Genomic DNA, 112,385 nt, shown 5'->3' with positions numbered 1-112,385 from the left:
TTTTTTTGCGGTACGCGGGCCTCTCACTGTTGTGGCCTCTCCTGTTGTGGAGCACAGGCTCCAGACGCACAGGCTCAGCGGCCATGGCTCACAGTCCCAGCCGCTCCGCGGCATGTGGGATCTTCCCGGACCGGGTCATGAACCCGTGTCCCCTGCATTGGCAGGCGGACTCTCAACCACTGCGCCACCAGGGAAGCCCTTTTTAACATCTTTTAAAAAATATGGAACACTTTACGAATTTGCATGTCATCCTTGTGCAAGGGCCATGCTAATCTTCTCTGTATCGTTCCAACTTTAGTATATGTGCTGCTGAAGCAAGCACTCGGTTACATTTTTTATCAGGTGTTTTTGGTCAGGAAAGATATCCCTGACCGTGTTTGAGTTCCCAAGCAGTGGGAGCTGTAGTCCCTTGTGCCTTTTGGGCCTACTGGTATAAGGTTTGGAATGACGAGGCCTGTAGATGGTTCGGTGTATGTCGTCATCCCTTCGCACTCAGCCTCAGCTGTCCCCTTGATTGTTATTTGGGAGAAAGCTGTTCCCCAAGGGCATCCCCATTGTGGAGTGGGTGTCTCTAAGTTGGACATGCCCTCGAAAGCCCCCTGCCCTGCCTCAGTAACTTTCCCCACTTGGGCATCCTTGTTTTCTATCCCAGGACATCCTCTTTGATGCGAATACACACAAAGTGAAGAAATTTGTCCTACACACCAATTACCCTGGACATTATAATTTTAATATGTGAGTATACCTGTACCTGCCCCTCCAGGAAAGAGAGCTTGTGGCTTTGATGTTTGCTATTTCCTGGAAAGCAAACATTTCCTGAGTGTTGGCTCTGTTCCTGGTATAGTACCCATTTCCTTATATCTCTCCATTTATGCCCATTTTACAAATAGGGAAATAGATTCAGAAAGCTTGGCCTCTTATCTGAGGTGATAGGGTCTTCAGAGCCCCCAAGCTGTGCCCTTTTTGGTTTGACTCCAGTGCCCAGATCTGGCCTCTCCCAGGGAACACTGTGTCAGGCCCAGAGCCAGGGCTTTGGGCAAGTGTGCTTGATCCTGTTTTTCCTGGGGTGCAGAGTTGAGATGTGGGGGTGGTCAAGGCCTCCCAAGGGGTTCAGCCTTTACCCATCTGCCTTCTTTCTCTAGTTATCACCGCTGTGAGTTCAAGATCCCACTAACCGTAAAGAGAGGTGAGTAGTCAGTGTCCTCAGGGTAAGGAAAGGATTTTAGAATCAATCTCTCATGATGAGAAGAGATTGATCCACGCAGAGAGGGTGGCAGTGGTTGGGTTTGTGGCGTCTTTGCCCACCTGCTCCTGCCCATAGCCTCAGCTCCTCTGGGTTGGGCTCTGTGTTCTGGGGGCCACAGTGTTCTTCGTCTGTAGTCTCCTGGAGGCCCTCAAGGTCTTATCCTGTGACCATGGGATTGCTGGTTTCCAAACTTCAATCCCAGTGCATAGGGTGGCTAGGGCTGGGGTCACAGGTGGGCTGAGACATCTACCTGAGCAGGTGTGGAACTGAATCCGGGCCAGGCCAGATACCAACCACCCTGTGTTGTCTTTTCAGAAAACACAGATGGTCAGACAGAAACATGCACGACCTACAGCAAGGTAAGCTCCTATTTTCCCACCTGATGCAGTCTGAAAATGAGGTAGGCATGAGTCTGCCAGCAGTCTGGGTTCCCATGTCCTTTGGGCCAGCCATTTGTCACGGGTAGGGTCGGGTCCCTGCTAATCCCCTATCACCCGCATCCCTCTTACAGTGGGACAACATCCAGGACCTCCTGGGCCACCCTGTGGAGAAGCCTGTTGTCCTGCACAGGTGAGCGGGAGGTTGCTGCCTCTGATCACCCCATCCGGGTCCTCACAGCCCAGAAGGCCCAGGGAGCCCTAGCAGTGGGTATGGCTTAATGACAGAAACGACAAACTTCTGATGTTGCCACAAACATGCTTCCTGCTGCAACCCTGCGTGTTAGGACTAGGCCAGCTGTTCTGCATGTTTACTCACACCAGAGAGGCTGCCCCTTGGGATAGCTCCCCCCTCTCCCACCTATCTCCAGGTATGGGAACCTTTTTGCCTCTAGTTATTCAGAAAGGGAGGCAGTTTTGACTAGCTGTCCTGGGCCCCCTTTTCCCTATCAAAGCTGCAACCTGCTTTAGTTCACAGCCCAATACCTGGTTGCATCCTGCCTGACGTTCCCTCTCCCTCCTGACTTTGCACCACTCCAGTCCAACTGCATGTTAACTTTCTGTGCCAGCTGGACTATGTAGGATTTGGTGCTTGAATGAGGCCCATCACTATGCCTAGGACCTCAAGGGCCTGTGTGGGAAACACTCACAGCCATGAGGGACCACTGGCTAATAGCCCCCATCCCAAAAGGAACTGGATGCCCTGCCTGGCCTTGGCCTCTGTCTGCCCCTCTAACTGTGGCTTCCCCGGCCTCAGGTCCTCCTCCCCAAACAACACCAACCCATTTGGCTCCACGTTCTGCTTTGGTCTTCAGCGGATGATCTTTGAGGTAAGCCCTGGGGGTTGAGTGGCCGGTGGTCATGGCGAGGACAGGCAAGTGATTGAGAGGGAGATTGGGGAGGGCCTGAGGGCCCTGCTGGGCAGGTTAATCCAACAAGATGAGAGGAAATGGGGATACCACATTTATATTTGAAAATGTGAGTACAATAGGAAAGGTAACCACAGAGCAAGTGGGGCTCAGTCCGGGTGTGTTGGGGGCCTTTAAATGCCATGTGAATGAACGTGCTGTGGGATGAGTGGCTATAGAGGCCCCACTGGCTTGGGAGAAGAATGGGCTGCCCCTGTTTTCCCATCTGGATGCCATACCTTCAGCAGACCTCTAGCAGTTCCAGAAGGACTGGACAAATGGGTGTGGTGAAGTTTATATATCCCAGAGAAACAGGCAGACACAGGAGCAGAGATGACCCCCTTAGCATGAGTTGGGGGGTGTTGAGGGGTCAGTCCAGCCCCGTGTGCAGGTGGGTTGCACACACAACCTCCAGCCCCTGTGCATAGGAGCTGCCTCAAGTCCCTTCTCTTCAGTCACAGCACAGGACTGATGCCACTGCCGGTTTTTGTGGGTCTGATTGCCTGCTCTGCTTACATCCCTTCAACTCCTCCCCCTTGATTCGCTGTCCTCTTCTCATAACAGGTCATGCAGAACAACCACATTGCCTCAGTGACCCTTTATGGCCCCCCCAGGCCTGGTGCCCACCTGAGAACCGCGGAACTCCCCTAGGAACATCACCACCCATGCCCCTCTGCCCCATGGAACTGTGTATCGCATCCTGTTCAGCAGGCCACCCTGTGGGTTTTCTTGGACACCTTGCCAGTGTGGAAGGGCTGTTGTGATATTTTGAGGTGGGGCTCAGGCTGGGTGCTCTGCCATGGGGTGAGAGGCCCAAATATTCTTCTGTGCGATCTCAGCCTGCTGGTGCCAACAGGGGACACAGACTGCAAAGAGAAGCACAAACTCTGAGCCTTGATACCTGGACCCAGGAGCTCTCGACTAACGTGTAAGGAGACAGGGTTCTGTCTCCCCTGTCCCTGACACATTGGGAAAACTTGGGGCTCTTTCTCTGGCTGAGGACACAGGCACCCAGACAAGGACAGGGTCCTGCCTTTGGCCCAACATTGCCACATGACCCTTAAGGCAAGCAGGTAGCATGTCCGTAGTACTTGGTTGCAACTTTTGCACTACATCCACTTTAGTTACTTGATGAGCTGGCTGTGGCCAAGGTGGCCCACTTGCCCTTCCCTGTTTCTTTCTTGCACGTGCTCCCTGCCAGGCCCAGTAGGCACACCCAACTGGTTGAAACACAACTTTCTACCATCAAGGTACGTGCCCAGGCCTGGTTCCCACCCCTCTTGGAGCCAGCCTTCAAGGCCGCCTGTTCCCCTACTCTGCCCCAACCTGGCTGGCAGGGCTGCATGTTTCCATCCTGTTTGCCTCTTTGTTTTAATGCCAAAGTTTTAGCCAAAGACATCTTCCTTCTTTTTTTGTGTTTCAGCATTCTGTTCTGCACTGTGGGCTTGGCCCCCCTGCCTCAGCTCTGGGCAGTGTCCCTTGGCCGGGCCCATTCGCGGCTCAAGGCCCCTGGGGCTCATGGAGGGCTGGGCTGCTCAGTCTCTTCGTGGGACTTGCTAAGGAAAGTAGCATATGTGCTTTAAAAATATTAATCCTTTTGAAAAGAATTGAGAAGAGAAATGTATAATTTTATCCCATTTTTAATATTTTGGTCTAGCAACTTGTGATACATAGATGACAATTTTGTGAGTTTTTCAAATGTGTGTACAGATTTTTGTAAATATGACTCTTTTGTAATTAACTCATGTACAGCCTCATCCTGTATAGTTTAACAATGAATGTGCAGGGGACCTGCCCTGGGCGCCTGTGTGGTGCCTGGGCCTACAGCCAGGCTTGTGTGGCGTTCCCATGACTTTGTGACTGGTGTCTTCCCGTGTGGACTGTGGCCTGGCCAGAGACTCTCACACATCCCACTGTGGGGCAGCCAGGACTGTTCCCATCTTCCTAGCATGGGGGAACCTTCCTCATGCCCTGCCCATACCCCTCCTCCAATAAAGACCTATGCCCTCCACGACAGCTCCCCATGTGCTGTTGCTGGGATGTTTATACTAAAATGAGCGTGGAGGCGTTGATTTTTTTGAGAAAGGGGGTGGTTGAAGAATATGGGGAAACTTACAGCTGGAGGAGTCCTCTTAGAAAAAGGTTCCTTGGCTCCTCTGAAGGGGGTAGCACAGGCTCCAGTGAGAGAATGGCACAGTTGTGTGGGTGTAGGTGGGTAGCTGGATATGGGGGAAGACTAGGTAGGACAATGCGCTCAGTCCCTGTGTGTCTCCATCCCTAATGTTCCAGCTAGCCCAGGGCTCAGGAGGGCTTGGCCCCAGGAAAGCAGATCTAAAGACCTAGACGTGGCTAAGAATGCAGTTTGAAGGGGCAAATAGGAAGCAAAACGCCTACTTTCAGATTGAGTTGTGGCAGAATGGCTGCCGGTTCCATGAGGACTGAGGCCAGGCCCCTACCCATCCCTGTGGGGTCCAGCCTTGAGAAAGATCTGCATTTGTTGGCCTCACTCTAGGGGTTCCAAACTAAGAAGTATTGTCAGATTCCATGAGCCTCTGCCACCCCCACCCCGACCCACATCCCTACTAGGAGGACCAAGCACGTTCACCTGCTTGTCAAAGAGCCTGGTTCTCCACCACCTCAGCCCTGGCTGTCTCAAAGGGCCACCATTAGATTGGTTCCAGATCACCTCCCAATAGGGTGTGTCAGCAGGAACCAACCTCAATCTTCACTCCCTGGGACCTTCTGGAGGAAGACACCTGGATGCCCCTTTCTGGGGAAGAACCACATACACAGCACTAATCCGCCTGGGAAACCTACCCTTCAAGCTACCTCCCACTTACCTCCTGGGTCTGAATGAGGGGGGCTTAGAGCTGTGACAGGTGGCTAGGGGCCCCACTGGAAGGGACCCGCAGCGACAGGCCATGGACGCGCACAGGCTGGCCCGTGTGGCCGGTGCAGCAAGTGCCACATAAGCCATATGTCAGCAGCCGAGAGCCCGTGCACTACAACCAGCTCGCGGTAAAAGCAGGGGTCGAAGGTGCGGAGGTGCGGAGCGGCTGAAGGTCGAGGGATGCCAAAGGTGCGGAAAGCAGGGTGAGGCTCAGGCGTGAGACGCAGGCGCTGTAGACACATGCCCAAAAAGACGTCGTCAATGGGGAAAAGCTCAACCTGCGCGCAGGCACCGGCCAGGCGGCGCAGCGTGGCCCCCGAGAGAACGAAGCCGCCACCGCCTGCGTAGGCCGGGTAGGCGGGCAGGCCGTACACAGCCTCAGGGATGTAGTACTTGCTGGCCCGCACGCGGATTGGCCGCGCCTGCACTATCACGTCACCTGCAAGCAGGTCCTGCTCCGGGTCCCTTGGTGCCAGGAACTCCAGCAGGTTTCCCACGTGCACAAACACGTCGGCGTCGCCCTTAAAGACGAAGCGCACGTCGGGGCAGTAGGCGGAGGCCCAGGCCAGAAAATGGATCTCCTTGAGCGTTAGGTTGAAGAAAGTGTCGTCGAAGGCCCAGAGCAGGATGTCCGCGTACGCACGGCTCTCAGCACGCAGCAGGGCGCTCCAGTGCGTTCTAGTGCCCGCCCCCTCCGCGTCTGCCCCGTCTGTGCCCGCGCCCCGGGGCACGCCCAGCAAAAACACCCGGCGCACTAGCGCCCCCTGCACGCGACCCTCAGCCCCCCACGTCTGGCGCACTGCTTGGCGCCGCTCGAAGTCCGCAGCCACCGACTTGACGGCGATGAGCAGGTCGGGTCCGCCGGGGGGTGCGCCATTTCCTCGGCACTTGTGCGGCTGGTTAATGAGGAGAGGGAAGCGCCGCTGGTCCTTGGCTCGAAGATAGCGGCCAAAGTCAAAAGGTCCCGTGGGCGTGGGCGGCTCCGGCGTATCCTCTTCGTAGGCCGGCGGGGCTGCGCCCGCGTCCGGCGCCTGAAACACACGGAGCCCCGGGGTGGGCCCCGGCGCCGCCCTCCCTTGAGCTCGCGGCGCGTTCGTCGTCGGGGCCGCGCCATCGCGCTGCGCATAGAGCAGGAGGCCGAGGGCGGCGCCGAGGAGCAGCGTGAGCGACGCTTCTCCGCGTAGGCGCAGCCTCCGCCTCATGTCCGCCTGGCAGGCGCCCGCGGCCCCTGCGGAGAGACTCAGTCAGGGGCTCAAGACAAGGAAGCCAGCAGCCGGCAGGGGCTCCGGCCCCGCCCTCCCCGGGGGTAGGGCGCGGGAGGCCACACGCCTGGGGTCTCCAGCTGCCGGCTGTTCATCCCCCTCCGTTGTCCTCCTACTTTGGGCCCTGACCCCCCACCGGGATGGGCACCCTGAAAGGGCAAGAAGTTCCTCCTAATAGCCGACCCCCACCCTCTCAGCTCCGGCCTAGCACGGTGCCCCAGAGCCAGATCAGGGAGACGCGGAGACTCGGCCCCACCCTCTTCCCGCGTTGAGGCTGAATCCCTTCTCCTCATCCCTACCCACCACGGAGGTCCTTGGGATCCTGATACACGTTCGGCCCTTGGGAGCGGCGTGGCCCCGGATGCCGGGGCCTCCGGGGCTCAGCGCGGGGTCCCAAGGGCGGCCATGGACGGGGCCTGGGCCAAATGCAACGTTGGCAGGAAGGGGGGCCGGGGCCGCTGCCACGTGACCCTACAGCTGTGTGCGCCCGGACATCTGGAGCTCAGTCAGCTCCGCCCTGGCGCTGCCGGAGCGCTGTCTCCGAGTGGAGACTAATCTCTGAGAGGGATCCTCACGGTCAGCTCTCTCTGGGAAGCTCAAAGAGGTGAGTTCTGGTCTCCGTGCAGGCTCAGACTTCCCAATTCTGCCTTTCCGGGGGACGGGAAGAAGCACTAACCTTTCTGGTTAGTTTCCCTACCCCTGCCTCTCCGGAGCAGAAAGGGCCTGGGCTGGGCAGGAGCCCCAGCGCAGGAGGGCTTGGCATCGACCCCTCCCAGGCCATCCTTGGAAGTGCCTCTCCTCAGCTTTCCAGGAGCCCTGGTTCCGCAAGACAGGGTCCAAAAAGTGCCCCGGATACATGGCTGCCTCCTTTCTCCTGACTCTGCCATGCCCGCCAGCAGACACACCACGCACACAAGGACCAACAAAACTGCGTGTGCAATTCTCACAACCCTGGCAGCAGCTGTCATTGATTATGCCCAGATGGGGACGCTGCCCCTCAGGGAGTTAAGTGACTTGCCCAGGATCGTACAGGCAGAAGGTAAGAGCACTGTCCCAGATCTTCTGGAATTCAGTCCAAGACTCTTTCCTCTGTCCTCCCTTGCCCCTCTCCCTATCCATCCACTTGGATGCAGGAGAGGGGGGCCAACCCTGTCTGCTTTAACTTCACAGGTGAGCACTTCAGTCTGTCTCTCCAGAGGCAGTTCTGAGTTCTTTAGTCCCTAGTGCCCCAGGCCATCATCACCTCCTGCAGGAAGAAATAACCAAGCCTGGGCCCACTGCAGGCCAGGTAGGGCTGGCAGGGATTGGTTTAGCTTGGGGGACTCCTGAAGTAGACCAGTGAGCAAAGGGTTTGATGTGGACACAGGCGGGCAGAGAGGCGCTCTGGAGATTGGGGCCCAGGCCTTGCCCAGCTCTGGCTGCCACCTCTCTCTTCCTGGAACTCAGAGCCTCCAGGTCCCAGCCATGCAGTGGGGCCTGGAGTAGACAACACCCACCCCCCCCCCCCCCGCCCCACCCAAGAGTTTATGAGGGCAGACTGTGAGAACCAGCACTGCTACCCAGTGCCATCCTCTTTCCAGTGGCTGTGACTGCGCCTTCTGACTTCTTCCCACCAATATTCTCCCTTACAAAATAAACCCTCCGACCTGAGCCTCACTCTCCCGGTCACAGACTTCTCAGGAGTCCTCTACTCCGGCTGTCTCTGCTGCCTCACCTCCCATCTCTCCTGTGTTCTGGTTTCAGGCTGTCCACACCATGTCCCAGAAACAGCCCCCACCTAGTAACCTTTTCCCCGACTCCAGTGGACACTCCGCAGCTTTGACAGATTTGCAGCCTCCATCACAGCAGGTGGGTATTCCCCTGGCTTCCAAATCTGGTTTTCCTCCTTCCAATTTGGGTTGCTCTTTTTTCTGGTTGGTGACCTTCAGGACCTCCCCCTGGGCCATCCCACCCACTCCCACCTGTACATTTCTGAATCCTGGGCCTCGACACTCTCCTGAACTCAAAACTATAGATCCAGCTATCCTTGGACTCTCTCCCTGGATGTTCTACAGGAACATCATGCCCAACTTGTCCCAAACAGAGCAAGCACTTCACCTCCCCCAGGGCCCCTATCTCAGCAGGCAGCTCCACCTTCCCTCCAACTGGCAAAGGCAGAAACTCTGGAGTCCTCTCCCACCTCCCTCATTCAGTGTCACCAGGCCTGTTGTCCTTTGTCCTAACTCAATGTTCATCCCTTCCCTCCATCTCTGCTGCTAACTGCCCCAGCCTGGGGCACTGTCTTTTCTCTCTCTCTGCATCCTCACCAGCCTCCCAGCCTTAACTGCCAAAACCTTTTAAAGGCCTCTCACTAGCCTCCAGATAAAATCCAAACTCTGTAAATTGGCTTATCTGACCCCACGTTCTCTGCCTCCCCCACTCACCAATGGGTCTCTGCAAATCCACCCACCCCTAGATCCAGCCACTCTAAACCTTCTGTTCTAAATCCCTTCCTCTCACCTTCCTCAAGACCTCACCTGAGGCTGACCATGCCCAGAATATTGCCCTTCTCTCATTCCACCACCCACAACATTCACAGTCATTTCTCTCCCAGGAAGCCTAACCCCTAACCTGGGTTAGGCCCCTGCTCAGTTGCTCCCACAACTCCTTGTATTTTTCACATCAAAAAACTGGTAGTATTTTATTACTGTTTCTTAATATTCAGAGTCTCAGACTGAGTGTGAACTGGGGACAGGCAGGATTCGTGTGTTTTGTTCACCACGGTATTTGCAGCACCCAGGATGATGCCTAGGATACAGCAGGTCCTTAATGAATTATATTGAATTAATGAATAGTAATGAATTGTTCTATGAATGAAGAGGTAAGGTCTGGCTGAAAGCCCCTCTTCTGCGGTGGGAAAAGGTGAGGTCGACCTTTTGCAGCAGGTCACCCATACGCTCTGTCTCTATCCTAGTATCTAGAACAGAACCCCCAGTGGCACCCCAGCAGACACTGTGGGTGCTTGTCTGACTCCTGGAGAGGGCAGCCATATCTGGTTGTAAGTATGGCGTCAGAGTCCCGTGGGTGGACAGGAGGTCAGCAGTAGCATTAGAAGGGACCCTACAGTCACGCAGGTGCTCCAAACCCTGGCTGGGCAACTGGCCGACTGACCCTTTCTCTGGTACCCAGGCTAGGCCAGGCCGCCATGGGGATTTGCGAGGCCCAGCAAGTCCTCTGCCAGGCTGGTGAGTTCGTTCTCCTCGAGCGCCTCCACCAGGCGCTGCAGCGTGGCGCGGCGGCCCTCGGCCTGCACGAAGCGCCGCAGCAGCTGGAAGGCCTGCTCATACAGCCCTTCACGCTCGTATTCATAGGCCAGTGAGTCAAGCGCCGGGTCCCGCAATGCACGACAGCCGCGCTGCAAGGAGCGCCCCACCTTGCGCCACTTGAGGCCCACTGAGCGCGCGAACGTCTGTTGGTCCTGCAGGCTCAGCGGCCGGTTCACTGCAGGGGAAGTGGGAAGCGGAGTGAGCTCGGGACACCCTTCCATTTCCGCCCCGCGACTATCCCGCGCAGACCTCACCCCTCCCCAAACTCCATCCTCCCGAGGATGCTGCCTCTGCTTCTCTCCGGGAGTCTCACCTACGGGCTGACCATGGAACAGAAAAGTCTGGCCAGACGGCGGCGGCGGCGGCGGCGGTGGCTTCTCCTCCGACGGAGAGGGTGCCAGAGACTGCGAGGGGGCCGGAGCGCCCTCCACGTCGCCCCCTTGGCCCCCCGAGCCGCACGTCAGATTCCTGAGCGCATCCTCCAACTCTGTTAGTTCCTCATCCCGGAGCCGGTCGGGCTAGGGAGGGGAGTGCGGCGTCGGTGGGGGTCTTAGCCGCGAATCCCCACCCCACCCTGGCCCCAGCCCGGCCGCACCTTCTGGGCGAAGATGCAATTCAAACAGCGCTCCTCGTCGGTCAGCAAGGCATCTAGCTGCTCCGCGCCGGCGCGCAGCTCCAGTTGCAGCGGCACGGAGTGCAGGGTCAGCTCCGCCGCCAAGCACCCTTGCAGCGCGGCGCGCAGTGCCCCCTCGCGGTAGGTGCGGAGGAAGCGGCCGCAGGCCTGGCGCCCGCTGAAACGCAACTGCACGATCAGCTGCGGATCGCTGCGGTGGATCTTGAGCATCTGCAGCACGTCGGGGCTCCCGCCACTCTCTGCGAAGGCAGGCAGTCAGGTGGCATGTGGTCCCCCTGCGGGGCCATTCTCCAAGAGGCCGGAGGACGGATGAAGCCCCAGGTAAGACGCCCTCCCCATCCCCAGACCTAGGGGCGCGGCTATACGCCAGAGCTCCCAGCTGGGAAGCAAATTGGGATGCAAACAGCAACAACCCAGAATAAAGGCCAGGACCTATCACAGGGAGCACCCTAGGATGGAGTGTGTGCTACTCTATCCCCAATCCTGAAGCCCCAAATGAGGGTGGGCAAAAAGGACATGCAAGAGACTTTGCAGGGTAGAAAGGGGCATTTGCCCTGGGCAGCCAAGCCCTCTGGGTAGGTGGCTGGCGGAACAGGGGGCGAGAGGTCTCAGGTTTTCGGCCTCCTAGTGTGGCTCCCCCTGCCCTGGAAGGAGAGAGGCTCTCGTCGCTCTGAGGCCGGAGCCAGATCCCCCTATTGGCTTCAACCTCCAGTGGCCTCTGCCCTGAGATGGGAAAAGGGGACCCGAAAGGTAGGTACTGGGGAGGGGGTCTTGGGCAAGGAGTGCTGCAGTGAGAGAGGAAAAGAAGAGAGAGGCGCGATTAGTAGACAGCAGTGAGCGGGCTGATCCGGGGAGTGGGGGGCATGGAGCAGGGGCACGTTAGTGCACACATAGATCATACAGAGACACAAGAGACACAAGTCTACACCCGAGGGCACACATGCATACACAGAGAAGACAGACCCTACACAACCAGGCGTCCTCCTCCGCCCTTCCCTAACGAATCTTTTCCTTAAAGTGGTGGTTAAGCGCAGGCCCACAGAGTTGAAGAGGTGAGGTCTCAGTCCCTGGCCCCGCCCACAACCCAGGCCGGCCTTTCCTCTCCAAGTGCCCGCCCACTCACGCACCTGCCAGGGCAGTCCGCAGAGCCCTGTACACCGCCACTTTCTGTTGCGGGTGAGCGTAGGCATCCGACAAGACCACCTTGTCCAGCGAGGACTCCACAAATAGGTAGGCACTGCCCACCCACTCCTCGAGCCCATTTGGCCCAGCCGCCATCTTGCCTCCTGGGGACAGAGATACGCATTCAGATCACCCCAACCCAGCTCTGGAGACAACTGTCCAGTCCCACGTGGCCGAGCTGTCCCCTCAGCTGACATCCAGCCGTCCCCACCCAGCTGGCATACTTATGAGGGTAAGTTCATCATCCCACAGGCAGCCCCTTGTGCTTCTGGCTCTGCACAGCCCAGCCCAAACCAGCCCAGCCCAGCCAAGGTTTTCAGTGAGGACTGTCTCTCCACTGTCTTCTCAGAGAAAGAGCCCAGGGTCACAGGGATGGAAGAGGAGAGGGACAATGTTGCAGCAGAAACAACAAGTTCTGCTCCCTCCTCAGGCCAGGGTGTCTCTCTCTCTTTTTTTTTTTTTTTTTTTTTCCATTTGCGGTACGCGGGCCTCTCACTGTTGTGGCCCCTCCCCTCGCGGAGCACAGGCTCCGGACGCGCAGGCCCAGCAGCCATGGCCCACGGGCCCAGCCGCTCTGCGGCATGCGGGATCCTCCCGAACCGGGGCACGAGCCCGCGTCCCCTGCATTGGCAGGCGGACCCCCAACCACTGCGCCACCAGGGAAGCCCGAGTGTCTCTCTTTTCAAAGCTGACTGGAGACATCCTTATCCTGGATGGTGCCCATGCCCCACAGCACAACCAGACCCATGTGCTGGTATGGTATGCCCTCAGCTTAAATTTGAGCTCCCAGGATCCCTGTGGGACCACAGCCCCCACTTAGATTTTCTGACCTGAATTCCTACTATATCTCCAGGCTTCACTTCAAAGGACACCTGTAGTTTGCGCCTGCCCAGATTCCCTCCCGCAATCCTGACTGACCTCTGGGGCCTTCCCTCTTCCCTTGTCTCAATCCACATGCCTGTTGGAAGGGCTAACTCCACTCCCTAGCTCCAGGCCTGGGCAAGTGAAACAGGCCTAGCCAATCTGCATATTCCATTCGCCTTCCTGAAATGATTTGTTCAGAGTTGGGCATAGGATTCAAGTTGGACCAATCAAAATCAACCTGCAAATTTGGCTGGATCAATAGGAAAGAGGCATAAGTTTCCCTTCCTATCTTGAAGCTGAGCGAGAAGGAAGGGTAGTTCTCCTCTGCCACTGCTTGGGAAGAGCCTGACTGAGAATGAAACTGGCGCAGGAGGCTACAGAGCCAAGAGATGAAGAAGTGCACTCCTAGCCACACTGTGTCCCATCTTGGACTTTTCCATTATGTGAACTAAATCATTTCTGTTTATTCTGTGTTTCAGATCTGCCCCCAGACCCTAACGTGAGAGCCAAAGCTGGGACAGTACCTGGGAAGGGGCGCTCCAGCATCACCCAGACCTGGCAAGAAAAATGATACTTGATAACCCTACCCTGCGTCTGAGCACAGGGATGTACCTTTTGAGCACCCCCCCATAATCTTTTTTTTTTTTCCCCCCCATAATCTTTTGGTAGAAGACATATTAATACTTGTGTGTTTACCCAAAACCATAGTCTGGAAATTAACAGGAAGTTACCATTGTTTACCTCTGTTGGGGAAGGGGGAGACTTGGCGTGATTTTTATTTTCACTGTATTTAGCAATATTCTACTTTATGTAAACCCCGTAGATGCAGTCCCGCCCGAAGGGGTGGGTAAGTAAGGGTGGTAGTCTCCCCAGCAGGCCTACCTGCGGGACATTGAAAACCTGGAGGAGGGGGGAAGCTCCCTCACACTCACTACGACTGGACAAATGGGAGAAGTCAAACAGAAGTCAAACAGGCCTGCCAGGCTAAAGGTCGAGAAGGACAGACAACCTTTGAGAAGCGGCCGGGGCCCTTGGCTCGTTTCGCGCCCTTGGGAACTCCTTTCTACGTGTCCTTCCAAAGAAGCCCCTCCTCGGGAAGCCCCGCGCCCCACCCACCCAGAGTCCGCCTCTCTGCGGGCGGGGCCGGGCTGGGTTCCAGGAACTCTTAGCTGGGTACCGACTCAAGAAAATATGCCCCTATGACCGGGAGCCAGCCGGTGCAGCGTTCTATTAACACGGCCTAACAGTCCCCGGGTAGCCCCACCTCTGGCCGGGTGGACGGTGACGGCCTGCTGGCGGGCGTGGCCCCTCAAGGACTGACAGGCTGAGAGTCCCAGCATCCTACTCAGCTGGGCCGCTCCCGAGCTCTCGAGGGGAGCTCCCCGGCCTCCCTCGTTCTGGAGTTCTGCTCTTGCTACTGGCCGGGGAGGGCAAAGGGTTTCTGCTCAAATATCTGTTCAGAAACAGCCCCACCCCGTCCTCTCACCCACAGGGTCCTGCCGCCCCTTGAAATCCCCTAACTGGGACAAGGAACTTTCGGGGACCAAGGTCCGTACCCTCTCTCCCTCCTCCCACGGAAACAGCCCAATAGGCCACCACCACCACCTGACCCGAGCAGCCGCGGATGACAACCGCGCCGCGCCCATGCTTCCGAGCCAGGATCCACCTCGGCTCCTGCCGGCACTGGGAAGCCCACCCACCCTCTGCACTAACCTGGCCGCCTCGGCTCGTCCCGGATTCCCACGCCCGCCCGGCTCCACTGGATTCGCGCTGCTTCCGGGTGTGCGCGGAGCGCAGGGGCGGCGCCCCAGTGCGAGCCGCCCCTTCTGTCCCGGCGTCCCGCCCCTCGGGCTCCCCGCGGTTCCTTCCCACCGCTGTCCTCCGCCGCCAGTCCCCAGTCTCTGGGCAAAACCCACCTGGTCCGCTGAGCAGGTAAGAAACTGGCGCCTGAGGTTAAACAGCAGGGAGAACAGCCTGCGGCAAGGGACTTCGAGGACTTGTGGTTCTTACGAGGCCGGAGGGCCCCAGGGTGAGAGCTGCTCCTCTTCCTCCAGCGGGCAACGGATGGATCAACAAGGAGGTGCCCCTTGAGGACCAGACGTTTCTGGTGCCTTCTGTGTGGTAGAGCTCGAAGATCTCTGATCTCTGATACTCCCTGACACTCTGAACGGGGTGCCGGTGGGTCCCAAGTTCAGGCCTGGTGGAGGGTATCAGAAGCCCCAGGATACGCGAGGCGCAAATTCCAGCAGGGTCCGTTAGCCTAGAAAATAGAAAACTGGCCAGTGGCGTGAAACGTTGGGTACGAAAACCTTTAAGGACCTTAAACTAAAATTGGCAACTTCAAAGAGGACGCACATTTTCCAACAAAGACAGCGCTCTCTCTGAGGTGGGTCTGCCGAATTCCAGCTGAACCTAAGCCGCCCAACGGGAGCCTGGGCTGCTTGGGGTTCAGGATCGGAACTTGAACCCATGGTTCCTCAGGTCCCAGAAACCCAAGACTTTCTCCGCCCCGCCGGCCTTCTCTTGGAAGCTCTCGGGACACCTCCCCCTGCGAGGTGGACGAAAGAGCCTCCCTTCTCTGGGCGGATTCGGTTGTGCCCCACCCGCGTCCCTGCTTTCTGATTGGCTTGTGGTCTCTGCCAATTAAAAGTTTTCCCTAATGCTCCCGCCCTATTAACCCTATCGTTACTCTCTAGTGACTGGTGGGGGCTAGGTCCGGGTTTCTCAACTTGGGACCTGTAGAATCCACCGGCGCTTGTTGAAATTCAGATTCCTGGGCCCTACTCTTTTCGGAGAGCCTAACTTAGTAGGTGGGGCCGTGGAATCTGTAGTGTGAACAAGTGTCCAAGTGATTCTGATGCCCCGCGCCCTTCGAGAATGCCTCATTTCAATGGTCCTCGGTGCTTGGGCTTAGTCCTCCCCTAGTACTCAGGGTCGAAATTGGGAGGCAAGCAGTTCAGTGACCCCTGTGAGACTAGTCTGGGCCCTCTGAGCTGGGGGGAGGACGTGGTTGTCTGGAGTCAGAGCCTGTGCATCCGCCTTCCAACTTGCTCAGAGAAAACTTTGGTAACTAGAAGAAAGATCCCATAGCATCATCCCAAATCCGGTATTCGGCTTTATCAACGTGGTGCACCGGTCGTGGTTGAGTTCTTTCTAATATAGCATAAAACGTGGATTTGCTCAACAAGTGAGAACGTAGTTTAAAGGAGAATCAGAGATACTCGGCATCCAGGGCAGACTTCATGGGTCTGAGACCTGTGCACTGCACAGGGCCCCAGGCTTGGTTTAATAACTTGGTTAAATGCTCTGCTGTCACTGTCTTGAAACCCTTAATAATGTTTTGAACAAAGAGACCCACATTTTCATTTTGCACTGGGCTCTGCAAATTACATAGCAGCTCCTGGGCCACAAGCATTTCTACACGTAGGCTCCAGGTGTTTCCCTCAACACTTTGGCCTTCCTGCAGCGGAACCCCCACCCTGCTCCCGGCCATGGCGGAGCCTGGAGAACAACTGCCGGAGGAGGTGCTGGCACTCATTTTCCGTCACCTGCCCCTGCGGGACCGCGCCGCTGCCGCGAGGGTTTGCAGAGCTTGGGCTGCCGCTGCCACCTGCAGCACTGTGTGGCACAACACGAACATCAGGTGAGCAGGCTCCTCCCCCTCCCGCCTTCTCCCTGGCTCGGTGGAGTCAGGGCTTGGGGAGATACAGTGACTCTCCCCATATTAAAAAGCGTAATCAGGACTTCCAGCGGTCCAGTGGTTGACTGGGCATTTCCAATTCAGGGGGCGTGAGTTCGATCCCTGGTCAGGGAACTAAGATTCCACATGCACGGGCCCCCCCCCAAAGTGTAATAATTTCTAACATTTATTGGCCACCAACTGTGTACCAACCATTGTTCTAAGTGCCTTACACATATTAATTGATTTAATCCTCACTAAAACTTTATGTGGTAGATAGGTGGTATTATTATCTCCGTTGCACAGATAGAAAATTGAGGCAGAGAGATTTAATCACTTCCTTACTCAGCTGAGAAGTAGCAGAGGCAAATGTGAACCTGGCAATCCAGAGGCCACGCCCCCCCCCTCCTTAAAGACCGCTGAGAAAGCCCTGTTCTTAAAATATCATTGGCTCTCCGTGGCAAGGTTTCAACCAGCGGCAGATGCATCTGAAGTCTTCTAAATGGATAGGATGGGAGTTCCCTTCTAGCATCACCTTGGAGCGACCAGGCATGGTCGGGACAGGGAGGTATGTGGGGAGGGGGCAGGAAGTGGGGATGGTAGCTGGAACCCAGGCTGAGGGGTGGGTTAGAGGCCTCTCTCCAGGTCGCGGGGACTCGGCCGGCTGATGCCTTTTCTCCACCACTCTACCCCCAAGTTGCGACTGTGAGCTAGAAGGCATGCAGCCGCAGTACCTGTCCGCTTGCCTGGACCACGTTCAGAATCTACGTCTGGAATTTGTGCCGTCCAGGGAGCCGAGCCGCCTGGCGGCCATAGAGTTGCTGACCGCACTGGCTGGCCGTAACCCCGAGCTGCGAGGCCTGTGCCTGGAGTGCCGCGGAGAAAAGCGGCTCTTCGACTCGGGTCGCGACGTCCTGGACGCCGTGCACGCCCTCTGTAGGGCCGCCCGCGCGCTGCGCCACCTCGACCTAAGGCGCTTGCCCTTCACACTGGACGACGCGCTGGTGCTGCAGGTGGCACACGGCTGCCCGGAGCTCTGCAGCCTTTTCCTGGATAACAGTACGCTGGTGGGCAGCGTGGGGCCAGGCTCCGTGCTGGAGCTACTAGAGGCCTGCCCCTGCCTGCGCGCCCTCGGCCTGCACCTGGCCAGCCTGTCGCGCACCGCGCTCGAGGCACTGGCGGCGCCAGACCGCGCACCTTTTGAGCTCCTGGCCCTGCGGTGCGCATGTCCCGAAGACGCACGCGCGTCGCCCCTGCCTAATGAAGCCTGGGCCGAGCTGAGCCGCCGCCACCCTGGACTGGCCGTAGAGCTGGAGCTGGAGCCGGCTCTGCCTGCCGAGAGCGTGACACGCGTCCTGCAGCCTGCTGTGCCCGTGGCTGCGCTGCGCCTCAGCCTCTCTGGGGACACCGTAGGCCCGGTGCGCTTCGCAGCGCGCCACTACGCCGCAACCTTGCGCGCGCTCGAGGTGCGCGCTGCCGCCTCTGCCGAGCTGGACGCCGCGCTGGAGGAGCTGGCAGAGCGCTGCGTGGGCCTGCGCGAAGTGCACTGCTTCTGCGTGGTGCGACCCTCCGTGCTGCATGCCTTCCGCACGCACTGCCCGCGCCTGCGCAGCTACACGCTCAAGCTGACGCGGGAGCCGCATCCCTGGCGGCCCACGCTTGTGGCGTGAGGCGACAAACCCTCTTTCCCCTCCCTGCGGACGTGTGGCCTCTGAGATGCTGCGTGGGTTTGCCCCGGGGCGCGTCAGCTGCTAGTCCGCTCCTTTAGGACTCTGTTGTCTCTTGTCCCTCTCGAGAATTGGGGGCTGTGGGATGGCGTCAGTACCAGCCCGGAGCAACCTGAGTCCACTCGTTGCTGTCAACATCTGCAGACACCCACTGTCCCCGCCATACGGGGATCACCCTCCTCCAACCCCAGTCCTCTGCAAACGTTGCTCGGCGGCCCCGGCGTGGGAGGAGGGAGGGCACTGGTTCAGAGCATGCCTCAGGGTTGAGTGTGAAATAAATCAAGCAGCATCTCTACGTCCTGTGAAAGGCCGGGTCCGCTCTGAAGGGTGAGGGAGGAGAACCAGCAGATGCCGGAGGAGGGGTCCGGGCAGGGGTGGGAGAGTTCGAGACCTCACGGTTTACTTCCACTGGTGCGGCTGCGGGGGTCAGTGTCGGGGCACTCGCATCTTCCGAATGACAACGCCCCAGGGTTCGGCGGGAGGGGGCCAGCTTCTCCTTCCCCCACCCTCCCGCTCTCAAGCTCGCTCCTTTCTGCCCCTCTAACCGAGGCTTCACTATGCCCACGCCATCGCCTTATAGGACTTTCCCAGCCCACACCACGCTGTGTACGCTGGATTCTCCCGAAGAACAAAGGAGGAAACAGCGGGCCTGAGAGAGGGGTGGGACTCGAACGCAGGTCTACTTCCCTACCGCACCCCGCCCCCACGCACATACTGCCAGTGCTGAGGCCGCGGTCAGAGCCCCGCCCCGCTGGTTCGCACGTGGCCCCCACCTGACCCGGCGCCGGGAGGCGGAGTAGGGCGGAGCGGGCGGCAAACGCAGCACTTTCCGCGGCTTTGACAAGCCAGCGGCGGCCGGGCCCAAGCGTTAAACGGGGCCGGGACTGCGCCATGCAGGAAGCGCCAGCCGCGCTGCCCACGGAGCCGGGCCCTAGTCCCGTGCCAGCCTTCCTTGGCAAGCTGTGGGCGCTGGTGGGCGACCCGGGCACCGACCACCTGATCCGCTGGAGCCCGGTGAGGGCTGGGGCCTTTCGACTTCCTCAGTGGTCCCCGGGATTCCTCCACGTCAGTGAACGTCCACGCTCACCCTGTCCCTGCCTGGGACGGGGCTGAGGGTCCCTTGATTCAGCCGTCCAGGGTATGCGACGGCTTGGAGGGGGTATTCGAGATGGAGGTGAGGCGACTTCCTCCGGGCAGAGGACAGGGTAGGAGACTTCTGGAGGAGACCTAGAACCCGAAGGATCTTCCAGGTCATTTAGTTCCCACCCTGCCCATCAGACAGATTGGAACACAGAGAGGCCAGGAGAAGGGAAGGGCTGGGCCTGGTTCTAGCTCAGAGTCACATCGCGGGTCTGGGAGCCGTCCGGGGCTGGAACCCAGGTTTGCCCTCTGCTCTTACTTTCAGAGAACCGAGTACGGAGTCTGGGTGGGCTGAGATAGAGATTGTGGTCGCCCCAGGCTAGGCCAGAGCTGGTTCTGGCCTGGCCTCGTCCCACGTCCCCACGAATGGTAGCCTCGGTCCCCAGAGTGAGTGCGAGTGTGTATGCGCGCGCGCCAGAGCGCTGGCTTCGCCGTGGGCGGGCACCGCTCACGGTGTCGTCTGGTCTCCGCCCGCACGGTGGGTGGGCGGGCGGCGTTCTCCACAGAGCGGGACCAGTTTCCTCGTCAGCGACCAGAGCCGCTTTGCCAAGGAAGTGCTGCCCCAGTACTTCAAGCACAGCAACATGGCGAGCTTTGTGCGGCAACTCAACATGTGTGAGTCCCTAGGGCCGGGCGGGACGCGGGCGTGGGTGACTTGGTGCGGGGGGGCGGGGCAATTTACGCCCCCACGCCCTACTCCCTAGACGGTTTTCGGAAGGTGGTGAGCATCGAGCAGGGTGGCCTGCTGAGGCCGGAACGGGACCACGTCGAGTTCCAGCACCCGAGCTTCGTGCGCGGCCGAGAGCAATTACTGGAACGCGTGCGGCGTAAGGTGGGGGCGGCCTGCAGGAACCAGCAAACCGGGGTGGAGGTGGGACAGCTGTCTCCTGCGACTCTGACTTGAGGGTGCCTCCCACCTGCAGGTGCCTGCGCTGCGCGGCGACGACGGCCGCTGGCGCCCTGAGGACCTGGGCCGGCTTCTGGGCGAGGTGCAGGCTTTTCGGGGAGTGCAGGAGAGCACCGAGGCGCGGCTGCGGGAGCTCAGGCAGTGCGGGGGAGGGGGCGGAGGAGGATGGGGAGGGGGAAGGGAGGGTCTGGGCGAGGGGGCACTGGCTTCCAAGCGTTTCTAGGCAGCTCCTTCCTCTCTCATGCCTTGGCGCCTCCATCGAGACCAATGGGCCGAGCTGAGGAAGTCTGTTGTCTATGGACGGGTGATCATCCGAGTGGGCGCCGGTTCAGGCCTGCCATTCTGTGGGGGGAGGTGACCGGGCGAACTCTCAGATGCCTCAGCACCCCCCCACGCCTTTCCCCCAGGCAGAACGAGATCTTGTGGAGGGAGGTGGTGACGCTGCGGCAGAGCCACGGTCAGCAGCACCGGGTCATTGGCAAGGTGTTCCTCTCCCCCCACCCCACTTCTCTCTGTCACTCCTCAACGTACCACCCGCCCCCCAGTCCTGGAAGCCACCTGGAGTGCCTCGTTAGGGTGGGAGGCAAGGTCCAAAGTATGAGTTAACCCTTTGCTTTCTCTTCAGCTGATCCAGTGCCTCTTTGGGCCACTTCAGGCGGGGTCCAGCAGCGCAGGAACTAAGAGAAAGCTGTGAGTGAGAAACCCAGGGACGCCCCCACCCCTTCCAGGACCCTCACAGAAACCCAGGCAGGACTCCTTCTCCTCCAGAAGCCCCTTCACCTGGAATCCTCATTCTTTTCCCCTGCATTACAGTCTTCCTCACCCAATGGCCATCCCCCCAAGGGCCCCCTTCCAGGGCTTTCCCCCTCTACCCCCAACTCTACCACCAAAACCCCCACTCTCAGACCCCTCAGTTCCAGGACCTTAACCCCATATTTCCACCCCATCATCCCCTTACCCCTCACCCCAAAGCATCCCAACAGTAGAGGGTCTGGGTCTCAAACCACACTCCCTCCCTCCCTTCTCTACCCCCAAAGGGCCCCCATCTCTGGGGGGAGCCCCTTCTGCCTCTAGCATGTGACTGATGCCCTGGCAACAGGCCTCAGCTCTGCTGACTTGGCTGCTGGGGCCTGTGGGAGGGAGGTGGTGCAGGCTGAGGGGCATGGGAGATGAACCTACCCAGCCCCCTGCCTGTGCCCTGGCCACCCTGCACAGGTCCCTGATGCTGGATGAGGGGTGCCCAACACCAGCCAAATTCAACGCCTGCCCCCTACCTGGTGCCCTCCTGCAGGACCCCTACTTTATCCAATCGGTAGGTTTTTGCTTCTCTCTTCCCTAGAGCACAGCTTGGTTTATGGAGAGCCTGTTCCCTTTCCACATTCCCCAAAAAGAAGAGAAGATGGAGGCCAGCTTTCCCTCCCACCAGACCCAGGCTCCCCAGCATGGGCCCAGCTTCCTCCCTCAAACCTTCCCCCTTAGATCTAGCCCATGTGGTACTGGCTGGGTTCTGGCTCACCCTGTGGCTTGAGGTGAAGGGTTGGGCCTCATCTTCTACTTACAGCCTCTCCCAGAGACCACCCTGGGCCTCAGCAGCTCTCACAGGGCCAGGGGCCCCATCATCTCTGACATTCCGGAAGACTCTCCATCCCCTGAAGGAACCAGGCTTTCTCCCTCCAGTGGTGGCAGGAGGTAAGAGGGACAGGGGCTGCCCTCTGGGGAGCCTGTGGCTGAGGGCCTGGCAGCCCAGATGGCTGTGGGGATGGGGGAGAGGGCAGTGCCAGGGTCTGGCTGAAGCTTTTCTCTGGTGCAGGGAGAAGGGCCTGGCACTGCTCAAAGAAGAGCCAGCCAGCCCAGGGGGGGAAGGCGAGGCCGGGCTGGCCCTGGCCCCAAACGAGTGTGACTTCTGCGTGACAGCACCCCCACCGCTGCCTGTGGCTGTGGTGCAGGCCATCCTGGAAGGGAAAGGGAGCCTTAGCCCCGAGGGGCCCAGGAGTGCCCAGCAGCCTGAACCAAGAGGCCCCAGGGAGGTTCCTGACAGGTGAGCAGAGAGACCATTTTTGACTGTAAGCCCTGTGGGCCACTTCTGCAGCTAGATCAGCACTAACTAGCCCCCAGACTTCCCAGCCTTCTCTGCCCCTTGGTGGCTGGCTGGTCGGTTGGGCACCACTGTCTCACCTGATTTCTCAGAGCTGCTCTAAGGAGTACCAGCTTCAGAGGCCCCTAGAAAGTGGAAACATGTCAGTGGTAGGGCTCAGGAATCTGCATTTTAAATGCAACCACTGGGGTGCTTGTAAAGATTGTAAAGTACGCAACAGTTTAAGAACCACTGATGTTGATAATTGCATAGGGAGGGGACACAACCCAAACCTCAGGCCAAAAGTAGGAGGCAGAGGCACTCTGTGTGCCCCTCTACGTGTGTGTGGGGGGATCGTCTTCCAGCATTTTCTATATGTTGTCAGATTTAGATCCTGATGTATTCAGGTTCCTTAGGAACCTAATGGGGGGTGGGGTTGGGCACTGCAGGCCAACGGCAGTTTTCTGTGCACAGGGGGCCTCTGGACCTGGAGAGAGGAGCCCGGAGCCCGGAGAGTCTGTTGCCTCCAATGCTGCTTCGGGCCCCCCCTGAAGGTGTGGAGCCTGCAGGGCCCCTAGATGTGAGTACACCTTCAGCAGGGCAGAGGCATGGGGCTTGGTGGGGTCCAGCTGCTTGTGCAGCCTGGGGAGGACACCACTGACCCAGACCTCCCCCTAGGTGCTGGGCACCAGCCTCCAGGGGCGGGAGTGGACTCTCATGGACTTAGACATGGAGCTGTCCCTGGTAAGATGGGGGTGGGGAGGGCAGGGGGTTCAGAGTTGTTCGGCCAAGCCCTTTGGTCCACAGCTGTTCTCCCTCAGCCAAAGCCCCAGCTCCCTCCCCAGCTGCTTCCTGGGGTTCTCTCATGCAGTTGCAGCCCTTGGTTCCAGAGAAGGGTGAGACTGAGCTGGCGGTCAAGGGGTTAAATTCTCCAGGGCCAGGTAATAATTGTGGTGACTTAGGACCTGGGGGAGGCCCATAGGGGCCTGAGCTACCACGATTGCGTGGGCGGGGCAGTTGGTGTTTTGGAGGGAAATCCCCGGAGGCAGGCTGCTCTGCAGAGTACTGCTTAAGCTGCTTGAGCCGCTGGAAGAGAGTGGGGGGTTGAGAGTGGATGTTTCATCCTAACCGGAGGGCAAGGCGAGTGAAGCTCTCCTTCCCTGAAGAAAGGAGGCGACCGTTTCTCCCCGCTGAGCACAGCCCCACTCCTCCTAGGGAAGGACTCCATGCTGGGGACACCACTCCTGCTGGATGTCCAAGCCGCTTTGGGAGGCCCAGCCCTCAGCCTGCCGGGAGCTTTAACCATTTACAGCGCCCCTGAGAGCCGCGCCTCCTACCTGAGCCCAGGGGCCAACCCCTCCCCCTGAGGGCCCCCTCCACTCTGAAACCAGCCTGGCTGAGGGGCGGGCTGGCCGGCAGCACGCCCGGCTCGGCTTCCTTGAGCCCCTGCTGGAGGCTGAGTGAAGCCCCTCCTACCTTGGCAGCCCCTCTCCAATACCGAGCCCTGCATAAAACTGCGTTTTTTTTCTGTGTTTCTGGTCTCTTTTCTCTACCGACCATGGAGCACAGAAGTCATGGGTGGGGGGCGACTTGGCATTCGTAGCAGCGTCCAGATCCTAGGGCTTTAATCGAGGAACCCTTGAAGGGTGGAGGTGCTTGGGGAGTCTGCCCCTAGTTCTCCTGCTTAGGCCCCATCCTCCGGGTCCGAATCCAGGGCTGGCGCGTGGCCACTGCGACCTCCGGGAAGCGGGGACTTTTGGGGTCACACCCAGCACCGCAGTGCATCCGTTCTGTGAGCCTGGGTAAGCTGGTCTCCTCTGAGCCTTGTCTGTGACAGGCAAAGATGGGTGTAAAACGCCGGGGTACTTGGGGCCGCGGGCTTAACTGTCCCCTCCCTGACTCATCCGGCGCGCCCGGGGTGAAGAGGGAAAGCAGACTACGTGTACGAGCCCAGGCGGTACGCGGCCTCTGCGGCCTGCCTCCCCGCGTCCCGGGAAGAATGGCCCCCTTTCCCCACCCCCTCCGTGTTCCCGGCAGCCCTGGCCGGCCCGCCCCCGCCGCAGCTGCTGCTTCCATCTCCACCGCGCCCGGCCCTTTCTGCCTCGTCATCTCCTCCCCAGCCAAGGCTCGACCAGTGAGTGGGGCCGCCGGGAGCGCACGGAGCGGGAGCTCCCCGGACCCCCGGCTGCGGTAGGGAAGAGAAACTGAGTTTGGGCAAAATCCGCGCCCCACCAAAACCAGCCGCACCCGAAGGAGGTCTGTGAGCCCCGCCCCTCGGCAGGACTCTAGCTCTGGGGCTGGGTGGAGGGGAGTTAAGGGTTCGCACGTGCGCAAAGGCTCCCGCAGTTTTCCACCACCTTCGCTCCCTAGCAAAAGGACGCGCGGGGAGCGAGGTGGGGAGGGCGACAGAGACCCCGTCCACGCCTCGTAACTGGAGCTGCCTGGTGCTCCGGGAAGGATCTGGGCTGTGAGCACTGAAGGAGATAACTTCGGTATTCACTTCCTAAGCATTGAGTTTCAGGGTGAGGACCCGTACCAGCTGGTGTCTCTGCACCCCAGACAGGACAGAGGACAGGACTCGGGGTAACGGAAGGAGGAGGCTAACATGAAAAGAACTTGGGGAGGCGTGAGAGAGAAGGAGGGGCCGGTCTAATCTTCCTCCTCCCTCTCTGCACCTGTACAGAGTGGATTCTGTCCTCCCTCCCTTCCTGCACTCGATTGGGGGGACAGGCTTGGGAAGCCTCAAGTGAAGAGGGCAGAGGAGCCACAGTACGCAGTGCAGTGATGTCAGCCTAGTGGTGAGGCTGTATGTTGTTCACTGGGGTACAGAGGAGAAGGAACCAGTCTGCTTGTGGGACACTCAGGCATTGGGGTGGATGAGGGGACATTTGAGTCTTGGAGGATGGATCCACAGCATGAAGGGAGGAAAGGGCATTCCAGGCCTAGGCAACAGCATCTGTGAAGTTTGGGAAGTGCCAGTACTGAGTGGTGGAGGGAAGTGGGGGAAAGCCTGGCTGTCCGGGGGGTGGGAAGTGAATAGATAGTCTGGATTCTCTCTGATAAGCTGTGGGGGTGTGGGGGACAGGTAGTTACGGCTGACATTTTGCTTGGCAGGAGACCTTGTAGTTCAGGCTGGAGCAAGTCAGATTCCACTTCTGCCACTCGATTTCTCTGTGCCTGTCCCCTTATCTGTAAAATGGGGACAAAAGCCCTACCCCAGAGAGTTGTCAAAGTCACTGTTCTGTGGGGGTGACGGAATAGGAGTGAGCGGTACTCAGAGACTGTTACAGGAGATGAGGTGACCATGGAGGGGTTGAGGGAGATGCTGATATCTCACTGAGAAGTGGAGGAGCAGCATTTGTCCCTGATGGGACATGAAGGGAGAGAGAGGGGTAAAGGGTAGTCCTGGTCTCTGCTCATGGCCTGGGGGAAGGGCTGACACTTCAGTATGGCTAGGAGGGGTGAAATGACCAGGGAGGCATAGCATGACACCAGGTAGTGAGACCTGGGAAGCAGGATGGGGGCTAGGACCAAATCCTAGACCTAGAACCAGGTAAGGAGGTAAAGGAGGGACCCCAAAGGGAGGACGAGATCCAGGAGGGTGTTTTGTGGACAAAGCCAAGGCCAGGGGAGATGGGCTGAGAGGGGGAGTGGTCCATGGCCTGACCTAATTGCCCTTAATGCCAGGGGCCTTGCTGCCTGGGTCAGGCCACCCAAGAGGAGATGGGCCATTGTCCTTGGTTGTCAATAAATGAACAAAGCAGATTAATGTCTGCCTAACACCTGCTGTTTGGAAGAGACAGCCTCTCAAAATGGGAGGATCTATGGAGGAAAACAGTGAAAATTCAATGTTTGCTGGTAGCTTTTGTGAGTTGGGCCCTGGGTACTTAAAGATGATGGCTGTAAATCATTCCCAGGGCAGCAGGGAGACAGTTTGGTCTCAGGTGATGTCGGGAGATCTTGGTCAGAGCTAAGACTCAAGAGAATTCAGGTATCCCTGCTCAGGTATTAGAACCAGGAGAGACCATGAGACCACTTTGGGGTTACAACATGGTGGTGGCATTGGTGAGGTGGTGCAGGGGCAGGGCCTGTCCTGGAAGGATGGACCTCAGGATAAGGGGCCTGGACTTCCTCCGGTGGGTGAGAGAAGCAGCGGAGGCTCTTAGCACTTCAGGATCTGGGAGTGGGGGGATTCGGGGCTCTGCAGGGTCTAGGATGGAAGTGAAAGGCTAGACTAAGTAAGTGGTGAGGTTGACAGAAATATTGGACAGAATGGGAAGAACTTGACTGCAAGCTGGGTGTGGGGGTATCAGGATCAGTTGTAGGTCTTTCTGCCTGTTAAGTTGGGGAAGCAGGTTGGGAAAGAGAAGTTAGTTTGGATAAACTGGGTCTGAATGGATCGCAGGATCTGCAGGTGGCAGGGGCTCAGGAGGGAGGACATGCTTGGGGAGAGCTGTCAGAGTAGAGACCCCAGTCACGGGTGTTCACTGGGGCCCTGGGAGAGAGGTCAAGGTCAGGGGAGCTCCGGCCCCCACTACCTCTCCCCCCACCTCCCATGCAGCCCCCACCATGGGCAACACGCAGGAGAGGCCATCAGAGACGATCGATCGCGAGCGGAAACGCCTGGTAGAGACGCTGCAGTCGGACTCGGGGCTGCTGCTGGATGCGCTGCTGGCACGGGGCGTGCTCACCGGGCCCGAATACGAGGCGTTGGACGCGCTGCCTGATGCCGAGCGCAGGGTACGTCGCCTGCTGCTGCTGGTGCAAAGCAAGGGCGAAGCCGCCTGCCAGGAGCTGCTGAGCTGCGCCCAGCGAACCGTGCGCGCGCCCGACCCCGCCTGGGACTGGCAGCACGTGGGCACGGGTGAGAGCGCGCGCGAGGGCGGGACCTAGGTCAGAGGAGGGGGCGTGGCGTGGGAGGAAGGAGTTGAGGTCTTCCCCAAAGACCCGCACGTGTGCAGGGGAAACCTCAGAGGGGTAAAATGAATCTGAGGCACTCCCACCTCCGCCGTAGGCTACCGAGAACGAAGCTACGACCCTCCATGCCCAGGCCACTGGACTCCTGAGGCAGCTGGCTCAGGGACCGCATGCCCCTGGCTGCCCAGAGCTTCAGATTGCGATGAGGCGCGGGGTCCTGAGGACTCCGAGGCAGCGCAATCCGGAACCCTCGAGGAAACTGAGCCAGAGCTGGAAGCTGAGACCTCTGAAGGGGCTGAGCCGGAGTTGGAACCCCAAATGGATCCTGAACCAGAGCCAGGGACGGAACCAGAGCCCGACCTGGAGCCGGAGCCCGACCTGGAGCCGGAGCCCGACCTAGAGGCTGGGGACGAATCTGAAGGTGTGAGGCCGACCAAACCTGGTGGGAGGGCGTGGCCTGGGGGGCGGAGGGGGGGGTCCACCTGACTGACCACACCCCTTCCGTCATCTCTAGATTCCTGAAAGCCTTAAAGCTGACAGGCCGCTCCTCGCCCTAGCAGGATGGGATCTAGGATCCTGCCCTGCCGGGGTCAGATGCCACGAAGCCTCCCTCTGTCCCAGTACCACTGAAAGTGAATAAACTCTGGAGGGTCAGCTTGGACTCTGTGATTCTGGCTCTTTGCCCAGGAACTAGGGTGTGGATTTGTACCTCTAAGTCCCAATGACCTGGGCAGCCCTGTGCCCACGGCCCAGTCCTCAACCCCTTTCCATCCTCAATAGCCCAAGCTGTACCCCTGGAGAGTCCCCAGTGGGACAAGGGCCAGACCCTTGGGCCCTGCTCCACAGCCCTTTTATCCTCGTGAACCATTTGGGGACATGTGTAGTCACCAGCCCCACCTCATGAAAGCCCCTAGGCCTGGCACAAAGAGCCAGGAAAAGGGTACTTCTTTCCACTTAGAGAAGGCTAGAGCTCACCACCTTGGGAAGTGAGATTAGAAAGAGAAAGGGATCTCAAGTAGGCAGAGCCCACACAGTTCATTGTAATTGTTTTAATTGGCTTCTCTCAGGACTGGGAGCTCAGGGAGGGTTGTGACCAGTTAACTGGCACACAGAAGGCGCTCTATACATATTCACTGACTAAATGAATAAGGACTTTGCAGCTGTGTTTCCAAGTTTTCAGATGGGAAAACTAAGGCCAAGGGAGGGAGTAGGACAGGGTCAACCTCACACAGCTGAGTCTGAGATGAAACTGGAAGCAACAGTTATCTTGGCACCTCTCCTGGTCTAGGAGGGGCTCAGAACTAGGAACGAGGGGCCTGCCCCTCAGGCTTAATTGTGGCTGCTGCCAGGCTATGCCAACCTCTGCCAGAGACCAGCTGTGAGGGTGTGGGCAAAGACAGGGACAGTAGAGGCCAGTGCAGGGGATGAAGGCAGGGCCAGGTGAGCTCTTAGCTTGATTCGCAAGGGGTGTGTGTGTGTGTGTGTGTGTGTGTGTGTGTGTGTGTGTGAGTGTGAGTGAGAGAGTGAGTGAGTGAGTGAGTGAGTGGAGCTAGGAACAATTGGTGCCTTCCAGAGGAGCCCTGTTCCCTCCATCAAACCTTCAGAAACTGCTGCGTCCCAGCCCCAGTAAGTAGAGCACATAAATAAGGAATAAATACATGACAGTGGGAGAGGCAAAATGCTGGAAAGCACACCCCAGCCCAGCTGGGTCTCTACTACCAGGATCCCTGCTCCTTGAGTCTGTGTGAAAGCCAGGACCTCAGGCTCAGGCAGTCACCCCCAGAAGAAGGGAGATCCCCACCAGGACCCAGTGAGAGGTAGACAGCATGAAAGCTGAAGGAGCACCAAGGGGCCAGGTGGGGAGGAAAGGACTGGAGTATGCAGACACCCAAAGCCATCTCGTGCAAGAACAAGTTTCTACTCCCAAGCCACCCCCTCATCCCCATCCAGCTTCCCTCCTGCCCCCAGGCTTTTCCTCTGCTCAAAAGGCAGCTGGAGACAGGAGGGCAGATTTAGTTTGCCTGACATGCTGCTGTTGGCCTTCAGGGTCCCGGGAGGCTAGCAAGGGGCACAAACTCTCTGCTGTTGCCTCTCCTCCCTCCTGAAATGCTTCTGCCCTCCCCATTCCCCAAGAAACACGCAGGCTGTGGAAGCACAGAGCAGCCAGCTTCATGTTCTGGGGGCTGATCTGGAGCCCTCTTTCCAGGGCCCCTGCCTGTAGCCCTCAAGCAGTATCAGTCATCAGGCAGCAGGCGGCCCAGCTCTGCCTCATCCAGCCGGTTGGTGGTCATGATGTGCTCCAGCTGCTGCCGGTAGCGTGCTAAGTCCTGCATGAAGTGGGGCACCCGGGTTTTGTCCAGCACCCCATGGGGCCGAAGGTGATCTACATCCTCATAGGACACCTGCAGGAAGAAAGCTGGGCCTCAGGAGTAGGCAGGGTGCCCTGGCTTTCAGGCAGCTGGTCCCAGCTCTCTTGCAATGGCCCATAGCCCTTTGCTCCTGCAACTCCTCCCTCTCCCCTCCTGATCCACTCCCAATGTTATGTACCCTGAGGCTCAGTCCTGGGTGTTTGCTCTTTCTCTCAACACCTTGTTTTATCATCTACGTCCTACAACTTCACTCCTGTCTCCAGTCCAGCTTCCCCCCTCACCTCCAAACCTGGGTATCCAATTGCCTTCTGAACGCCTTCCCCAGGATATCCTTCAGGCACCTCAGACTCCCCATATCCAGCATTACTGGGTGCCAGCCTATGCCATCCCCACCCTCCTCACAGCCCCCTAGGTCACATTCCAGGTGGGCGCGTAGTATCTGTCACCCTCCCACTCAGAGTGGCCACTGAGTTAAAAAGATCCACTCTGAAGATCTCTCCAGCTTGCTGCTTCCCCTCCATCTGCACGGCCACTGCTGGGTTATGCCAGACCACCGTCGAGTCTGCAGAAGTGATTGGAAAGGCCTCCTCCTTTTCCCCCTGCACTCCCTTCCCTAGGCCTCTCCTCCCATATGACAGAGGGAGCCTTCTAAGGCAAACCATCTGTGCCACTCTTCTGCTCAAAGCTCCTAGGATTCCCCATTGCTTTGGATGAAATTCGACTTCCTCAGCCTGGCACAAATACCCAGCGCCAAGGACTTGTTCCCTGGCCATTTCTCCAGCCTCCTTCCCCAGGCCTTCCTGACTGCTCCCTTGGCCTGGAATGCTCTCACCTCCTTTGAAGTGCAGTGTCTACACACACACCTGTGGGCTGGCTCAAGCACCTATATTGGCTGCCAGACTGTCATTTCACTTCCTGTGCTCACCTCCACCCACGTTCCCCCCATCAGAGAGGCCTGGCACCCAGTCCTCAGTTGAGTTCCAATCAGAGGCTCAGGGAATACCGCAGTGATGGGGAGAGCTGGCTGGGCCCTCGAAGGCCCGTGGTCCCTCACCTTGCCCAGCGAGGTCAGCAGCGGGAAATCGATGGTCTGGCGATGCCGCAGAATGCGCACGATGCCATCCAGGTACACCTGATCCTTGCTGAAGCAGCCTGTGGACACGGGAGGGCCGTGAGCCCTAGGCCCAAAGCCCCACCTGAACCCCCCTCCGCACCCCTGCCACAGATCAGGACACTCCCCACTGCACAGGCGCCCACCGGGCAGCGAGGTGTCAGTCTGGCCGCGCTTGGCGCGCACGCAGTACTCCCAGCGCACGTCAGCGTCCTGCACGTAGCGCGCCAGGTCCTGGAACAGCTGGCGGAAGGACATGTGCGCGGCGCGGTGGATGGTGTAGTAGAGCAACGCGGCGCGCCACAGGAAGGGCTGCTTGCGGAACAGCACACTGTGCAGGCTGGCCAGGCCCTCCTCGGTGGGGTTCGCTGGCCGCAGCCCATACTGCAGCCGGCCCTCGGCGCTGTGCCACGGCTGCCGCGCGTTGTTCACGCCCCGCAGGTAGTGGGTACCTGTGGGGTGGGCGAGGGAGAGGCTGCGCTGGGCCGCACATCCAAGGGACCCTCCTGCCCAGCCTGGGTCCTGGTCTGCCCAGCTGGACCTCTAGCCAGCGACTCACTTATGCCTCTAAACCTAGGCTCTTACACAAGTCCCCTCCACCCCAAACTCAAACTCACCCAACCCCAGGCAGCATGAAGACTCTCCTCAGGTGAACTCACACCCAAGGATCCAGAGTCTCACATACATGAACCCTCCCTCACCCGTCCAGGGCTACACACACCCACACAAACTCTCCCAAACTCACACTGCCCCCCAACCCCCAGAGAGGTGCAGGAACTCACACACTACCCCAGCCCCACATCCTGCATGCCCATATCATGCTGATGTGCCCAGCAAAAACCATCTTTTGCCCAGAGCAACAGGATTCTTGATGAGGAGGGACAGACAGAAAAGAATAGTAATTAGTGTCCCATGCTCGCTTTTCCAGGCTGGCCCTAACCCCTCCTAAACCCAGCTCTGTGTGTTTTCAGCTAATTCCATTCCCAGGATCTGAACTTCCACCCACCGGGGAGGGCCTGCATGTTGGCTGGGCTTGTGGGACCCTTAGGGCTCTCCCTCTGGCCTGTCTGGGCCTCAGCAGTCTTGCCCCACTGTCAAGGGAAATCATAGAGGAAGTAGAGGGAGGAAAAGATACCCAGAAGGAACAAGAAATGAGGGTGAGCCCAGAGAGTGGGCTGGCATGTTCTGGCCTATGTCTGTGAGCCAGAGGAAGGAGGTAGCTGCTCCTGAAGGGAAGGGGCCCATCCTCCGGAGGGAAGGGGAAGAAAGAGAGGGGGTGGGGTTACTGGAGACCCTCACTGCCCCCCCCTTGTCCCAGCCCCCTCTCACCCCTACCCGCCCACCCGCCTACCCACACCCTGACCTATCTCGTGCCGCAGCATGCCCTCCAACCAATATTGGCGGGCTCCAGTCAGGTTGATGGCCAATGTTGGTCGGCTGTTCTCCACCATCATCACTGCCTGGGACAGCAGGTCCTCACTCAGCTGCACCACAACCTGCAGGCGGCAGAGCCCTGAGCCATGGCCACCAGCCCAGGGACCAGTGTGCAGGTGGGCCCACTGATGCCACAAGGCAGCCAGGCTGGACACTTGGCCACAACACCTACCCTTCCCCACCACTGCCTGGAGCCAGCTCCCACCTTACCGGGGCAGGGGCAGGGGCAGGGCTTGCCCGAGGTCACTAGCTCCATCAGTGTCGAGCTGGGTCTGGCATTGCCCACTCAGCAGCCTGGTTTGGAGCATGTGGAAAGGGGGCCTCGCAGGCAAGGCGAACTCACCTCCCCAGCGCAGCCCTCCTTCTGCATGTATTTGCGCACAATGGACCAGATCTGGCACTTGGTCAGCAGCTGGCCCCCAGTCGCAGCCTCAAAGCGTTCATAGGTACCAAACTTCTCCAGGACAGCCTCAATAATGCCAACCGCCTGCACAAAGGGCCACAGTGGCAGGTCAGGCCAGGCCTCTCAAGTGGTAGGGCCAGGGTGAGGTGGGCAGTCTGGACTGACCTGATGGAGGAACTGTCCAGAGGCCTCACTGTACTTCCCCAGCACAGCCGTAGGCATGGGCTCCTGATACTCGAACTGTGGGTTGTAGGTGTAATGGGACTGGAAGAACTTGTCCCGCTCACGGTCCATGTTGGTTGGCCGCAGGGCCACCAACATGCAGGGGCTCTTGCTTGCACCACGGCCTGCACCCTTGCGAGTCTTAGCAATGTGAGGCAGGGAGGCCGCAGGCCGCAGGGTGCCCCCACCTGGGTCCCGTCCCTGTCCAGGTGGCGCCCGACCCTGGGTGCTGCCCCCCCGCCGGCCAATACTGTTTACGGTGTAGGTGCTCTCACTGCGACGCATGTGGCCACGGTGGCCCAAGTGCAGCTCTGAGAAGGGCTGCGGCTCAGGCCGGGGCCGCAGGGCTGAGCGGACTGAGAGAGCCAGGGGCAAGGCCAGGGACCGAGGCCAGGGGTACAGTGCTGTCCCATCTCGGTCTGAGGGCCTCAGCCTGTGGCCCAAGGATGAGGGACTGGATGGCGGGCTGGGGGGTGCCTGCTCATACACCTGAGCCCCTGAGTCCAGCACCATTCTGTCCTGGTGGTCACATCCAGCTGGGTCACTCCAACTCCCCACACGGTCGACTTCTGGAGACACAGAAAGGCATGTGGAGACCAGCATGAGTGGGTGTGGCCTGAGGACCAGCAGGCCTTGTGCTCCATCCACACTGCCCTTGCTGGGCCTTTGGTGGGCCCAGGACCTGACGCCAGGTTCTAACCTGACCCCTCACCTCCACCCTAGTGTCCATCCCCTCCAGCAGGCTCACCCAAGCAAGCTGGACTGGGGGAAAGCAGGAGGAAGAGTCTCATACACCCAGCTAGATGGTGGTTACTCAAATCCCCTTAGACTGTGAGCTTCTGAGAGCAAGGCCTAAGCCCCTATTCATGATTCTTCTAATCCCTGTGCTCAGCGCCCACCCAGACTGGGAGTTTGGTACAGTGTAGCCTCAGCTGCCAGGATGACAGGTGAGGGGGTCTCACTACCTTCTACCTGCCTTCTACCTATGGCATTTTCTCAGTCTCACCCCGCCCCTCCCTCCTGGCTCCATCCACTTCCTCCAGCCCATTGGGATTGGGCCTCAGTCAGTTTGAATGCCTGCAGGCCCCTTGCTTATGCTAGTCCCTCCACCTGGAATGCTCTCTCTCCTGGGGCCATCTGCTCAAATCCAAATTAGAATCAGCTTTTGGTGAGCAGAGGGAAACTTCAGCAAATCCAAGCCAATCCCTGGTCTGTCCCCTAGAGTCATCTTTCTAGTGGTCATCCAAGGCCAGTGTCAGGACACTCACCCCTGACTCTACCAGGGCTCAGTCCAACCCAGTCTCTCCCCAGAGACTGACTGAAGGCTCCAGCCTCCAAACTCTCCTGCCTGCTCAGGGACATAATTCCAGCATTCCTCTCCTTTCCTACATCTCCTGCACCATCAATCTCTTCCTCTCTACTGGATTCTTCCCATCAGTATAAACACATGTTGTTATTTCTCCATCTTAAAAAACAAAACAAAACCCTCACTAGACCCCACACGCTTCCAGCTCCACTGCATCTCCCTCCAGCGGTTTCCTAGGGCAACACAACACCTCAAGTCGTCTATACTCAGTCTCCAATCCCTTCTTTCCTGTTATCTCTTCAATTTCGCTTCAAGTGGGGGCTTTTGTCCCCCACTCTCTATCAAAACTGATCTGACCAAGGTCACCAATGATCTTCGTATTGATCAGCAGAATTTGACAAATTTAATGACTTCATCTTGGCTTGGCCATGTTCTCCACTCGGTTCCCAAATACACTGGAACATGGTTCTCCCACCTCACTGGCTGTTTGTTCTTGGTCTTACTTGCTGGTAATCCCTATCTTTCTGACCTCTTGACACTATAATGTCCAGAACTTGGAAAATTCTCTCCTCTTCTCCGTTTATGCTCACTCCCTAGGTGATCTCATCCACTCTCATGGTTTTAAATATGTCAGCCCAAACTTCTTCCATGAACTTCAGACTAGTGTTGCCAGTTCTCCGTTCAACATCTTTACTTGAACGTCTAACTGAACATGTCCCCCGTCTGGAGTGCTTTCCCCTCATATAACTGCAGGGGTCACTCTCACTTTCCTCAGATTTCTGTACAAATATCTTTTTAGAAAAGCTTCCCTAACACACCCTCTATAAAATAAACCTACCCTAGACACTCTCCACCACAACCTCCCCTTCTCCACAATATTGTCCTATGATGCAGTTATCACCATCTGAAGTACAGTACAAGTGAGCTTATCTGTTTTCTCCTTTTAAGTGTTCACAGCTGTGTCCCCAGAACAGTTGCTTAATAAAGGAATGAAACCAAGAGCCTTTGTCCTTCTCAGAACTGGAATCATCCCTGCACTTTGCTTCCCCATCTAGTTCTGATCCCCTCCCCCTCCTCCCGGCACTCTGCCTAGTGACAAGCTGCTGGAAAAGATTTCAGGCCTCAGGCTTCCCTCCCCTGAACTAACTATACACTTTTCTGGATTCCTCACTGGTCTCTGGGGCCTCTGCTTGTACTAATCCCCTTCATCTCCACTTCTTTCATTTGACCTACCTCTTTGCAATTACCAGAATATGCCTGTTTCTTTCATGTCTCAGGTCCTTCTGCCAAAAATGCCCTCCCAATGTCTCCCCGTGGCAAACTCCTTAACCATTCTTCAGGACTTGGTTTAGGCCTCACTTCCTCCGGGAAGCCTTCCCAGCGTCTTAGAGGTTCCCAGTGCCCAGGCGGCTTTTTTACCATCCTAGGCTGTCACTGTTGGAGCCTAGGTCCGTGTCCCCCCATCATCCCCTGAACTCCCTGAGGGCAGGGACGGGTCCGATTCACCCCCATGACCAAAGTAGCCAGCTCTAGATGCAGACTGAATGAAAGATGGTTGTGGGAGGAGCCCAGGCTGAAGGCGGAGTCTGGTGATAAATGAGAGGGTGTGGCCTGAGCCAATAAGAAACTCCGGGAGAGGATAACGTGGAAGAGGAGCCAATGGGGACTGGGAGATCGAGGAGGGGCGTGACCTCCAGCCAATAAGAGGCGGGGGATGGGGCAAAGGGAGTGCCCAATGGAGGGCGGGGCCGGAGGACAATGGAGCGGGGTTCCCTGGTGGATGAGGAGGGGTCGCGTCGAACGCCTTCTCGGCCTCTCGGGGGTGGGGGGATTCCGTCCGCGTGCCGCGCCCCCACCTGTTCAATTCTCTTCTCGCCGCCGCCGTTCCCACTCCGCAACCCCGGCCGCCGGCTGCCCAGCCCTCGGGAGCCGACACTGGTGACGCACGCACTCGGGCGCGCGCACGCTCAGACGAAGGCGCGCGGATTCACGTCAATCTCCGCGGCTTCAAGCGCCCGAGGACATGGCTGGGGGTGGGGCCAGGCAGAGCCGGAGGGGGTCCACCATCGGGTCACGCCCCTGGGTGGGGTGTTGTCTTAAGCCCGCCCCCTCCGCCTCCATAGTTGGACTCAGCAGTCGCGCTGGAGACGCGAGCTCGCTGCTGGCGCACGGACACGTGGGGATGTAGTCCGTATACAGCGGCGGGAGCCCGGGTGCTTGGAAAGCAGCCCATATACAGGTCTGATGCCGGGATAGGTGGGGCGCAGACGTATTTCAGAAGTAGAGACAGGATACCTTAGGTATGTCACTGCACTTGGAACCCCTGACCTTCGCGGGGACTTTTATTTCTATCCCCCCTTCTCCAACGCACACAATTCAGGCGTACGGGGGCCGTGGCTTTATTCTGGGGGCAGCCGAGGGTCAGGCACAGGACCCCGAGGGGAGGCAGGAGGACAGTGGGGGTGCAGGTGCTGGCACGAGGCTGAAGAGTGCGCGTCCACCCGCTGGGGGCGAGGGCTGCGGGCCGGCCTGCAGAGAGCTGAGTGCGGCCAGGCGCTGCTCTCGGGACACGTCCCCGCGCAGGTCCAAGAGGGCGGAGACGTGATCCTCGCTATGGAGTACAGGTGCGTAAGCCCCGCCCAGCCCCCCCGGGTCCCTCCTCCTTTCCCGGCCGGTTTTCGCACCTCACGTCGGGAAATTGTTGCCGCAAGCCTGCCACCTCGAGACCAAGCAGCGTGGGGTCGCGGAGGTTCAGCAGCTCCCTCAAGGCGAGCAGCACTGGCGCGCACTGAACGCTCTCCTCCAGGCCCTGAACACGTCGGGGTTGGTCTCTCTCCAGCCCTCGGCCCCTACCCAACCACTGAGACTCCCGCCCATCTGCTCACCCAGATTCTCACCAAACCGAGGAAAAGCTCCCGAAGCTGGGCGGCATCGTGCCGCAGGCGCTCGGCCGCCTGGGTCCGCTCATCAGCACCGCGGCACACTAGACGGCCTTGCATCAGCGCACGTAGGTACTGCAGCACCACGGTACGCTCCGCCTCAGCCAGCAGCAGCTGCGGGGAGCACGATCAAATGGTTCCAGGACGCTTTTCCCATGGGCGCTTTCCCCCCTCCCCAGCCTTCCCCCGCAAACGCACCTGGACCGCAGGATCCCGCACGTGTCGGAAGTCCTGGCAGAAGCTCGCGGTCCGCTCGCACACGTCATCCAGCAGCTCTGGGCTCGACAGCCACCGGCGAGAGGGCAGAGCAGCGAATAGGGGCTGGAGCGGAGGTCAGAGACGCGGCTGGAGGGACGATTCAGATCCGGCATTCCCCGCAGAGACCCCCCCATGCATACGCTGTATCTCCTTCTCCCACCCCCATCTCCGTCTGAAGCCTCACCTGTAGCTCCGCCAGCAGCGCCTCCAACACCAGGCGGCAGATCCTCCTCTGCAACTCGTCCAGCGCTGCCTCCACCGGAGCTAAGGCCCCTGGAGCCACCCAGTCGGGCTGCAGGACGGACACGGAGGAGCTGGACCGACCAAAAGTACGGCTTCAGGACCAAGGCCAAGGCCCGAGAGGCCCTCCGTTGTCTAGCCACTCGGGCGCCACCTAGTGCCGCAAGTGTGTTCCGTGAGGGGGCAAGAAGGGCGGCTCCCTACACTTCTGAAAGTCTGGGCCACGGATTGAGGATGGGAGTGGTGGGCTCAGCGAACTAGAAGGGACATAGGCCAGCTGCACCTGCCTCTAATTCGCGGTGTGACCTTGGGCAAGTCATGTCTTTCAGTTTCTGTTTCAGTAAGGGGAGAGAGTTAATCCCAGTCAGGAGGGAGTCAAAATCATCGTTAATTTGTTTGTCCTCTCTGCCCCCACCCCAAAGAACATGAGACCCAAGAGGAAGGGAATGTTTTTGTTTCGTTCACAGCTGTAATGCCAGGCATAACCTGGCACAGAGTAGGGCCTTGATAAATATTTGTTGAATGAATGAATAATTGACACTATGTGCCAGGTACTGTGATAGGTACATTTTATGTTATCTCATGTGATTCTCAGAATGTCCATTATTACCCATATACTACTGATGACAAAAGCAAGATTCAGAAAGATTAGGTAACTGGCCCAAGGTCACACAGCTAGTAATTAGTAGAACTAGGATAGGAACCCCAGGGCTATGTGAGTCCAAAATTCCGAAAGGCCTAGTGTGAGCTGGGTCCATACCTAATAGGTGTTCAGTCAGGGGTTAGTGAAGGTGGGGTTCGGCGGGGGCCTCCTAGTACCTGAGTGCTGATTGGTGGTTGAGGGTGGCCAGTAGGTAGGGCACGTAATGAGGGGCCGTTGCTTCCCCCCTGAGGTGGTCTCGGGAGAATCGGATCAGAGCATCACTGAAGCTGCAAAGGGCAGAGGCGGCTCCTGTATCTGCTGTCACTCTGTGCAACCCCAGTCCTTGGTACTCTGGCCCCACCTCCAAGATACCCAAGGCCCTGTTTTGAAGGAGCCCTTTTCCACAGGTGTGTCTTATCTCTCAGAGCCCCTTAGCGCTGCCCCAGGATCAGGGCCAGGGGTTGGGAGTGGGTCAGTGCCTTGGCAGACCTCCTTAGGAATGCGCTCAGTTCTGACAGTGCCATGCCATGCACCCGCCGCTGCAGTGACTCACTGACCATTCTGGTCACGCGAATGTTCTCTTCCAGGATCTACAGGCAGGGATGGGCAGCCATCAGCAGAGTCCTAGTCCTGCCCTCTTTCCCTTTCCCTATGAGAGCTGCCCCCCTGCCTTGCCACTTTTCACCCACCTGCAGCACGATGGCTGGCATTGGTGAGTGGTAGAAGCCAGATGGGTCTGTGTCAGGCTCCTGCTCTCGGCCCCACTCAGCTACATCCCCGTCCAGTGCCTTCTGCAGCCACTGGGCCACACTTGCCTGGGGAAAGGGGCAAGGTGCAGCAGTATGTAGCAGGGCACTGACACTGCTAGAGACAGGTGGACATGCGACTCCACAGATACAGGCCCACAGCTGGTCGCAGAGCTGCTCTGAACCCAGGCCCCAACTACTCACCTGGACTTTGGCCACAAATATTGCCTCCAACTGCTCGATGTTCTCCAGGGTCAGGAGGGGCTCCAGATCAGACACATCAGCCTCGGGCCCTAATTCCAGGCTCCCCATCATTTCTGGCCTAGACATGGGTAGCCCAGTGTTACATTGAGCCTCCAGCCTTTGATGAACCCACTTCCCATTGCCCCAGGGACACTGACCCCAGGTACACATGCAGTGCCCAATGCAGCAAGGTGAAGGCATCGGCAGCTTCCAGCTGAGGCCCTTCCAGGAGTTGCTGCAGGCAGCGGCGCAGGCCGCTGTGCAGGGTGTGGGCCCACAGCCGGACCACGTTGTAGTGTGGTGGGCAGCAGGGTGCTACCAGTGCCTCAGCCGCGGCCAACTCTGCTGGTAGAGCCACCCGCAGAGCCTCCAGCCACTCTGCTAGTGCCCCTGGCCCAGGCTGCAGAGGTGTCCCAAAGTGGATCTGCTCCAAGCCCTCCTGTAGTGCCCGCAGACAGCGCTGCCGCCAGTCCCGGGCAGCCTGCTCCAGGGAGGTTGTGCGCCCAGCGTCTACTTCGGCCACACGCATAGCAGCCACCAGCAGGGCTGGATCCTCCCGTGCCAGCCGCCCTGCAGCCCCTGCAGCCGCCTCCACAGCCTGGCCCAGAGCCTCAGCCAGAGGGCCCAGCCCCTCGAACACTGGCAACTCCAGGCCCCCGAGAGGTGCCCACGTCTCCTCTTGTAGCTGCTCCAGTTCCCGAAGGCTCACATATGCCTCCAAGAGTCGCTGGGCATCAATCAGGGTCTGTGTGTGGGCCAATGCAGCAGGCACTAAGCAGGGAGAAGAGGCAGCCCTGGGTCTCAGCCTTCCCACCTGTGCAGTGGGTATAGCAGTAGATGCTGAGGGCCTGGGGCTGGGGTGATGTGTAAAATATTTAATTATCAGTACAGTAGAGCATTGGTCAATCTGAAAGGACCCAGGGAAGGGCCTACATGGTGGGCCAGGGGTAAACCCTTGAGCTGATGGAACATGAGGAAGTCAGGGATCTTGGAGGGAAGGTAGGGAGGAACTGCGGGGAACATACAAGTGGCTATTCATCCACCCCGTTAGGGAAATAGTTTAGTAAATTAACAGCCAGGTTGGCCAGAGCCACTTGGTGTCAGTCCTGACTCAGACATCCCATGCTTGGGAACCCCAGAATGAACTAATATGCACCCTTTCTTCATATGCCATTTGAAGCCTGAGTTACTGTCTGGGAGGTCGCCCACATGTCCATCCATGCAATCTCCCACTGGCGCCCCAGGCCCTTGATCAGTGATGGTGTTTGTCGACTACCTGTCGGAGGACTGCGGCCTAGGGCCCTACACACTCACCAGCTCGCAGCCGGGGCAGCAGCTGAGACATGGCCTGCAGTTGCTTGTGTTGCACAACCTGCTCCCGCAGGGGTTCTAGGGTCTGTGCAGCCTCAGCCATACCCCAGAGCAACCCATGAGCCTGGCCCAGGGCTTCGCGGGCTCCCTGCACCGCCTCAAGGGCCCAGGCCAGCTGCCGCACACCGGTCTTCACACCCTCCAGGTATGACTGCACCACCGACTGTGGGAGAGAGGCAGCCAGTGAGGCCTGGCCAGTCCTGCAGCCCGCCCTCAGCACTCCTGCCTCCTGCCTGATGCCCACCTTGATGCGTGCTTCCAGGGAACAGGTACGCTGCACCTCGCGGCTACGGTACTGGCCGAGCCTGGCCAGCTGCTCTGGCCGGTAGAAGATGCCCGAGGCCCACTTGAGTGCTGCACCCCGGGCCAGCTGCTCCGCCCTCTCCTGCTCCGGCCACTCAGGCCCTGGGCAGGAAGAGCCTGGGCAGCCGCGTCAGTTGGGCAGGGCCTGCAGGAAGTGGCTGCCAAATCTGCTCCCCTTCCTACCCCTCGGCCTGTCCCCCAGGGCAGTCCACTCCTCTCCCTGCCCTCCCTATAGAGCTCCAGCCAGACCTGGCAGGGAGGACCAACCCCACCATCCCCATCTTTCTTGCCACCATCCCCCCCTCAGCCCACCCAGAAGGGCTCATACCAGGGGGAAGTGCGGGCTGCATTTTGTCCCTGGCTGCTGAGTCCATGGCTGGTGGAGCCGGAGCGGAGGTAGGAATAGGGGCGAAGGTCCAGGTTAGAGCAAGTAGAGTGGGAGCGCCTCTGAGCTGCAGCCTCTGTCTAGGCCCCACTGAGAAGGAGGAAGGTTCTTGCCCAGCCCCCTCCGGAAATGAGAGGGAGGTGGGTGTGATGGGAAGGAACCTGAGACACCTTTGCCTGCCGGGTTTCTCAGTTTTGCCCCTCAGATGCAAGTGAAACAGGGTAGGCATGGGCCTCCACTGGACACCGCTCCTGCTCTGAGTTGCAGAGGACAGTTTGATATGGAACTCACCAGGCTTGGCCAGGCGTCCAGTTCTCCCTCCTGCACAGATAGCCTTGGCCTTGAGGATGGCCCTCTCCCCTGGCCTTCTTGGCAGAGCTGGGTACTCCCACCACTGGCTCATGAGACCCACACCTCAGCATGCAGCAAGAGACTTCCTCTCCCCAAGGAAGCCTCTGTCCCACCTCTCTGCCCAGGAGCTCCCTCCTCCCTCCAAGGTCCCGCCCTCTCCAAGGCCACATGCAGAAAGGAAGGAAGCTGAGTCTCTGGTACTTTATTCCCAACAGGAAAGAGCATCTGCACTGTGGGACAGAGTGGGGAGGGCTGGGCGCCACTTCCTCTCGGGGAGGGGGGGTGTACTCCCTGTGATCATTGAGACTTGAGCAGCCTATGCAGGATCTGTTGTGCTCAGGATACAGACATGAACTAGATGGCCCCAACCTGGATGGAGAGCGAGGTGTGCAAATATGGGTGTAGGCAACATCACAGTGTGACAACTGTGTTGACGGGCCCTTCGGAGGTGGGTGTGCCTCTGCACAGGAGCAAGAGATGACAGGCTGTCGTGAAGACGGTGTGTGGTAGGTGATCGCAGAGACGGGTGGAAGGGCTATGAAAGCTATGTTTGTCTTGGGAGTTAAAGGGAGCCATGGAAGGGACTACTAGGTAGTAATAATGTAGTGGACACTGGCTACTACCCGAATCCACCCTTCAGGACAAAGATACTTGTTCCCCCAGCTGCCAGAAATGTAGGCTGCTGAGGTCTCACAGTTGAGTCTCTCAGTCAATGTTAGGGTATAAAGGCCAGGTACCCTTGCCTTGGAAGGCCTTGGAAGAGTCACCCCAGTTTCAGAGCTCCGAGTAGGATGCGCCAAGTTCTCTGTTTTTTTTTTTTTTTTTTTTTAAAGTTCTCTGTTTTAAAGATTTTTTAAAAAAATAAATTTGCTTATTTTATTTATTTATTTATTTTTGCGGTACGCGGGCCTCTCACTGTTGTGGCCTCTCCCGTTGCAGAGCACAAGCTCCGGATGCGCAGGCTCAGCGGCCATGGCTCACGGTCCCAGGCGCTCCGCGGCATGTGGGATCTTCCCGGACCAGGGCACGAACCCGCGTCCCCTGCATCGGCAGGCGGACTCTAAACCACTGCGCCACCAGGGAAGCCCAAGAGTTTTTTGATGTGGACCATTTTTAAAGTCTCTATTGAATTTGTTACAATATTGCTTCTGTTTTACGTTTTGGTATTTTGGCCGTGAGGCATGTGGGATCTTAGCTCCCTGACCAGGGATCGAACCCACACCCCCTGCATTGCAAGGCGAAGTCTTAACCACTGGACGGCCAGGGAAGTCTCTGAGGCCTCTATTTTAACTGCATAGCAGTTTAATTCTCCTCTCTGCCCGATTCTGCCTGTCTTACTCCTTTACAAGTGTGGCTTCTCAGTAAACTTCTTGCAGGCACATCCCTGTTTCCCAAACAACTTGACCTAAAGTAAACAATAATAAATAATGACAATGTTAAAAATAACAAAATGATACTAGCAAACACACAGTCCTCCCACATGCCAGGAACAGCTCTAAGCGCTTTACATATATTTACACATAGGTAAACATGTTTGCACTGGTTGAAAAGTGGTTATAATCCCATGGCCTCTGAGCACTGCAGTGTGGAGATAAGAGAAAGATGAGGCTGGGGTCAGGGAAAGAGAGTGGGGATGGAGACAAGTGGACAAGCTAGATGTAGTTAGTGCTTGCTGTTTGGCAGGAAGTGAAGGACGGCAATAGGATGGGTGATCCCAAGACAGTGTGGCAGCCTTTAGGAGCAGGTTTGGGGAAACACACTGGGTTCATCAGGCAGCACAGTCTCCTCTCCTGAGATGAGGGTTGGGGTAGAGTTAGTGGAGTTGGGGCAGGTTGGCCAGCCCGTAAGGTTCCAGTGGCTCCTCCTTCCCTGCTGCCGGGGCTGCCCAAAGACTTCCTCCACATCCTTCCTTAACAACTCTGGTCTCCGGGGATCCTGGGGTTATTTTCGTCCTCTTCGGCGGTTGGACAATTGTTGATGGTCCCCGAAGTTTTTCGGCTGTGTTCGCAGAGATGAATTGTGCTGGATTCCCTGGGAGGGTGCGGAGCGGAAGCGGAAGCAGCGATGCTGGCGCCGGCGGCCTGGAGGCCAGGAACGGAAGCGGAAGTGGCGGCGGCGCCGGCCTGGCCTGGCCTGGCTGAGGGGAGGTGGCGGGAGGGCGCTATGGCGGAGGCCGGGCCACAGGCGCCGCCGCCCCCGGGCACCCCAAGCCGGCACGAGAAGAGTTTGGGACTTCTCACTACCAAGTTCGTGTCGCTTCTGCAGGAGGCAAAGGACGGCGTGCTTGACCTCAAGCTGGTGAGGCCCGGGCTAAGGGGCGACAGGGGGGATGGTGGACCAGGCCTGGGCCGGTAGCGGGAACCCCCGGGGCGGCCCAGCTGAGCCCTCAGAACAGGCCGCCATCCATGTGCTTTCTCACAGGAGGGAGGCCGGGAGCTGTTTCATTCATTCGGCCGAGGCCATTGGGCGTCAGCTATGTGCCAGGCTTGGGGCTGCAGGTGTTGGTCCTCGTGGCCCTCCCCGGCAGGTGTGGGGAGAAGAGCATCAGAACATCAGCTTAGGCGGCGCCAGGCCTCTTCCCGCCCCACAGTCCCGAGTTGCTGTAGTGCCTGGGAGGAGGGTTGGAATCAAGGCCACCCCCTTTTCAGACTACTCCAGACTAAGTCTCACCTGAGAGTGGGGCTGAGCATTCCCCACTCTCTTCTGCCTGCCAGGCAGCTGACACCCTAGCTGTTCGCCAGAAGCGGCGGATTTATGACATTACTAACGTGCTGGAAGGTATCGGGCTGATCGAGAAAAAATCCAAGAATAGCATCCAGTGGAAGTGAGTGGGGGCACCAGGGAGGGCAACGGGATCTCCTACCCAGAAGCGTCAGGGGTGTGGGGTGGAGGGTGCAAGAGAGAGCAGGGGCCGTGGGACCCAGAGTTCCTGGCAGCCCCTCTCAGCTCCACTCCCCGGGCTCAGGGGCGTGGGGCCTGGCTGCAATACCCGGGAGATCGCGGACAAGCTGATTGAGCTCAAGGCAGAGATCGAGGAGCTGCAGCAGCGAGAGCAAGAACTAGACCAGCACAAGGTGTGGGTGCAGCAGAGCATCCGGAACGTCACAGAGGATGTGCAGAACAGCTGATATCCTCCTGGCAGTCCCTGCTCCAGGGGAGTGGGCGAGGGGCCCTCTAGTCCAGCTGGGTTTGCTTGTGGTCCACTAGTCCCTATCCCTCTTGGGAGGGTGGTCCTACAGCTCCTGGCCAGGTTCCAGCCTCAGGCTCCCTCCTCAGAGCCTCTCGCCCACCAGTCTTGGACTGTGATCCCTCCCCATGTAGACCCCAGGCCTCAGGACTTTCTTTGAGAGCATATATGTCAGACCTCTGCTGGAGAGCTGGGTCTTCTCTGTGGTCAGCCATCTGTCGCCACGGGCAGGGCATAAGCCGTTCTCCTTAACCCCCACACCTTGGCCTACGTGACTCATGAGGACATCTGCAGATGCTTTGCTGGTGAGCAGAGCCTGGGTAGGGGGAGATGAGGGTGGGGATGGGTTGAGCCACAGCCCTGAGCAGTGGACTCAGTGCCCAAGAGATTTCTGTCTCTTAAGAGGGTTCCTGGGGCCCGCCCAAAGAAGAACCAGACAGGGTAAGTCCTGGGTTTGAGGGTCACTGGGACCCTATGGAGGCTAACCATACTGAGAGGGTACAAGAATCCTGGGCTGGGTCCCTGGGTCAATCCCTACCTGCATCGTCCCCTAGGTTTGGCTTCTCACGTGTGACAGAAGCATACAAGGGAGAACGTGTGTTTGCATGTTCATGTATGCTTGTATGCAGGGGGCAACGGTGCCCACTTCCAATCTACAGTTAGTTTAGTTGCCTTGTAGGTACAGGAACTGTTTCTTGTTCATCTTGCCTCTCCCAGTCTGGTTCAGGGGAAGGGATGTTGGCCTTGGCTAGAACATCTACGCTTGGGGAGCAGCCCCGTCAATCAAGTGAGGTGCCCATGGCCAGCAATCTTTTGCTCTATGTGTCTGAACCCAGATTTTCTGATTGCTGACCCCTGGGCTCTTAGGAGGAGAAAAGCTTTAGTTCTCTGCCCCAGCCTACTGTCCAGCCCCTCAGAGACCATGATCTCCTTCCTTACTCTAAGGGATAGGCACTCCATTCTCAGTTCAGATTGATCCCGTGGGCCTTGATCCATCCTCCTTGTCATCCTAGGAGACACCCTCCTTGCCATCCGGGCCCCATCGGGCACCAGCCTGGAGGTGCCCATCCCAGAGGTGGGTGCTCAGCCCAGCCATGTGGGGTTGGTTGAGGGCGGGTGCTGGCTGTGGAGCCCGATAAGTCCCGGGTGGGGCAGGTAGGGGGAGGCCTGGGGTTTGAGGTTATCTAGGAGAACGGGCAGCCTAGGGTGGGAGAGGACACTGGCCCTTGCCCAGGGTCAGGCAGGAGCCGGGCCTGCTTCCAATTCCACCTGTCCTCCACCCCACACCCTCACCGGTAGGGCCTCAATGGGCAGAAGAAGTACCAGATTCACCTGAAGAGCATAAGTGGCCCCATCGAGGTGCTGCTGGTGAACAAGGAGGCATGGAGCTCACCACCTGTGGCGGTACCTGTGCCGCCACCCGAAGATCTGCTCCAGAGCCCACCTACTGTCTCTACCCCTCCGCCTCTGCCCAAGCCTGCTCTGGTCCCGCCCCAGGATGCCTCACGCCCAAGCAGTCCCCAGGTGACCACCCCCAACCCTGTTCCCGGCAGCACCGAAGCCCAGGGGGTGGCCGGTCCAGCCGCTGAGCTCACAGGTGAGGCACAATGGCGTGGTGGTGATGGGGTGATTTCTGGGGCCCAAGAGGCAATACCTCTGTGTGATGGAATGCTGTACTCAGAGTGGAAGGGACCCTGTGGTGTTCTTTCTCCTGCTCCCCCATCCCGCAGGCCTCTCCTTGCTAGTGCAGCGAATGGCCCTTGTTAACAGGGAAGTTCTGACTGTGTGAAGGGCATTAGTGGTGGCAGTTTTCCCCCAGATCTGCCAGTGTCACAGTTGCCCTGGCAGCCCCTCTTGAAGTGTGGTCACAGGGGCCATGTCCGTGAGTCTCCCTCCTGCAGGCTTCATGCCCTTGTCTCCTTCAGTGACTGATATTCACGTTACCTTTTTGGGAGTGATGGGCAGTGCCTAACTTTCCTTGGGCCTAGTAACTAGGGTGCTAATCATCCTGGCTGTGGCTTCTAGCAGGGCCAGCTTCAATACCCTGCTTCCTGTCCCCAAGTGACTGGGTTTGGGGGATGTGGTTGCAGTGAGTGCTATCCCTGGAACCGATAACAAGGACGGTGGTGAGCTCAGCTCCCTCCCGCTAGGCCTGACAGCACTGGACACCCGGCCGCTGCAGTCCTCTGCCCTGTTGGACAGCAGCAGCAGCAGCAGCAGCAATAGCAGTTCATCCGGACCCAACCCTTCTACCTCCTTTGAGCCCATCAAGGCAGACCCCACAGGTGGTGAGTACTTGTCCCCTTGGCAGCAATGAGAACCCAGCCTCAGACAGTCCTAGGTCAGAAACAAGAGTTGGGCTTGGAACCCAACTCTCCTATCTCCTCAGCCAAAGCTGGCCAGCCCCCTGCCATCAACCAGAGCTCTGCCAGCCAAGGTGAGGAGCCTGGCCTCTGGCTTGGTGCTGGTGCCCCTTTGCCTCCTTCCTGGGCTGACACAGAACTCCCTGGCCCTCCCTCAAGCCCTGCCTGCCACCCCTTGGACCCTGGTCTCAAGGAAGGTGTGAATGCTCTCCTGGGGAACGGGCTGTGGTATGGCCCTCAGGCTCCAAAGGTGGGCAGTATGTTCTTAGGAGAGGTGGTGTCATCTGCCGGGTGTCTCCTCTCCATCTTGTGACTTGAGTGTTTGCTTTTTCCAGGACTCATTCTCCTCGGCCCTCAAGCACTGCTAAGTCTCTCCTCGTTAAATGACACTTCATCGCCTGTGTCTCTCTCTTTCTTCTTCCCTATATCCTCTGTGTTTGGACTCCTTGATAAAGTCATCTCCATTCTACTCCATACCCTGGTCTCCTAGTCAGCCTTCGGGTTGCGGCAGTCAGGACCCCAAACCCCCACCCCATGCTACACCAGTGCTACTCTTGATAAGTTGCCCAGCTCTGACAGCCAGCTCCAGCAGGTTTCTGGCCAATTTGCTCTGGTGCTCTCCTGCTCTGTGTTGATGCTCTTTTTTCTCCTTTGGCATTAACGATGTCAGCTCTTGGTTCTTCTCCCTTAATTGGCTTCTTCTTCTGACCTCTCCCTGGCATGGCTTTAAATCTGGTTTCTCAGATCTCTGGCTCATTCCAAACCTGTGGAGGGCCCCAGTTCTGGGTAGATGAATCCCAGCCTCCATCTTGCCTAGGCCTTTTGCCTGAACTTTACCTCTTGTGTCCACGTGCCTTCCTCTGCACATCCAGTGGGCACTTCATTCCCATGTGTCCTCAACTGAAACTTGGATTTCCACCTTTGTGCATACCCGACCACTGGCCCTAGTCACCCAGGCCTGACACCTGGGGTCAACTCCAGCTCTATCTCCTCCTCCCTCCTTGTCCTGCTCCCCACCCCACATCAGCTTAGTGAGTTCTCTTGCAGACATCCCCCATGGATGGCCTCATGTATCCTAACACTCAGGATCACTGCCAGCCACCTCTATCCTAAGTTCTTCAGCATCTTCTTCACCCCGACTGACAAGAATCTGTTTGAAACACAGCCTGACTGGCATTTCTCTGTTTACAAAATTACCTTTAACAGCTCCCAAAGGTCTGCTGGATAAAACCAGAGCCCCTAAACCTGGCATATAAAATCCCTCGTGATCCAGCTCCAGCACTCCTTTCCTCTGTTTCCCATGTGTGTCCTCCTGGTTAGACCTTTGTAGCAGTGTCATCACCCTGTAGCACTATCCCCTATTTAAGAATGCCTCCTCCTCTGCCAGGTGACTGGCCTGGGCTGTGGTCTCTGAGCCTGGCACCAAGTAGGTGCTTAGCAAGGGCAGGGATGGACAGGACATTCTCTGTCAGACAGGGCATCCTGCATCAGACAGAGTATCCTCCATCAGACAGGGTATGTACTCTGAGCTTAGAAATGGAGAGGGTGTGCTGCCCTTCTGCCAAACCACTGAGTTAGAAGGGCTGTACCGATTACCTACAGTGGTCCTTTGGCACCGAGGAATTCAGGTCTGGTAGGGGAGACTTGCAGACAGTGCCGGCTTGGTCTGGTGCAGGGCCTACATCTCAGCTGTGTGGAGCCCCTGGGTGGGTGATAAAGGATCTGGGGAAGTGGGGGCTAGAGTGGGACCAGGCTGGATCTCTGTGCCCTTGAGCATGGCTTTCTTGTCTTTCAGTTCTGGAGCTCCCCAAAGAGCTGTCAGAAATCTTTGATCCCACTCGAGGTAGGGCTGTGTTCTTCCCTGGGGCTGGGGTGAGGGGCACAGCTCATTGGGTGTTAGGGCCGTCTTCTTGCCCTTCTGAGGACCTTATGATTGTGCCCGGTACCTGGGCAAAGGGTAAAGTTCCTGATGGTGGCTGGGTGGTCCCCTTCATGGGCTTTGGTGGGTGGAGAGGCAGGAGCCAGAATGTAACTGAGCTCTCCCTCCATCCCCAGAGTGCATGAGCTCAGAGCTCTTGGAGGAGCTGATGTCCTCAGAAGGTAGGTGGCCCAGGCAGGTGGGGGGTGAGTGTGTGTGGGCAGGGTTTGGGTGGCTGCTGGGTGGGGTCTTGGCCCTGGGGCCTCAGCCTGTTGCTCTCTGCAGTGTTTGCACCCCTCCTCCGCCTTTCTCCACCCCCTGGAGACCACGATTACATCTACAACCTGGATGAGAGTGAAGGTGTCTGTGACCTCTTTGATGTGCCTGTTCTCAACCTCTGACTGACAGGGGCATGCCCTTTGTGGCTGGGACACAGACTGTCTAACCTGGGGGCTGCCTGGGGACCTCCCCCCACCCCACCCCTACACAGCTTGAGAGCCGTAGACTCCTGGCTTCCCCAGCCTTCCCTCACTGCACAGTTCTGGCCACAAGTCCCACTCCTGCACCAACACCTGTTCTGTGCTGGGAGAGCAGGGGAAAGGGGCTTAGCCCTCTCCACTGTGGAGCCAAAGTGTTTGCCACTCCTTTTTGGAGGCCTTCCCCTACCTGGTAGCCTCCCCCGGCCCTCCCAGAGTTCAGTTTCAGCTGCCACCCAGTGGCACAGATCCAAGGACCCTCCATCACCCTCCTTAGGGCAGCTCGTCCAGCCCCACTGCCCTGTACCTGCCAGCCCTTCCCCCTCCAGGAGGAAGCATGGGGTGGGGCTGGGCACTTGCCAGCACCTAGCCTAGCCTCCTTCACTTCTCCCCACGCGGATCACACAGCTCCTTCTGTACCGCTCGTGTGCTCCCTTTTTGCTGGACCCTTGGCCCTGAGAACCTGTTGGGGCGGGCAGGTTGCTAACAGGAGGAATGGAGATCTCTAGCTAGGAATCTGGTCGGGAGAGTCCCTGAGGATTGGCCCGGCCTCCCTCTGCCCCACAGTCCCCCTCTTGTTTATTCATTTATCCTCATTTAGAGCCATTTGCAGAGATTTAGAAAGATTTGCAGTAACGAATGGATTCCTATATAAAGATTATTTTTATACTTTTTGCAACAAAAGGAAATTGTAATATTTGTACAGTGTCCAAATGAATAAAGACCATGCCTAAGGCTGTCTTTGATCTGGTTCTTTCAGGGATCCTCCCTGGGACTGTGCTGGATTGGTGGTGGGAACGGGCGGGTCAACTTTCTGGAAAAGGTGTGGCGGTGCTGACAGCCCGCCCTCCCCACCCCCACCTGCCGCACCTTGGGGCGGGGCGGGGCCGCCTCTGCGGGGCGGGGCGGGGCAGGCACCCTCCTACCCTCCTACCCCCGGGACTCCAACCCGGAACTAGCCTCCGCTCTGGCTCCCTTGGGAAGGCCGCGGCGCCTTGTCGGGAGTGGGAGCCTGGGCTGTGAGTGCGGGCCACGGGAACCAAGTCTCGGGCAGAGGAACACCTTCGTCCTCAGGGGCCTCAGACCAGGTGTGCCCTCGGCGGGAAGTTGCACATCTGGAAAGTACAGAGGCCCCCACCTCGGGTAGACTATGGCGCCCCCGCGGAATGTAGTGAAGATCGCCGTCCAGATGCGCGACGCCATCCCGCAGCTCATCCAGCTGGACCAGGTCACCCGGACTGTCTGGCCTCCGTCCACCCCACCACCTACCTCCGGGTTGCCCCTTTCCCCTCGAATAGCCCCCCCCCTCCCCCAGGCTCCTCCCCAACTCCCACTCCCATCCGGTGAGTGACTGTTCCACTTGTAGGCAAAACCCCTGGCCGCTGTGCTGAAGGAGGTGTGCGACGCGTGAGTGCGGGTCTGCCGGGGCATGCCGGGTGGCTGGTGGGAGGGCAGGAGGGAGAGGGCGCCCCCTACCCGCCTCGCTGAGCCTCTGCTGCCCGCAGGTGGAGCTTGCCTCACTCTGAGCGCTATGCCCTACAGTTTGCTGATGGGCACAGGAGATACATCACTGAGAACGTGAGTCCCCTCCCCGCCCCACATTCCACTCTGTGACCCCTTTAACCCACCTGGCTCTGACTCAGAGTCATCATCCCACTCTCTGGAACCTGATCTTTCTTTTCACTGACTCCCAAATCCTCCCTTATTGACAACCCCAATTAACCAATCCTCAGAGCCCTTCTTGACTTCTCTTCATTTTCTGCCATCTTTTCCAGAACCGCACGGAGATCAAGAATGGCAGCATCCTGTGCCTCAGTACTGCCCCAGTAATGTCCCTCCTGACCATGCCCTCATTCTGTGCCCCTCTGCTATGCCTCTTCTCTGCCCGCCACTGGCACCTGGGCCCTAGGTCTGGAGGCCCCAGCCCTAACCCCAGCTCCAGCCCAGTAGTGCCCCACCTAGTGGACACCCAAGTCCCCACATCCCCAGTTCCCACTCCTTACCTCCTCACCTCTGTTCTTGCTCCCACCCCTGGCAGGACCTTGAGGCTGAGCGGTTGTTGCGTGGGCTGCAGAGCGAGAGTTGTGAAGGGCGCCGGGAAGCCCTTCAGCACCTCGTTCTGCTGGCCCCAGACATGACCTTCACCCGGGAAGTCATCAGCCGTGATGGGCTTCAGAGACTAGGCTCCATCATTGAGGATGGGGACGAGTGAGCCCAGGGCTGTGGTGGGTGGTGGACATGGTGGGGCTGGGCCTCCTGGTCTGGTCCTCTTAGCCCCACATGTCTCCCCAGCCTAGGAGAGGTGCTGGCCCTCGCACTGAGGGCCTTCTTGGAGCTCATGGAGCATGGTGTGGTGTCCTGGGAGACGCTCAGCATCCCCTTTGTTAGGAAGGTGGGTGGGCTTTTCTAGGGGTAACAGGTGGGGGCAGTGGAGTGGTGTCAGGGTCTGGCCTTCCATGGTGCTGAGGTGGTGACAACCCCTGCTCCTCTAAAGGTGGTGTGCTATGTGAACATGAACCTCATGGATGCATCTGTGCAGCCCCTGGCCCTGGGGTTGCTGGAGAGTGTGACCTTGAGCAGCCCTGCCCTGGGCCAGCTGGTCAAGAGTGAGGTGCCACTGGATAGGCTGCTGGTGCACCTACAGGTGTAAGTGTCTGGAGGTGGGGTGCAGATGAGTGGAGCGGGGCTGGACCTTGGATGGCCGGCTGAGCCCTCTTCCTGTCTCAGGATGAACCAGCAGCTGCAAACCAAGGCCATGGCACTGCTGACAGCTTTGCTGCAGGGGGCCAGCGCTGCTGAACGTAAGGTGGGTGTCCAACCAGTGGCTGGATTGGTGGGGGGAGGAGCTGGTGGGCAGTGTGCTCCACAGTGGGCCTGCAGGATGGGTGCTCATGGTGGGGCTAAATCACCTGAGTCCCCTTCCCACCCACCTCAGCACATGCTTGACTACCTGTGGCAGAGAAACCTTCGCCAGTTCATCTACAAGGTAGGAAGGACCAGGCCAGGCAGACCCTTCCCCGCTCCTCTCCTCGTGGCCCACACTCACACCCGTGAACTGGCTGTTCTCCAGCACATCATCCATAGTGCAGCGCCCCTGGGCGACGAGATGGCTCACCACTTGTACGTACTGCAGGCCCTTACGCTGGGGCTGCTGGAGCCACGCATGCGGACGCCACTGGACCCCTACAGCCAGGTAGGTGCCTTTGGGGCACACGAGGCTGGGGATGGCTGGAGCTTGGCCTTGAATCTTCAATCTTAACACCACTCCAACAACGACCCCAGGAGCAGCGGGAGCAGCTGCAGGCCCTGCGTCAGGCTGCCTTTGAACCGGAGGGGGAGTCCCTGGGCACTGGGCTGAGTGCTGACCGTCGCCGTTCCCTCTGTGCCCGCGAGTTCCGCAAACTGGGCTTCTCTGTGAGTGACCCCTATCCAGCTCCCTGCCCTTGCCTCAACCCAGGGCTGCTGTTGTTCCAGAGGGCTGGGCCCTTCCTCAGCTGCCTCTCCCCCTTCCCCCAGAACAGCAACCCTGCGCAGGACCTGGAGCGCGTGCCCCCTGGCCTGCTGGCCCTGGACAACATGCTCTACTTCTCCAGACACGCGCCCAGCGCCTACAGCCGGGTCAGTGACAGGGTGGGGTGGGATACGGCAGGTTGCCACCTAGGCGGGGGGTCTCCACAGCCTCAGTCGTGACTCCCCACCCCGTCCTGTGCTCCCACCACCCCAGTTTGTGTTGGAGAACAGCAGCCGTGAGGACAAGCACGAGTGTCCCTTTGCCCGGAGCAGCATCCAGCTGACTGTGCTGCTGTGTGAACTGCTCCATGTCGGGGAGCCCTGTGAGTGGTACTGGGCACAGCATGTCCAGGAACGGGGGACGGAAGGGCAGAGAGGGCCAGGGGCTGCACACACTTTCTCCCTGAGCCCCTCCTGCCCCCCCGCTCCAGGCTCCGAAACTGCCCAGGACTTTTCACCCATGTTCTTTGGCCAAGACCAGAGCTTCCATGAGCTCTTCTGTGTGAGCATCCAGCTGCTGAATAAGACCTGGAAGGAGATGCGGGCCACTCAGGAAGACTTCGACAAGGTGCGTAGGGTGGGAACAGGGAAACCTGGGCCAGGGCGGGGGATTGTTCTGGGTCGGGGCCCAGAACTCAGGCCCTGAGCTAAGCTTGGGGTGGCCCCAGGTCACACAAGTGGTGCGGGAGCAGCTGGCCCGCACGCTGGCCCTGAAGCCCAGCTCCCTGGAGCTCTTCCGAACCAAGGTGAATGCGCTCACCTACGGGGAGGTCCTGCGCCTGCGGCAGACAGAGCGGCTGCATCAGGAAGGCACACTGGCCCCTCCCATTCTGTGAGTTGGTGGGGATGGGTCCCAGTCCTAGCCCCCACCTTCCCTGCTGCCCCCTGGGCCTCACTCAGGCCCAGGTCGTCCTGTTCAGCGAGCCCCCTCCCCCCCTCCCCCAGGGAGCTGCGGGAGAAGCTGAAGCCAGAGCTCATGGGCCTGATCCGCCAGCAGCGTTTGCTCCGCCTCTGCGAGGGGACACTCTTCCGCAAGATCAGCAGCCGACGGCGCCAGGGTCATTGCTTGGGCAGTGGGGCTGGAGAGCGGCTGGGCTGGGGTCAGGGCGTGTCCCTCTCGTCACTCCTTCCCTCTTACCCTTTCTGCCCACAGACAAGCTGTGGTTCTGCTGCCTGTCCCCCAACCACAAGGTGCTGCAGTATGGGGATGTGGAGGAGGGCGTCGGCCCGCCCACCCCCGAGAGCCTGCCTGAGCAGCGTAAGGAGGGCAGGGTAGGGGTCAGACACCTGCTCTTCCCAGACTGCCGCCCCACCCCGGGACCGCCTGGGGTCCCAGTGGTCAGCCCTACCTTCTTCCTGCAGTCCCTGTGGCCGACATCAGGGCACTGCTGACAGGCAAGGACTGCCCCCACGTCCGGGAGAAGGGCTCGGGAAAGCAGAACAAGGTGAGTGCAGTGGGGACCAGGGGCTCCTTCCCGCCCGCTCCTGCCGTGCCCCCTGCTTAGTGCTCCTGGCTCCCTTGCTTCCCCAGGACGTCTGTGAGTTGGCTTTCTCAGTCAGCTATGACCACGGGGAGGAGGAGGCATACCTCAACTTCGTTGCCCCATCCAAACGGGAGGTGAGTGTCCGGGCAGGCTGAGCAGAGTCGGGCAGACGGGCAGGGGAAGAGACGGGAAGGCCCTCATGGAGATGGCCCCATCCCCAGTTCCACCTGTGGACAGATGGGCTGAGCGCCCTGCTGGGCAGTCCCATGGGCAGTGAGCAGACACGGCTGGACCTGGAGCAGCTGCTGACCATGGAAACCAAGCTGCGGTTGCTGGAGCTGGAAAATGTGCCCATCCCTGAGCAGCCACCCCCCGTTCCCCCACCCCCCACCAACTTCAACTTCTGCTACGACTGCAGCATCGCTGAACCTTGACAGTGAGGTTGGCCAAGGGCCACAGCTGCTGCCACTGTGGTGGCCACAAAGGGTGGAGGGGGGAGAAGCACAGGCACCCTGACCAGCAGAGGCTGCAGCAGAAATAAAGTCTGCTTGGCTCTTAGACATGTGTTGAGCCAGCTCTGAACCCTGCAGGCTAAGCCTGCCTTCAAGCTTAGCTGGCAGATAAGATGAGGGCATCAGGCCAGGGCCACAGCTTGGGGCCACAAACCTGGGCAGCTACAGTTGAGGGGCTGGTGTTCCGAAGGACGGTGGGGACCGGCTGGCCCTGTTACCTTTCTCCAGCGTGAGTCCTCAGCCTCCCTCAGTGCTAAGCCTGCAAAGAAGGATGGCCTGTAGTCTGGGGGCACCAGCTGAGAGAGGTCTGGGGCTGCCAGCCAGCTGAGGGTGAGGTGGTAGGGCAGGAGGCATTTCCCCAAGTGGATGCCTTTCTGGGCGCCATTAACAGGGGCCTAGTCTGGGAGCCATGTTTCCAGAAGAAGACTCCTGACAGTCTGAGCTCAGTCCTCAACCCTGCTTGGCCCTTCCCCTGCGTCATTTGTGGGTCGTGACGGCCTCCTGTTGAGAGGCGTGAAGGGAGAGATGTGAAGTTGGGTATGCTTTGTGCTGAAGGGCAAACTCAAGGTTCCAAAAGATGTCCCCCAGGCCAGTGGGAGGATGTAGGCTGATTCTGACAAGGGGGAATTTAGTGCAGCAAGCCTGCATTCTGATTAAAACCCAACTGCAGCAGCATGGGTGGGGTGGGGGCCACAGACAGGCCAGCTGGAGGTGAAGCTCGGAGGCTATGGTCACAGACCCCAAGCCTCTGAGGCAAAGAGGAGCACACCCACCCACAGGACCCACGGGCAGGCTGGAAGCTGCCAGCCACCACCCTCTGACCTCCTCCATGCCTCTCACTACCTCTCTTTCCCAGTGCCTCCTCAAAATATGTTTTTTAAGCGTTAACCATCACCATGTTACCTAAAAACTGATGATACGACACCTCCTTTGAAGAATGTTCTGGGGGAGTACTTGTTCCCTCTCTCTAGCTATGCTTCTGACTTGGGCATTCAGGGCCCCACATGCCCACTCCTGCATTCAGACTTCCCACCGCACTTAGAATAGTCCCTGTTGAGTTCAAGGTGCAAATGGGGAGCCCAAGTGCAGTTAAGTCTCCTAATACCATCAATTCTTCCTTCTCAGTGTCTCCAGTCCCTTGTTACAGGCCACCATCATCTTGGCAGGAACCTCCTGACTTCCTGCCTCCTGTCTCGCCCTTCCAATCTTCTCAATACCAACTACCACACTGCTTTCTCAAACAGGAAGCCGATCTGATTACACACTCACACACACACTGTCTCCCCTGTATTCTTCGGTGTCTCCCTGTTGACCGTGGATAATGGTCACGGTACCATGATTGAACAGAATCGAGATGGGTTGCAGACGCGTTGTGGTTTAGCCCTTTCAACAGAGTGCTTGTGGCTTACAGAGTCACAAGCATGTGGACCAAGGATGCTCGGTCCAAGCTGGCATCCTCCCTGCCTGCCATGGGACTGGGACTACCCCTACACCCGGCGCCAGCTCTGGCCTGCCCATGTGCACCTCCCTGGTCCCTTCTGCCTAATTGTCTCCTTCCCTCCCTCCTCTTTTTTCACTGACTTGAGTCTTTCCTTGACCTCCCAGGCTAAGCTTATAGCTTCTGTCTCTGTTTAGGAGGTTGGACTAGACCTCTAATGACCCTTCCTACCCAGAGATGCTATCCTCTTTAGTGTCTTGTGTGTGCTGAAAACAGCCTCACTGACTCAGGCAGCCTTAATCACTGCTCCTGGGATCTGGCTGGGATGAGGGTACACAGACATGCCTTTGCTGCAGGACATGTCCTGGGGCTTGTGCTGGGGAGAGGCCTCTGGAGTCTCCCACCATGTGGGGAAGAAGCTAGGACCTGCTGGGGGCACCTGTAGGGCTTTGGGCCAGGTGTGAGGAAGAAACTGTCCCTCTGGCGTTTCCTACACATTGTCCCTGGGCTGGGCTGCTTCATCTGAGGTGGGGAGGGAAGGGGCCGTTTGAGAACTTCGGACAAGGAGGTGAGATCTGGAATTTTTAATCTTGTTGGGTATACAACAAAGACTGTGGCTTGGCTGCTAAAGCTCAGTGCTGGTAGGGGGCTGGGAGAGCTGTGGGGAACAGTACAGGCCCTAGTGTGAGAAGGGGCAGGGCCAGAGGCACAGGGTCTGTTCCTCCCAACACCAGACCCAGCCCACCTGTGGGCCTGGCCTCTGGACCCAGGCCTGGACAGGAGAGCAGGAGCTGGCATTTCCAGGGGCCTGTGGCAGTGACATGTAGCTGGAAAAGGTTCCTGCTGGGCTGTGGGGCAGACTGGGGCAGGAAGCCCCTTGGGCTGCCCTGATATAGTCCCACCCTTAGTCCTAGAAAAGGGGTTTTTAGCTTGGGGAAGGGGCTCTGGGGCATGTAGCAGAGGGAGGTGGGAGGCACTGAGTCAAACTCCAGGTCAAGAGGCCAGGCCTCTGGAGGTGACAGAGGCTGAGCCACAGGGCTGGTTACTGACCTGGCCTCAGAGTGTTAGGGTCAGGTCAGCCTCTCCCACGAAGCGGGACTGGACGCAGGTCACCTCAGGCAGTTGGGCTTGGAAGCGCCTGACGGAAGCCATGCTAATGCCAGGACACATGGCCACATCTGCCATCCGGAGCTGCTTGCACGCCTGCCCAGTGGAACCCAGCGTTCCGCAGGGAGGCCACTGGGCGAGCGCTTGACCCGGCACGGGGCCCCAGCCCAGCCCCTACACTGTGCAGCACCGGACACACTCACTGCTCCGAGCGCTGACTGCACCTGGACAGGTTGAGGTGCTGCAGCCTTGGCCAGGAGCCGGCTGCCTGGACCCAGCCCTCGTCGCTGAGGCGGCTGCAGTGACTCAGCACCAAGCGCTCCACGCTGGGGCAGCCTCTGGCCGCAGCCAGCAAGCCCTTGTCTGTGAGTGCTGGCAACAGGCTCAGTGACAGCCGCCTCAGCTGGGGGACCTGGAGCACCTGCGAGGATGGCGGGGGGCGGGTGGTGTGGTGCTGGAGCCCTTCCAGCTTCCCCCACCCCCAGCCAGAGGAATGGCTACGGGCAGCAGAAGCCAATGAGAAATGACTTTTTCCAGGCAAAAAGTGGGTTGGCCCTGACCGCTGGTTTCAGCTGCAGGGCCTTCAGCCTATCCACATCCCCAGCCCCACACCTTGGTCAAACTGGCATCAGTCAGCTTGCTGCAGGCTGTGAGGTCCAAGTCCCGTAGGGCCTGCAGCGTGACTAGGGCGGGCCCTATGGCCAGGGAGAAGGGTCCTTTTGCGGCTGGAGGCCCGATGCCCAGCTCTCGGGGTGGCTGTGAGAGGAAGCCCCTGCTTCCCAGATTCCTCCTGAGTTTGGCCTTCAGCTGCTCCCAGAGACAGGCGCAGGAGGGGCAGGAGGGCAGCTGAGCCCAGGGACCGCCCCGCCTGCCATGACCTCGAGGGTCCCACACCTGCGGCCCCTGCAGAGTCTCCTCACTTGGTTGCCCCAAGCCCAGAAGCCCCCGGTCACGGAGCTCCTTGCACCAGGCCAGGTGCGGGACTGACAGGTGGGTGAGGTAGGTGCAGATGGCCTGCACGGTCCGGTTGGTGAGGGGCCACGCAGGAGGATAAGTCTAGAACCCTGAGGCTTGGGCCCAGTGCTGGCATCAGGGAGAGCACTGAGGCGTCCTAGGAGGGAAGTGGAAGAGGGAGAGGGCAATGGAGTGGTGGCTTGTGCCTGTGTCACCGGGCTTGGCGGGGGTCACTAGGAAGGTTCTGCCCAAGGTTCCAGCCCCACAGGCAACAGGAAGCTGCCACAGGGTCCACGGAAGGAAGCAACAATATCCCTGTGCTGGTGAGTGTCGGAGTGGACCTGGTGGGCTGCAGTGGTGGGAAACCAGGAGAAAAGCAAATGCCTAGATTGGCTGGGGCAGGAAGGATGCAGGTGAAAGTTTCTAAGGTGTTCACCCTGCCTGTGCTCCCAGAACCAGTGGTGGACATCTGATTCTCGCTAAGCCAATCAAATATGCTCCCTCTAGGACTGTGAGGTCACAGGGCGGGTAGGGCTGCCACCACCAGGAGCAGGAACTAAGGGCAGAACAGAGGAAGCTGCTTTGTAGAGGGATGCAGAGACACGGGAAGGCGGGGCCCCAGAGAGAGCAGCTGAGAGACGCACAGTGGTGAAGCCGTGAGGATGGAGTAGGGCAGGGGAAGAGGGGCACTTGGAGGAAAAGGCTGAGATGCTTTTCAGGTGGGCAATGCTCTGGGCACAGTGCTAGATTGAAGTAATAATCTGCTAAAGAGGAAGAGACTGACACTGCAGGAAGACAGGGACGCCACCCAGAGGGACAGGGCTGAGCCCTATTGAAGGAACTGGCTTCAGTCAAGAAATGACCCTTCTGCTCCCACGTCACGTTACCTCCCTCGGGCCCTGCCTGAACCATGACTGCTGTGTAACCTTGGTACCCCTTCCCCGCAGGGCTCGGTTCTGTCACCCCTTTCATCAGCCTTCCTGGCCCCCAGAACACCCACCCTCACTCCCCTTCCCAGACTGCAGTGGTCACCAATCACTTGGCTCGTGAGGTATGTGCCACCTTGTGGGCTGGGCCCCCTGGTCTCCTGGACCTCCCTCTACCTGGACCCACTGTGGGGCTGCGGGGAGGAGTGCTGGCAGCAGCCCTGTCTGTCTAGGCTCCTTTCCTCTTCCCGACTGTGTCCCCAGTTCAGCTCTAACTACTCCTTGGACACAAACACTGGGCGCCTCCCTGGCGCCACGCTCCCAGTTCCCCCAATCCCTGGTCCTGGTGAGGAAGGAAGGAAGGAAGGGGATGGGACGCTCACCTTGAGTGAGGAGCAGTAGGCCAGGCTGAGGGAGGCCAGTGGGTGTGGAGCTCCGCACACCAAGCCCAGGGCCTGGGCCGATTCCCGCCCTCTCACCAGGCAGCACTCGGCCATGTCGAGGCTCTGCAGCTCCCGCAGGCCCCTTAGGGCTGAGTATCTTGCATCCGTCAGCCGCTGCAGCTTCCTCAGGCTCAGGTGCCACAGGCGCCGCAGGCCCCAGCTCACAGCCAAGAGTGCCCCGTCAGCCAGTTCTGAGCAGCCGCTGAGGTCCAGGAAGGTAAGGCCTGGTTGCTGGTGGCAAAGGGTGGCCACAGCCTCTGTGGAGAGGTCCCGGCAGCTGTGCAGGCTCAGCTCCTGCAGCTGCAGCCCAGCCACCTGGCCCAGGGCCTGCAGGGCCTCGGGTGGCAAGCCAGTGCCACTCAGGCCCAGGGCGTGCAGCCTACCAGCCTGCTCCTTCACGAATTGCAGCAGGTTGCGGAAGGAGAGTTGGGAAGGGGAGGAATCCTGGGGGCCGATGGAGCCCTGGGCTGGGCCTGGCTCGAAGGTGAGGTGGCAGCCGGCCAAGGAGAGGCGCTCCAGGCTGAGAACTCAACTGCTGAGCTGGTTGAAGCTGAGATCAGTCAGGTCCCGCAGGCTAGCCAGACTGAGCTCATGGAGGCCGCTCAGTGCCTGCTGGACCCGCTGTGCTGTCTTGGGCTGAGCTAGCAGCATGCCTGACGTGAAAAGGCTGTTGCAGCCACTGAGGTCAAGGAAACGCAGGGCCGGGCAGCCCAGGATCAGGGCCACGAAGGAGGCCTCTGTGGGGCTGCCCAAGGCACAAGCTCTGCAAGTGCAGGCCCAGGTGGTAGGCAACAGACTGCAGCACCTGGTGTGAAGCCGGCGAGCCATCCAGGTTGGTCAGGCTGATGCAGCAGATGCCCCTGAGACCCAGGCTCTTGACGGTCGGAAGGGAAGCAGAGGACACGGGGATGTTGTACCTACGTTGGCCTATGGGACAGCAGCGGGCCTGGGGTTAACCCTCTGGTCTCAAGAGTGTGCTGGCCATCGGGTCTGGGGGCAATTCACTGGCCAGAATTCGAGGGCAGGTCAGGGAAGGGGTTTTCTACAATGGGGACCCACTGTGGTGTGTGGTGTCATGTGTGCTTGAGGGGGTGCTGTTGGGAAGTGGAAGCTGGGAGGATGGGTCCCACTGGGGGTCCAAGGGGATGACTATGAGGGGAGGACAGGAAGGTTAGTGACGGACGGGACTGAATGCCTATGGAGGGCCTGGGCCAGAGTGGGGACTTAGCATGCTGAGTACAGGAGGGCTGGGGGGGACCTGGAGGAGAGCCAGAGAAGCCCCCCGGCAGCAGGAGGACAAAGTATGCTGGACCTCAACTTTTGGGACTTTCAGAAGGTGGCCCTGAGACCCATGGACTCGGCTCCAAATCCAGGTCCTCAGCTTGGCCTTAGCTAAGCAGTCAGCCTCCCCCACTTTCGCGAGAGCATATAAATAGCCCTCGGAACAGCTGAGGGCGGGAAGAAGGTACGCAGGTGTTGCTCAGCACAATCCCCCATGGCCCAGATGCCAGAGATCTGGGACAGGCAGTGAGGCCAAGGTCCCCTGGTGGCCACACACATTCAGTGTCTCAGCCACATGAATGTTTGCAAAAATGGGTTTTGTGTGTGAGTGAAAACGTGCTCATGCACTGAGTGTGGTGTGCGCATGCGTGGGGGCGTGGGCGCGCTCACAAGTGTAGGCCCTTCAGGCTCGAGAGTTCAAGATGTGCTTGTGAGCCCTGGGGCTCTTTAGAGGGTCTGTCGTATCTGTCCAGGTAAGGAGGGAGAAGCCTCCCGTTTCTGTGGGCAGGAGTTCATAGGATGAATTTCAGAGGCAGGGAGGAAGCTGAGTTGGCCCTGCCGTAGAGGAACAGGGGAGCGAGCGCGGGGAGCACACAGTCGGAGTTGGGTGGGGCCGGGAGGCAAGCTCAGGGCTAAGTTGTTGTGGGAAAAAGCTGGCTTGTTTACGAGTTTGGGGAGCCTCCAGTGAGGGAGATGTTTTCGTGGAACCTTCCCTGATCTTGTGCCAGAAGGAGCCAAAGGACAGTAGCTACAGGAATGTGTGGAACTGGTCTGTGGGGGGAGGGAGAAGAGGACTTGGCTTCTAAAATCCTAGCCCCATTTCTCTACCCCTGACCAATGCCCAGGTTGCAGGCAAGTGGTACTCAAAGGCTCTTGTTTTCACAAGCAAGCTCCCCAAAAAACCTGTCCTGTGAGTAACGGCAAGAACAAGCTGACATTCCTTGCTTGTTCCCCACAGAACATCATCAAAAAGGAACCAGAAAGGTAGAAATGACGCCTAATACGCACTCCTGTTGATAAGATACTTATCAACAGGATTCTCCCAGGAAGACGCACGGAACTCATTCCCAGGTGTGGAGAATCAGCCTGGCTTCTGCCCCAGAGAGAAGCAGCTGACTATGGCTGTCCTCACGGGAAGGAGGAGCGTACGGTAAGAGGGAGACCAGCGCCGGGCGAATTTCACGGGAATCAGGGTGTCAAACCAGGTTCCCATTTCAGACCCTGTGGTCAGTATGGATGAGAGGAGCTCTCCCCACAGATTCCCCGCGTGGACACTGGGAGACAGTGGGGTAGTGGGGACTCCGAGGACCTGGGTCCCTCTCTCAGATTTAAGGAGAGCTGGGGAAGATCTCAGTGTGTGAGGTTCGGGAGGGTACCGAAAAGATCAGGGAGAAAAGGTTCTAGAAAGGAAAGGTAAAGCGTGCCTCCAGCCCTTTCAAAGCCCTGCAGTGACGACAGATGAGCCAATCTGATGATGAGTAGAATGAACTCTGGCTGGGGGAGTGCAGAGCGGTGCTGGTTGCCAGGCAGCACCTGCCCCCAATAGTCACATGCCACCCCCGCAGGCCCCAGCTCCAGCAGCCTCCAGTCTTCCTTCTTTCCCTGTCTTCCTGAGCCCTGGCTACCAGGAAAGTTCTTCCCTCTCCCAACTGCCTTCCTGTGAACAAGGTAGATGAACAGCCCAGCGTCCAAGTACAGGGCTGGCAGGTGGCAGCAAAAGCTACCCAATAATGGGGCAGGGCCTGGCCTAAAGGACTTCCAGCTATGGGGCCAGGGTGAGATTTTAGACTGCCTCCTTGCTCCCCACTGTTTTTCTTGGTGGGGAGGAGGAAGCCTCTAAGCCATCACCGAGGTGGTCTACCTGGGACTCAAATACAGGAGCCCAGGAGCAGCCTGTTAGGGATAATTATCATCTGTGGGGGCAGAGCAGCAGGCTTCTGGGTTCTGGTCCTTGGCCCCAGTGTAGGAAAGTCCCCCTTCCCAGGCCCTAGGAAGATGCTTCTAAAGGCCTAAGGGAGGACTACACAGGTACCTGCTCCAGCTTCAGCCGCCCCATCACAGAGGGGCCGACTAGCCCCCTGGGCTCCTCCCTTTCCAATGCCGGCATCTTAAGAGTAAATGCGAAATCATTTGGAAAATGCCCTAAACTTGCTAAAAGCAATACATGTCCCTTGACTGTGAGAGGCCAGGACTCTGTCATAACTACTGAAGTCCTGAGCTGAGATGGCAGGCCTGTGTGCAGACTTGAAAAGCCATCTGACGGAGACGTGGCCCTCCTGTCTGCTGGCACAGGAATCCAAAGTTAACACGCCTGTTTTCCAGAAGCCCTTTGAGAAAAGATATGCCCTGGTGCCCAGGGGCTTTGGTCTCCAGAGAGGAGTCAGACCTTGGGGGTCATTTCCAGAGGCGTTATAGACGCCTTGGGCAGGAGAAGGCCGCAGGGGGTGGGAGCCGTCCTGAGTTCTTCAGTGACCAGCCCAGTGGCAGGCAAATAGCACCCCCGCCCCGGTACGGACAGAGCCTGGGTGTATTGTTGGGGTGCTGCCTTTGTCTACCTTCTTATTTGAGAAAAAATGGAATTAAGTGGGGGCAGGTCAGGGAGAATAAGAAGTCGCCAAGTCTAGTATCCTAGCCTGGCCTGGAGCCATATAGGCCCCAGCTTGGCCTTGGTCAGCCAGAATCTTCTGTAGCACCTACTAGCTGGGGCTCCACCTCCTTATCAAGCTGCTGAGCCCTGGGAGATGGTTCCTGCCAACAGGGTTCCGCAGATTGGTCTCTGGGACATGGTGCCGGCAGGGCCCTAGATGCTCAGGTATCTGTGGCCTGGCTTCCCAGCACTCCCAGCCCTGGGGGTGGAGTGGGGGACTGAGTTTTGCAGAGGCACCAAACGGGTCTTTGTCAATGTTCTATCTGGAGTTCCGAGTTAGCTGGAGAAGCCCCAGTGCTAAAATGGTAGACTCTACGATCCCAAACTCTGACCCTGGTCTCCTCCTTTTCCTCCCTCCCTTACTCCTATACCAATCTCACCTTTATCCCCGGGGACTGACTGCCCACTTGGCTTCTTCTATGCTCTCCTTCTTTGCTGGACTCCAAGAGGCCTCCCCCGGATTACCTCTCCTCAGGGTCCTTGTGGCCCTGCCCGTCATGCTGCTGTCTGTGCCCATTCTCCTTGCCCCCTGCCTGGCCAGGGATGATGAGACCGCTGCCTCCTCTGGGTGTGTGCTGGGGATACAGAATTCTGCCCGAGGAAGCCGTGGCCTGCCCTCGTGCCTGCACTGTCAGCACTGGCCTGCCCACTCCCACCTCCTCACTGCCTCCCCGTCTCTTCTCACTCCCCTCAGACTTCTCTCCAAGCCCACTATCTTCTCCAGCCCCTGACGCTACTGTAGCTCCCTCCCCTCACTCCAGCCTTCTCCGAGATGACCTGACCATTTCAAAAAGAAACCAAAGCCCCTTAGGTGGGAAGGCCCTCCCTTTTCCCTGTTCACATCCACCAGCCCACCCCTGGCAGGACCGATCCTAACCTCCTTCCCTCTCCTGCTCTTTGGTTCAGGGTGACCCCCTTCTCCCGGCCTACTGAGCCTGTCCCCCACCCTCTCCTCTGAGAACCCTGCCTTTCCACTGCTCGTTCCCCAGAGTCCACAAACACCCCGGAGTCTTAGCAAAGGCCTCCCTTGATCCTGCATCCCCTCTTCTCACCTTTCACCCCCTCCCCTCCACTGTCAAGCTTCTTGGAAGCACATGGGCGCCCACACCCACTGTGGCCACCTCTTTACCATGGCTTTGCCCACTTACCCCTCCACCACTGTCCCCACAGAATCACTCATTCCCAACAACAGCTCCTCTCTGGCAAGGTCACCAGCATCTGGGGGCTCCCCTGAAGACTTCCCACAAGTGTCCTCTCTGCCATGCCATGCTGCCTGCTATGGATGGCCAGTCTCCCCTGATGCTCTCTCCCACTGGGGGTTCTGAGACTCTGCCCTCTTGGCTCTCCTACCTTCTAGGCTGCTTTCCATTCAGGGTCACCAAAGAAGAGAAAGACCCAGTCCGTAGAGGGTTATCCATGGGTTGTTCCATTCTAACACACACACACACACACACACACACACACACACACACACACACACACACACACACACACACACACACACACACACGCAGTTTCCCTCCACGTGCACCCAGCAGACTCCATCCCATTCCAACTACTTTGTTTTCCACACCTTCTTCCTGAGCACCAGATACTGGGAGCCACGATCTGATGGACCTCTCTCCAGATTCAAGGATGCAATATGCCCAAATCTGAGTTTACTGTCTTATTGCTGGTCTCTGGCCCTTTTCCTAAACTCTCAGTGCCCTCTACCACATCACCTAAGTCAGAAATCTGGGAGTCATCCTAGACCGCTCCCTCACATCCACAGTGATGAAAGTCCTTTCCATTCCATCTCTTTGATACATTGTGATATGTCCCTCTGCTCCCCCCTCATTGCTCTGCCTTAGTTCAGGTGTCCTTATTGTCTGTCAGAAATACATTAAGCAGTTTCCTCCTGATCAGGGTCCGGGCCCCCAGTCTCCCTGGCTCCAGTCTATCCTTGGTATTGTCACCAGGGTGGTCCTTACAAAAGGCAATTGACGACACTCTCAGGCCCTTTGATGGTTCGCCACTGCATAGCACGGAGACTGAGCTTCCTGACTGGCACTCAAGCCCTTCTATTGCCTCGTGGCCCCTGGCTGGGTTCAGCTGTTTTCTGTTTATTTTTGGGGGGGGGGTCTGACCCCTCACCTACTCCGACTTGTCTATTTAGCAAGCATTTATTCCTCCCTGGGGATTTCGCCCGAACATCCCCTTCTCCATGAAGTCTTTCGTGAATCTTCTCTCTGCAACCTTGGTGAGCCTCATACGATTTTGAGTGCAGCACCCTACCCCCTCCTTTTGGCTTGTGCTGTCTCCCTCTCACTATCAACTCTGGGTGCTGTGTCAGCCCCAGCCCTGCACTCCTAGGGCTCAGCAGAGTGCTGGGCACAGACAGGCAGTATCACCACCTGAGTGAGTGAGGCCCCTCCCTGTGTCTCTGGTAACTTCCCATCTTCCTCCTGCTGTGTGAATATTCCAAACCTCTGCTGAGGCCCTGGCCTCTGCCTCCTACTTACTCCCCTAAGACAACCTGGCCTCCACGGTCACCACACAAAGAACCCACCAGCCTTTAAGGAACTGCCTCAGCAAACAGCTTCACATTGCCGCCCCCACCCCTTCACTTCCTCAGGAGAGGTGACATCCTCTCCATCCTACCCAAGACCAAGCCTTGTTCACTGAAGCCTGTCTGGCTGCCACCTCAGGTGGTGGCTGCCATTCCTGACCTCTCTCCTCCCTACACTCACTAGTGACTCCTTCAGCACATAAACACATTAGCGATTTCTCCCAGTTAAAATCCTTTGTTTAGCCCACCTCAACTTCTCTTTACAATTCTATTTATTTTCTTCTTTTCATGGGGAAATTTCTTGCAAGTGAGGTCATCCTCTACATATCCTTTGTTCTCTCATTCACTCTTCAACCTACCTGGCCTTTTTCCCCAGATGCCAAATGTTACTGAAGCCATTGGTGACCACCCTGTATGTCAAACATCACGGACACTATCTGTTCTTTATTTTCTGGACTCTTTGTGGGATTTGACACTGTTACTCATCCACTCAACACTTGAAATGCTCTTCACCTTTGACTTGTGTGTCCTCCTCTCGCTGGGATCTCCTCAGCCCCCTCTGTAGGCCCCTCCTCCTCTCCGTGCCTTTGGACTGGTGTCCGCTCGGGGCTGTTCTCTGTGGCCTTCAGGGCTCCTCGCGCTCTCCCTAGGGGAAGGGACTCAGATCCATGGCTTAAACGCCCACCTGTTCTTTAATGACACCCACATATATATTTATTACCTAGACCCTTCTCTTGAATTCCTCTCTCAGAAACCCAACTGCCAACTGGATCTCACCATTTAGATGTCTTATACTTCAAATTTTCAACAAGTTCAAATCAAATTCCTTTAGACACTAAGCTCAATGACACTGGAGAGAGAACTCAACAACAGACCCTACTTAAACACACACATTTAATATATGACAGACGAGGCTTCCAACTCATTATACATAAATGGTATTTGGGCTATTTGAAAACTAATCAGTTTAGCTCCTTACCTTAGAGCATAAATCAAAATAAATTACACCAATAAAAAATATAATTAATATAAAAATTCAAACCATAAAACACAAGAAACAATTTTGCTGTGAGCCTAAAACTGATCTAAAAAGTAAATTCTAATTAAAAAGAAAGACACAAAATATAAGTATATATTTATCAGATCTCTGAAGAGAGGCAAAGGATCTCTAAAGCAATGGAAGAAATAAGAAAGAAAAGAAGTTCAGAATCAACAACCTAGAAATTTAACCTCATAAACAAACACATATCTACAAATCAAATTAAAAGGCAAATATATTAGGAATGTATTTCAATAAATATGTAAAAGGTTAATCTCTTTAATTATAAAAAGTTCATACAAATGGATAAGAAAAATACTAAGACCCCATAGCTAAATGGACAAGGAACACAAATACACACAAGAGGGAAATGCAAATGGCCAGCCCACGAGAAAACTGCTCAACCTCAGTGATAATCAAAGACGCCAAAATTGAAACAAAGAGCTATCGTTGCTGCCCTTCAGACGAGCACAGATGCCTGCATTCACCTCCTAGTGGGCTGTCTCCCTGCACTCCGACTCGCCCTCTCAGTCCACTCTGCACTGCAGATGTCTAAGACACAAATCACCACATGTCACTCCCCTGCCTCATATTTCTTTAAAGGTCCCACGGTGATAACCAGGAGAAAGTCCCAGCAACGCCACCTGGCACCTCTCTTGCTGTCTGACCCCTTTCTAGCCTCATCTCCCACCACTTCTCACACACACACCTAAGTTCCAGTCATAGGGAACCTGTGTGGTCGTTTCCAGACCTATTTCACATTTTGGTGCCTTCACCTGTGCTGATATGAGTTCTGGAAGACCAACCTTCATCCTCATCCTATTCCTTCAGGAAGCCTTCCCTGAGGCTGCCAGTCTCCTTCGATGTCCTTCTTCATGTCCCCATGGCACCCTTCATTCCAGTGTCACAGCACCGAGCACACGACATCATGATCACTCACATATTTGTGTTTCTCCTTCACTGGACTAGGAGCTTCTCAGGGGAGTTTTATTCATCTGTAGAGCCCCAGCACTGTACCCAGAGCCAAGCATGTATGAATAAGTATGCAGGAATGAGTGGATGAATGATGCATGAGCAGGGCCAGGAGCAAGCTGAAGTGAGAATGGGCCAGGTGAGGGCGGGTACCTTACCTCCCGAAGGGCATTCTGGGCTGCACAGCACCAAGCCCGACTCACGAGGGAGGCCTCTTTCTGATCTGACAGAGGCAGGAAGCTCAGAATATATGTGAGCATCTGAGGGAAAAAGAATGGGCATTGGGGGCTGTTAGTGCTGGTGGGGGCCTTTGGAACCTTCTCCAGCTGATAGCACAGTAGGTCAGAGGGGACTAGAGCACTGGCTTCTAGTTCATCTTGGATCCTAAGCTTCATGGAGTCTTCACTTCCCCTCTCCAGCCGCCAGGTATCTTTACTGGGAACAAACCTCTCCTGAGCACCACCTGGATGCAGGTTTGCTCTGACTGATAAAAATCAAACTTCCTGCTCAAGTTGGTAAAAAGAACCTGGGCATTGGGACCAGATAAACCTAGTTTAGATCCTTATTCTCTCAAGTGACCTCTCCGAGCCTTATGTTCCTTATCTATAAAAAGACAATTGTAGTGAGATTTAAATGGGTTGTTGTGACAATTAAATAACATGGTAAAGCGTCTTGCATAGGATCTAGAACACAGCAAATCAGGTGTTCCTTCTCTGATCTTCAGGAAGTTACACTGGGACCGCACTCTTTTCCCATCTTCTTCACTGCCAACTAGGCTACTCAGCTGACTGTTAAGATTCTCAGCAAGAAAATCTTAACAGCCTGGTAGGCTTAGACTCTCACTCCACCTACGCTCTGTGAGGCTGGGGGTGTGTGGGAGTGGAGGCCCTGTTAGGGACTGGGGAAGGGAGTTGCCTGTGAGACCAGGAATTATCTGATATTAACTATTCTTTTCTTCTGGAATCTTCCCTCCTTGACTTCTGTGATGCTGTGTTTTCTAGGGCTCCACTCACCACTCCAACTGCCCTGTTTCTGGATTCTTCTGTGGCTCCCAGGGTTCAGACCTGGGCCTTTCAGTCTGTTACTTTCTAGGATAGTAAATTCATTTGCATGGCTTTAACAGTTACCTCTATAGGAATAACCAGCAATTCAATATGGACATATTGTTTTATCATTAATGTGCTAGTTTAGTATTGCCAACTCTCCACAGGATTCTTCATCCAAATGTTTTACCATCACCTTCATCTCAACCTCAGTCCAAAGCAGCCCCTCCTCCCAACTTTCCAGCCCCTGAGCTTCAATGCCAACAGTGCATCTCACCTGATGATCCTGATAATACTGTGTACTCTTCATGCTCTTCTGTCCCTTGCTCTCAGATATAGGTGTAAAGCACAGGCTTTAGGCCAGGCTAACTTAGACTCATTCAAATCCCAGCTCCACAGATTCCTAGCTGTGTGACCTCAGGCAAGGTACTTGAACTCTCTGAGCCTCAGTTTCCACACCTGTAAAATGGGGATATTAAAAATCTAGATCATAGTCTTATGATGGGGATTAAATTATATATACATAATATAATTTATATATATATATATATATATATATTTAATAGATATAATATGCTTCACATCTAGTAGGTTGTCCATAAATGGTTCCTGGATTGCTGTTACTAATATTTCTGCCTTTGAAAACTTACCACCTTAGTAGCCCAGATCTTCATCACCCCGCCTTCATTCCTTCCACAATTTCCCACCTGATCTCCCTGCATCCAGGCTCATCCTTGCTAATCATTCCTCACAATGCAACAAGGTTAATTTTCCTAAAACACAGCTTCCATCTCAGTGCACTCTGATGAAAACCTTCAGGGTTTCCCAGTCCCCTCAAGACAAAATCTCTTCTCCTGGGTCAGCACTACCAGGCCTCCATGCCTGACTGGACCCCTGATTCCAGAGCTTCCACAATCCAGTCTCCTCACTGTCCTACAAACACAGCATGTCTATTTCCTTATTTCCTTTTGCCTATGTGGACCTTTTCCCCAGCCCACTCTGATCTCTTCTTTTCTTCTCTGATCCTAGTACACAGAAGGTACTCAGTCAGTACTTACTGGATTGCATTAAGTAAGGATGGACAGTCTTTTACCTCTATTTTCACCAAAGGTTTGCTCAAGGAAGGGGTGGGAAGATAAAGCAGATCATTACTGAGAGGAGAATGACGGGAGAACAGCCTCTGGACCAGGGAGGCTAGGCATGGGCAAGAGAACACCGATGGGGACTGGGACTGATCACGCCCCTATCCCCAAGGGGAGGCAGGAAAACCTGACTGAGCCGAGGTAAGATAGTGGCCATCCTGTCTTCTGGGGCTCAGCAGTCAATCCAAGGAGCAAAGGGAGGGCAACAAACCTGTCCTCGCTGAGGGGAGGAAGCATGATTCTTTGAGCTGCGAAGCGGGGAGGCCTTTCTAGAGGGACCAGAAGAAGCAGTGATAAGGGTGGAGTGGCCACCCAACGAACCCCATCCCAAGGAGCTACTAGAGATATGACTGGTCATCTCTGAGATCTATGGGGATGGAACAGATATCCTCCGGGGCCAAAGGGGGAAAGGATGCCATCGCAGGGGGCTCACTGGGGTTGGAGCAGTCCTGTATTTGCTAAGGGAAAGGAGCACCATTCCAAGGGCTGTTGGGGAAAGGGTGGCCTGTCTCCCTTGGGCTGAGGGAGGGGGTTGCCAGCTCTCAGGGGAAAAGGGATGAAGAGACCATCCCAAGAGGCCACTGGGGACAAAACTTATCATCTCTCTCTAGATAACAGCGGCAGAGTGGTCTTGCTCCAGGCTAAGGAGAGGGAGCAAACATCCCATGGGGTAAAGGAAGCAGGGATGGCCATCACTAGGGGTCGAGGGAGCGGGGAGCAGGCCTGTCCCCGGTGAGGGAACTCAGAGACCATGCCCGAAGTTGATGGGAGGGGGCAGTCTGTTTTCCACCGCCAGGGGAAGGGGCACCCTTCTCTCGGGGAGGAGGGAATAGAGCGACCATTCCAAGGGGCCAATGGGGATAAGATCGGTTTAACCTTCGGGGATGATGGGATGGAGCGGACATCTTCCAGAGCTGAGGGGGAGGGGCGGCCATCTCAAGAGATGCAGGGTAGGCAGAGGCCCTGTCCTCGCTGAGGTGACAGAGCGGCCATCTCTTGGGGCCGATGGGGAAGGAGAGGATGGTCGCCCAAGGTAAGGGGATGGGGTGGCCCAAAGGCGGGGCCGTTACCCATAGCCAGCAGGTCCTTGGATCTCCCGGGCTGGTTGTTTCCGCCAGACGGGCGGGGCCAAGGCGAGCTGTCTGACAGCCGCTCCCCACAGCCTGGGACCCCGAGGGCGGGGCCTGTCCCGAGCTAGGCCTGAGGGCGGCCTCCTCTCACCTCCAGGGCAGAGATTCAGCCATCGCATCCCTGCCGCCTCCGCCCCCGCGCAAGGCTTTCTGGGAAGTGAAGTCCCACCGACTCTGGCGGGCGGAGCTTGGGAAGGAGGTGGATTTCCCACTTCCGTCCCAGTTGCTTACGATTTGGGTCTGCACCGGAAGTGCCTGTGCAGCAGATGTGGTACCAACTGAGTGCTGTTTCGGTCGCCCTCCCATCTTTCCCCGGCTGGGTATTTGCGTCGTACCATGGCGGTAAGGAGGGCGAGTAGGGCGGGGTCCGCAAGGCAAGGCACTCTCGGGGGACCGGGAGACTGAAAACAGAGGAAGGACATCAAGGGCAGTGGGTCGGCCAGAGGGAGGTGCCATCCGGTGGCTGGACCGTACTAGATTAAGCGGGGGAGTGGAGAGGCGCAGGAACGTACCAGAGCTGGTGCCGGAGAGGGGTGGGCGTCGGTACCAGACAGTGTCAGGCCTAGCTGGAGATCTGAGGGGCTTGAGGCGGGGTAGGCGTTAGCCCAGATCTGGTTTACTCTAGCAGAGGCCGGAGAGGGTCGCCATTCAAGCCCCCTCAGGGATCCCCTCTGAAGGGTTTGTCAGCCCAAAACTGGGCCTTATCAGAGGATTCAGGAGATACCAGCCTAGTGTTGGATTGTTCCCAGCCCGGGCAGGAGGCGGTCATTGCTGGGTGTGCTGGAAAGATGCTGTCAGCCCTAAGCAGGATGGTTTGGAGGAGGGGTGGACATCCCAAGAATTGTGCTAGCTTTGAGCACCGCGGAGACTCGGCTGAGGTGCAGATGAAACTCTGTAGCTAACCGGAATGGTGGGGAGGATAAGGAAGACCCTGGCTGATGAGGGTTCTGACAGCATCTCGTCATCTCTCTGCAGCCCAAGGGCAAAGTGGGCACGAGAGGGAAGAAGCAGATATTTGAGGAGAACAAAGAGACCTTGAAGTTCTACCTGCGAATCATACTGGGGGCCAATGTAAGTGCCTCCCTCCTTGCTTCTGTGCCCACCCAATGTTCCATAGCCCTCAGCTCTGTTTGGTGGGGTGGAGTGGTGGCAGTGTATGACAGCTAAAGCTCCAGAAGAAAACTCCAACTAAAAGTAAATGAGAAAGGATCGTGGCACAGAGAAAGTGCTGAATAGTCAAAACAAAAAACCAAAACCGAAATGAGGGTGTGAGTCTCAGATTGACTGGAGAGCCCTTCCATCCTAAACACACAGGGGCTTCTTTCCTGGGCTGAAATGTCGGAGGGGAGTCTGGGTATTCAGGAAGCAGACCTCTTCCCCCAACCGTATAAGAAACGACTTGTCTTCTTTCATCACCTGGCCTAATATCTTGGTCAGAGGTCCATGGTTTAGTAAGCTTTTTAGATTTCTTTTTCATTAAAAATTAAAATTTTTATTATTTATTTATTTATTTATGGCTGCATTGGGTCCTTGTTGCTGTGCATAGGCTTTCTCTAGTTGCAGCGAGTGGGGGCTACTCTTCGTTGCTGTGCGCGGGCTTCTCGTTGCGGTGGCTCCTCTTGTGGAGCACGGGCTCTAGGCACGTGGGCTTCAGTAGTTGTGGTGTATGGGCCTAGTTGCTCCGCAGCATGTGGGATCCTCCCGGACCAGGGATCGAACCAGTGTCCCCTGCATTGGCAGGCGGATTCCTAACCACTGCGCCACCAGGGAAGTCCCTAGTAAGCTTTTGATCACAGCCTGATCCTGTGTCTGCTTACAGGCCATTTACTGTCTTGTCACCCTGGTCTTCTTCTACTCATCTGCTTCATTTTGGGCCTGGGTAAGTGTCCTGCATCCTGGGAAGTGGGTAAGCACATAGGGTCAGTGGCTGGCCTTTGATACCCCCATTCTTGTTCGGCAGATGGCCCTGGGCTTTAGTCTGGCAGTATACGGAGCCAGCTACCACTCTATGAGCTCGATGGCAAGGGCAGCCTTCTCTGAGGATGGGGCCCTGATGGATGGTGGAATGGATCTCAACATGGAGCAGGGCATGGCAGAGTGAGTGTCCCCCGCTGTCAGCCCAGGTGAGCGGCGCCAGGGCTGGGGTGCTGGGGCCCAAGACCCACAGCTACCTGTGGAAGGGTGGAAGGGAGTTGAACTAGGGCCCATATATTATTTTTGTTTTTATTTTATTTTTTTTGCGGTACGCGGGTCTCTCACTGTTGTGGCCTCTCCCGTTGCGGAGCACAGGCTCCAGCTGCGCAGGCTCAGCGGCCATGGCTCACGGGCCCAGCCGCTCCGCGGCATATGGGATCTTCCGGGGCACGAACCCGCGTCCCCTGCATCAGCAGGCGGACTCTCAACCACTGCACCACCAGGGAAGCCCCTGTTTTTTTAATTAAAAAAAATTTTTTTTTTTTTTGGCTGTTCTGTGCGGCTTGTGGGATCTTAGTTCCCGGACCAGGGATCGAACCTGGGCTCTCAGCAGTGAAAGCATGGAGGCCTAACCACTGGACCGCCAGGGAATTCCCCGTCCACTATTTTTGGCCCTTGCAGCCTCCCTTCTATCCACAGGCACCTTAAAGATGTGATCCTACTGACAGCTATTGTGCAGGTGCTCAGCTGCTTCTCCCTCTACATCTGGTCCTTCTGGCTTCTGGTACGTGGGTCGTGGGCCTCCCAGCGAGGAGCTGGGGCATCTACCCCTTCTCTGCTTCCATTTCCTGCACCTGGCTTCAAGCTCCCTTTTCTCTCCTAGGCGCCGGGGAGAGCCCTTTACCTCCTGTGGGTCAATGTACTGGGCCCTTGGTTTACAGCAGACAGTGGCGCCCCAGCACCAGAGCACAACGAGAAACGGCAGCGCCGACAGGAGCGGCGGCAGATGAAGCGGTTATAGCCACTGACGTTGTGGCTACAGGTTTCTGGGCCCCGGGTGGCTCTATCAGGCTACATGGCCCCCATGCCAGGAGCAATGAGGGCCTAGTCCAAGGGCCAAAGGCAGTCTAAGGTATAGGATTGGTGAATAAATGGCTTACAATGTGGATAATGGCTGTGTGGGTGATAGAGATAAGGCAGGAACAGCCAGTCCTTTGGTATTTTCCTTCTGCTACAGGCACAGTGTGGTGGGTACTTTGAAAGAAGGAAAAGGCTCTTGGATTGGCTAGGAAAACTTTATTATGCTCCACGTGTCCAGGGAGCTCATACATGCACATGCACACTCACACAGGGACACACAGCTAATACTGCTCACGGCACTGGCCACGGACCATTCTCTCTTCTGAGAATGCACCCACTGGCCCTCGAGTAGAGAAGAGGCCCAGAATTGTGCTCTGGTCCCTCCTCACCATAGTCTCCTGCACTGCAGGCTGGGGCCCAGATAGATAGGTATCCTGGAGGCAGCACCTTCACACTTCCAGGCCAGGACCCTTGCTCAGTCCTAGCGCCTGTACCAGGTCCTCTCCGAGCCCGCTCTTCAACGTCCGTCTCACTGCAAGGACAGAGCAGGGTTGGAGGGGGTTGATGGAGTTAAGGTGGGCAGTGGGTGTGTGGGGAATACTCACAAGACTTGCGGTTGCCACGGGAACGCTTGCGTTCCCGAGCAGCTGAGGCACGAGGACTGCTCTTGGTCACTGACTGCACCAGCAGGTCCATGATCTCATCTGAAGTGTCACTGGGTAAACTGGAGCCTGGAGGTTCTTCTGGGGGTACAGTGCAGGGCCCCACTGCTGTGGGCATGACTGGGGAGCTGCTCTGGACCATGCCTGAGGGAGCCAGATAGGGAGGTGAGGCCAAAGCAGCCCCAGAGCCCACTGCCCGCAGCGGCCGTAGGTCCCACCTCTGCTGCGGCGGCCATGTGTGGTGTCCTCGGGCTTGCTGGCCAGCAGACTCTTCATGCTGGCATGACTGTCGGCATCACCCTCTCCTGGCCCACTGCTCACAGCCACTGGGATAGATGGGTTGCTGGGGGTTTCCCCAGCCGCCACACCTGAGAACTTCTCTGTCTGGAGAGAGGAAAGGGGTGGGTTGGGAGTAGAGGAAGAAAACCATGGGGGTGGCAGTCAAGACCCAGAAGGGACACCCACCTCGGTGATCATGCGTCCCCGGGTCTTGTTGCGCTCACGGTACGTGGCCCGCTTCTGCTGCTGCTGCAGCACCCGGTCCCGGCAAGTCCGATACTCCAGTGCGAACTCCCGCAGCGTGTGGCAGAACTGCATGACGCGCGCCTCACGGGCTGTCTCCGCTGTGTACCCCAGGTACAGCAGGAAGGCGTGGAACCTAGCCAGGTTGGGGTGGGGAGGAGTGGTGAGTCCTGCTTGGGGTTTGAGGGATGGTGGTAGCAGTCCTACCTCTCTCTGGCCCACGCCCCCACCTGTTGCAGACACGGCGGTGCACGACCCTCAGCATGGCAACACGGCGGGTACAGTGGGCCAGGAAGTGGGTGAGGCGGGCACGCAGGGCTGGAGCCAGCTCGTGCTTGGACAAGCTCCGTAGGCTCTCTTCGGCTGCCCGGCTCCGGCGCTCCAGCTGCCCCAGGTTCTCAGTCAGCTGCTCGAAGTCCACCTGGAAAAGCAGGGAGTACACATGCTGTCCCCCCACAGAAAGACACCACCTGAGCTGCCTTTGTGCTGGGCTGACTAGCCTGGGCCCTGAGGACACAGCCGAGATCCGGCCCCTGCCCTCCAAAAGCTCACAGTCTGATGCAAGAGACAGACAAGTCCATTTGATGCAGTGGAGAACGGAGAAGGTTTCTTGGGATAAGTGGCAGCTAAACAGACCTAAAGACAGAGTAGGTGTAGCCATGCCAATAGAAGAAAGAGTTTCTGCCAGAGGACACAGCCCATGCGCATGCCTGTAGCCTAAGCAAGCCCTGGCCCAGCAGGTGCTGACCTTGGCACAGCGGATCAGGGCAGGAATTTCTGAGTAGAGGTCGGAGGAATCAGGCCGGGTCTGGAGGACCAGGGAGCAGAGATGATGCAGCAGTGACTGTCGGTGCACCGTGTCTTTCACCTCTGACACCTTCTCCAGGTAGCTCAGCTCAAAGCCGCTGCTCTGAAAGGACCCCGTCTGAGCCTGAGCCTGAGCCTGAGGCTGGCTGGCTCCAGAGCCCCGGGCCCCGACCTCATGTGCTCTCAGCTCACCTGGGAGCCGTTGAGGAAGTTGCCCACAGCCAGCAGGGTGGCCAGGATGCAGTGGAAGGTGGCATTTTGCACCAGCTGTTGCATGCCCACTTTCAGGTCAAACAGTGGCTCTGCAATTTCCTGGTGTGGGAGACCAGGGACTCAGACTACGTGGTCATCATGCTCACCTGTCCCCACTGCCTGTCCCATCCCATGACCCAGGTACCCGCTCCATGCTGTCATAATCCAGCTTGAAGGCCCAGAGTTGTAGGCGGGCAGCCAGGCCCCTGATGGAAGCGAGAGTCATCAGGAAGTTCTCGGCTGGGCCCAGGGGTATATCAGGATTGGCCAGCTGGGCCTCCTCGATCTTCTGCCGCTCCTCCTCTGTGGGCATCATGGTCAGTAGCTTCTGAGAATGCACCCACCGGCCCACATAGGCCACTCAGTGCTGGCCTGAGGCCTCAGGTATTGGTCTTGACTCCTCCCTAGGTCGTCTGGGGCAGCCCCAGAATCTGGGGAAATGCCAAGCCCATGCCCACCACTGGAGGGACAGGAAATGCCCACTGACCAAAGGAGAGGGCCGGACTTGCTGCACCCTTAGCTGGGTATCCCTACCTCAATGCCATCCTTGCTGACAGCAAACTCATCAAAGTTGAGCAGGGCAGCCTTAATGACGTGCACAGGTGGCAGTGTGGTTAGGCCAATGTTGATGGCGTTGCTGCGCTTGGGGTCCAGCACGGTGGTCACTGTGCGGCGGCCCTCACCAGCTTTCTTTGAAATTGGGGGAAGGGCAGTGTAAGATTGGGAAAGGGTCTAACTGGGGCAACAATCTAAGAGGGCACACTAAGGCCCCACTCTGAATGGCTGAATGGTGGGATTACCCCACAACCAGGGATCTGGGATGTGTAAGACCTTGGGATGGGCTTAGACGCTAGTTAGGGTTGGGCTGAATCCTTATTGAAGGACCTCAGACAAGTCGCTACTCCTTTCTTTGCCTCGGTTTCCCCATGTGGGAAATGAGTGGCAGCCCCAGCAGTTCAGACACTTGAGCTCTTATTGCCTCCCCTCTCCCCTAGGGTTACCTTGCAGACGAGGGCACGTTTACCTTGGAAGGCAGCACGTCCTTGGCACGGGACTCGAACAGGTGTTCTAGCCGGGCTGTATCCACCGAGACAGGCTCTAGTGAGGCCCACAGGGTGGGGCAGGGCCCAAAGCGGCTGCCAGAGCCTCCATGGACCCCAGCCAGCTTTAGCTCCCGCCAGAAGAGTTTTACTGTCTTCCTCTTGGTGGGAAGGGCTAGGCCATCAGGTGCTGAGGGGGGAAGAGCGGCAGCTGGGGGTGGTGGTGGGAAGGAGCTTTTGATGGGTGGGGGTGGTGGCGGCGGAGGAGGTGGGGGGCCTCCCGGGAGCGGGGGTGGCGGGGGCGGGACCCCTTTCCCCGCCTCCACAGACTCCGTGTTCAGCACGTCCTGGTCTTCATCCTCCCCCAGGTCTGAGAAGTCCAGGTCCCCAATGCAGAGGCTGGGTACGCTGGTAGGGAGCTCCCGGATGGGCTCAGCCTTGGGGCTTGGTGGGGCCAATGGCTCCTTGGGCTCTGGCTCGAGGCTGTGCCGAGTACGGAGCAGGATTTGAGGGGCAGCGCTCTGGGGTGTTCCGGGTGCAGGGGCTGGTTCTGGGGAGCCCTGTAATTCTTGGGTGTCTAGAAAAATGGAAACAGCCGTCAGTGTCACGTCCTCTGTGGAGCAACAGGGCAACATGGGTGGATTCTGCCCACCCACCTGCTCACCTGGGTGTCCATCGATATCATCGTGCATGGCTCCAGCCAATGTCTCTGCCTGGCCCTGGGCCAGCGCAGCCTGCTTTTCTGTTTCTGCTGCTGCTACATTCTCCAGGAACCGGGCTCTGGGGGGAGGGACTTGTCAGTGAGGGTGTCTGACACACCCGAGCCCAGGGTGGTGCACATGCCTTAATGGGCCCCTGGGCACTGCCCCTAATTGCAGGCACACACAGACACACAGGGAACAGTCCATGCGCTGAGCAGACCCGGGACCTGCCCGCCCCCCCCTGCCGCCAAGGCCAGCCCCTGTTCAGTCTTCCACATCTGGGGAGGGTCACTACCAACCCAGTATTCCCAGGTCAACATACGGGGAAAAGTTCTACTTAACATCTAACTTGCAACCTTGCTGCTGTTCATGTTCACTGTTCTGATTCTAGACAAGGACCCTTAGAGCAGGGGGAGGGGATACCTGTCCCAATGGGCACACCAGGTTTTCCCTCCCTTGGCATGTCTAGCAGCTTCTGAGAGCTATGGCCTATGCCCAGAAAAGGGCCTGGTAAACGAAAGGCACTCAGTTTATGTTGAAGTCATAAAGGTGATCCCATCTCTTTTTTGGTCCCTCCAGCCTCTGTCGGCACTCAGTCTCTGTCCTTCCCTTAGATGGAGGCTGCTCCTCCACTTCCGCACCACACAGCACCCTAGATCCCCTCCCAGCCCTAATCCTGGGCTTAGGACACAGGAGAATGGGCTCCAGGTTGGGAGTCCACGTCCTCATCACTGATCAAAGCTGTTAAGGTGTCAACTGTTAAAGCACTGGGACCTCTATGACCCCAGTGAACTGTTTCCTAGTGCTTAGTCCTTGGGTAACTGAGGACACATAAGTCTGGGAGAGTCCCCCAGCTCTGGCTGCATCAGGCACATGGGACCCCTGCTGGGGGAAGCAATGCTGAAGCCCTGAGCACATGGCAGGCCTGGCAGGCTGGCCTCTGTACTTACTCCAGCCTGGCCTGCCCAGTAGGGAACTGGGGGACAGATGGGCTCTCACGGGCCCTGGGTAGGGGGGAATGAGAGGAAGAAATGGTAATTGTGGTACGTGCTTCACCCCAAAGCCCAGTTGCTCACACCCACACAGAGCTGGGCAGTGATATCAGGGGTTCCTTCCCAGCCACAGTGGGAAGAGGAGGGAGAGGGGGAGGCATGATGTGAGGAAACTGGAAGTGGAGGGCAGAGACCGACATGACACAGGACAGGGTGCAGTAAAAGACAAAGACAGAGCAAAACAGGAGAGTCAGAGACAGTGACAGAGAAAGAAGAGGGTAGAGAGACAGATGACATTGACAAAACAGGCAGAATGCCAGAAAGAAGAGAAGCCGCAGGAGGAGGAGGTCCAGTCAGAGCCGAACCCCACCCCCCGGCAGTCACTTACCAAACAGGAGCAGTTTGGTGAAGTCTGGAAAGAAAGAGAAAGAAAGCACGCGTTTGGGCAGAGAAGTTTGGGCAGAGGAGGCGGAGGGCCCGTGGAGGGGCGCAGAGTGGAGGGACAGTTGGAGGAAAGACTCCCGGGACAGGCTCCATCTCCCTACTTACTTGTAGATGCTCCTCTCGCAGGAACTGTTGGGTGAGGGCGTCACGGAGATGGTAGGAAAGAGGCTCAAGGTGGTATGGAGGCCAGAGACAGGGCCCACGGCGCTGGAGGCGGGGCCTGTAGGTGGGGCGGGGCCTACGGGGCTGGAGGTGGGGCCGGTCGGCAAGGCAGGGCTGGCGGAGGAGGAGGTGGAGACTACTGGTGAGGCGGGGCCTGTGGAGCTGGAGATGTGGCCTGTCAGGAGGCAGGGCTCCTCCTGGCGGTTCCACCCCTCCGCCTCTGCCAAGGTAGTTCGTTCTTACCCAGGCTCCGGGGAGCGCACTTCTAGAGATCGGCGGATCCTCTTGCCCTCCTCTGAGGAAGGCTTTCGGCGGGTGATGCGCCGCCCACCTGTGACGGCTTCTTCCATGTCCCCATCCTCCAACCGCAGGGTGCTCTAGGAGAGTTGAGCCCAGATGGGAGCGACTGAGGCCCAAGTAGGTGGGGTGGGGCACTGGAGAACGGCCTCCCTCCCTCCCCTCCTCTCTCCTGCCTTCAGGCCCTGACAGCCCAGCCCGCCCAGCCCACCTCATAGAGCATAAGCTGGGCGCGCAGGTCGACGTCAGTGCCTGCGGTGCCCAAGTGGCGCTGGACCAGTGCCTCCATGCCCTGCTGCTCCAGTGCATCCGTCACGTCGTAGAAGGAGTCCTGATCCGGGAGCGCTGCCAGAGTCTGGAGGGTGGGGATAGGACGGCAAGGCTAAAGCTGATGGAGAGCAGAAGTCAAGAGCCTGAGGGGCCCAGAATGGCACCTGGCTCCCCCTATCCCACCTTGTTGATGAGGGTGACGGTGTACACCAGCAACTCGGGGTCAGCGCCATTCTTCTCCTCCAGGATGGACACCAAATTGGCCCATGGAAGAGCACCTGTCACCCAGATAGGGAGCAGTCATATGGGAACAAGTAGGAGAGAGGGCCCTGAGCAATGGAGGAGGGAGGGACAGTTTCTGACCCGTGGTGCTGGCCACAGAGTTGACTGCACGGATGAACAGTGGTGCGTTGCTCTCAGAGTACTCCACAAAGACCAGCAGCAGCTTCAGGGCTGTCTTCACCACCAAGCGGGACTGGGGGGAAGGGGTCACCATACATGAGTGGGGCTTGGGCCAGACCTGTGCTGGCTCCTGGTGGGGAGGGGGAAGGGCTCCTGGGGCTGGACCCAGAGAGGAGAGTCTAGGCAGAAAGAGCCATCTCTAGGCCCAGGAACTGAAGTGACTTTGAGGCTTAGAGGGGCCACAGACCCCCTCCATTCCAGACCACTTTGCAGAAGAGGAAACTGAGGCCCAGAGAGAGGCAGTGGGAAAAGGGTACATGGCTGGGTGGAGGGCCACTTACCAGGCTGGCACACAGTGTGTACAGCCACTGCACGGTCTCACTATGGGCCACCACCCCCAGCATCCCATCCACAAAAAGCATCAGCTGGCCTAGTGCTGGGGACACAGGGACAAGAAGAGGTCAGTAAGGGGTCACTGAAGGCAGGGGTCATGGGGGAGGGGTGAGGCTGACCTCGGAGGATGTAGCTCTGGTAGTTGTGGTCGGCAGCAGCGCCCACATGGATTAGGCAACTCAGCCCCTCTGAGTGCACGAATTCAGGCACCAGGTCTTTGTCCTCCTGCGGGCACCATGGGGGAGTTTAGTGGGGGGAGGTTCAGCCTGGATGCTCACCCCCAGCCCACCTCTGGGCCTCACCTGGAAGATCTGCTTTAGTGAGAAGAGGGAGCGGCGGAGCTCAGGGCCACTGGAGCCATACAACTTTTCTGCAAGAGGTAGGTGGGCATGGAAACCTCCAGGGGACACACCCCCACCCCCTTCTACTGGGACGCAACCACAACCCCCCATCAAAGCATCTTCCAGTACTCTTGAACCCCCCACCTCCTCCTCCACTCCCTGACTCTGGGCAAGCCCGACCCGCAGTCTGGCAGCTGCCCTGGAAGAAGAGGTCAGGATAGGAATGGGAGGAGTCGCACATCCCATCTCCCATCTGCTCTGTCTGCTGTCCAGCACAGGCCTGAAAGAAACGGAGACAACCAGGGCAGCGGGGAGGGGAGGCACTCGATGCTGATATCCTCACACACTCACCTAAGATGGCATTGACTCTCAGAGAAAGTTGGGTCCGCAGGATCAGAGTAGGCTTCCGCCCTTTGCTGGAATCAAGTAGCCCAGTCAGCAGCTCCCAGCCCATTCCTCAGGGTCTCTCCACCCACACCAAGGCAGCCAAAACCTGGCCACAGCTCCTTTCTCCCCAGATGCTTCTCCAAGCCAAAGGGTTGTCCAGATAGGAGGGTTTGAAGAACACAGGCATCTCAGGTATGTAGGAGAGCCCCCACCCCGGTCCCAGGCAGCAGGTAACACTAGCCAGGCCTTGGGATTCCCCTGGCACAGTTCCCTGGGGTGGTAGGAGGAGACCCACAGCCCTGGCTAGAGATCAAGTGTCTTGGCTGCTGACACCTGAGCCAGCCCCTCCAGCATGGGGGCAAGGGTGGGAGCCAGCCTAGCCTTCCTGGCCCCATCAGCTCTGACCTGATCTCTTCAAAAAAGCCCTCCAGCATCTCCCGTTGCTCTTCTAGGGACAGCTCAGGGTCCAGGTAGTATCCAGACGGAGACACTTGCAGGGCACAGTCCTCTAGCTGGGGGCAAAGGGAACAGCTGTCAGGGCTGGGGAAGAGGTGGCAGGAGTACGTATGGAGACCCCATGACCTCCTACCTCCCACTCAGGGTGCTGGCAGAGGCACACCACAAGGGCCTGCAGTGCAGCCATGCATTCCTTCAGCAGTCATTTCTCATGGGCCTACTATGTGCAAAGCTCACGTGGCTCAAAGAGCTTTTCTCCTGCCTCATACCTACCCATTCTTTAGGTTTCAGATTAGATAATGCTTTTTTTTTTTTTTTTTGCCACACCATGCGGCTTGTGGGATCTTAGTTCCCTGACCAGGGATACAACCCGCGCCCTTGGCAGTGAAAGCGTGGAGTCCTAACCACTGGACCGCCAGGGAATTCCCAGATAATGTTTTTTTGGAAAGCCTTCCTGGACTCCTCTAGCCAATGCTATGCAAATCCCTCCAGCCCTTGTGTGTACCCTCCTCTGAGGCCTTCCACACATCCTAGACACTAGTCTCCTTCCCCACTAACTGTGTGTTCTCTGGGTTCAGGCACCATGTCTGTCTTGTCCATGCAATATCTGCAGAGCCTATCACAGCACTTAGCACAAAGCAAGTGCTCCCTAAATGGTTGTTGAGCTACTGAACATGAATGAGGAAGGGGAATGGAGAGAAAATAGGAGGAAGTTCCTGCTTTCAAGGAAGTTCGCAGCTGTGAACATTCAACACCCAGGGAGAAAGTGTTAAGAATGCTGGGAGGTGCAAACCCAGCTGAGAGGGGGACGTGTGTCTCCCCGAGTTAAGATAGTGAGGAGAAGGGCTCCCAGTCCCTCCAAGCCTGAGGGTCTTTGCCCTGCCCCAAGTGGGCTACAGTCACCATGGTCCTAGCTGGACCTCAGAGACCTCCAAGAGGCCTATTAAACACCAGGTTTTAGGGTCTGACTCAGTCAGCCTACAGTGGGTCCCTGGAACCTGCACCGTAACAAGAAGTCAGGTGCTCCACCCATGAGTCTGCTGCCCATGTCTCCCACCCCCCTGAGCTGGCTTCCCACCATCATCATCATCATCATCATCATCACCACCACCACCACCACCATCACCACCACGAGGATGACTCTTGGCCCCTTGAGAAGTGCCTGTAGAGAAGCCTAGTGAGGTGACTCTGGAGAGTCTGAGGGCAGCACCGTGCCACTCCCCGATGCCTACACCATGTAGCACAGTGCCAGTGTGCACGGCTCAGCAAAGTTCCCTTGACTTGAGTGGTGGTGCTTCTTGAGAGGCCCAGGGAAAGCCCACCTCTGGAGAGGCAGAGTGTCTTCTGGTCTCCATCTTACTGGGAAAGTCAACCCCAACATTTGTCCTGATGTTCTGTCAGCCCTGCCCTGCTCTGGACCCAGCCCAAGGACTTCCAGCTGCCCTTGGTCCCCTGGGGTTAAGGGAGTCCAGCTCCTGCCCCTACCCCTCCTCTGCTTAGTACCCCTGCTCATGCCTGAGAGCCTGAGTTCAGCCTGTAAGGCCCTTTGGTGACACCCACACCTCCCACTCCTTCCCACCCCCCCCAGGCTCCTGCGTGGGACGTGGGACATAGGACAAACACTCCAGCCTGTTTTCTGTCCCACTTCCTGCTTGGCTGCCTGCCCTCCCTTGGGCAGGCCTGGCCTCTCTCCCCTCCCTGGGAGCAGAGTCATCTTCTCCAGGGCCTACTGGGAATGGGCCCTGAGATGGGGAAGCAAGGCCCCAGGGCTGGGGTCCTTTGTCCAGGGCCAGCTCAGCTGAGGGCAGCCCCACATTCCTCCTGATTCCCCTTCCCACATGGTGACTCAGCAGCCAACCACCGCCCACCCCCCACCTCCAATCCAGGCACAGTTACATCTCCTTCTGCCTTGGACTGGAGGACTCTGGGACCCTAGAGAAACATATTTCCCCCAAAGTCACAAACCCCCTCAGAGACCCCCCAAATCACACACATATAGAATAGCTCGTTCATTCAAATATTCACGAACCAGTCTGGTTTTAGGTGCTGAGGACATAGCAGGGAACAAGATACTGCCTCTGCCTTCCCTGTCTTCCAACCCCGCTGGGGAGGCAGGCAGGTCTGACTCAGAAAAAGGCCACAAATAAATGTAGAAGCACAACTGCCACGGGTGCTAAGAAAGGGGAGGGGTGGGGTGCTGTAAAGGCAAACACTGGAGGAGTGAGCAGATTCCACCTGAGAGTGGCTTACACACCCAAGAATACAGTCAGGCAGGGTATATATGTGCTACTGGCCACGCACAGGTGAGAAGCACACCCACAGAAAGCTCAGATCCAGCAAGCACTCTTCCCCTCCTGCACGCACAGTTGCGGGCTCTAATTCCAAGCGAGCTGAGCATGGCCCTCGCCTTCCAGAATACCTGCACCCATTTGGGGCACGGTCCTGAAGACTGAATGCTCTACCACCCCCAGCCTCCTCACATGAGCCCCTTTGGGCCACTGTGGTAGCAGTGGCTCCCTAGCCACTTCACCTGTCTTATCCTGCCAGGGCCCCATTTCTGGGGAGGAGGTCCAGAGGTAACAGCCAGCCCAAAGCCTCCGGGACAATGCCCCCCACTCTTAACTGTCTGTCCCGGGTGGGGATGGAGCGGGGAGCAGGGTCAGGCAAGCTCCAAGGAGCGGAGACTTCCTGCCAGCTGGGTGTTGCTTGTCCCTCACACCACTGGCCCCTTCCTGGAGTCACCCTTTTTTAAAAAAAATTTTTAAATTTTATTTATTTTTTTTACAGCAGGTTCGTATTAGTTATCTATTTTATACATATTAGTGTATATATGTCAATCCCAATCTCCCAATTCATCCCATCACCACCACCCCCTGCCACTTTCCCCCCCTTGGTGTCCATACATTTGTTCTCTACATCTGTGTCTCAATTTCTTCCCTGCAAACTGGTTCATCTGTAGCATTTTTCTAGGTTCCACATGTATGCGTTAATATGCGATATTTGTTTTTCTCTTTCTGACTTACTTCACTCTGTATGACAATCTCTAGATCCATCCTGGGGTCACCCTTCTGAGCGCTAAACCCCTGGGCCTTGTTTCTCACACCCTGGGACTGGGCCAGGCTGGCGTAAGCCCAAACCCTAGTCCCTGAGGACAGTACTTGGGGTCAGCACAGGGTCAGTGTAGGCCCACATGTTGGACTCCCTCCTGGCTCTTGTCTTCTACACTTCTCTGATGTTTGTCTTGGGGTGGAGTCTCTCCCTCATTCTTCCCAGGCTCAGCTCCTCGCTTCAGCCTCCAGCCCACTTTTCTCTATTTATTTGTTTATATTTATTGAGGTATAGTAGATTTACAATATTGTATAAGTTTCAGGCATACAACATAGTGATCCACAATTTTTAAAGATTATACTTGGGAATTCCCTGGTGGTCCGCGCTTTCACCGCCTGGACCCTGAGTTCTACCCCTGGTCATCAGGGAACTAGGATCCCACAAGCTGCACAGCATGGCCAAAAGAAAAAAAAAATTATACTCCATTTAAAATTGTTATAGGGCTTCCCTGGTGGTGCAGTGGTTGAGAATCTGCCTGCCAATGCAGGGGACACGGGTTCGAGCCCTGGTCTGGGAAGGTCCCACATGCCACGGGGCAACTAGGCCTGTGAGCCACAACTACTGAGCCTGTGCGTCTGGAGCCTGTGCTCCGCAACAAGAGAGGAAGCGACAGTGAAAGGCCCACGCACCGCGATGAAGAGTGGACCCCGCTTGCCACAACTAGAGAAAGCCCTCGCATAGAAACGAAGACCCAACACAGCCAAAAAAACAAAACAAAAAACAAACAAAAAAATAAAATAAAATAAAATTGTTATAAAATATTGGCTATATTCCTTGTGCTGTACAATATATCTTTGTAGCTTATTTATTTTATATATAGTAGCTTGTACCTCTTAATCTCCTACCCCTATCTTGCCCCAGCCCACTTTTCTCTTGATTCCTTGGGCTAGGCTTTTCTGGCAGCCCAAACCAACTTGTTACATATGGTTTTACAAGCTTAGGACACCATGTTGCCTACTACCCAATATTTTTCATAACAGTATAATCGAGTGAGAATGCCAGAGGCAAGGAAGATGGAGAAAAGTGCAGAATTACATGCTGAAGGACTCTTGTTTTAGGAAATAATTTGTTAACTACCTTTTTCTTCTCCTTTCCTAAAAATGTAAGACCCTGTGTTCTGATGACCCTCCTTCCCCTTTTTTTTTTTTTTTTTTTTTTTTTGCGGTACACGGGCCTCTCACTGTTGTGGCCTCTCCCGTTGTTCCGGACGCGCAGGCTCAGCGGCCATGGCTCATGGGCCCAGCTGCTCCGCGGCATGAGGGATCTTCCCGGACCGGGGCACAAACCCGTGTCCCCTGCATCGGCAGGCGGACTCTCAACCACTGCGCCACCAGGGAAGCCCCCTCCTTCCCTTTTATCTTGGGTCTCCAACTGGACCTTGGCTTCCTGAATGAGATGACATGAATGGGTCTTGAGGAGGGAAGCCCACATTTGTTATGCCTCCTCTGTGTCACACACTGGGCTGCCTGGTTCCTTTGATTCTCCTGATAATCCTTTTACAGGTGAGGAAACCAAGGCTCAGAAATTCTGTGAATTTGCCCCAGGCTGAATGGAACCAGGGCTAACTGACCTAGATCCTGGGCCAATGGACTTTGGAAGTGCTCCAGGGAACCCTGCAGGGGAGGTGGAGTGAGGGCTGGAGACCGTCCCTCAGCTTTGTGAACTGTGCAAATACCCCAAACTGGTCCTCTTAGTTCCAGCAAGGGAACACAAATGAACACACACACATCATACACATTGGGGTAACAGTGCGTACTTCTGCCAGGACTAAGTTCGGGTCCCTTACCAGGCTGCAACCCAGAATGAACAGACTGGACATGCTGGCCCCAGGGAAAGATGGGAGGAGACCATGACTCATGCCCACATCACAATCTTCTATAGTCTCCCAAAGAGACCTCCACAACAAAAAAGGAAAGGGCTCAGTTCATCACCAGAGCACCCCATCTTACCCTTAAGAATTTTCTGGGACCCCTCCAGTTGGTCCCTGTCCCAGAAGGTAAGGTTCACACTTTAGCCCCTTTGTCACAACTGCTCCTTAGGGATAAACTGAGGCTGGAGTAGGGATGGGCAAGGTCAGGAAACAAGTACCACCCCTGTTCCACTCTAATGTTTAGCAGCAGTTGGGGAAACAAAGTTGCTGGTAATGAACAGATTGCTAGGGCTATCTCTGCTGCTAGGAATAGGGGGCTCATCTGGCCTTTGCATGAGGGTCAGAGCAGTACCCAGGTCCCTCTGCCCAGAGCCCAGGGAGAAAGGAGTCTGTGCTATCCCAGATGTGGCAGGGCCTTTGGATATCAGGGAGGGACTCGTAAGGCAGGCCCAGAAGGGCAAAGGGGTAGCACGGGAGAGTGGGACAGGGTAGCAAGGAGGGTGGGACTGGGCAGCTCTGGGTAAAACAATGAGGCAGGGCCAGAGGGCCAGGTTCTCCCCTGGGGCAGGGGCAGGTCCCTGGGCTCTGGCACAGAGGGGAGACAGATATTCCTGAGTTCCCCTGGGGACACCACACATGACCCAAGGCACTGCCAGGACACCCCCTATCCCACCCCCCAGGGCCAGGAGATGAGTCAGAAGCTGTGGCCGGGAGCTTCCTCCTAGACTGAGAGGAAATGAGCAAGGCCTTTTCAGACCCGAGAGCTTTGAAACATTTAAAAAGGAAGCCCCCAGGGGAACTCTATAGGCAAGCCACAGCCCAGTGGGGTGTGTGTGGGTGGAGCCACAGAGGGAAAGTGGGCTGGGCCTCTGTACATTCCCAGGGAAGGGGCAGGGTATGGGGGGATGATGGGCATCAGTGGCCAGAATGGGAGGCAGAGGTCATTTGGCTGTGAACTGTTCTCCTGCTGGATAACTGTGCAGAGGATGAAACAGTGAGCACAGAACCCCTCCCTCTTATTTTGCTCTACAGCCTGGGATGGGGATGCCTGGGTTTCTGGGCCACCTCTCCCCTCTAGAGGGCTGTGGAGCAGGCCTGAGTCATGTCTGTGCCCCTGGGCCACCCACTTATAGGACTAGGGGAGGGACCAGCTGTTGACATTTCCTACAAGGAGGAGCCCTGCTCCCCCTCCTTCAGCTCTCTGATGTCCCTGCCCCTGCCCTACTCTCACCCTTCTTCCTCTGGCCTTCTATTCTGGGGCTGTGGTCACAGTTTATATTTGGGATGAGCACATCACAGTGCATCTGACCATTCCTGGCAGAGCTGCCAGCCCCAGGGAGTCCTGGCTCCAAGCACAGTGGTAACCCAGTGTGCAGGCCCCCATAGTCTGCCTGTGGGGGATATGGCAGTCCTCAGGCACACCAGGTGGGAGTTCTGAAAGTGGGGAGACCAGGAAGGACCGAGTTGGGGGGTACTTAACGCATTACCGTAGCTCTCAGCTAGGGAGCAGAGAACAGAGCCCTGGTTGAAGGGGTGGTGGTGATGGGTCCCTAAATGAGGGGGAGAGGCAAGGGGTAATTCTGATCCTTTTTCCTGTAGCTGACCTCCCAAACTTGCCCCTAATTGGGAAGAGGGGTGTTAGGGCTAAGTTCTGTCCTCGAGTCCGGGGTGGGAGGAATACTATGTTCTCTGTAGTGCTCCAGGCTTATTTCAGTACTAGGAGTTCCAGGAGCTTGGAGGCAGGAACCTGGCCTCAGTTCAGCACCCCTCTCTCCCCAGAGCCCATTGTGAATGGGAGGTGGCCTCTGGCTGGAGGTGCTTCTTTTAGGTCCACTTCAGTTTGCCCCTTTGAACAGGGCAGGACAAGAAGGGGTCGCATCAAAACTCTGGAGAGGGCAATGTGCTATCTTCAATCTTTGTCCTTGAAAGCCTGGGCTTTGCTCATACGCGCCACTCCCCAGGCCAATAGTCTCAGCACTTCTCCCGCCCGCGCTCGGAGGCGGGGCAGGCCCGCAGCGCTAGGAATGTAAGCTGGGGGCCTGGCGCCTGGGGCACATTCCAGGGGAGACCCCAGGCCCGGGGGGCAAGTTTGCGCAACTCGGCGCCCAGTTAAGCCTGGGATCAGGGGAGGGCATCTCCACCAACTCTCTTCTCTTCCTCACCACTTGGTGCTGCCTGGCTGGCGGGGCACCCCGGGAGGTGATTGTGTGCCTCCCAGAGTTCTGGCCCGGAAACCGGGTGCCTGCGAGTGCGCCGGAAAAGGCTGCCTGCGGGGGACTGAGCGCAGCGAGCAGGAGGGGAGGTAGGGCGGGCCATCTGGAAAAGGGCCTCTCCCGGCACTGTGCACGAGTCGGTTCTGGGGTGCAGGCAAAAGAGGGCGGGCCGGCGGTTTAAAATTAGCCCGGCCCGCTCCCTCCCTTCCAGCTTCCCGGCCGGCGGCGGCAGCTGTACGAGATGGTGGGGGCGGTGACTCAAAGGGCTCTTCCACCAGTGCAGCCTCCCGCGCTCGGGGTGTCCCGGGCCAGGCCGCTTCCCGGGAACTCCCCTCAGCCCGTGAAGACTCTTCTCCACCGGCACTCCCCAGCCGGGCCTCACCAGGCAGAGACAACACTCCGTCCGGCTGGACCCAATCCAGCCTCCAGACACCTCCAGCGGCCCGCCCCGGGCCCGCCCTCCTCGTGGTCCCACCCCCACCTGACCTGAAGCAGGTGAAAGCTGTTCTATCCCCAGCTCCGTCTCCTAAGTCCGCTACCGCGCAAACACCCACGCCACCCTATCCAGAGCAGTTAACCAGGCCGACTGGCAGCGAGCGGACCCCGAGCGCCTCCCCAGGTGGGCCTCATTTCGAGGGCCAGCCTGGGTGCCGCAGAGTACAAGCTCCCATCCTCCCTTCTTCAGCTTCCCTCAACTTGAGAGGCGTTCCCCAACAAGCCGGGCAACGTGTACCTTGGGTCCCCAGCCCAAAACTTTCCCGGAGGAGCGCACCCGCTCCAGCCTCTCCTCGAGGGGCTCCCAAAGGCTTTCATGGCGCTGACCCTGAACCCTCGGTCGCCCCCAACCTTTCTCCGGCTCCCCTTACCTTGAGCGGCGCCCCCAGCAGGTGGTGCAGCGCGGGTATCTGCGCGCTCAGGGGCAGCGCCCCGTCCAGGCTGCAGGTGGGGGCCCGGCGCGGCTCCGGGAAGTTGGCACATGCGAAAGGGTCGGTGTCCTCTAGGTACTGCACCCGCACGGTCACCACTGATACCGGCTCCCCGTCCCCGCGGTCTTCCTGGCCGGCCATGGCTCCGCTAGTGGCTCGCTCAGTGCGCCTCCGGGCGGGTCCCGGCCGCGCCGCGGCGTCTCCTCAACTAGCTCGCAGTCTGGGCGGGACCGGGCCGGACGCCGAAGAAGAGGGGCGGAGCCAGGCGGAGGCGGGGCGGAGGAAGGGGGTGGAGCCAATAGTAGTCTCCGGAGGCTAGGGGTGGGCAACCGCTGCCGGTGGTGGAGACTGCAGCCAGCCACTCAGAGGGCGTGATCACGGTCATGTTAGTTCACTGGCTAGTCTGGGGGAAAACCCGAGCTCGCGCGCCCCTCACCCACTTCGAGAGCGCGCGGAGCACGGGGAGGCTTTCTTTGGGCTTGGGGGCGGTGAGGCTGCGCTCTCTTTAGGGCAAGGTGGGGTGCAAGTTTCTTCGGATCGTGGCCCGTCAGGTCCCCCTCAGTTTAGGGGCGAGAAGGTCCTGATTCCTTCAGCTGAGGGATGAAGTGGATGGGCTTCCCTCATTTGGAGAAAGCAGGTAGATGGGTCCCTTTCAGTTTAGAGCAAGAAGTGAAAATAGATTACACTCAATTCGAAGGAAGAGGTGGGATCATTTACCTTTAGTTGGAGGAAAAAGAGGTAAGGGTGCCCCTAATTCTGGGAAAAGGATGGGATGACTCAGTTTGGCGGCGAGGTAGAACGTTACCCTCAATTTTAGGGAAGAACGGGGATGGGTTGCCCTTCAGCTTGAATGAAAAGTGGAAACGGTCCTTTTCAGTTTGGGGCAAGATAAGCCGAATGCCCCCTCAGGTTTGGGGAAGAGGTTGGGTGGATCCCTCTTAGTTTGAAGGGAATCGATAGACTGGGGTTTCCATAGTTTAGGGAAGAAGATACGTTTCCTTCATTGTCTCATGGAAAAGGTGAGAAGCATTCACTGTAGTTTAAGGGAAAGGGAGGCCGGCTGTCCCTCGGTTTGGTAAATGAAGAGGAACAGCCTCCTATTCAGCCTGGAATGAGCTGGGTCCAATCTGGGCCTTGGGATTTCTGGGGACGATGGGGACAGTTGTCCCTCACGGCTTTCTAAAACGGGCCCAGTGCGCGTGCGCAGCTCTGGTCTGGGCGGGGACCCGAAGGGGGCCCCTCCAGTCTGCACCCGGCAGCGCCGGAGCCCGCGGTCTCGGTATCGGGGACCGGCTGCTGGCTCCTGACAGCACTCTCGGTGGCGGGGCCGCGCTCCTCCCGCCTGGACCCCGCCCCCCCGCAGACCCCGGTCACTCCAGCGGCTGGCCGTCGCCACCGTCGCCACCGGCTGGTGGAATGCAGAGGTGCCCCTGGAGGGCTGTGGCCGCTCACAGCTCTGAATCCGGGTCGGGGGAGGTTTTGGGAGAGTTTGGGGGAGCGCGCTTGAAGGAATAGGTTGCAGGACTTGGGGAAGGGCTGCACTGGGGAATTTCCAGAGTCGGGACTGGTTTAGAGCGGAGGGGCAGGCGTCCGCACTCACGGACGCCCGGGGCAGGGTCTCGGAGTCCTGACCTGGCTTGGGGGTATCGGAGCCGGGATTGGGGGGAGCGGGCCCCACGTGCCTGTGACGCGGGGGCGGCCGGTAGGCGGCGGCGGCGGCTGCTGCGACGCGGGGCCGGCGGCCGTGCGGTGCCGGGAGGGCTGCTAGGCAGGCGGCAGGATGCTGCGCGCCGCACTGCCGCTGCTCTGGCTGCCCCTGGCGGGGGCGGGAGCAACCGAAGAGCCCACCCAGGAGCCGGGGTCGCCGGGTGAGCCTCCCCCAGGGTTGGCGCTCTTCCGCTGGCAGTGGCACGAGGTGGAGGCGCCCTACCTGGTAGCCCTCTGGATCCTGGTGGCCAGCCTGGCTAAAATCGGTGAGTGCGTGTGTGCGTGCGCCAGGGCCGGCGGCCGTCATTGGACCCGCCCCCAACCCCTAGTCCCCAGATCCGGGCCGGCTTCTTGCAGAGTGCCCCGACCTAGCTTCCGATTCCACAAATCCAGGCTCTCACATTGTTTCTGCGCCTCCTCTTGTTGATCTCCCTCCTCCCCTTCTCCTCGAGTGGGAGCCCTGAGGATTTGCCTTCTCAAAGGGCTGCCCCAGCTCTCTCCAGCCCCATCCCTGGATTCCTTTGCCCTTTCCTCTCTTCTCCTTGAAGTAAGCTCTTTGATCTGGGCTCTCCTCCACCAATCCCCAGCCTCCTAAAAGCTTCTGTCAGCAGTGAAGACGTGTGGGGACATTGAGGGGATGGTGTTCTCCTACAAACCCAGGCATCCTGGTTCTGAGGAAGCAGCCTTCCCTGGAGGCCACCGCCAAGTGTCCATTCTCTTGGGATACTAAACTGCCACTTTTCCTCTATCCCCCCTCTGCTCCCCTAAAGGTGCCCCCTTCTTGTGCCTAGCTGTGCCCCCCGCCCCAATTCAGGTCTACCTTCTTCCCACCTCAGGATATAAGAAACTTCCATTTATTGGGGCTTTATACTCTGCACTGCCTGCACTAGATGCTTTCATACATCCAGTCTCCTTCAGTCTGCACAATAAAGGTTGTGCTTCAGACTCCTTTCCTTGAATAGAGCTGCTTTTCCTTGCCTCTGCCCCTTCCTCCCCACTTCTGAGCAGCCAGTGGTCCCTCCTCCCACCACAGACCCTCCTCCCTCTCCCTGTTGTGCAGGCTCTGCTGTGGGGGTGACTAATTATAGCTGAGCCGTTGCTACTCACTCCCCATCTATGCAGGCACAGCCTGTACTCCAGTCTCACCAATACAGTCTTCATGTAGGAATCACACAGTCTAGGATTTGCCCCCTTCTCCCCCAAGGGACACAGCTGGGGGTGGGGGCTGGGCAGGAACAGAAGAACTCTCCACTCTGCTGTGGCAGCCCATTAATAATGGAAAATGGGGCTTGAAATGCCCTCAGGGAGCCTAGTGCTGTCAGAGAACAGCTTTTGTGAAGGGTTTTTACTGGGATTAATACATGCTCTGGAGATAAGGATGGAATAAAGTCCCTGAAGGAGAGGAAAGGGGGACCAAAGGTAGGGATGAGTGTGGGAAGAGCTATGGCTGAGCTCACCTTAGGGCCTGGCAGCAATGAGAGCAAGGTGGGAGGAGCCTCAGATTTGGGAGCCAAGAATTGGGTTTGCTGAGAAGTCTGCCAGTTGGAGAGTTCCTGTCTTATTTAGGGTTTACAGCAATGACTGTAGCTTCCCCCATAAATCATAGTGCTTTTTCTAGCTTGGATGACATCTCCTATGGAGGTAGAAGAGAGCCTTTTTCTCATCAAACAAAACAAAACAAAACAAAATCCTTGGGAATGGGGGCAGGGGAGATGGGTAGAATGTTCAGAGATACCTTCCCCCAGCTTCATTACCAGATTTTTTTTTTCCTTTTATTCACCAAATATTTATGTAGATCCCACCATGTGCCAGGCACTGCCCTAGGCTCTCTGGGTACAGCTTCCAAAGGGCACTGTCTTGGCATTGGGTCTCACACAGCCTAACGCAGAGGCTTCCCTCACTACCCACCACTCTAGGGATTGTCTGGGGAGAGGTGCTCATCTGGTCTCAGGTCCCAAGGGAAAGCCAAAACAGTTTATATTAGGAGGCAAAGGTAGGAGTGGCAATAGCACTAGAAAACCTCCTCTTCTTTCCTAGGGACAGATCTGTCATTATTTTCTCCCAGAGTCATATTGAATTAACATTTGCTGAGATCCTATTATGTGTCTGACATTCTGCTAGGAAAATTCACACTATATCATTTTATCCTCACCCTGTGTGATGGGTATCTTTTCCCATATTACAGGAGAAGAAATTGAAATTCAGGTAAATTAAATAATTTGCCTGAGATCACACAATTAGGAAGGAATGGAGCCAGAAGAACTGGATCTCTGACTGCTAAACTTAATGCTTTTTAAACTACTGAGTCCTTAGTGAGCCTATATAATGAAAAGCACATTGGGCTAGGAGGTCTACAGTGCTCCTAGGAGGTATGTTATGCATTATGGTCTAGCTCGAGAGGAAGGGCACAATAATATAATAATAGGTAACATTTATAGAGTGCTTACTGTAAACCACTGGGCTAAGTGCTTTTGAGTAGACTGCCTTACTTAAACCTCACAACAATCCTATGAGATCATTACTGTTTTTATCCCCATTTTACTGATGGGAAAACTGAAAGTCAAAGAGGTGAAGTTATTTGCTCCAAGGTCACAGAACTAGTAAATGGAAGAGCTAGGCTTTAAACCCAGGCAGGCTGACTCCAGAGGTCCTGATTTTTACAGCTGTGTTATGCATAAAAATATACCTAGTATTTGCTGAGATTCAAATAATGGCAATGGATAAGGGAGACCAGAGAAAGGTGAGGTCCTTCAAGGATGAGAGTAGAGAGGAGGGGGCATTTCCAGAGGTGGAAAAAGTAAGCAAAGGTCTAGGTTACCATGACAGGAGCACCAAGAAACAGACAACTTTGGCTGCAGTGGGGGATTTGAAGCCCTGGAGGCTGGAGATTCTAGCAGTCCTGAACGTTTCTTCTTCCTTGGTCCCAGTGTCAGGGGTCTCGACCTTGAATAAACTTCTAAGACTGGGAGGTCATAGGCCACTGTGTGTGTGTGTGTGTGTAGGCCAGTGTGTGTGTGTGTGTGTGTGTGTGTGCGTGTGTGTGTGTGTGTGCGCGCGCGCGCGCACGCATCCCATAAGCTGATACCTCTTGCCCTCTTCTTGCATTGTAGTGTTTCACTTGTCTCGGAAGGTGACGTCTCTGGTCCCTGAGAGCTGCCTGCTGATTTTGCTGGGACTGGTGCTGGGGGGCATTGTCTTGGCTGTGGCCAAGAAAGCTGAATACCAGCTGGAGCCAGGCACCTTCTTCCTCTTCCTGTTGCCTCCTATCGTGCTGGACTCGGGCTATTTCATGCCTAGCCGGCTATTCTTTGACAACCTGGGCGCCATCCTCACCTACGCTGTGGTGGGCACACTCTGGAATGCCTTCACGACAGGTGCTGCCCTCTGGGGCCTGCAGCAGGCTGGACTTGTGGGTGAGTGACCTTAAGACCTGGACTGGTAGCGGGAGGCTATGCCAGCCTCATCACCCAACTCCCTTCTCCTCCAGCTCTGAAGATCCTGTGTTGATGACAGCCATGCCCTGAGAGCTCCATCTTAGGTCCCTCCCAACTGGAGTGTGAGGCAATGCTCCAGATGGGCCTTCAGCCTTCATTTAGGTCCCTGCCAGATGAGTCTGGGCTTCTGCAGATGACAGCTGAGTAGGGGCCTGGCTCCCAGCTGTGTGTGGGCTGCCAAGGCTGGGACTCTGGCTGCCTCCTGCCCTGATACCATACTGCCACTTGCCAGCCTGGCTCCCCTGAGGCACAGCTCACCTTTCCTGTGAGGGCTCTGCCCAGGTCACATCAGGGTGTTTTTCTGTTTTTATTATTATTTTTAATAAATACATATTATACATCCACAGAATGCAAGACACTACACTGGGTGTTCTCTCTTTACTCATCCCACTGGCTCTTCATAGCAACCTTGCTGGGGTTATAATTTGTCCCACTTTAATGGATGAGGAAATAGAGGCCCTTAAACTCATTCGGTATCAGGTCCAAAGTAAGCAGGAGAAGTCTGTTTTCCTGAGGCTCTTTGCCTTCAGGCTGCCCTGTCCTGCTCCCTTCTTCCTCATTCCCTGGCCCCCAAATCCATTCAACCCTGAATGTTGATAATTCAGACGTGTCGAATTCCTTAGCCTGAGAACCACCGGTGTGGGAGAAAGCACTCTCTTTCGTTCTCCCGAATAAAGCCAGTCAGCAGCCGATTTCCACCTGCTGGTGGTTATTATTACTGTTGCTGCCGTTCTTGCTGTCAGTGCCACCTTAGCTTTCCAGGTTACATAGAGCTCTCGTAGCCAGCTCCTGTGTGATTTTTGCAGCAGTACTGTTAGGCAGGCACATGAGGAGGCATGGCCTATGAGAAGTCATGTGACAATGACAGTGCCAGCATCACAGAGCTGGTAAGTGGCAAAGGCAGGCCTTAGGCTCAAGACCTAAGGTCTCCTGACCTGCAGGCCGACGTTCTCTTCACCGTCCCAGGTCCTCTCTGGGGCTACTTGTTTTAACAGTGGGGCTGGAGTCTGGGCTTGTCACAGGGACTGCTGTAGGCAATTCAGTACCTCACCACTTGCTGTCCCTCATCTGTCCCTCGAAAGCCCCTAGGGTGCAGGCTGGCTTGCTGGACTTCCTGCTGTTCGGGAGCCTCATCTCAGCAGTGGACCCCGTGGCCGTGCTGGCTGTCTTTGAGGAGGTGCACGTCAACGAGACCCTCTTTATCATCGTCTTCGGCGAGTCCCTGCTCAACGATGCAGTTACTGTGGTGAGAGCACTCGGCTCGCTGCCGTTCCTTGACCCCAGGCTGCCATGCTCTGACCAGGCCCCACTCCTCCCCGGGCCCTGCCTCGCCGTCTCCACGCAGTCCAGGCTGCCACCTCCCCCCGCCGCTCCTGATGCTCCTCTTCTCGCTTAGGTGCTGTACAAGGTCTGCAACTCTTTTGTGGAGATGGGCTCTGCCAACGTGCAGGCCACTGACTACCTGAAGGGAGTCGGTCAGTATTTCCTCCCTCTTGGCGGGCACTGGAGGTCTGCCTCCCCTGGGTTGCTGAGCCCCTGCCCCCCACCGCGTCAGGACAGAGGACGCTGCTCGGGTTGCCTCATTCCCTTCCCTCATGTATGGAGAAATAGGGCCCTGAGAACCTGAGAAGGAGGGCCTTTCCTGGAATCCTAGCTCTGGGACCCTGACCCCTGGGGAGCACAGTGGGCATGCACAGTGGGCATCATCCTCCACTCCCTGCCAGGCAGCAGTCTTGTCAGCCCTGGTGGGGTCCGGGCCAGGGGTCATGCTGACAACCCACTCCTCCCCCAGCCTCCTTGTTTGTGGTCAGTCTGGGCGGGGCAGCCGTGGGCTTAGTCTTTGCCTTCCTCCTGGCCCTGACCACACGCTTCACCAAGCGGGTCCGCATCATCGAGCCTCTGCTGGTCTTCCTCCTCGCCTACGCAGCCTACCTTACTGCTGAAATGGCCTCGCTCTCCGCCATTCTTGCGTGAGTCCTGGGGGCCTTGCAGGCAGGCAGCTGGGAGGGGGCACTGGAGATGGTCGCCCTCACATGGACAGAAGCAGGACCCGGAGGAGTCCATAGGTCTCCCTGAGCCCTTGTGGGAGTGGGAGCTTCAGACTCCCCTGGGGAGATACTAAGCCTCAGGTAACATTCCAGGACCTGCCTCTAGGGCTGTCCTGGGCACCCCAGAACCCAAAATTCCTCTGCTTAAAGTGCTCTCTGGGGTGTAGGCTGAGCTGGAAGTGGACTTTGAGGCCTGGTGCTACTGGCTCTGGTGGCCACAGAACTCTAAAAGGTGCCTCACACAGTGCGCTAGTCAGAGCATGTTTCTCCCACCTTCCCCCTCCAGAAGGCACCGAGAGGGAAGCCTGGAGATTCGGACCCTTTTATCCCAGGACCACCACTACCTACCCTTGGATGGTCTCCATGCCTCCCTGGGCTTTGGCTCTGAGAATCTGACATCCTGTGATGGGCAACACCCTCTCCTGTGCATGCTCAAACCCCAAGGGCTGTGCTTCCTGTGGCCCCTCCTCACTCGCCCTGACTCTCCATTCCTCTCCCAGGGTGACTATGTGTGGCCTGGGCTGTAAGAAGTACGTGGAGGCCAACATCTCCCATAAGTCCCGCACAGCTGTCAAGTACACAATGAAGACTCTAGCCAGCTGCGCTGAGACCATCATCTTCATGCTGCTTGGCATCTCGGCCGTGGACTCTTCCAAGTGGGCCTGGGACTCTGGGCTGGTGCTGGGCACCCTCTTCTTCATCCTGTTCTTCCGAGCCCTCGGTATTGCCGGCACCCTCTGCTTTCCCACCCTCCTTCCTGCCCACCCTCCCAGCTCATCTCCCAGTCTGAGTCCACATCCTTGTCAACAATTTCTAAGCCTCCCCTTATTGCTCACCCCTCCCAGCCCTTGTCAGACCTTAGCCCAGATACTTGGTGCCATCCACGCCCAGTGCCCTCCACTCCTGCTGCAGGCGTGCCCTCCAACACCCTGCTCCCACTGGCCTTCCTCCTGCTGTAGGCGTGCCCTCCAACACCCTGCTCCCACTGGCCTCCCTCCTGCTGCAGGCGTGCCCTCCAACACCCTGCTCCCACTGGCCTCCCTCCTGCTGCAGGCGTAGTCCTGCAGACGTGGGTGTTGAATCAGTTCCGGCTGGTCCCTCTGGACAAGATTGACCAGGTGGTGATGTCCTATGGGGGCCTGCGGGGGGCTGTGGCCTTCGCTCTCGTCATCCTCCTGGACAGGACCAAGATCCCTGCCAAGGACTACTTTGTAGCCACCACTATTGTGGTGGTCTTCTTCACAGTCATTGTGCAGGTGGGAGCGCCCACGAGGCTGGATGGGGAGAGGGTCTGGCAGGCCCTGGGGGAGGCTTAGAGCCTATGGGAGAGGGGCTCCTCTTCCTCTTGTGGGAGGCAGGGGGGCCTGACTTCCCAGACCTTGAGTGCAGTGAGGTGGGGATACAGAAGCTGAAGCCTAACTATGAGGAGGGAAAGGCAGCAGGGAACTGGACAGGGCAGGGCTCACTGGCTGCCTGTCCGTAGGGCCTGACCATCAAGCCACTGGTCAAGTGGCTGAAGGTGAAGAGGAGTGAGCATCACAAACCTACCCTGAACCAGGAGCTGCATGAGCACGTGGGTACCAGAACCCCATCCCTCCGCCTGTCCCTCTCTCCCTTCTCCTATTTTGAGCAGAGTCCTGATCCGGTCCCCCTACCCACCCCCCTTCTAGACTTTTGACCACATTCTGGCTGCAGTGGAGGACGTTGTGGGGCACCATGGCTATCACTACTGGAGGGACAGGTGAGGGAGCTGCCCCGAGGCTCCTTCAGCAGCGGCAGCCTCACCAGCCAGGGCAGCATGGGGGATGTGCACACTTCTGAGGAGGGACACAGTCAGGCTCAGGCTGGGCAACTTCTTCCTGAAGCCCTTCGGGCAGTACTGGCAGTACTGGTGTCCCAGTACTCTCAGGATAAGACAAGGCTCCCCAGTGAGGCCTGCGCAGCTCTGCCCTGCATGGTCTGGCACCTCCAGACACCAGCCGCATTGTGCTCAGCTGTGTCTTTGACTATCTGTCTGCCAATGAAATGAACCCTGTTTTCGAAACTCAGAACCCACCATGCTCCCCCGGCCCTGGCCACTGGGACCTGTGCACATGTTGTTCTTTCTACTAGAACATTCCTTTGCCTCCCTCTCACCTACTTAACCTCTATTCATCCTTCAGATCTTACCACAGGCATCAAGTCCTTAGGGAGGTTTCCCTGGCCTCCCTGACTAGGACAAATCCCTATCATACTCTATAATTATCCTTTATAGTTCTTACCATGGTTGTAATTTTACAGTTATATGTAATAACTTCATTAATGTCAGGCTTTCCTACAACACTGTCAGTTCCATAAGGGCAGGGACCAGCTTCAAGATTCTCCCTGACTGATGCCCACACCAAGAGACATAGGCCCAGCGCTGGCGGTGCCCCTGCCCTGTCTGAGGAAGGGCCAGCCGCCCAGGCCTTGGGGATGGCACTCAGGACCGGGCCTGGCATCCTCTGTAGGTGGGAGCAGTTTGATAAGAAGTACCTGAGTCAGCTGTTGATGCGGCGGTCAGCCTACCGCATCCGGGACCAGATTTGGGATGTGTACTACAGACTCAACATCCGGGATGCCATCAGCTTCGTGGACCAGGTGGGCCGGCAGACAATGGTGGGTGGGCAGGTGGCCAGCAGGGCAAGGCAGGAAGCGGTGACAAGCAGGCAGGCCCTGAGCAGGGAGCTGGGAATTCCCAGCAGACTCCATAGTCTTGTGAAGTGGCAGCTGCAGGAACGGGCCTGGCCTGATGCTGACATGTAGAGTCTAGCAGGCAGTACAGGAAGGTGGGAAACAGCTGGACTCTGGAGTCAGGAGATGTGGTTCAGTTCTTATCATCTCACGCTTGTGACCTTGGGTAAGTCACTTGTCCTCTCGGAGCCTCAGTTTCAACTGTTAAGAAAGCACGAGTAAAAGTACCTCTGTCAGAGTTTTGTAGAATCAGTATAAAAAGTGCCTAGCACAGTCCCTGGAACTTCCAAAGAGCAAAGTGTGTTAACCATTGTTATTCTTTTTATTACCCTCTGATTGTCTGGGCCACCTTTCATCTGATTGCCATTTTGACCTCTGACTTGGCCCCTGCAGGGAGGCCACGTCTTGTCCTCCACCGGGCTCACTCTGCCCTCTATGCCCAGCCGCAATTCTGTGGCAGAGACCTCTGTCACCAACCTGCTGTAAGTCCTTGAGCCCCCTTCCCCTTCCTCAAGCTCCTCTCTATTGCGCCCTCTCTCTGAATCCCTTCTGGGCAAGATTTGTGAGCACCTTTGCTTCTGCCCTTCCCCTGGCCTGTGCCTCCTGGCCCGTCCCTAGCACACGTGTCTCCTCCCTCCTGCAGGAGGGAGAGTGGCAGTGGAGCATGTCTGGATCTGCAGGTGATTGACACAGTACGCAGCGGCCGGGACCGTGAGGATGCTGTGATGCACCACCTGCTCTGTGGAGGCCTTTACAAACCTCGCTACAGGGTGAGAACAGGCAGGGCAGAGTTCTGAGGGGGAGCATTGTCTGGGGAGGCCACAATGGAAGGCTCAAGAGGCAGCTGGCACCAGCTTGTGGAGAGCTGTGGATGCCCAGTTGAGGAGTGTGGGCTTCATCTTGTTGGTTATAACCCTTAGTTTTTTCTTTTTGTTTTGAGAAAGGTTGGCCTGTTACAAGAGCTGTTTAAGAATGTCTTCTCTGGTAGCAGAGGGCAGATCAAACTGGAGGGGGTGAGTTGAGAGGCTGGGAGAGCCAGTTGGGAAGCTGGAGTGAACCACTGTGGATTAGACCTGGGTGGTCGGAAGGGAGAGGAGCACAAAGAACTGTGTGATCAGCCAGGAAGGGGAGAGCAGGAGATACAGAGGGCTTGATGGGGTCACAGAACAGGAGTGCTGAGGAAGCCGCCTGCAGGACCACCTTAACCTGGGGGAGGCAGACATCTGTTTTAGGTAATGTGAGTTTAGTCCAATGCAGGTCAGGAAGCTTTGGGGTCGGAAAGGCCCAACCCATACAGGAAGGAATCTGTTGCAACCCCACAAGGGGGCAGCAAGCCATTACCCTGAACCTTTTTGAAATGAGAAGCCAGCTGTTACCATTCTTGGCAGCTTTAACAGTCAAGGCTGTTTCTACCGCTGAGACAGATTGGTTTCCTTTAATTTTCTCCCACTGGTCCTGATTTGACTCTCTGCAGCTCTGCAGAGTAAGTCTGCAAAGGTTTCAAAATGTCTTCCTCCCACACAGGCCTCCTTGCCCTCAGGCCAGCAGCTCCTGTCCTTGGTGTGTCTTCTTTAGTCATCAGAAATGAGAACTCTTGGAGTTCTCTGGTAGTCTAGTGGTTAGGACTCTGAGCTTTCACTGCTGTGGCCTGGGTTTGGCACAGGGGCTCTTTCACCTTTCTAGTTCTGGAACTTGCCATTCTCTTCCCACAGCCCAGAATCCCTCCAGCTTTGGCTCACCACCCTGAGGCCCCATATTGTCCTTACAGTCAGGCAACCCACCATGTCTTCCTCAGTTAATGACTATTAAACCCTGTTGCATCCAACCTGTGGGGTTTTTTGTTTGTTTGTTTTTTGGTTTTGTTTACTTTTTTCTTACGGAAAATTTCTGTCGTTCAGAAAACTAGAGAGAATAACTCATTTAACCACCACTCACCTCCAGTAATTTTCAATGCATGGTCAATTCTGTTACATTCTGTCCCCCCTACGCCCCAGCTACACTTTATTATCTTACAGCAAACTCCAGACATCATATCATCTCTAACTATTTCCATATGTATCTCTAGGTGGCAAGAATTCTTTAAAAAAAAAAGCCATAGTACCCTTATCACTTACAACAAATAACAGTGATTCCTTCTCACCTCAAATATCCAGCCAGTGGTCAATAAATACCTTTTTCCAGCTGGTTTGTTCAAGTCAGGATCCAAATAAAGTCCACAGTTTGCATTTAGTAAACATGTCTCTATTTTTTTAAAAAAATCGGTGATAGTTTTGTCTTCCTTTTTTTCTCATTATTTACTTACTGAAGAAACTGGATCCATTATCTCAGAGAATGTTCCATTTTACAGATTCTGATTGTATTCCAGTGGTGGTGTTTAACACGTTCCTCTACATACTGTATTTTTTGGTAGTTAAATCTGGAGGCCCGGTTGTATTCAGGAACATTCGATAGGTGTGCTGTGTATTTCTTATTGTATTACATCAGGAAGTACATAATGACTGACTGTCTGTGGATGTGTGTGTGTAAGATTGGTCAATGGTTCAGTCCAACCAGTTCTTGTGAAGTCAATTAAAAAAAAAAACTGGATTAAGATTGTGCTTATCCCTGTTAAATGTCATCTTATTTGATTTAGCCCATCATTCCATTGTTTGGATCCCATGTCTGCCACCAAATATCTCCTCAGATTCACATCATAGGAAAATTTGCTAAGCCTGTTAACTTTGTAGTCATCAAAATCAACATACAAATGTTGAACAGGATAGAGCTGAGGACAGAGCCCTGTGGCATGCTACTAAAGACTTTCCTCCAGACTGACCTTGATCAAGAATTTTTTGGGTATGGTTACTCAACCAGTTCTAAATCCACTTAGTTATGCCAGAACACCATAATTCCTCATGTTCTTCACAGAAATATCATCAGAGAGAGACAGAAGTATCTAGTATGCGGTTAGAAACATAAGATTATAGTTTAGGAGAGAGATACGGGCTGGAGGTAAAGATTTGGAAGCAATCTGTATCAGAGATTTCCTGGCCTGGCTACATCAGAATCTCCCAGGGAGCTTGCTAGAATACATATTCCTGGCTTCTCCTGGAGAGTCTGATCCTATAGTGTGCAATGGGATGAGGAATCTGCTCTTAATAAGTCCCCTGAGGGGATTCACATGTAGCTGGTCTGATGGCTGATGTTTGGGAAACACAGATGTATCCCTGGGCTAGCTGGCGCTGAGAGAGGACACTTTCACTGGGGAGGGCATTTACAGGGGAGAGAGGGGGGCCAAGGACAACACTGAGGAATGCACATGTAAGAAAAGGAAGGGGAGCCAGCGGAGGAGAGAGGAGGAGCCCTTGGAGGGGCAGTAGCAGATGGTGTCTCGGAGGCCTGGGGCATAAGGAGGGCTGGACGTTGCACAGATGTTGCCTAACCAGAGGCCATGGCACTGCTGACCAGGGAGAAAGCAGCACACTGAAGTTGCAATCAGGCAAACCCCCCTGGAGCTGTATTTTTTTTTTTAGTTTGCATTTCTTTTTTTAATTTTTTTTTTAACATCTTTATTGGAGTATAATTGCTTTATAATGGTGTGTTAGTTTCTGCTTTATAACAAAGTGAATCAGCTATACATGTACATGGAGCTGTTTCTCTGATAGTCAAGGAATGGGTACTAGGGGAAGTATCAGAATGTAAGTGTAAAAGTCTGGCAGCAAAAGCGAGGCAATGGTATCAATGGAAAGGCCTTTTTCAAGGAGGTAAGGGCAGGAGCATGCTTAAAAGCAGAGGGAGGGGGGCCAGTGTCGATGGAAGGATTGAAGATGCAGGAGTGGAGGACCGGGAGGGAGGAGGGAGCAGAGCAGGGAACTGCTGGAGGCAGGGAGTGAGCTAAGCAAAGCGGAGGCCTGGGTTGGGGAGTGAGAAGCCCTGTGAAGGAGCTGGGCCCCCGCATGCCCAGGAGAGAGGGGCACCTCTGTGTGAGCGTGTAGAAGAGGGCAGCTGGGAGGAGACTTAAAGGGGGCTCTTAGATCCAGCTCAGGGAAGCATGAAATATGAGGCAAAGGAAAGGGACCAGACTGGGGATGTGAGGCAAGACAAATGATTGGGAACATGCGGGCAGTACTTTGGGGGGTTACCACCAGGTAATGAAAAGGCCTCTCGGCAGTCAAGGGCAGAGGTGGAGACAGTCTAAGTGAGTGTGTAGTGGGCTTGGTCTTTATGAGAAAGAGTTGGAAAGAGGAGATGGGGGTGGTCCTGAACTGGACACCAATTCAGGTATCGTGGGACTGAGGGGGTCGAAGGTATCAAGAGAGGGAGTCATGGAAGTTCAAAGTGCAGCCTGCGGAGTCACGGTGGTGGCTGGAGAACTGGCTAGCTGGAGAGTTCCAGCTGGACAGAGAGTCCTGTGTAGTTAAAAGGAGGCAAATGGGCCAGGCATGTGGACCAGGCTCAGATAAACAGAGGTGCAAAGAAGGAAATGCCCCCCTTGGCCTCACAGTAGCCCTGAGGGACAAGACACAGGGTCCCCTGCCTCTTGTCACGTCAGATCAGAGAGAACTGGGAGAGGGCAGTAGGGAATACGGAAAGCCAAATTTGAGGAAACAGGTTCTGGGATAAAGGAAAGTTTTCCCCCAGTGAACTGAGCATATAGAGAGTATAGAGTCTGGCTGGGTCCCTACTGTATTTTTTGTTTTGTTTTTTCAATCCATGGCTAGTTCTGGCAACAGTGGGCCAGCAGGAGCTATGGTGAACATGGGGCTGTGGCCTGGGGTCCCTGTGGGAGGCCAGGACACCCAGCCTCACGGCAGGGCGGGGCTGTCATTGTCAGTACAAAGCCAGCTGCAGCCGCCACTTCATCTCTGAGGATGCGCAGGAGCGCCAGGACAAGGAGGTCTTCCAGCAGAACATGAAGCGGCGGCTGGAGTCCTTTAAGTCCACCAAGCACAACATCTGCTTCACCAAGAGCAAGCCACGACCCCGCAAGGCCGGCCGCAAGAAGGCATGTGCTTTCTCTGGGATTCCTGTCTGCAGCTGCAGGCTGACGGCACGCAGTTTTGAGCTCCCAAGTATTGGAATCCAGCCTAGGGGGCCCCCCTAGATGCATAATTCTCCAGGACTTGGGGGCTGCAGCAGCTTGGGTTCCCTTTTGCATCTTCCTGGAGCCCCAGAAGGGGAAGGCAAGGGCTTCAGAAGGAGATCAGCCTCTTGTCCATGTGGTCACATGCTGGGAGGCAGCAGGACCACCTACCAGAGGTGAAATGGGCAGGAGAAAGGCAGATTCCTCGTTGGGGGGACTCCATGAGCTCCTTATTCAGCCCAAGCTGACGTACTGAGTGTCCTTGCTGGGGCATGTCAGACTCCACACTTGCGGGGGTGGGGGTGGGGGTGGGGTCAAGGGATGGTAGAACCATTGGGATTGACAGATTCCCTTCCCTGCTGCATCAGGAAGACCTGTCCTGTTGACCCCACCAGACGACAGGGTTGGAGTTTGGAGCCAGGGTCAGAGGCTTAGGGTTTTTTGTTTTTTGGTCCTTAGAAGGATGGCATGGCTAACACGGAGGCTACAAATGGGAAACCTCCTCGAGACCTGGGCTTCCAGGACACAGGCAAGCAGGGAGTGGGGTGGAGTTGAGGATGGGATAGGGAGGGAAAGGGCAGGGGCCCATCAGCCAGAAGCCTGAAGGACCTCCTCTGTACAGCATTCAATACCATAAACTGGGGCTCTTCCCCTCAGGGACTAGATGGGCATACTTGATTTCAAAGCTGAACATATCTAAGCAGTTATTAGACATCTGTGACATCAGATAGCTAACTACAGGTTACAGGCCTTGAGGACTTGGAGAAGGTGTCATAAAAGGGGGAGCTTGGTCTGGGCCTTGAAGGATGGGTGAACCCTGGTGTCCCCGTCTATAAAACCAGGAGTTTGGATGAGCTGCACACTGATGGGTCTTCCAGCCCTCCAGATGTTTGTGCTTCCAGTTGACGATGGGATCTGGGGCTGAGAGATGATGGGGGAGCTGGAAAGTGTGACTCTCCTTATGGTTTCCTCTGAGGACTTGGCTTTCCCTGTTGCCTCCTTCAGCTCTGCAGCCCCACCTCCCTTCCTCTCAAACACCCAACTCCACAGGCCAGTGCTGTAACAGCCACAGGACAAAGCAGGTGTCCCTGCCAACTGCGGGCTCTACCTGGGTGGACAGGGGGTCCGGCTTGGGGTTGTGCGGTACCCAGAGGCAGCTGCTGGTGGCCAACCCCACTCGGCTCTTGTCCCTCTCCAGCTGCTGTGATATTAACCGTAGAGTCTGAGGAGGAGGAGGACAGCGACAGTTCGGAGACAGAGAAGGAGGACGATGAAGGGATCATCTTTGTGGCTCGGGCTACCAGTGAGGTTCTCCAAGAGGGCAAAGTTTCAGGTAATGGCTTCCTCCCGCCTACCTCCCTCTGGAACTGTGCAGCTGGTTTCCTCCCCCTTCACTGATGGCCCTACTCCAGACAATACCTCTTCCTATTCGCTCATTTATTCACCAACCAGCATTTACTGGGCATCTCCTTTATGTCAGACACCTGACATACATGATCTGATTCAATCCTCACAACAACCAAGATTGGGAAACTGAGCTCAAAGGAATTTGGGACTTGTCCAGAGCCAGCAGAACCAGAATTTGAACCTGACCCACCCGATTCAAAGCCCAAAGCCTTTTTACTGCCGTGCCGCCTCCCTTTACTCTCTGGCGAGAAACACGAGGTGACAAGCAAACCTAACACCAGGCTCCGTTGTGACCCATGCTCAGCACACCAGCCCTCAGGTACAGACCCGTTGAGGGTGGCAGCCTGACCTGAGAGAGGAGCCTGAGTTGGCTCAAGCACCCTAGGTGTCTTTTAAAAAACATATTATAGAAAATTTCAAAATATACAATAGACAGAATAGTAAAATAAACTTCCCATCTATCTACCAGCCAGCTTCAATAATTATCTACTCCTAACCAATCTTATTTCATCCATACCCCTCACTATGCCCCTCTCTTCACTGGATTCTTTTGAAGCAAATCTCAAATATCATTATCACTTTATCAAAAAATACTTCAGCATGTATCTCTAAAAGATAAAGATTCTTCTTAAAAATATAACCACAATACCATTATCATATCCAAAATCTTTGTTATCAGATATCCAGTCAGTGTTCAAGTTTCCCTGATTATCTTAATATTTTTTTACAGTAGGTTTGTTCAAATAAAAATCCAGACAAGACCCACCCATGAAATCTGTTGATAAGTCTCTTTTAATCTACAGCGGTGATTCTTAAGAGGGTAGTGGTGGAGGGATTTTGCCCTCTAGGGGATTGTCTGGAGACATCTTGGGTGGTCACAGCTGGAGGGCTACCTCTGCAGTGAGTGGGTAGAGGCCAGGGATGCTGGTAAACATCCTACCATGCACAGGACAGCCCCCCTACAACAAAGTATCTCTTCCAACCTGTCAATAATGTCAAGTCTGAAAAACCCTGATTTATAGGTTCCCCCCACCAATACCTTTTTTTCTTCCACTGGATTTATTGAAATAACCTGATTCTTTGTCCCCCAGTCTTTCCTTGTCTGGATTTTGCTGATTGCATCCCCAAAGCATCATTTAATATGTTTCACTGACCCTTATATTTCCTCTAAACCAATAATTAAATCCAGATCAGATCTGGTAAGCATACTTCATAGGTGGTGATGCTGTACCTCCTATTGCATTCATCACACCAGGAAGCATCTGGGTGTCTCTCTTTTTGTGAGGTTAACGTTGATAACTGGATTTAGCTGTTGTTGGCTTGATCCGTCCATTATCAAGTTCCCTGTCAACTTTTCATCAGAGAGTCTTGGCAGCCACTGGTGATCACTGCCAGATCCAGCATTTCATTAGGGGCTGCACAGTGGTGATAGTCTATGTCTCTTTTTTCATCTGCATTGATTAACAGTAATTCTTCTATAAAAAAAACTTCCCTTCATCAATTACTTAGTTACTTTGAGGTACAGTTCACATAGGGAAGAATGGATAAATGCTTGAATTTTTCATTTTATTTATCAGTTTTCATACCAACAGTTAGTTCCCCAGCATCCTCTAAAGGTGAACACTGAAGTTTTTTTTTTTAATTAATTAATTAATTAATTAATTTTTGGCTGTGTTGGGTCTTCGTTGCTGTGCACAGGCTTTCTCTAGTTGTGGTGAGCGGGGGCTACTCTTCGTTGCAGTGCGCGGGCTTCTCATTGCCGTGGCTTCTCTTGTTGCGGAGCACGGGCTCTAGGCGCATAGGCTTCAGTAGTTGTGGCACGTGGGCTCAGTAGTTGTGGCTCGCGGGCTCTAGAGCTCAGGCTCAGTAGTTGTGGCGCACGGGCTTAGCTGCTCCGTGGCATGTGGGATCTTCCCGGGCCAGGGCTCGAACCCATGTCCCCTGCATTGGCAGGTGGATCCTTAACCACTGCGCCACCACGGAAGCCCAACACTGAAGTTTTTCGTTTAGTTTTTGTTGTTGTTAAAATTCAATCCAGCATCCCAAGTCTTTCAAGAGAGGTAGTTTTACTTTCAATCACAGAATTAATACATTTCATAACATACTCAGTCAAGAGTTTTGGAGTGCTCAGGACTTTATCAATGAGCAGACACATACTGAGCACCTATTATACACAAGGCATTGAGCTTGACTTTGGAGAACAAGGGGTGGTAGGTGGCCAGAGGGCTGCTCTTTCCCAGGTTTCCTCTTTCAGAACCTCAGACTTCCTGTAATGCAGCGGCCAGGCCTTCCATGCTGGCTGCCAGCAGTTCTGGGATTCTCAGGTCCCCTGTGCTCTGGCATCCCCCTCGCCGGCACAGCTTTAGCCTGTTGTTAGGTTCACATGAGCTCACACTCCTGGACTCTGTCGCACCAAAGGGCTGTGGTGGGAACTCAGGCAAGGAGCCCAGTGGCCAAGCCTCAAGATCTTCCTCACTCCGCTGCTGTCTCACCCTGGGATGGGGCTTGGCAGGATGTGGTTTAAGACTAGCACTGCAAGTTGGGTGAGGGCTGATCGTAGATGGGTTTTTTCTTGCCTTGATCCCGCTTTCTCTTGCTTTAGTTATTTTCACTTGTTCAATAGGTATTTGTTGAGCAACTGCTATGTGCCCAGCCCTGTGCTCGGTGCTGGGCATACTATGGGGAGCAAAACCAGCTGTGGCGCTTCCACGCGGCAAGGCATGCATCAAAAAACTGCACACGTGGGTGTTATGTGGCAACTGTGGAGTGAACTGATTTATTGAAAGTGTGCTTATACTTGAGAAAGATTCCACTGGATTGGTAATGAGTGCATGTGTACTCTGTCCCCAGGGAGCCTTGAGGTGTGTCCAAGCCCACGCATCATACCCCCTTCCCCAACCTGTGCAGAGAAGGAGCTGCCCTGGAAGAGTGGGCAGGGGGACCTGGCAGTCTACGTGTCCTCAGAGACCACCAAGATTGTGCCCGTGGACATGCAGACAGGCTGGAACCAAAGCATCTCGTCCCTGGAGAGCCTGGCATCCCCGCCCTGTACCCAGGCCCCACCTATGACCCGCCTGCCTCCCCGCTCACTGGTCACTGAAGAGCCCCAGGCCCCTCTCAACCTGCCTTCTGATCTACGCCCTAGCTTTGCCTTTCCCACGAGCCTGGCCAAGGCTGGCCGCTCTCACAGCGAGAGCAGCGCTGACATCCCCCAGCAGCAGGAGCTGCAGCCCCTCATGGGACACGAGGACCACACTCATCTCAGCCCAGGCACCGCCAACTCCCACTGGTGCATCCAGTTCAACAGAGGTGGCCGGCTGTAGCCCAGGGACTCGAGGAGGAGCAGGGGGCCGAGCCCCTGTGGAAACCTTCCCTGCACAATGGGCAGAGGAGCCCACTCAACCTGACATGGGGCTAGAGGGGCCTGGACTGAAGTAGCAACTGGGCTCCCTTGGGGCAGGTCAGAAGGGTCTCCTGGGCTGGTCCTCACAGGGACCTTTTTCACCACCCTCCCTGCTTCTAACTCCTGCCACTTTCCCTTTCAGTAAGGCCCTTACCCTGGCTCAAGACCCAGTCCAGAGCTTCTAGGGGCAAGGCCCAGAGATGCAGGTAGTTGATGCCCCTTCCCCAGAGGGTCCTCATGGGGTGACTCTACGCAGATGTTCTTGCCCCCAAAGCAAGGGCATCATTCCTCAGCTGACACTGGCCTTTCCTGCCCTCCATCTCCTCCCTAGCGCCAGTGCAAGGACAGGACCCTGGCAGAAGGTTCCACGAGGGGCTGGACCTCAGAGGGTATGGGGTGGGAGGTGCAGCAGGCTTTGCTGCCCTGTTGGGTCAGCTACCCATAATCAATTTGTCTAGGGCAGTGGGAATCTGTCTCCACTCCTTGCTTTATTTCCTTCCCTTTGCTGCCAGTCACTGGGGCAATAGTTCCTCCTTTTCCAGGACTATGGCCACAGGGCTGGGCCAGGGTTCACAAGAGGGCTGCTTCTTAGCCAGGGTTACTCTGAGGGATCTGCTGCTCTGTGTCCAAGTTTGGACCTTTCAGATCCTTGGGTCTGGGTTTTATGAGGAGGGGAGACGATGGTCTCTGGGCTCCCACCCACATTGTCACCTTGTTATTCCCCAAACAGGAAAGGAGCCAGGTATCCCAGGGCCACTGCTCCACTGCTCTGGGGCTGGGATGTCTGGCTGCAGTGGTAAGGGGCTGACTGGGTGGCAGGTGACTTTCCTGGGGTTAGCGCCTGCCCTGTATTTTGTACTTTGAACCTAAGATACATTAAACATCTCTTGGATGGATGCGTGTCCTGTGTCCATGTGTCTGGGGGTTCTGGGGTGTGGGCAGGAGGCAAGAGGGCAGGTGGTGAGGGAGATGGAAACTGCCAACTCCCTGCCCCAGGGCTTCCTGGATAGAGAATGGGGAGGGGGGTCCTGGGGTCCTGGGAAGGACTGTTAGGCCCTATGGCCCTCCCTCCCTCCCTCCTCTCCCATTCCTTCCCAATACGTCACCTTACAGGATGCCTGCAGTCCGGGGGATTGCTGTATGGGCACAGGGTCACAGAACTGGGAGTCCACAAAATGGGAACAACCTGTAGGAAAAGAGACCCCAGAGGTCAGGTGCCAAGGTGCCCAAAGATGCAGCCACCACACACCGGGACCGGACAAGCCTTCCTTAAACACCTGGAGGGAGGTGTAGGACAAATGAACAGAAGTGTTCTGCACCTGGCGGGTGGGAGGACAATCTCAAGGGAGCTGGTTACCTTGAGTGTTTCTGACACAAATTGGATACTGTGGGGTCCAGAAACATTTAGGGACAGAAATCCCTGATAACAGCAGACCCAGATTCAATTTCCACTGTGCTGGAGAATTAAAAAAAAAAAAAAAAAGTATCTATCTGTATTGACACCTAACACACACACCATAAAATTCACCCACTTAAAATGTACAGTTCAGTGGTCTTTAACATATTCACAGAGTTGTGCAACCCTCACCACAGCCTTAGTTTAGAATGTTTTCATTGTCCCCAAAAGAAACTACCATCAGCCGTCACTCCTCACCCTCTGCCTAGCCCTAGGTAATCACCACCCTGTGCGTAATCTT

General features: G+C 56.7%; 14 protein-coding genes, 1 long non-coding RNA gene and 1 other non-coding gene across 44 annotated transcripts in view; 9 read left to right on the top strand and 7 right to left on the bottom strand.

Annotated features, from left to right (window-relative positions):
• PHAF1 (phagophore assembly factor 1) overlaps positions 1–4,645 on the top strand; it is a 28,274-nt gene extending 23,629 nt beyond the window's left edge. For all 3 annotated transcript variants that reach the window (XM_027119640.1, XM_027119639.1, XM_027119641.1), the window contains 6 exons: positions 653–735; positions 1,143–1,186; positions 1,562–1,605; positions 1,758–1,816; positions 2,441–2,513; positions 3,156–4,645. In XM_027119640.1, the coding sequence (XP_026975441.1) occupies positions 653–735; positions 1,143–1,186; positions 1,562–1,605; positions 1,758–1,816; positions 2,441–2,513; positions 3,156–3,242 (390 nt within the window). In that variant the 3' untranslated portion in view covers positions 3,243–4,645. The remainder of the gene's footprint in view (positions 1–652; positions 736–1,142; positions 1,187–1,561; positions 1,606–1,757; positions 1,817–2,440; positions 2,514–3,155) is intronic.
• LOC113627404 (U6 spliceosomal RNA) lies at positions 216–322 on the bottom strand. Its single transcript, XR_003435526.1, has one exon. It is a non-coding gene; the product is annotated as a U6 spliceosomal RNA (small nuclear RNA).
• On the bottom strand, positions 4,607–7,170 carry B3GNT9 (UDP-GlcNAc:betaGal beta-1,3-N-acetylglucosaminyltransferase 9). The gene is made up of 2 exons (XM_027119642.1): positions 7,047–7,170; positions 4,607–6,709 (listed from the first exon to the last, which is right to left on the bottom strand). Exon 2 carries the CDS (start codon positions 6,681–6,683, stop codon positions 5,475–5,477), a length of 1,209 nt encoding a protein of 402 aa, XP_026975443.1. The 5' UTR covers positions 6,684–6,709; positions 7,047–7,170; the 3' UTR covers positions 4,607–5,474.
• A 531-nt stretch (positions 7,171–7,701) lies between these two features.
• LOC113627219 (uncharacterized) lies at positions 7,702–10,437 on the top strand. The gene is made up of 3 exons (XR_003435470.1): positions 7,702–7,782; positions 7,914–8,591; positions 10,329–10,437. It is a non-coding gene; the product is annotated as an uncharacterized LOC113627219 (long non-coding RNA).
• Positions 9,396–15,254, bottom strand: TRADD (TNFRSF1A associated via death domain). Of its 2 annotated transcripts, none has more exons than XM_027119643.1 (5): positions 14,645–15,254; positions 11,810–11,968; positions 10,644–10,921; positions 10,362–10,566; positions 9,396–10,223 (listed from the first exon to the last, which is right to left on the bottom strand). In XM_027119643.1, the coding sequence occupies exons 2-5, from the start codon at positions 11,958–11,960 to the stop codon at positions 9,913–9,915; spliced, it is 945 nt and encodes a 314-aa protein (XP_026975444.1). In that variant the 5' UTR covers positions 11,961–11,968; positions 14,645–15,254; the 3' UTR covers positions 9,396–9,912. The 2 variants fall into 2 exon arrangements, with proteins under 2 accessions (XP_026975444.1, XP_026975445.1); XM_027119644.1 differs by lacking the exon at positions 14,645–15,254 and adding an exon at positions 14,442–14,499.
• On the top strand, positions 14,068–18,429 carry FBXL8 (F-box and leucine rich repeat protein 8). Its single transcript, XM_027119637.1, has 3 exons — positions 14,068–14,660; positions 16,195–16,371; positions 17,105–18,429. Exons 1-3 carry the CDS (start codon positions 14,353–14,355, stop codon positions 18,075–18,077), a joined length of 1,458 nt encoding a protein of 485 aa, XP_026975438.1. The 5' UTR covers positions 14,068–14,352; the 3' UTR covers positions 18,078–18,429.
• Positions 18,430–18,944: 515 nt separating this feature from the next.
• HSF4 (heat shock transcription factor 4) lies at positions 18,945–23,787 on the top strand. Of its 2 annotated transcripts, none has more exons than XM_027119652.1 (13): positions 18,945–19,148; positions 19,781–19,889; positions 19,979–20,106; positions 20,198–20,322; positions 20,589–20,664; positions 20,807–20,871; positions 21,397–21,493; positions 21,717–21,870; positions 22,096–22,219; positions 22,730–22,835; positions 22,934–22,999; positions 23,127–23,196; positions 23,471–23,787. In XM_027119652.1, the coding sequence occupies exons 1-13, from the start codon at positions 19,026–19,028 to the stop codon at positions 23,620–23,622; spliced, it is 1,395 nt and encodes a 464-aa protein (XP_026975453.1). In that variant the 5' UTR covers positions 18,945–19,025; the 3' UTR covers positions 23,623–23,787. The 2 variants fall into 2 exon arrangements, with proteins under 2 accessions (XP_026975453.1, XP_026975452.1); XM_027119651.1 differs by having other exon boundaries at positions 18,953–19,148; positions 21,743–21,870; positions 21,992–22,219.
• A 606-nt stretch (positions 23,788–24,393) lies between these two features.
• NOL3 (nucleolar protein 3) lies at positions 24,394–27,833 on the top strand. Of its 5 annotated transcripts, none has more exons than XM_027119645.1 (5): positions 24,527–24,777; positions 24,939–25,053; positions 26,817–27,119; positions 27,270–27,593; positions 27,687–27,833. In XM_027119645.1, the coding sequence occupies exons 3-5, from the start codon at positions 26,825–26,827 to the stop codon at positions 27,692–27,694; spliced, it is 627 nt and encodes a 208-aa protein (XP_026975446.1). In that variant the 5' UTR covers positions 24,527–24,777; positions 24,939–25,053; positions 26,817–26,824; the 3' UTR covers positions 27,695–27,833. The 5 variants fall into 5 exon arrangements, with proteins under 5 accessions (XP_026975451.1, XP_026975450.1, XP_026975449.1 ...); XM_027119646.1 differs by lacking the exon at positions 24,527–24,777 and adding an exon at positions 24,818–24,838; XM_027119650.1 differs by lacking the exons at positions 24,527–24,777; positions 24,939–25,053 and adding an exon at positions 24,394–24,511.
• An 888-nt stretch (positions 27,834–28,721) lies between these two features.
• MATCAP1 (microtubule associated tyrosine carboxypeptidase 1) lies at positions 28,722–36,270 on the bottom strand. Of its 4 annotated transcripts, none has more exons than XM_027119635.1 (7): positions 35,251–35,566; positions 32,655–33,280; positions 32,430–32,573; positions 32,016–32,148; positions 30,799–31,104; positions 30,596–30,693; positions 29,325–29,574 (listed from the first exon to the last, which is right to left on the bottom strand). In XM_027119635.1, the coding sequence occupies exons 2-7, from the start codon at positions 33,222–33,224 to the stop codon at positions 29,407–29,409; spliced, it is 1,419 nt and encodes a 472-aa protein (XP_026975436.1). In that variant the 5' UTR covers positions 33,225–33,280; positions 35,251–35,566; the 3' UTR covers positions 29,325–29,406. The 4 variants fall into 4 exon arrangements, with proteins under 4 accessions (XP_026975435.1, XP_026975434.1, XP_026975436.1 ...); XM_027119636.1 differs by lacking the exon at positions 35,251–35,566 and adding an exon at positions 35,874–35,951 and having other exon boundaries at positions 29,388–29,574; XM_027119634.1 differs by lacking the exon at positions 35,251–35,566 and adding an exon at positions 35,874–36,270 and having other exon boundaries at positions 28,722–29,574; positions 30,596–31,104.
• A 130-nt stretch (positions 36,271–36,400) lies between these two features.
• Positions 36,401–40,881, bottom strand: EXOC3L1 (exocyst complex component 3 like 1; the record flags this gene model as incomplete). Its single annotated transcript, XM_027119632.1, has 12 exons — positions 36,401–36,628; positions 36,702–36,826; positions 36,915–37,070; positions 37,155–37,277; positions 37,399–37,528; positions 38,274–38,384; positions 38,587–38,687; positions 38,787–38,912; positions 39,048–39,165; positions 39,245–39,857; positions 40,401–40,620; positions 40,702–40,881. Coding segments are annotated over 12 exons (2,193 nt in total), but the record flags the coding sequence as incomplete, so codon positions are not given.
• Positions 40,882–43,626: 2,745 nt separating this feature from the next.
• On the top strand, positions 43,627–50,179 carry E2F4 (E2F transcription factor 4). 3 transcript variants are annotated; one of them, XM_027119621.1, is made up of 10 exons: positions 43,629–43,794; positions 44,211–44,320; positions 44,462–44,623; positions 44,945–44,988; positions 45,697–45,758; positions 45,983–46,280; positions 46,774–46,971; positions 48,842–48,889; positions 49,102–49,146; positions 49,250–50,179. In XM_027119621.1, the coding sequence occupies exons 1-10, from the start codon at positions 43,660–43,662 to the stop codon at positions 49,363–49,365; spliced, it is 1,218 nt and encodes a 405-aa protein (XP_026975422.1). In that variant the 5' UTR covers positions 43,629–43,659; the 3' UTR covers positions 49,366–50,179. The 3 variants fall into 3 exon arrangements, with proteins under 3 accessions (XP_026975423.1, XP_026975422.1, XP_026975424.1); XM_027119623.1 differs by having other exon boundaries at positions 43,630–43,794; positions 46,834–46,971; XM_027119622.1 differs by lacking the exons at positions 48,842–48,889; positions 49,102–49,146; positions 49,250–50,179 and adding an exon at positions 47,382–48,835 and having other exon boundaries at positions 43,627–43,794.
• Positions 50,180–50,373: 194 nt separating this feature from the next.
• ELMO3 (engulfment and cell motility 3) lies at positions 50,374–55,840 on the top strand. Of its 4 annotated transcripts, none has more exons than XM_027119616.1 (20): positions 50,374–50,668; positions 50,807–50,847; positions 50,946–51,018; positions 51,216–51,266; positions 51,479–51,648; positions 51,733–51,832; positions 51,935–52,086; positions 52,168–52,246; positions 52,376–52,426; positions 52,511–52,633; positions 52,723–52,854; positions 52,957–53,058; positions 53,165–53,273; positions 53,382–53,518; positions 53,619–53,782; positions 53,896–54,008; positions 54,104–54,208; positions 54,313–54,395; positions 54,482–54,568; positions 54,672–55,840. In XM_027119616.1, exons 1-20 carry the CDS (start codon positions 50,591–50,593, stop codon positions 54,678–54,680), a joined length of 1,959 nt encoding a protein of 652 aa, XP_026975417.1. In that variant the 5' UTR covers positions 50,374–50,590; the 3' UTR covers positions 54,681–55,840. The 4 variants fall into 4 exon arrangements, with proteins under 4 accessions (XP_026975417.1, XP_026975416.1, XP_026975415.1 ...); XM_027119615.1 differs by having other exon boundaries at positions 50,375–50,668; positions 52,574–52,633; positions 54,656–55,840; XM_027119614.1 differs by having other exon boundaries at positions 50,375–50,668; positions 54,656–55,840.
• Positions 55,841–57,440: 1,600 nt separating this feature from the next.
• Positions 57,441–68,702, bottom strand: LOC113627210 (putative F-box/LRR-repeat protein C02F5.7). Its single transcript, XM_027119631.1, is given in 6 exon segments — positions 57,441–57,623; positions 57,691–57,912; positions 58,104–58,526; positions 58,528–58,602; positions 59,755–60,045; positions 68,460–68,702. Coding segments are annotated over 6 exon segments (1,431 nt in total). The 5' UTR covers positions 68,697–68,702.
• TMEM208 (transmembrane protein 208) lies at positions 58,474–74,697 on the top strand. 6 transcript variants are annotated; one of them, XM_027119625.1, is made up of 8 exons: positions 58,474–59,496; positions 62,054–62,245; positions 71,714–71,958; positions 72,592–72,687; positions 73,436–73,495; positions 73,577–73,713; positions 74,230–74,314; positions 74,414–74,697. In XM_027119625.1, the coding sequence occupies exons 3-8, from the start codon at positions 71,953–71,955 to the stop codon at positions 74,549–74,551; spliced, it is 522 nt and encodes a 173-aa protein (XP_026975426.1). In that variant the 5' UTR covers positions 58,474–59,496; positions 62,054–62,245; positions 71,714–71,952; the 3' UTR covers positions 74,552–74,697. The 6 variants fall into 6 exon arrangements, with proteins under 6 accessions (XP_026975426.1, XP_026975425.1, XP_026975429.1 ...); XM_027119624.1 differs by lacking the exon at positions 58,474–59,496 and adding an exon at positions 59,926–60,031; XM_027119628.1 differs by lacking the exons at positions 58,474–59,496; positions 74,230–74,314 and adding an exon at positions 59,926–60,031 and having other exon boundaries at positions 74,414–74,696.
• A 112-nt stretch (positions 74,698–74,809) lies between these two features.
• On the bottom strand, positions 74,810–91,058 carry FHOD1 (formin homology 2 domain containing 1). Of its 3 annotated transcripts, XM_027119606.1 has the most exons (24): positions 90,796–91,058; positions 82,688–82,794; positions 82,247–82,311; positions 81,857–81,924; positions 81,674–81,779; positions 81,503–81,597; positions 81,123–81,234; positions 80,943–81,037; positions 80,701–80,844; positions 80,436–80,569; positions 80,136–80,354; positions 79,975–79,998; positions 79,545–79,598; positions 78,558–78,673; positions 77,878–78,470; positions 77,388–77,543; positions 76,999–77,181; positions 76,794–76,913; positions 76,543–76,704; positions 76,025–76,215; positions 75,738–75,930; positions 75,491–75,656; positions 75,216–75,416; positions 74,810–75,142 (listed from the first exon to the last, which is right to left on the bottom strand). In XM_027119606.1, the coding sequence occupies exons 1-24, from the start codon at positions 90,994–90,996 to the stop codon at positions 75,060–75,062; spliced, it is 3,588 nt and encodes a 1,195-aa protein (XP_026975407.1). In that variant the 5' UTR covers positions 90,997–91,058; the 3' UTR covers positions 74,810–75,059. The 3 variants fall into 3 exon arrangements, with proteins under 3 accessions (XP_026975407.1, XP_026975405.1, XP_026975406.1); XM_027119604.1 differs by lacking the exons at positions 79,545–79,598; positions 79,975–79,998 and having other exon boundaries at positions 90,796–91,057; XM_027119605.1 differs by lacking the exons at positions 79,545–79,598; positions 79,975–79,998 and having other exon boundaries at positions 80,136–80,306; positions 90,796–91,057.
• A 97-nt stretch (positions 91,059–91,155) lies between these two features.
• SLC9A5 (solute carrier family 9 member A5) lies at positions 91,156–111,584 on the top strand. 6 transcript variants are annotated; one of them, XM_027119609.1, is made up of 16 exons: positions 91,156–91,874; positions 95,693–95,975; positions 97,139–97,302; positions 97,453–97,531; positions 97,849–98,026; positions 98,605–98,825; positions 99,158–99,360; positions 99,588–99,677; positions 99,775–99,845; positions 100,594–100,723; positions 101,210–101,298; positions 101,460–101,586; positions 105,630–105,800; positions 106,338–106,407; positions 107,077–107,211; positions 110,136–111,584. In XM_027119609.1, exons 1-16 carry the CDS (start codon positions 91,866–91,868, stop codon positions 110,606–110,608), a joined length of 2,493 nt encoding a protein of 830 aa, XP_026975410.1. In that variant the 5' UTR covers positions 91,156–91,865; the 3' UTR covers positions 110,609–111,584. The 6 variants fall into 6 exon arrangements, with proteins under 6 accessions (XP_026975410.1, XP_026975414.1, XP_026975409.1 ...); XM_027119613.1 differs by having other exon boundaries at positions 91,156–92,828; positions 95,673–95,975; positions 97,935–98,026; XM_027119608.1 differs by having other exon boundaries at positions 91,156–92,828; positions 95,673–95,975.
• The last annotated feature ends 801 nt before the right edge of the window (positions 111,585–112,385 follow it).

The sequence above is a fragment of the Aethalodelphis obliquidens genome, unplaced genomic scaffold (assembly GCF_003676395.1).
Source record: "Aethalodelphis obliquidens isolate GAN/ISIS:26980383/991018 unplaced genomic scaffold, ASM367639v1 scaffold20, whole genome shotgun sequence".
NCBI lineage: Eukaryota > Metazoa > Chordata > Mammalia > Artiodactyla > Delphinidae > Aethalodelphis > Aethalodelphis obliquidens.
This window is presented reverse-complemented; position numbering and strand designations above follow the sequence as displayed.

Coding starts and splice junctions, on each gene's coding strand:
- B3GNT9 (XM_027119642.1), bottom strand. CDS start 6,683: ATGAGGCGGAGGCTGCGCCTACGCGGAGAAGCGTCGCTCACGCTGCTC.
- TRADD (XM_027119643.1), bottom strand. CDS start 11,960: ATGGCGGCTGGGCCAAATGGGCTCGAGGAGTGGGTGGGCAGTGCCTAC. Junction 10,922..11,809: donor TCTGCGGACTGCCCTGGCAG/GTGCGTGAGTGG, acceptor CTGCCTTCGCAG/AGAGTGGCGGGAGCCCCGAC. Junction 10,567..10,643: donor ATTGCATCTTCGCCCAGAAG/GTGCGGCCGGGC, acceptor TCCCCTCCCTAG/CCCGACCGGCTCCGGGATGA.
- FBXL8 (XM_027119637.1), top strand. CDS start 14,353: ATGACAACCGCGCCGCGCCCATGCTTCCGAGCCAGGATCCACCTCGGC. Junction 14,661..16,194: donor CCACCTGGTCCGCTGAGCAG/GTAAGAAACTGG, acceptor GCCTTCCTGCAG/CGGAACCCCCACCCTGCTCC. Junction 16,372..17,104: donor TGGCACAACACGAACATCAG/GTGAGCAGGCTC, acceptor TCTACCCCCAAG/TTGCGACTGTGAGCTAGAAG.
- HSF4 (XM_027119651.1), top strand. CDS start 19,026: ATGCAGGAAGCGCCAGCCGCGCTGCCCACGGAGCCGGGCCCTAGTCCC. Junction 19,149..19,780: donor ACCTGATCCGCTGGAGCCCG/GTGAGGGCTGGG, acceptor CGTTCTCCACAG/AGCGGGACCAGTTTCCTCGT. Junction 21,494..21,742: donor ACCCCTACTTTATCCAATCG/GTAGGTTTTTGC, acceptor TTCTACTTACAG/CCTCTCCCAGAGACCACCCT.
- NOL3 (XM_027119650.1), top strand. CDS start 26,825: ATGGGCAACACGCAGGAGAGGCCATCAGAGACGATCGATCGCGAGCGG. Junction 27,120..27,269: donor CTGGCAGCACGTGGGCACGG/GTGAGAGCGCGC, acceptor CCTCCGCCGTAG/GCTACCGAGAACGAAGCTAC.
- MATCAP1 (XM_027119634.1), bottom strand. CDS start 33,224: ATGGTGCTGGACTCAGGGGCTCAGGTGTATGAGCAGGCACCCCCCAGC. Junction 32,149..32,429: donor AGGAGGGCTGCGCTGGGGAG/GTGAGTTCGCCT, acceptor TGCCGCCTGCAG/GTTGTGGTGCAGCTGAGTGA. Junction 29,575..30,595: donor TGCTGACCTCGCTGGGCAAG/GTGAGGGACCAC, acceptor TTCTTCCTGCAG/GTGTCCTATGAGGATGTAGA.
- E2F4 (XM_027119621.1), top strand. CDS start 43,660: ATGGCGGAGGCCGGGCCACAGGCGCCGCCGCCCCCGGGCACCCCAAGC. Junction 44,321..44,461: donor AAGAATAGCATCCAGTGGAA/GTGAGTGGGGGC, acceptor CCCCGGGCTCAG/GGGCGTGGGGCCTGGCTGCA. Junction 46,281..46,773: donor TCCAGCCGCTGAGCTCACAG/GTGAGGCACAAT, acceptor ATGTGGTTGCAG/TGAGTGCTATCCCTGGAACC.
- ELMO3 (XM_027119614.1), top strand. CDS start 50,591: ATGGCGCCCCCGCGGAATGTAGTGAAGATCGCCGTCCAGATGCGCGAC. Junction 52,247..52,375: donor CCAGCGCTGCTGAACGTAAG/GTGGGTGTCCAA, acceptor CACCCACCTCAG/CACATGCTTGACTACCTGTG. Junction 53,274..53,381: donor GCTCCATGTCGGGGAGCCCT/GTGAGTGGTACT, acceptor CCCCCGCTCCAG/GCTCCGAAACTGCCCAGGAC.
- TMEM208 (XM_027119625.1), top strand. Junction 72,688..73,435: donor GAATCATACTGGGGGCCAAT/GTAAGTGCCTCC, acceptor GTCTGCTTACAG/GCCATTTACTGTCTTGTCAC. Junction 74,315..74,413: donor TCTGGTCCTTCTGGCTTCTG/GTACGTGGGTCG, acceptor TTTCTCTCCTAG/GCGCCGGGGAGAGCCCTTTA.
- FHOD1 (XM_027119606.1), bottom strand. CDS start 90,996: ATGGCCGGCCAGGAAGACCGCGGGGACGGGGAGCCGGTATCAGTGGTG. Junction 76,705..76,793: donor ACTTCCTCAACGGCTCCCAG/GTGAGCTGAGAG, acceptor GGGTCCTTTCAG/AGCAGCGGCTTTGAGCTGAG. Junction 76,216..76,542: donor CCCTGATCCGCTGTGCCAAG/GTCAGCACCTGC, acceptor CTGCTTTTCCAG/GTGGACTTCGAGCAGCTGAC.
- SLC9A5 (XM_027119608.1), top strand. CDS start 92,636: ATGCTGCGCGCCGCACTGCCGCTGCTCTGGCTGCCCCTGGCGGGGGCG. Junction 98,027..98,604: donor TCGCTCTCCGCCATTCTTGC/GTGAGTCCTGGG, acceptor TTCCTCTCCCAG/GGTGACTATGTGTGGCCTGG. Junction 99,678..99,774: donor ACCAGGAGCTGCATGAGCAC/GTGGGTACCAGA, acceptor CCCCCCTTCTAG/ACTTTTGACCACATTCTGGC.